The 115,614-nt window shown below is 35.2% G+C and overlaps 1 protein-coding gene across 1 annotated transcript; it reads right to left on the bottom strand.

Annotated features, from left to right (window-relative positions):
- Positions 1-37,527: 37,527 nt before the first annotated feature.
- On the bottom strand, positions 37,528-107,821 carry LOC150094947 (cyanocobalamin reductase / alkylcobalamin dealkylase-like). Its single transcript, XM_090411155.1, has 4 exons — positions 107,738-107,821; positions 102,897-103,091; positions 83,727-83,882; positions 37,528-37,862 (listed from the first exon to the last, which is right to left on the bottom strand). The coding sequence occupies exons 1-4, from the start codon at positions 107,819-107,821 to the stop codon at positions 37,821-37,823; spliced, it is 477 nt and encodes a 158-aa protein (XP_090267281.1). The 3' UTR covers positions 37,528-37,820.
- Positions 107,822-115,614: the final 7,793 nt, after the last annotated feature.

The following is a 115,614-nucleotide window of genomic DNA, read 5'->3' as shown; positions in this document are numbered from 1 at the left end:
CACCGTGAAGAACTAAGGGGAAGATAATTCGAGAACCCTGCTACAGAGTTCAAACATGGAACTTTTTAAGTCATTTGAGGTACTAAAGTGGCCAGCGAACCCATTGAGGTATTTCGTCTACTGGTTCTCTCTACAGATTGCTCTAAATAGGAGTACTAATTTGAAACAGACTGTATAATACCATAAAAAGTAATGTAACGTGCTCTAAAATCACAAATCAAAATAATAAAAAAAACAGGATTGATAGGGAATCAAAAAGAAAATAGCGGAATGCAACATTGACCTCTATCTCGAAACCTTAATTAACTAAAGCTAGTACGTTTTAAAAATAAAAATATTATCGGACCACCGGAATGTGCATCGTTTCTTTGTTGCAAAGAAAAGTTGTATTTCACGAAGTGTTCTGTTCTTCCATTTTTTTTATTTGATTTCACTTTAATGCTCTTTGTATAAATTTAAATTTGTGTTTATTCATTTTGTAATTCTTTGGTTGGATGCGATGATTAAAACAACTGCCTGAATTTTATCCCTCTATATCGTAAAGGCGTAAACAAAATCCGTAGCACTAATTGTGCAATACTCTCACGGAACATATGCGATGATCCAGAGTGCTATGAATAAAGCAGAGCGAGATGCAGAGTCATTTTTTGCTATTCTAACCCATAACTAAAGTCCAATCTAGAAAACCTCCGTAACGAGCGAAGTAAGCCTATGTCGTAATCCCTAAGATTACTTCTATCAACACATTTAAGACATCCATTAAACTGAACTATGTATATGTCTGGCTTTTCTGGCTCAGTTATTACTGACGATGCCCTTTGGCTGAAAAGACCTGAGTTCGAATTTCGTCTACGATGCGAGGAATCCTTATAAGGGTTCTCAAGTTAATTAAGAAAAAAAAAAAATGGGGAAATTTTTAAATAATTTCTTCTCTACCACACGAACATTTTTGGTGACAATACGGAAAGGGGTGATATATGTCAAAGCTAATATATCATAGATGTATCGATGTCAGAATATCGTCCTTAACATCCAGTGCCTGTCGCCTTATTTATTTACTGTTTCTGAAATAGCCTTCCTTAATACAAATGGTAACAACAAGTAAATAAATAATATTAGTGAAGAAGCGAAATGAATATTTGTCAATCCCTTTATAATGTCCCTAAAGTGTATACACTATGGTATGCTAGCAAGACGGCTGTTGGGTTATTTTAGATTACGCCAATAAAATAACCAAAGAGGATGACTGTATTAAGTCTGTAAACTGCGTGTGTTTTTCTGATAGCACAGATGCGACATTTGCGCTCTGGATAGAAAGATCTGGATTTGAATCCCGTCCAGGAAGCGTGGCCCTTTCATAAAGTTTTTTTTTAAATGACAGTGACTTAGCTGTCGAGTATCGGGGGTACTCCCCTCCCCAGAAACTATTATTTGTATTCCACAAAACAGATCAACCGGCTAAGGAATACAAACAATTAAGAGACATGAAAATACTGGCCTAATAACTTACGTTGTTTCGAGGGTTCCGACCCGTGTTATGGGATGAAAAAGTTCTGTTTCTGAAAAAAGAAAACAAATCCCTACCATCTCCAGTATGAGCAGTGATGTATTTTACATAGTATATGCTATGGGTGGTGTACTAAAATTGTGCGGCATTTTGCATATCACTCCTCATATTTCTTTCTTTCTTTTTTTTATTAGAAGACTCGGTCTATTTTGTTTCAAGTGATTTCTTGAAAAGAGATTTCTCAAGCATGGCGTTCTTAGCGTGATACGAAGCCCTGATGAAATCTTAATGTGTATTATTGCAGCTCACGAAGTATCAATAGCATTTCAAGAAGAGAATGCTTCTTTTTACAGCTAGCGCACGTATTACTTTCTTGTGTGAGAATCCGATCCACGTCGTAAAATTCAAACTTTGTCTAAAAGACCTTATCATGTTATACCATAAACTGTTCCCATTTGAACAAAAAAAATCTAAGAGATGGCGCACGTGAATACAGCCTTACGATAACCACCACGTGGATAGTAACATCACACGAAAATATCTCTTTTCTTGATCATCACGTGGATGGTTAGAAAAGATAAGGTGTGTTTCCTAATCTCCATATCTCACGCTACATGGGAACCATACACGACAGCAATTGGAAGGGGAAATATAAAGACAAAGTGATTCAATGTTCTCTTGTCACGGTTCAGGTGGCTTTTATATATCTTTTTTTTTCTTTTTTTTTTATCGGAAGGAAGAACACGAGAGGTTTATTTAAAAAAATAAAAAAAGGTATCAGCAGGAGTAAGTTAACTTGGAAGCTTTCTACTTTTCTATCAAACGAAGTTAGAAACATTCCTGACAGTACACTATATTTCCAAAAGAGCAAGACCTGAGTATAAGAATATGATCTGCAAATGGAGACTTCGGTAATGATTTAAATCGCACCAGTGCAGCTATGACTATAACCAGGTGTATCATATTAGTTAGATACATGACTTGCGTGTTTGGTTATCGAGTTTTCGTGAAAAAAAAAAAAAAAAAACCTACCACCTTCTCTGAGACTGGTTAATTCATCTTTTATCTGCACTTAAAATGGCAATTTCGAACGTGAACACGTGGTTGGTACAACATGCGAAAGACTTCAGACCATCTTCCCCAAAATTATCATACAGACATGTTTCTCATGTATATAATATTGCGGCCACAACTGCAAATGAATGATTCAACGGCGCACAGAATATACTATAAGACTGGTTGGCGAGGTTAGCGCACTCCCACTCTCCAATCAACAAAATGTAGATTAAAATACCACTGCGGATACAGATGTCTGCGAACGTATTCAGGCTGCAGATTAATATTATTTCTAGGTGTGGAGACCACTGTCCGCTTACTGCATGCCTCTGAAGTGATTGAAAAGAGGCTCTAGAGATAGATTTCTGGCTTATTAAATCCTTATTCCACCTATGGTACTAATAGCAGTGTATTACAGTATTAATGAATTACTAATATACCTTCTGTGGACAGAATGAATATATATCTGAAAAATAATAAACTGTACACAGGCTACGTCAGTAACAATTTCCTGAATGGGTAGCCAGCAAACAAATGATCGTATAATCTCTGCAAAAAACAGATCATAGCAGAGGTGAAAGATGCGCTGTTTACATTCGATGTATAAGTTAAAAATTTCGTCCGACGAAAGATAGAACTGCATTTTTATCTTCTGTTAAACATGGCGGTGGAAGTGTATTAGTGCAGTGATGATTCAAGTATGGCCTTGGACATCACACACACAAACAAAATTTCATTAAATTGCATGGATGCATAAGAATCAGTACTAGTTCTAATAGTTCTGCCTTTTTTTTTCTCTAAAATGATTAACCTGTGGCTAAAATTAAACCACATGGACATAGTCTTGTGTGTATCGTTAAAATCCCAAATTGTATTAAATTTTCTGCAGCCAGAACGAAGTTATTGCTATATAAAATTCTGGCAAGTTTGCGCATTTTTGTGCGCATGCAAATTGGCATACAAATTGGAACATCTCTAGCAATTATTCTACCGATTCCAAATCTCAATAAAATTCGCTCTATTCAAAGCCCCGGAATAAATCTCATACGTATGAAAAAAAAAAATCTAATGGTGCTTATACGTATTTTATGAAACTCACTAAAATCATTACGGGAATGTACAGTAAATGGAAAACATACTGCACATTAAATACTTTTCGTGTACTTCCAATTAAAAACAAAGGTCTAAAACTGTCATCATCATCAAGGTAAGCGATTACGGAAGAAAAGGCAGCAAAATTCTGACCAACGCTGAACAAAGAAAGAATAAGTGATGTTGTTGAGTTATAAATACGATGAAATGATGAAAAGATGTTGTGGAAGAGCAAGCCAAATGGAAAGTCTTCGAAGAGGCAAGCGAACACCTAAAGAATGCATTCTATAAAGCGAAAGAGATGACAATACCTTTCGGTGGAATGAACACGCTGGCAAAAAGCAATTCTATAAATAGCATCCGCATTTCTAGAGCACAAAATACGAGAGGAAAGCTTTTGGGGTATTGAACAGGGCAAAGCAAGAACTTCTTGTGTGTGTGTGTTTGTTTGTGTGTGTGTGTGTGTGTGCGTGCAAAGTTGAAACACAAATAAGAGCAAACGCTTTCTCTAGTAAAAGGTTGACAGAATAAGATAAGTGGATCTAGCAGGCAAACTGTTTTAGAATAATAATAGCCAGTATGATGGGTTCTTTGAAGACAGGAACAAGGTAGGAGACAAATAAATTTGCACAAAAATGACTCCTAAATGAATACTGCAATCATTTTGTATGCTTCAGGCATGCGAAGACAATTCTCTATCTGATTTAGTCCCATTTCGTTATCATCCACGCACAGTATACGACGGATTTCTTACAGAGATCTCTGCTGTGATATTTAAGGATGCATTGAGAATGCCTGAGGTTTTCAACTACTGAAAAATACTTAAGAGCTCGCAATTTTTCAAAGAGTTCATACCTTGTTTATTAGATAACAGAATACCTCAGGAACTCTTCTACCGTCATAATATCCACATCCCATCACAAAATATAGCGGCAAATTTAAAATGGGAATCACTAGCGAACATAACTATTTCTTAAATAAGAAATAGTTATGTTCGATATTCTTTTAAATGTACATCACGCTCAAGAAAGTGTGTAAATCTTTGATATTTTAGAATCATGGGCGGGTCAGGAAATTGTTTTTATCATTTTTTTATATATTTTTGTTTTACATAAGTCTAGAAACCCCTGCTCTAGGGATCAAATATGGAACTTTTCCGAGCCATTTCAGGACTCCAGTGAACATGGTGTTGTTCTCACACCAAGCGATGAAATTCATCTCAGGATTCGACCGCAGCCTATCAGTTGAAGAGCAAGTAGGTTTAGTCATTCAACCAACAAGACCGGTCTATTTAGTATATGACAAATATTAAAATCATAAATGAAGTATATAAAAGAAAACAGGAATGAATTTTATTTAAAAAAAAAAATAAGTATCATGTAAAATACGAATGTCATTTTATAAATGAACTAATATATTCTTCGTAGATAGCTAATAGATAAGTAACTAGGAAACCCGAGTATCAAATTCAGAAATTGGATGCGTTATAAACCTATAAAGTAAAATAAAAAAGTTGGTTATTTATTTAAATTTTGGTTTACAAAGAAACTCGGCTTTGTACACGGCCGATATTTTTAATGCTTGAGTAAAGCAAACTAATAAAATAAATTTCTGCCTTCTTTAAAATAAACTTTGGTAAATCGGCACATTAACGTATTAAAAACAGTTTAATTATTTTAATCATTATTTTAACTTTAATTATTATAAGAGTTCAATTATTCTTTCATAAAGAAACACCTTGATATACGGAGTCTCGTAAGTCGGGAAGTTTTTAATAGGAACAGTTTATCCTGTTGATAAACAGATAAGTTGATAAACACATCAGTATCTCAACAGTGACTCAACCCGATCGCGATAGACCGGTCGAGCTCTTGTGTATTCCTCCTTACAAATTTAATTAAAACTGAAAACATAATATTTTATTTATCATTATTTTGTATTATTTTTAATTCGCTTTAAGTGTATTGCTATTGTTTATTTATTTTTCGTTAAAATTGTCAAATCAGGAATTTTCTTATAAGTCCGTGTAAATGAATTAATTTGGATCAGTGGAAGTCAAACAGCGAGCCGAGTGAATACGATTATAAGCAAAGTGTAAAAACTCGATTGTAGCTTAAATATTAAATATTCCAAAGCACATTCATCGATTTTTCTTAGGTTAAGTGCCATGTGAATATTGTAAAAAAATAAACTTTGTTTGTCTCGGTATAGTTTGTATTAGATATTTTTGTAAATAACTCTTTTGAAGCTAACTGTATATACTGCTTTAATAAGAATATGTTATTAGAGTGTTAAAAACAAAGGCAATGTTTTTGTCACCGAAGCTGTACATGGCGGCATTAGAAAGATTGTTATTGAAACTTGTATGTATGAGAAAGGCTTGCAGGCTCATAAGCGTAAACATCTCCGAAGTCAGTCAGAAAGAGTTCAAACAACTTTCCGATGGCCGGCAACTTACAATCAAAAGAAAGCGGAAGAGAACCAAAGGCGTGCCGAACTTGAAACTTAAGATGAAAGACTCATACCGATTCTTCGGGGTTGCCAAACTTCATGTGAGGTCTCAGAGGAGGCCTAATAAAAAGGGACTGAAGCAAGCAGAAGAGGTTCCGATTCCAGAATTGCTGTCAGAGAGGAGGTCGCCCGGTCCAGAGTAGCCATCAGAGAGACCGCCCGGATCCACGCTGCTTGAGAGAGGAGTTTCCCGTTTCCAGAAAGGAGCTTCTCGGTTCGAGACGTCGCTAGAGAGAGACTCCTTCTAGCCCGCAGACAAGGTTTCAAATTGCCGAAAGGAAGAGTTCCAATTGCCGGAGAAAAGTTTCCAGGCCAGAGAGGGATCCAGTTAACAGTTGGCGGCAGCTCTAGCTGTTGAAACGGAAGAAAAAAAAGGCAGTCTTCCAGGCATTTTCGGCAAGCCTAAGCAGAGGAGAAAAAGCAAGGCAAATTTCCTGAAGCACCTTCGCTCGTAAATTTTTCTTTTCGCCGATATATAATTAACGATATAAAATTTTTTCTTGATGAAAAATGAGATATTTATCCACAATTGAATGATAAAAGATGGTTGTTACACTTATCATTTTTATTAGATTTTTGTACGAAATTAAGCAATTTAAATTTTGAGTTACAAGGTAGAGATAAAAATTTAATTGATATGTTAAGTTCAATAAAAACTTTCCAACAATACTTACTTTTATTAAAGAAAAATATAAATGACTGCAAATTTAGACATCTCCCATATTTATTAAAAATTTTTGAACAAAATCAAGAAATGCTTCGCTATGATTTAAAAGAATTTATTCGAGAAATAGAATTAGTTGAGGAATAAATAAATTCAAGATTTAAAGATTTTAATAAAACTGGAATGATTGTATCTTTTATCAATAATCCATTTCAAGAAAACGTGAACATCACAGAAATTTCAAATAAAATTAGTGGGCTGTTTGATATAAACCAAGCTGAAGTAGAACTTGAGATAATAAACATTCAGAATAGTTTACATTTAAAATCAATAAACAATGAAGTCATTTGGAAGTATTCACATGAAAAGTTCCCAATATTAACTGGTATTGCGCGAAAAATTCTGTCGTGTTTCGGATCGACATACTTGTCAGAATCCGCTTTTTCAAATATGAACGTCATAAAAAATCAATTAAGAAACCAAATTACAAATGATCATTTGGATAATTGTCTGCGATTGGCCACTTCTTCATATCAACTTGACTATGAAAATATTGCGAAGTCCAAACAATGCCAAATTTCACATTAACGTTTTTTTTAATCAACCAGCATTTCCTGTAACTTGTGAGTTTGTAATCAATCTGTTGTTTTTTCTAACTTTGGTTTTCCAAATATTTTATTTTATATTTTCCAAATATAAAATAAATATTTTATTCCAATACATTTTTTTTTGTTGTATTAAAATAATTAAAAGTGATAAATAAGTTTTTAAATACACAAATAAAGTTTTAAGTTGTTTATTTGTGCGTAATCCGATATCAGGTTGGGGGAACGTGATCTATATAAGAGAGTAGATCGCCGAATAACTTTTTATACAAAAGTAGCTCGCGTAGTAAAAAAAAAGGTTGAACACCACTGTTATAGGGTATTCCACCTTCAGAACACGCTATTACAGCAGATGAGTAATTACAGACATTGAGTAAGTCTCCTTGCTATCTATCTATATTTTACTATACTACTCTTCAACACATAGGGGGGGGGGATGATATTCCTCAAATGGGCAAAATCTGTTAATGAGTTTGGAAGTTGCTTGGTTACATGAGATGCTTTTAGTATTGTTGTGTTGGAAGATAGATGAAAATGCTGTTCAAAGAGCTGTATTTTGGTTAAAAGAAGGCGGCAAAATATGCTACTGCACGGGGCGGCCCTGGTGCTGATATCCCAGAGCCTCCGTAGATCAGTCGGTATACACAAGCGTCGGCAACCTTTTTGGAGTGAAAAGCCATTTTTAAAATTATATCTGTTAAAAAAAAATTTAGGGAGCCGCTCGCAGTGATGAGCAACCAATGGTCAACGGGCTGCATGCGGCCCTCTCAGGTTTTTTGTGTGGTCCACAGTGTACGGCAGAATTAGTATATTCTAATTAAAAATCTATTTTATGAATGTTGATTTTTACATGTGGATTTATTTGTGCAGGTTAAAAAATTAAAATATACCTAAATAATGGAAAATAAATTAATACTTTCTTATCAAAGAAAAAAAAAGTATTTATGCGTATCGAACGGAGTATTTGAATTACTATTTAATTGCTCATCACTGCTTTAAATTTAGAAACTACATTGAAAAATATTATAATTAAATTATTTATTCAGTTTTTTTTACAGTAACACGTTATCATACTTGTAAAACACAGGGGTGGCATTTCACACGAAGTTATATGATATTTTTAAATATTAAATAATAAAACAAAGATTTCCTCCTTCTTACAAAAACATATGTATGAAATCCAATAACATATACCTATTTCTTTAATTTTTTTAATTTAAAATATATTCTTTAATTTAAAATATCTACGGTAGCAAGCGCTACCGTAGTGCTACATGTGCTAGCCTAGCGTGACTATTTGGTTTAATAAATTTAAACAATATAAAATATAACTTAAGTCATTTTAATTGGCATGAATAATTAAAACAAATATTTGAAAAATCAGTGGGTTTATGAATTCTTGCATTCTCCATGATAATCCAAGACGAATGTAAAGAAGGATTATCGCGTATGATTTCAAAGAGTTCAAACATGAAAGTATTAAATTTTTCAGCATCGCATGTACTATTTTCAATTGAAAAATATCCTTGACGTAATGTAAAATGTCCTTGGTTAAATGTAAAATGTCCTTAATTTATTGCAAATGCTATATTTAGGGGTTTTAGTTTCTAATTTAATAAATAACATTCATTTTGCATTATTCAAACATAGATTGTTTAATAACGAAAAGAGCCGTATGCAGCTCCGAAACCGCAGGTTGCCGATCTCTGGTACAGACAAAGCCGTTTGGTCTGAAAGACCTGGGTTCGATTCCCCTGAATGACGTAAGAGAATTCGAAAATCGAATTTTTCGTTCCCCAGAACAGGCAAACCGGCTCAGTGAACACACACGGATGCCATTAATACTTAAAATGCGTGGAAGAGATTGGTTCCTCACCACAGGTCGTAAGGCCATAGTTAACCATGACTTACATCACAGTAGTCAACCTCCTAGATAAGAGATAGCACTTGAATGGGATGGATTGATATCCCATCAGTTCCTACTGCAGAATTCTTATTCAGTTGTGCAACAGCTCTAGTACTTCCCCTCATATACATGACTTTCCTCATACAGTGGAGAGGTATCGCAAGTTCAATGTTTCACATACCAGGCTGATAGTTTTTTCAAATTGACTACACAGTAGGTGAACAATCTCTTCTGCATTAGTCAATCGCATAGAATTCTCGTGGGTTGTCCTTAGCTTGCAGAGGGAGTTTCTTTTCATACTCGGACTTAGCTTTTCATACAACACTTGTGACTCTTCTCGCCTTCTCCTTATAATTATCGTAACGGATATCATCCTTATACACACGGTGTTCCTTCCCCATCACCTTTTCCTTACGAATCTGTTGCTTAATAAGATTACACATTCATTTGACTCCTACTCTGTTTGTTCTTCGAACTCTTGGGACACATTCTGATATCGCATCATTTAAGTAATGTTTAAATCCTTCCCATGCACTGTCGATATTCTTCCCATCCATCAACAGATTCCATTCCACTGAACTCAGTATACTCCTCAGTTGGTCATAATTTTCTGCTTTGTAGTTCAGCATGTAACCTTTTCTGAACGGAACATTCATAAACTTAGTCACTTCCCAAGTGAGTACCGCATGATCACTGTCACCAACCGGAGGCAGAATAGTTACGTCTTTAGCTGAAACGCCCTCTGACACTATAATCAAATCTAACACTCTTTGACCTCGAGTTCCATCTGTCACATGCTGCTTGAGGAAGTTGTCCCGCAACAGCTCCATAAATTCAGTTTCATTCTTCTCGTGCGATTTCATAGCTACCCGATCAATGTTCGGATAATTACTCTTTTCGCGACTATCGTCTTTATTTGGTGTTCATTTCTTCATTACTAGCAACCGATCCACCAGGTCTGTAATGACATCCCCACTATGTTAGTGGAGTGTTGTCACGGTTATCTTGTTAGACTCCACCTCACAACAGATGCATTCATGTAGCAGTGAGTTTGAATGCATCTGTTGTGAGGTAAGGAAAAATCCTTGCTAGTACTGCAGTCATAGGTCTCAAGTCTAAACCTTTACACTCGATACCAGTTAGTTTGTCTGATTCTATAGCCAGATCTCACTAATGCCTGCAATCTGAAGTACCAAGGCAACAAATGCTTTTTGTTGATTGTTTGTTGATCACATGTGAAAGATTTCAGTGGAAAAACAAAATTTTGATTGTAACATTTCTCAATATTTCCGTTTACTGTTATTAAAATAAAACTTTCTCAATTCTGTCATTCGTTACAGTCGCACAGAGAAAGAAATTAAGGTTAGAAATGAGCACTACAAGGAATTTAATGCCGTATTTGAATACCGTCAGGATCTTTTAAGTTTTGGGCGTCAAACTAGAAGATAACATCGGCTATATTGAAGAGGAAAAATTCTCTATTTAGAAGTTTATAAAGCGCCTCTTTTAAACTGATTTTAAAAATATTAGTACGTATTTAGCAGTTTCAAAATTATATAATTATTTAGGAAATTATCATATCATATTTAGTTATATTATAATCTTATGTTATATGCATATAATCTTTAGGAAATTTTTCATGATGGCTTAATATAGCTGCTGTTACATTTTTAAGCGTAGACCAAACGTAATTGATAACTACAGACTAATATTAATATGTGTTTGTCTCGTGTGGATAGTGATATTAAGTTCGCCCCCAGTTTGAGAATGAAATACGATGTAATTAAGCAAAGTTTTTACAGCATTGACATAAAAAAAAAGAAGGAAATCCTCGAGAAAAAATGACCCTTCGGATTTTTCATTTGGAATAGCAGTAGTGTATACATAAATAAAACAACTATTAAAAATAAAATTATGATATTATTAAAAAGCATCTGTTCAGAAATATAATAATCTCAGATTCTCATCCGTAGCGAACGAAAGATAAACCGTGTTTTCACTCCGCATTTCCCTTCGGCTTCTGATGCAGTGAAATACTGAAGTAACCAACCAGCCGTCTTGGATAGACCTCGTACCCGCTCTCCAATGAGGCTAGGGTTTCGAATCGAGATTTTTGTGATTAGGGGGTGGGAGTTGAATTTTATCTTCTGGTACGGGACCACCCTCTGCATATTAGAGGTCTCAAGGCGTTTGAAAAGCATCCATGTTCAGTCTGTAGAAGAGGGGTCCCGGATAATTTTTTTTTTAAAAAAGCAACACAACTAAAATATAATAAAATTACTAAAAAAATCTCTTAGCCCATGTGCAGTACAAATGTACACGTTGTGTACATTTGTACTGCACACGGGCTAAGAGATTTTTTTAACGACAGCATTTATTAGCACAAATTCTTAACGACAGCATTTATTAGCCCAACAATCGCAATCTATTGCGATTGTTGTGCTAATAAATGCTGTGGTGGTTAAGAATTAGTTTCCCACGATTTTAGAATCGCGTGAAACTATTCACTCAATTAAACATCAACACACTCTGTGTTCAATGAATGCAGGAATTACGGCATTCAACCATGAGAATTCTGCTAATATTTATTTATTTTCATTTTCATTACAGGGTGAAAAAAAAGTCTCAATTCAAGATGATGGTGAGATGTCCTGTTGTTTTACATTTGCTCTGTTATTTTGTCATATAATTTTACCTTTGTTTTGTTTAAAAATTCTAAATTCTTGTAGATTATGTTAGGGAAAGATTTATGCATTTAGTTTGTTTATTTCATGTTTTATTTAATCTAGTATATTCATTTTATGGTTATTATTTTGATATTTTGTATTTTATTCTGTTATTATTTTTTATTTATTGTATTACTTTTATTTCATTGTACTCGTTTTTTTTCTATTATGATATTATCTTTGTCTACTTTAAAATCAAAATTCAAGATTATGAGACTGCTACATTTATGAATTTAATTCGCTTATTTAGTTTATTGTTGTTTATTTTCATTTTATTCTACTGTTGCTGTTAATCTATTGTATTATGTATGCAAACATGCTCATTCCAATCATGTTGTGAACAATATCGTCGGTAGCATCGCTACCAGTAGGACTTGCATGCCAGAGAGGACCCATATTAGGGTTCAGACGAAAAGATCATTTCTAAGGAGGGGAAAATCATTTAGTCACAAATCATGTGCTAAGTAATCTTAACTGGACAGATATAAATGCATAGCCACACAAGCCTTGGAATAATATTTTACTATTAGGTTCATGGAATGCTAGAAGTTTGTCAGAAGCTCCATACCATGGAAATAAGAATGCTGAGATCGTCTTCACTAGACGGACTTAAATGGACAGCCACACAAGCCTTGGAATGATATTTTACTATTAGGTTCATGGAATGCCAGAAACTTGTCAGAAGCTCCATACCATGGAAATAAGAATGCTGTGATGGTCTTCACTGGATGGAATTAAATGCATAGCCACACAAACCTTGGAATATATTTTACTATTAGGTTCATGGAATGCTAGAAGCTTGTCAGAAGCTGCATACTATGGAAATACGAAAGCTGATATTGTCTTCACTGGACGGACTTAAATGTAGATAGCCACACAAGCCTTGGAATAATATTTTACTATTAGGTTCATGGAATGCCAGAATGATTGTCAGAAGCGCCATATACCATAAAAATCGTCTTCACTGGACGGACTTAAATGGATATCATACAAGCCTTAGTAAAGTATTTTTCTATTAGGTTCCTAGAATGCCACAAGCTCCATAACATGGAAATAAGAATGCTGAGATCGTCTTCATTGAACCGACTTAAATGCATAGCCATACAAGCTTTGCAGTAATACTTTCGATAGTGGCAGAATTGATTCTGGTGAGTGCTTATGATTTGGTGGCCTTCGAGGTAGTGTACGTGTTGAATTTTGGTGGCTAATTTCCAAACTCTAATATAGATACCGCTGAAATAAAAAAAGCACAACAAAGGAAGCTTAAAACTGGAATCACCTCTGGAGGTCAAACTTTCAGAATAATTCGAAAATATCCACCAAGACATGAAGAATGACTAAGAATCTAATGAAGAAATGCCATCGAAGCCAGCCACCATGTACAGTATATGGCAATTAATCTTTCGGCTGATGAGTTGATCCATCTGAAGAATCACGCAAGAAGACTTTCACTGAGTTGAAGGAAGTCTTTTAATATAAACAAAGATCTCTAAAGTCATTAAATAGATTCTCTATCTTCAGAATTGAAAGAATAGATGGACTTCATTGCTGAATAGAGGTAATTATCTACACTGGCGTCAGGGAAGTACGTTGCGATCACGAGTCCGAACTGATACTTCATATAAGACTTAATTTGTTCCGTGTGTGTGACCTCGACACTCCAACTGACAATAATTGACATTAATGTCTTTAGGGGTGAAGCAAGATGCTTTTCATATTCCCCGCTATCTGTTACGGCCAGAATGAGGGTAGAATTTTATGAGCAGTTTGCTCGCTCTGGATGGGTATGGAGATTATGCATCGCTACAGGAAATTAAAATGGCTTTTGGTCTTTCTATTTGAATATATACGTTGCCTCATAATCTACAGCTTGCTGAACTAGATCATTGGGGTGTATGGACTTCTTTAGGAAGAACTTTGTTGCCGATGATTGTAGGAAAGAGAAGATAAGGTTTTTGAATCTGTGATTTTTTTGAATTCACAGATTCAAAATCACTCGAGATTTTGAATCTGTGCTTATATACACGAAGCATGGAATGCAGTGCATGCAAACTACAGAAACCATTTACGTCACAAAAAGGATTAGTGACATAACAGTTTTGGCTAAACTTCTGTTTTCATGTGGGTAAAACACTAGTGTAATTAAGGAGTTGTAAATTATTATTTTGTAAGCAGTTCTCTGAATAAAAAGATAAGCAAAAAATTGTATTTCCTGTTCAAAGTTAGCGACTTAACATGCCATATAAACTACGGCTTGAAGCTGGAGGTAGTAGTTTATAAGAAAATGAGTTGTATTCTTTCAGCAAGGCGCACATTTTGCATATTCAATCAATTCTTCATCTCAATACAGTTTTGTTGTCGGTATTCGTACCTCGTGAGAATAACAACAACACAACTGTATTACGTCCTCACTCCAAGGAAGCCTGCAATGGAAATCGTCTTCTGCATGTTGATACAAACCATTCGTATATGTATTTCATGAATCGCATTTATGTCTACTTATAGCATTCGTCACCAAAACAAGTGAACCTAAAACCATTTAGGCCAAACGAATCTTATAGCAAAACCTAAAATCTTAAGAACTGTTATAAATTTCAATAATATTCACCAAGCCAAAAAGCCAGACTAACTCACTTGCATACGAATGGACAAAATAAAATTATATACAGTATATATTTTACATTAGGGACCTATTTAGGAATTTTAAAATTGTTTATTGACAAATCCCATTATGGCAGTTTAGTGGATTTTATTGACAGTTGTAGATTATTTTTTTTATTTCAATCAAACTATTTTGCGGAACATAAAATTCGAAAGAAAAGTGTCTAAAATATACAGAAATCAATGTTTTTACGAAAAATATGAATTGTCAAAGAAGAAAAAAAGACCGAGATAATTGGCTTGATAACGGATATTCATAAAACTTTTAAACGGAATGAGTATGAACTGCCGCTCATAGCTTAGTGAAATCCCCCCCTTCCCCCACCAATGGGAGGAGTGGTTGCACTCCCCAAGTGCATATATGTGGTATGCACTTATATAAAGTGCATATATCATTATTATTATTTAGAAAGACTTCTAGAGAGTTAGGGAGTCATCGAGAGAAACCACATCCTACACGCACCAGCTATCATACTTATTCTTGAATTCATTCACACTGCTTGCACTCACAACATCCAACGGTAATCGTTCCAATCATGCGCCATATTATGAGAGAAAAACCTAGCCCTCACCCCTTCATTCTCAGCTTCCAAGAGTGTCCTCTTGTCATTTCCCCACCTTCCATAAAATGAAAAATTCCATCAACTGAAATCCTGTATGACTCTCAGAGATTTGTAAGTCTCAATCATATCACCCCCCCCCCCTTTCTCCTGATTTAAAGTGTCTGCAGCCTACAAATTCTCAATTTGTCTTCGTAAGTATTTCACAATCCTGATATTATTTTCAGCACTCTCTGTTGCCTGAATCACAACGGATTCAGATAATTCTGCAAGCACTGCATATAAGCCGCTTTCCTGATTACCTTAAGTATCTTTCTATCATCAATAAATAACTGTATGTCACATGTCAAATATTTCCCAATGTCATTAATACAGACGGAATAACAGTGGACCAAGAACCGATCCTTGAGGCACACTACTGTGTACCTTGAATCTCGTAGATTCACACCTCTATATACGACTTTTTGATATCTGTCCGTCAGCCATCCTCTTAACTTCGTTAATATTTTATAATCCAAACCCATATTCTCCAATTTATGCAACACTCTTCCATGCTGTATTCTGTCAAAAGTTAGAAAAATCCAAAAGTATCATGGTGTGTCCATTCCCCCTTGTCTAGTTCAATAGTAACATTGTTATAGAGAGCAAGGTGCTAAAATATGACTTTCCCTTGGTAAACTCATGCTGTTCGTTTCAAAGTAGAGATTCACTGTCAACCCATTTCTGAGTGCGAGTACTAACCAACTTTTCCAAAATCTTCTCACCACTTCTGAGATACTGATTAGTCAATAGTTGGATACATCGGTCTGTGTATGTGCAATCGGATTACCGTACATTATTTCCACTCCAAAGTGAAAGCTTTTTTTTTATTATTATCTGGAAGATCAAAATTTAAAACATTTTTAAGAGATCATTAAAACAATTTAAGAGATCAAGTAAGAAGTATCTCTTATGTTAAAATAACATAAGAGATAAACTAATATATCTAGTTTATAAAACTAGATTATTAAATAACACAAATATACAATCGCTATATGAAAAAAAAATTAACCAATATTTAGAAAGAGAAATAGAATGGCTTATTATAAAGACGATACTAAATACAACAGCAAATGAAAGCTTAGGAAAGACCAAAAAATTCAATTAAAGGAAAAACTGAAAATATATGGATGATACAATCAAAGAAATAATCAGCCTATCATAAATGGTTAAGCAGTAAAAGATTCGAAGATGAAATAGAATATAAAAGAATAAGAGCCATAGCTAAAAGAGAAGTCAGAAAAAGACAGAGAATGGAACAAATTCGTTTCTAATTCAGAACATGATATATATAAAATAAGACAATGTATGTGAGATTTTGAAACACTTACGTACAGATACCAAAGAAAACATAAAATTAAACACCGAATTGAAATTAGAAGAATTTCTAAATTTCTATACAGAATTGTGGACAGATAAATATTTTAAAAAAGACAACTGGCAAACAATTAACGAAAATGAAAAGGAAATAACTAAAGAATTAGAAATCAGCCTGAAAGAAACAAGAAATGGAACATCACCTAGAGAATATGGGTTAGCTTCAGAATTATATAAATATGCAGGAATAAGGTTCAAAGAAAGAATCCTATTATTTTTAAAGAAAATCTATTCACCTAGCAACCCACCAATATAATGGAAAAAAGCAATTGTGATCCCTATTTTAAAAAAGGTAGTAGAGATGACCCTAAAAATCATAGTGGTATAAGTCTTGTAAATTCTTGTTACAAAATATATAGCAGAATTTTAAATAACAAACTATTAAAATATTCCAAAAACTTTATTTTAGAATTACAGAATGGATTTATGAAAGAACGATCATGTATAGACCAAGACTTTTGCCTAAAATTAATAATAGAGAAAAGAAGAGAATACAATTTAGAAACACATATTACATTTATTGACTTTGAAAAAGCATTTAACAAAGTTAAAAGAAACATTTTATTTAACATATTAGAAGAAAGACAAATACCAAATAATATTCTAAAAGCAATCATAAGTATATATATGAAAATTATTAAATACAAATAAGATTAAATCATGAGCTATCATATACGAGAGAGGTAAACCAAAGAGTCGGACAGGGATGTCCCCTTTCAGCAACTCTTTTTAATATTTATCTAAATGAAATAATAAAATGGAATAAAAATTTCCATCAAGGTATTAAACTTTCTTCTACTGTGAACTTAAACACTCTCCTTTTTTGCAGATGACCAAATAATAATTACAAATTCTGAAGATAACTTACATAAAAGAAAGTAAGTATGTAATGATATTACGGCAGGGGTGTTCAACCCGTTGATCGCGATCGACCGGTCGATCGCTTGTGTATTCCTCCTTACAAATTTAATTAAAACTGAAAACATAATATTTTATTTATCATTATTTCGTATTATTTTTAATTCGCTTTAAGTGTGTTGCTATTGTTAATTTATTTTTCGTTAAAATTGTCAAATCAGTAATTTTCTTATAAGTCCGTGTAAATGAATTAATTTGGATCAGTGGAAGTCAAACAGCGAGCCGAGTGAACACGATTATAAGCAAAGTGTAAAAACTCGATTGCAGCTTAAATATTAAATATCTATCTATCTGTTCCCTTCTGCCATACGGCCAGGGGAGGGTAGCTATATATGCTACCATACTAGGGGGATGATTATGAGCAAGGTGGTTTCCCGTTGCCTTCCTTGCCGTAAGTGTTTTTTTATGACTGTAACCTGTGTGTTCACGGGGACGGTTTGCCTGCTTGCGGGATGAAAAACCCCAGATAAACTGGCGGAAAAAAACCTACTGGCCACGCCCAAGACCGGGTAACTTGGCTATGGCTGAAGAAGATCCTTGAGCTCCTCACGTCTCCGACGGGAATCGAACCTAGGACACTCCTTCCCCGGGCATATGGTTGCGAAGCGCGAAGCCACTAGGCTAACCGCGCGGACAAATATTAAATATGCCAAAGCAAATTACATTGATTTTTTACTTAGGTTAAGTCCCATGTGAATATTGTAAAAAAATAAACTTTGTTTGTCTCGGTATAGTTTGTATTAGATGTTTTTGTAAATCATTATTTTGAAGCTAACTATATATACTGCTTTAATAAGAATATGTTATTAGAGTGTTAAAAACAAAGGCAATGTTTTTGTCACCGAAGCTGTACATGGCGGCATTAGAAAGATTGTTATTGAAACTTGTATATGTATGAGAAAGGCTTGCAGGCTCTAAGTGTAAACATCTCCGAAGTCAGTCAGAAAGAGTTCAAACAACTTTCCGATGGCCGGCAACTTACAATCAAAAGAAAGCGGAAGAGAACCAAAGGCGTGCCGAACTTGAAACTTAAGATGAAAGACTCATGCCGATTCTTTGGGGTTGCCAAACTTCATGTGAGGTCTCAGAGGAGGCCTAATAAAAAGGGACTGAAGCAAGCAGAAGGGGTCCTCATTCCAGAATTGCTGTCAGAGAGGAGGTCGCCCGGTCCAGAGTAGCCGTCAGAGAGATCGCCCGGATCCACGTTGCTTGAGAGAGGAGTTTCCCGCTTCCAGAAAGGAGCTTCTCGGTACGAGACGTCGCTAGACAGAGAGAGAGAGAGACTACTTCTAGGCCGCAGACAAGGTTTCAAATTGCCGAAAGGAAGAGTTCCAATTGCCGGAGAAAAGTTTCCAGGCCAGGTTAATGTCAGACATTCACCAGTGTGTTGCGTTTTCATTACCATTTGATGAATCAAACGACTTCACTGATATTGCTCAGTTAATGGTATTTATTCGCATGGTATTTCAAGATCATTCAAGTAAAGAAGAAGAACTTTTGAAAATTATACCATTATTGGGAAGGCCTAGGGGAGAAGACATTTTTTCGGCATTTCATGATTTTGTGAAACAACACAAACTTCCGCTTTTTAAACTTTAAAATGTTCCTCAAGTTACAGACGAGATTCTAACCAAGATCTTTTCTAATCAAACAGCTCATGTGGCATCGTCCTCCAGTACTTCTTGTGGAGTTGCTCTTGTTAATATATTTTATTGTGAAATCTATTAAAAAATAGATTGATATTGATATAGATTGATAAATTGATATCTATTAAAAAATAATCAACGGTAATTGCTTCTGTCAGAAAGATTACAGATAATCACGGTATACATTTGAATTCCTAGATTATTATTTAGGTTTATATCATAGAGCTTGACCGAGTATTTGCTGCATTCTCGTGCAATATTTGAATTTGGAGATGTTTACAAAATTAATTTTGTACATACTTGTCAGAATCCGCTTTTTCAAATATAAAAAATCAATTAAGAAACCAAATTACAAATGATCATTTGGATGATTGTCTGTAATTGGTCACTTCTTCATACCAACTTGACTATGAAAATATTGCGAGGGCCAAACAATGCCAAATTTCCCATTAACTTTTTTTTTAAATCAACCAGCATTTCCATTAACGTGTGAGTTTGTAATCAATTTGTTGTTTTTCCTAACTTTGGTTTTCCAAAATAAAGAAATAAATATTTTATTCGAATATATATACTTTTTTTTTTGGTTGTATTAAAATATTTGTTGTATTAAAATAATTAAAAGTGATAAATAAATTTTTAAATACACAAATAAAGTTTTTAGTTGTATTTTTTTTAGTTGTTTATTTGTGCGTAATCAGATATGAGGTTGGAGGAACGTGATCTATATAAGAGAATAGATCGCCGAATAACATATATAAGAGAGTAGATTGCCGAATAACTTTTTATACAAAAGTAGCTCGCGTAGTAAAAAAAGTTTGAACACCACTTATAGTGGAAGAAAATATTTTATACTGCATTTCGGTATATAGAAAAAAGATGGAGAAGTGAGAAATATAAAAGTTGTTGGAGAAAGATAAGGAAAAGAAAGGAAAGGAGAAAAATAATGAAAGCAAACGAAAACATTCTGAAAAAACAGAACATTTTCATCGAATTGAGGGAGAGGGGAGGGGCAAAAATAAGATAAAGAAAGCTAGAGAATAAGCAAAACACCAGAATACAATATAACACCAAGGGGACAGCTGAAGGAAGAAGAAAGAAGGAATGTAGATAAAAAGATTTTATGCTGAAGAAACAGGAAGTAGGCTCAAAGAATAAAAAAGTCAAGTGAAAAGGGCTTGTCAGAGTGAAGTTATTAACAACTATTTGTGTTTCCTAGCTGTACATACCTATTAGTGACTGCATAAGAAAATGAGTACTCCGGCTAAATGACACGAATTCGTAGAGTAACCTTCAACATTCGCGGATAGATTGTGCCATCTACTGATCACCGACACGCAATTGCCATCTGGCATGGAAAGCTGACAAATAAACTATGATGGTACTTTCATTTTTTCCCCTCCGTTCTTTGCTCGCAAATGGCTGGCGGAGTAGAAATATCCGTCTTTGTTCTCGGTTCACTCGTCGTGTCGAACACTGTGATAGAGCACGCACAGTTGATTAGAGTTGCCGTCGTAACCCCATCTGTTGATAGAGTACAATATTTACTGCAACTTACGAACATTGAAACATTAATAAACAAAAAAACAGGGGGGGGAGACGAACTTTTGTAAACATGCGTCAGAAGCAGACAGTAGGAAACACTTTGTCTCGAAACACTTCATCTTAAACAGGGCAGAACAAGCTGCAGTAATAAACATTCGTCAAGGATGAGTCACAATACCTGTTTAAACAGTACAGTACAGCGCTACATTTCAAATCTGAAAACTCACCCTTTTTCAATGCAAATACTTTGACTCCTTTGTACATCGTTGTAGATAGATTTTCCCTTCCTCCTGTCATGAAAGGTCACATTTTCTTATATTCCTCACAAAAGTAAAAATCATCAAAATTATTAAATCACGGAAATTAATCATTAGCATTAATCTCTAACATGGCACATCCGTCTAATGGAGGGGAGACCGTATCAACGGTGAGGTGAAGTAATGTCTAAATAGGGAATTCAATTCTTCATGAATGTTATTTAAATTGAACAGATATTGTAGTTGAAGCTTTCATTTGTTAGCGAGAATACACAAGAAAGAATCGAAAATCTTAATCCCCAAACTATTGATAAAAATAACGTACTCTAAATTGCGAATTGTAAATATATCACTCCGAAAGCAGTTTTTATATAATAAAATTGGTGCACATCATTGTTTTATACATTTTAACCACTTCAGAAATTTAGACAAATAAAATAAAAATGGTATTTGATATTTTGCACATGATTTTACTAATAGTTACCATGCTAGTTATCCTCATTATTTCTAACACTGTGTGTGAATCTGTAAGTTAAGACACGCAATTGAAAAACTTTGCGCTGAAAAATAAGCCCAAATATAGTAAACAAAAAAAGAGATATATGTCAAATGTGATTAGCCTTTAACATTTCTATATTAGAAATGCGTGAACATTTTATACATTAATATTTTCTTTATATAACTCAATACAACTTGGGTTCAAAAATATGTTATTTTATTTAAAAATTATTTAATGATAAGAAAATGCGGACAATGAAAATTTTCCTAAAATGGGAGAATCCGCTGTATAAAGTTTGGAAACCACAGCCTCAAGCAAATTTTCGTTTCTGTGTTATGTACTAGTCTTTCAGGCTATGGAAAAAATTGCTTATATAATTGTACTAGTTCCCGCTATACAAAATCCCTATAGTTGACAATGTAATAATTACTTCAGATATTATATTACAGAAAATTACCAATGCGATCCATACAGTCACTATAATAATGCATCAAGCCGATCACACATGACATATCGTGTAATAGCTTTATCACAATCTAATTTCATTCAGATAGACATGGAGGCTAATTGGAGAGTTTAATGCGTTTCAGAAACGTCGCGATATTCGCAAACCAGTCATTTAATAGAAAGGGACACGTGTAAATCAAATATATAAATTACGGCAACTATAAATTTACTGAGTGCATCATTAAGAATGTACATCTGCATTTCCCTATGACATGATCTCCAATGCATGATGCAGACGCATCATAAAGCACAAAGTGGTTGCTCGCTCGTGGGCATCATACGAGACGCCTATGTCAAAATGTTACAATGTGTTATTTAAATTCATTATCATAATATTATTTTATCAAGTAAGTTATCATAATTACTTACTTGATAAAATTTCGATGCACCCTTCCCTATTCTTTTTTAATATTTCAGATATCTGAATATATTTTTATATTTGATTACAATTAAAATATTAATTTACTATTAACTAAAATCAAATATCAAACGATGCTTTATTTATAAAGAACGACTGTTGCTTTAAAAATCAGATACGAGTATAAAACCCGCATCTGATTTTTTTAGAGCAACCATGGGAGTAGTACACCCAAAATTACCCTGTCCATATTGGGAGAGTGTATCTATACTTGGGTAAATGAATGTATGAAGGTGGAAGACAATCACAAACATCCATGCCTATGCGGGATTCGAACCCACGGACTCTTGGATGGAGAGCGGATACGCTAACATATATACATTTTTATGTATTTATTTATTTATTACAGTTGGGACTTGGAATCTTTTATCGGTTCCTATTTGAATTGTTTCCCCAACAACTCAAATAAATAAATAAATAAAAATGTCTATTTATACAGCGTTATAAGCCTGTGCACAACATTCAGGTGGAATTATTATTAATAAGATTTACCATAATACCTTTGCCACAAACCACTTTCATTTTCAGAGTTTGACGGTATCATTTTAGCGTTTGATAGAATCGGCTGTTACCTCTTTCTCACTCACACATCCAATAGGCTTTCAGTAGACCTCTAGTTTAGAGGTGAATGTCTCCGATAAGACATTCACCTCTAAACTAAAATATAGCACAAAAAGGCGAGCGAGAAGACATACATTATATATATATATATATAAACTCAGACGTGAATATTTTTCACGCGCTAAACTTTGTTTTGCTTACTTGGGAAAAGGATTAAACCAAGTACAGTCATCCCTCGACTTACGTCCTTTCCAGTTACGTCCTCTCGAAGATACGTCCGTGATCCCATAAGGGAATAAATAACATTTTTGGCTATACTTTCGAACAAGACGCAAGCGAGGATAAAGCATGCACAGTGACAACAGCGCTTTCAGCAGCAACCTCCCTCGGCAGTCGGCACGTGTCTTCAACAGTTCCTCTGTTGATTTTGTGTTTGAGAAATGAGTTATTTGTGTGTTTATTGTTAAACATTTCGCGACGTTTTGTGCAACATGGCCCCTACACGTACAATCAAAAAAACTAGTGAAGAATCACTGAAAAAGAGGCAAGCAATTGATCTTGAAACGAAGTTGCAAGTTATAAAGCAACATGAAGCTGGTAAGCCCGTCAATGTGATCGCACATGATTTCGGATGGTCTCATTCTACAGTGACGACCATTTTGAAAAATAAGGATAAAATCGTAGAGGCTGTGAAAGGATCTGCTTCCATTAAATCGACGATAGTGACGAAGCAACGACAAGGTCCTACCGGTGATATGGAAAAGCTACTTGCATCATGGCCGCGGGGTTAGCCTAGTGGCTGTGAGCTTCGCGACCATATGCCTGGGGAAGGAGTGTCCTAGGTTCGATTCCGTCGGAGACGTGAGGAGCTCAAGAATCTTCCTCAGCCATAGCTAAGTTAGCCGGTCTTGGACGTGGACAGCAGGGTTTGTCCCCAGTTTATCTTGGGGGTATTTCCTCCCGCAAAGCAGGCAAACCGGCCCCGTGAACACACGCTTCGACAGACATGGGATACCACCAGGAATAAGGAGCAACCAACCTATTCCGCGGGATTATTGGTTACGGAAGCTTACGCAGTAAAATATGTAGGCCTGCGCGAAAGCGTAACATACGATGAGACGATGATGAGACTTGCATCATGGGTCCTCTATCTATGATGAACCAAAAGCGCATACCCCTTAGCACTGTGGCCATAACTGCTAAGGCACTAAGTCTCTTCAACATGTTGAAGGAGAAAGCAGAACCCGATTATGATTCCAAATTCAATGCTTCTTCTTCTGGATGGTTCATGAAATTCAAACAGCGTTTTGCGCTGCATAATGTGAAAATGTATGGGAATCTGCAAGTGCTGAGATGGCTGCCAAGGAGTTTGCGGGAAAATCGGATAAAATTATTACGGAGGAAAATTATTTGCCACAGCAAATATTTAATATGGATGAGACGTCCTTGTTTCGGAACCAAATGCTCGAGCGGACATTCATCCACAAAAAGCTAAAATCTATACCTAGTTTCAAAGCTCTTAATGCCCGTATTACAATTCTGTTACTGGTAATGTTGCTGGATATAAACTGAAACCATTTGTGATATGGCACAGTGAGAATTCACGAATCTTCAAAAACATTAGGAAGCATACTCCCAGTTCATTAAATGTAGAATTTAAAATTTTATTAATTCTAGATAATGCTCCAGGTCATCCGTCTTATAGCGATGATCTTCACCAAGTTCAAGGTCATGTTTCTCCCTCCAAACACAACTTCATTGATCCAACCGATGGAGTTTAGTAGTGTTTAAGGTTTGTTATCTACGGAAAATTTTTTCACAAGCCATTTTTGCTAATGAAGGAAACGACCAGACCCTCATGCAATTCTGGAACGCATTCAATATTCATCATGCTATTAAAAATATTGCTGTGGCTTGGAACGAAGTGACCTCTCAATGTATGAGTGCATATGGAAAAAAGACATTAAAAAGGTTTATACATGATTTTAGACGTTTGTAATAGTGGGCCTAGCAAACAATCTGAATCTTGAAGTGAATGATGACGACATAATTCAACTCATAGAAAGTTCCCCTGAAGAGTTGACCAATGAAGAATTGGAGGAACAGCGTGTTGCAGAAGAGGAAAAACGAGAAAAGGAAGAGGTAGTTAAACAATTCACACTGAAGGGTATTGCAGAAATGTTCTCTACATTTAGTGATGTTCTTAAAACGGTTGAAGACATGGACCCCATCCGTTGAACGCTACTTAATAATAGAAACGAAAGTACATAATGCGTTTGCTTGCCATGAACAAATTTATGAAAAGAAGAAGAGGAATAAGCAAAGCACATTGGATATTTTCATCAAAATACAAAGGTTTCACCAGAAGAACCACAGCTTGATCGTTCACACAGGGAAGGTAATGAAGATGTGATTGTGGAGGAAAATTTTGGTGATTATTGTCCTGTTTTATAGTGGCAGCAGTGGCGGCCGGTGAAAATTTTAAGTGTGTGTGTGGGGGGGGGGGGGGGTGCTGCATATACAAAATTTTTTAAAAAAAATTATTATTTTCCTAATCAGTAACCAATTTATTAATAAATAAATTTACATATTCAAAAATTGCTTTATTAAAAATATTTCACCCTCACCACGAACAAACACCAATAATAAAAGTTTCGTACTCACAGAAATAACGCGCGCATGCTTACAATTTATCTGTAACCTACACTGCCCAAACGAGCGGTGTCAGAATCACTTGTAACGTGCAATGACAAGCGTAAACGAATATCGGCGAGTCTAGCTGCAATTGGCGCGATAATTCTCACACTTTTTTTTTTAAAAGTACATTTGTTTCGTGTAATGATAATTGAAAAAATATAATTCTTTTCATATTTTCAACAGTGACACTAGTCATAATTCAGCCTTGTATCTATATAATAAATAAAGATTATATGTTATTTTAACAAAATAAAGTAAGATTTACAAAAAATAGTTCAACCTCACCACGAACACGCACCAATAATAAAAGTTTCGTATCTCACAGAAATAACGCGCGCAAGCATACGATACACTGCCCAAACGAGCAATGTCGGAATCACTTGTAACGTGCAATGAGAAGCGCAAACGAATATCGGCGAGTCTAGCTGCAATTGGCCGAATGTGATAATTCCGACACTGCGTTAGATCGCAGTGCATTTGTTTCGTAATCTATTATTATTATTATAAAACCTCCATGGAGTCAAAGACTCATCGTGGGAGGTCCACTGTTATACACACAGTTTATCATAGCGCGCCTTAAATATATTCACTGTCTCTGCACTCACCACACTCTTGGGCAATGCATTCCAGTCACTCACCACTCTCCATGCAAAAAACCTGCTCCTCACTCCCTTGCTCACACCCTCCTTATACAGCTTCCAGGGATGACCTCTTGTTCTCCTGCTATCCTCACCCATTCTGTGCAAAACCTCCCCGATATTAATCTGGTAATAACATCTCAACAGCTTATATGTCTCAATCATATCCCCCCCCTCCTCCTTCTATCCACCAATTTCTGCAGATTGCATTTTGTCAATCTGTCTTCATACTCTACATTCCAGAGACCAGAAACCACCTTAGTCAATCGCCTCTGAACTTTTTCCAACGCATTTTCATCTTTTTTGAAAACCAGGTGACCAGATCTGTGCAGTGCACAGTAATCCATGTGGCCTGATCAAAGCCTTATACAAAGGAACCATAACATCCTTTGTACAAGGCGGTGTCAATGCGGAAGACATTGACTTACTTCTACAAGTCAATGTCCTCCGCATCATTCCCATTATCCGCTGTGTTGTCTTCACAATTTTAGTAACATGTTCCCGAAATTTTAGGTCCTAGTCTACAATCACTCCCAGATCTCTCATCTCTTCTACCTCCTCCAAGATATTTCCACCGATTGTGTACTTTACATCCCATCTCTGCTTCCCAAATTTCAAACCCTTACACTTTGAAGCATTGAATTGACATCCCCACCCATTCACCTAGTGTATTCGAGTCCTCTTGCAAAGCTACAACATCCACATTACTCCTGATAGCTCTCCCAACTTTGCGTCATCTGCAAACAACTGCATATCACCATTCAGACCTCTCCAAATATCATTTATATACAAATTAAACAGCATTGGACCCAAAACAGACCCTTGAGGTACACCACTAGTTGCTTTCCTCTTCTGGGATATCGCTCCTCCATAGACAACTCGCTGATACCTATCAGACAGCCAATCTCTAATCCAGCGAACCAATCTATTGTTCAGCCCCATCTGTTCCAATTTAATTACCAGCTTGTCATGTAGCAATTTATCAAACGCCTTTGCAAAATCTAAATATACCCCTGTATATGCAACACCCTTATCCAACGCATTTGTCATTTTATTATAAAAAGCAAGCAGATTGCTAAAGCACGATCTTACTTTAGTAAATCCATGCTGGCCGCCAAAGAGTATTTTTCTGTTGTCAACCCAATTCTGAATCTTAGTCCTAACTAACTTCTCTAATACCTTGACCACAACTACAGACACACAGACTGATCTATAATTCAAAGCCTTATATCCCTTATAAATTGAAACAATTTTACCCTCTTTCCACTCCCTTGGAACTTCACCCAGTGAGAGACTCATGTTGAAAAGATATGCAAAAGCTGTTGTTAACTCTCTAGCATATTCCCTCAAGTCCCATCACTTACTAACAGTTTCCCCTCCACCTTTCCCACTGCTTTCGAGTTCTGCATGATGCCACATTCACAAGAATGAAATATCTTTAGAAATTGCTCACTAAATATCTCAACTATATCTTTCGCAGCGGTTATCATTCCTCCGTTTTCACCAATCAATCCCATCCTACCATAATCATTCTTTCTTCTACTGGCCACATATCGAAAAAACTCCTTAGGATATTTTTGGACGCTTTAGCTAACTGCTGCTCATACTGCATTTTTGCTACCCTTATCAAGCTAGTCATCTTCTCGCTTGCTCTTTGTACTTCTCATGCAATTGGTTGTTATAAATACTCATTTTGTGTTTCTTCCATAATACCGTCTTCTTCCAGATTGCATACCTTATCTCTTGATTCATCCATTTTACACCTACTCTATTTACCCTCTTAACCTTTGGAATATACTCTGATATTGCTTCCACCAAATAATTCTTGAGTATGGCCCAAGCAGCATTGATATCCTTTCCATCAAGTTCAACTTTCCAATTTATTATCGCAAGCTGTTTTCTGAGCTTTTCGTAATTACCAGTCTTATAATTCCACATATATCCCTTTCTGACAGACGTCCTCGAATGACTGGTCACCCTGTAAGTGATCACCTCGTGGTCACTCTCTAAAGCGTTAATCGAACAATTCCAATTAACTATTCAATCAATGTCAAAACATAAGCTATAACTTTTAACATGTTGTATTGCATTTATATAATGTTGTAAGCATTGTTATTATTTATAAACACAAACAAAATTTAATTTTTTCCTTGGGGGGGGTGCTGCAGTGTCGCAGTGCTTATGTACGAGCCGCCACTGAGTGGCAGTAACACACAGTACAGTTTTATAATAAGGTTTAAAAATTAAAATGACAGTATACTTATTACGGTTACGTCCCTAACCCCCTGTAACTCTGTTGATTTAATATATCGACTTACGTCCTGCCGGATGGAACGGAACCCCGACGTAAGTCGAGGGATCACTGTATAACATTTCTTGGTATCTTTAACGTATTTTACACCCAAGGTAAAAAACTTTCTACATCTTTCTCTCATCCAGAGATTTTTATTAAGAAGGTCAAGCACCTTTTGTCTACTTGTATATATATGAGATATATATGACTTCTTCATTACTTCAACTTTGGTATCTCTCCAGGGTCTGGCTCCCACTGAAGAGACCTCAATAAATGTCGAAACCGATCTGGGTACTGGCCCTTCCCATTATGCATTGCATTATATATACACGTCTGAACGGGGGGTGGACTTTGCATTATGGGATACATACGAAGGCAAGTGATATGAAGTCATCAGCCTCTATATACAAGTAGCTCAGACGTGAATATTTTTCACGCGCAAAACTTTGTTTTGTTTACTTGGGAAAAAGATTAAAACCATATATAATAAGCTGTATTAATGTGCTTATTTTGAATAAACGGTCTTTAAATGAATATTAAAAAATAAGAAGCATTGCGAATTTAGAGGGAAGAGCATCATTAGTATTTTACCAAGCAAAAAATACCTAGTTTCTGCGCTGTTGGACTAATGCAGGGCAGGTTTCTGCGTAGTGCTACTGTTGTTAAATTCATTAACTTACGATACACTAACCATTCTGATTAGCAGTATATCCGATTCCGCACATTATATCAATTTCTGTAATTTTGTTCAGTAGTAGTAGTCGATGTCTCATTTTAATATAACTATCGGTGTATGAATTATCAAATCAAAAAAGGGTGGAGAAGAGAAGTACATATATAGCTGGCGCATTATTCTTATGAATCCTGAGTAGTTCAGCAACATTGACATAATAAAATATAAATACACGAATACTTATAATATTAAATGGTATAATAAGCATAAATTAAATTAAAATCGCAATGGGAAGAAATTAAAATATAACAGCTGAGCTTTTATAGTACAAAGCTACAGTGCACAAACATGCAAAGTTTCATCTTGCGGAAATAATGACTTAATTTACCTTTATCTATCGGCTCTTCTGTCTAAAATTTAAAATAAAACTAGTATTTGCTGTTGATTTCAGTTAAACACGATACATAATAATTCAGAAAACAATGACATTCTAGTTTACAGTAACACAAAATCTAATATAATACAATTGTTATTATGCCCATACTTTGAATGACGTGGCGATAAATTTTCTGCTGCCATATTTGCTAATTGCCCGGATATGTGATATGACTCTCTCTATATCTCCTTGCAAGAAAATACTGAAATTCATGATAATTGCTCGAATATATGCCTGTCCATATCCCCGTATAAAAAAACAGGGAAATTCATGCCAATTTTATTTTATTTTACTTTTTAATAATTCCGTACGTTAGATTAAATCTTATAGAAACCATGCTCCGAGAGTACCTTTTAATAGATGTCGCTAACTACGATAAAGATAAAGACATTCATGCTTGGTATTATGAATGGTGTAAACAGAAGAGGTAGACCATACAGAGAATGGATAGACGACATAAAAGACTGGTGTGGAATGGGAATGGATGTACAGAAACTGCTACACTGCGCACTGGACAAAGAAAAGTGGAGAAGATAATGAAGGAGGCATCGGACACCAACGGACAGTGAGCCCATGGTTCGTGATGACGACGATGATGCTAACTATGATATATAATGGCAATATAATCATTATACTCCAGCGATTATGAAATTGCAAATCTCGGTTTAAAACACACACACACATACCATATTTCACACCCGCATCGAAGAATGACGTAGTTATCGTACTACACGATTCATAATTACATACACGGCAAATTTTTAATGTCATCGGACCAAACTCAAAAAATACAATACTTCAGTTCATGATGACTGAGTATAAGAAAGAAAACATAATGCTTTGCATTTACTTCTAGCGTAACTGTAATGCCAGCGATTTATGCTCCTAATAAATATATATTATCGTATATAATAATATTATTTTTAAACGATCCTACAAATAACGTTCAGAGTTGACTGCCACATGTTTTTCCAAAAATTTTAAAGCAAAAAGATTTTTAAAATTAATTTTGTAAACATCTCAAAATTCAAATATTACACGAGAATGCCGCAAATACTCGGTCAAGCTCTATGATATAAACCTAAATAATAATCTAGAAAGTCAAATGTTTACCGTGATTATCTGTAATCTTTCTGAGAGAAGCAATTACCGTAATTATTTTTAATAGCTGTCACAATAAAATATATTAACAAGAGCGACTCCACAAGAAGTACTGGAGGACAATGCCACATGAGCTTTTTGATTAGAAAAGATCTTGGTTAGAATCTCGTCTATAACTTAAGGAACATTTACAACGATTTTTTTTTTTCTAACAGAAGGTTAAAAGAGATTTATAAGTAGGCTAATGACCATACGTACCGTTTTTTCATATTTCCTTGCAGTCCCGTCGTTTTAATAAAAATGTCAGTTTTGTCCCGTTTTTAATAAAAACTATAAATATACTTTAATATTGGTCAATCAAAAATTATTACTCATAACTTATAATCGCTTCTGGATCATTTGATCCTCTTGAAATCTATAATTGTGAGGTAGTTGGACACATGGCGTAAAGAAAACATTCCAGTATCTGACAGATGGGAACAGATTTTTTTCTGAAATGAGGAAAAAACACCTAGACTCTCAAGATTTTTGTAATATTGTAGAGTTTATTCTTTGTCTTCCAGGAAGTACAGTACCTGTTGAGAGAATATTTTCTTTTATGAACAGTATGTGGTCAAAGTAGAAATCTAGATTAAATGTTGAGACAATGAGGGCTATGTTAGTTGTCAGACAAAATAGTGTGATGGAGTGTGAAAAGTCTTATAAGGTGTTGAAAGACCGAAGTTTGCTACGTAAGATCACTTCATTGGAGAATTATTCATGGTAGGATCGTGGTGAAATAGTCCCCCTTTATCTGCCTAAATTTTTGTATGGATTCTGTCACTGAAGAATAATGGTAAGTTCAATATGTTTATGTAATAAAACTTTTTTTATCGTCTTACTTTTTCATGAATATAGAATATTACATAACCCCCGTCCCGTTTTTGCTATCCCAATGTCCCGTTTTTGTCTCAAAGAAATATGGTCAGCCTATTTATAAAAAGCCTGTGTAGCTCAGTGGATGTGGCGTTTGTACACCATCGCGCTTGGCCGCACGAAGGAAGTCTTGGTTTCGAGTCTAGTCAGCGACTAGAGGAAATTTTTCTAAGCCTTTTTTCGACCGGTTCCCGAGTTAGTCGATCTCTGGCACGGGCAAGCAGGTTTTTCCTCCCGGAAACTCGGGTTTTTCGTCCTGTAAACTCAAGAAAATCGACCGTAGAACCCACATTATTTCAGACATTAAATATATTGTGTTAGGGTTAGTGACCACGAGATGGCGGCACATTTGAGCCGTCTCTCTTCACTGCGTGCCGCTTAATTAGTGATAGCCTTGGGCCATCTGTCTCTGATTGGGTACCAGTGGAGATTGAACTGCCCACTCAGTCTCCAAAAGTTAGATAGGGCTAAATGGCCTCGCCTACTCCCGTATATACGGGAATAAAAAGGCGTTAGCTGATTTTTTTTTTCTATTTATAAAAATCGATTTTTCTTTCTCAAACTCGAATTTTTCCTCTTGTAAAACCAGCAAACTAGCGAGAGAACATATGCAAGTAACAAAAATATATTTGGTGGGTGGAATGGCCTGCAGTAATGGATCAGTGGGACTTCACGGAGGCCTCACGAAATAAGGATAATAATAATATTTGAACAAACTGGATCATTTTTGCATTACTGCGTATGTTCTCGGTCTATTATACAGGAAAAATAAAGTTACAGCTTGTAAATTAAAAAATTAAATAAATAAAAATCACTATCACTTTCATATAAGATAAGATACATACTCAAGTCTTGTTTAGAGGTATGAAGATTCGTGGTAATTCTTATGATGCTGTCGTAGGACCATTATAAGTTCTATTCAAGTCACCGACTAAAAGAACTTTCTCTAGATCTTTATACCTTTTTAGCTAATTCTGGAATTAGTCGATCGTTGGTACACAGCTCAGGGAACTTGGACATTTTCTACTAGAAGAAACTTGGTTTTAAATCTCCAGCTCAGCTAAATCGATACAAGCTCAACACATCCACTAACATCTTTTAATCCCCAAAAGGAAGTAGGCGAGTACATTTAGCCCTGTATAACTTGTTTGTAGACTATTAGGCAGCTGGTCTCTATCCTCAGCAATCACAAAATAGCTGGCCCACGACTATCAGCGATTTTAATTGGCACCGGGTAGGAGAGTATGGCAGACAACTGCCACTCTCCTGGTCGTATGTCTGAAATAGGTCGAGTCCCTCAGCTAACTTCGAGGTCAAACCAGAGTTTCTGAGAGGAAAACCTACTTGCGTGCAGGAATGATCGATTAACTCGATTATTCGTGTTAATCTGGAAAAAGAATAAATAAAATAAATAAGCTAACGCCTTTTTATTCCCTTATAGGGAGTAGGCGAGGCCTTTTAACCCTATCTAGCTTAGACTGAGTGGGCAGCTCAATCTCCACAGGTAGTCAATCAGAGAGAGAGAGAGTTGGCCCGTGACTAATACTAATTATAAGCTGCTACCGATGAAGAGACTGGCAAGCAAGTGCTGCAATCTCTTGGTACCTAACCCTAACAGAATGTTACTGTCTGAATTAATGCGAGTTCTGTGGTCGATTTTCCTAAGTTTACGGGATAAAAAAACCCGCTTGTCCGTGCCAGAGATCGAAAAAAGACATAGAAAAAACTTCATGTAGCATTACAGAACCAGAAACATTGGTATTAGGCTATATAGAGGCATCTAATTAGTTTATATAATTAAGTCAATTTAATAATACTGTACTCGCAAATTGATATAATAATTAATACTTATGTACTGAGGAAATAACCTGCCAGTATGCTCAATGCAAATATTTAGTATACTGCTGTTATTAATTTTAATGATAAACGTGTGTGTGTGTGTGTGTATATATATATATATATAGAGAGAGAGAGCAGAATACAAGCATTATAACTGGGATGTTTGATTAGAATTACTAGTGAAGCAATTAATGCTATGACGTCAGTGAATCTGTTTAATGTGTTCTTTGGCTAGATTATTCACTTCACTTGAGAAGCCTTTATAAAAGTTTCCTTGTCTTCGGCGGAATTCGAACCTGAAGTCTCTCCAAATAAAGAATAAACTGTCAAGTTTTCCATGAGACACTATTGATGCATGTGATAATTGGGTGAAAGAGAAATGGCTCCAAATTGCTTGTAAAAATCCCGAGAACCGACCATTGGAGCCTAAACAAAAGTCCATTTGCAAACTATGAGCATCTACCTGAATACTGAACAAGTGTGGAAATTTGAAACTTAGCTGAAAAATTTCGGTCTACATAAGATATTGTACCAGCTAGAGCATCTAAGGTCCCCCACAGAAATACAATTCAGATACATAACTGGCATCACTGACATGTAAAAGAATGAAACAGTAGAATGCATATAAGATGACTTATTCAGATGACAGTGATCGGGAAGTTGGAACAGGTATAACAATAGTTAACCCTGAACACGAACTTAAATTTCTTGAGGGTAATTTCAAAATGTCACATTTACGTATGTCTCATTTTGAAATTGCCCTCAAGAAATTTGTGTGTGTGTGTGTGTGTGTATATATATATATATATATATATATATATATTATGCTTATTTGTGCTTAAGGTACTACTACGCTTCTATGCCATGTACCAGTGTACATGTGTGGAAGAATTCTTTGAATTATTAGGGAGAGTAACTGAAATACCGTATATTTCGAAGTAACTGATATCTGAAGTTTTAAAAAATTACTGAAACCAGTCGTCGTCCCATACCGCGGGTGTAAAATTTCATCAGTAAATTATTTAAAGTGTCTGAATAATTAATAGACAAAATATACTACTGGTGGTGATAGGCAGTAGATGGTCTTGATGTAGATGATAATGATGATTAGGTGTAGTTGGTGGAGATGGAGGGCTGTGCAGTAGGTGCTCTCCTTCAATGAGTCTTTGAGCTCCTTGGAGGTGTCACGAAATAATAATTTGATACTGAAAAATATCATTAGTTCCTGAAGTAATATATTCAACTGTGTTCTGATAAGCTTTGGGCATTTGTATTCACTAAATATTCTGTAGGGGGAATGCATCGTTCATAACTTGCAATAAAGAAAATAGCTGAGGTGATTTCTATGCCGACTTTATATTAAAGTAAAAATAATGCATAAGAAACTGTCAGCGATAGTGTAAAATACGGGTCATCTTATACACCTTAAGGAAACAGGAACAGAAATTAATCAAACGTACAGAAATGTGTCTGGGGGAGAAAATGCGGTGAAAAAGAAATGGTGAATAATGAAGAAGTTTGTTTAGACATGAACAATTCATCAATAGCATATGACTTTTCTTATTACTCTGTTGATGATCATATTTGTGGTCCAGGATAAAAGATATCAGGAGATTGGAAACAGAAGTGATCAACGTTCCCGTGACATGAAGTAGCCTTTATAAAAACCATTTCATTAAGGTGAGTTAGCCAGTCTCATACAGTGGTAACATGACTTTTTCCTACCTGAACTCGGAGTATCTCCCCAAACAGATATATCAGCCACAGCACAAGCATTTAATAGACATAATACAAAAGCCTCAGCCTAAGATTCGTCGGTATTAATTCCAAACAATACAACACTGGCAGTTAAAAAAAAAAAAATCAACGTCGAGCAACTTTTTTAATGAACTGTAGACTCAAAAATAAAAATATTACTGAAGAAAAACGGAACTTTTTTCAAAACCAGACAAAACATGAGAGACTCGGTGGCAAAATCTGAAGGAAATATCGATCGATTCAGCCACAGAAACAGGTGGTGAAATCCTCTGCTAGGAGATAAAAACATGAAAAAACTTTGAAGGTAAGAATCATTCCTAAAAAAATCGTAACAATAATTCAATGTGACTTTAGCGTCTACAGGAAAAGAATGCAAAGCGCTAAAGTAGTAAGCAAATAATGAGAAACAATTGGGAAACTTCTTATTGGGAAGAAGATAGAAAATAAAATAAGTGAATTCAGTTTTAGATTTTTTTTTTTTCAAAGCAACTAATGCTAAGTAAACAATGTATTTTGTTAACTGTGTACGTTCCTTCAGACTGTGTTTTGCGGGATAAAAAATCATGTCACCTCCATATGAGAGCAGCTAATGAATTTTCAGTTGAAAGGACCTTATTAAGATTCAGATTCGAATCCGAGCCTTTTCAAGTAACAGTCACCGCGATTGAACTAAGGTGCTCAGGATAAAGATGGCAAAACGTTCTGGAAGGAACGGGAGTGGGATAGCAGTTGAAAAACTTGGAAATTGAAGAAAAAGTATTGTAAAAGTAAAAAAATATATATATATTAAATTAAATGAGCAGTGACAGAAAATATAATAAACATATAATAAACTAAGAAGAATGCAGCCATTAGTAAATTTCAGTTGAAGGAGAAAGAGCTACTAGAAACCTGAAATAGAAAGGCAGCAAGAATCAATGATATTTGAAATTGCCCAAATATCCAGCACAAAGGATTGGGGGGGTCCTCGGGGTATCCAGCTATAAAAAAAGGAAGGGAAACAAACTGAATGTGAAAACTGTAGCAGAAATTTCCTACTCAAGTTCCAGGTCATATTTATGCAAGTGTACTTGAGAAGGCTAAGAAAAGTCGGTGAACCAAAACCAGAGAAAGAACAAATTGGGTTCAGTTTAAAAAAGGAATCCAAGTCACATTTTTACTTCATGCTTTGCCTGACTTGAGTTATAAGTCTGTAATTAAAGTATAGGATATAGGAAGACGATTTGATACATATCAGGTGTAATGCAAGGACTCATGCGATTTCTGGTTATTTATCAACTGTGTGGACTACATTATGGAGGAAAATGACATTAAACCTCATATCAGAACCAAAGATATTAAACTCAGTTCCTTACTCTAAGCAGGTGATATTATAAATAAAAGAAAGAAACCATCTGCTTTTTATTCTCCAAGAGTTTATGTCTTACGACGAAGCCTAAAAATGTTCTAGGCGGATCGAATAAAATCGAACCTCTAAAGGTTATATTTCTTCTGGGTTCTGAATGATGTTATACTCCTAAATACGCTACATGTATGCAGGACTAATTAAACTGAATAATAACTGTTTTCCCAAAAGGCATCATCAATACCCAGAAATAGAAGCTCATGTATTATACTATTGTGGGAAGTTTTGGCATTTTTTAAAATTTAATAGCATTACTATAATGTATAACTGTTATATAGCAATGCAGACATAATGGAAGCCTGCAGCATTGTTTTATCATAACTTTTTCTAGAAATTGGAAGCTATTAATATGAAAACATTAATAGCTTCCAATTTCCATTAACACCGTTTCTCATCAATGGCTACCTAGTGGCATATGCTGAAGACTTTTCTATCTCTTAATGGCAGTGTGTAGATATCAGGTGCAAAGTGTTTATTGTAGTTTGAGATTTTTAGCATCAATGATGTGACATGACAGTGGGAAGGAGAGGGAACTAGATGAAGTGTAGTATAACAGGTGAAAGTTGCATTCAGTGCTTTCAAACAAAGGATTAAAAGGCAACTTCAAAATATTAAAATAGGAGAGAATAGAGAACATGTGATGAAAGTTTACAATGCTTAAGTTTTGAATTAATGATTTTCTGAAATCTGATACAAATTGGTGAAATGCAGAAACAAACATGGTTTAACAATTTTTATTATGAAAATAGTTTTAGCCTTATACAACAAGAAAATAAAAAACAATGTAAATAATAAAATTTTCTTTTTCAAAATAAAACACAACTGTTCTATAAGTTTACAAACAAACTACTTCTCTTCTTCATCCATCAATAAAATATATAAACTTACAAAACACTTCTCTCATTCACATCCATCAATAAAATATAGCAAATAATAAGCATAGGAATACAATAAATGGCTGTAATCTATTAGTTCTCTCATTTAATTTTTGCTCATTTCCTTGTTTCTTTCTTTCAGTTTAATACCTTTAAGATTTCCTTTTTCCACCTGTACAACTAAAGAAAATAGTTGAAAGTTGTAATAACTCCATCGAAACAATGAAATTGTACAGACTTAATTATCAGTAAACCACACTAATTATAAATAATGAAAAATAAAGTTTTTATTCACTAGCAATACTCATACAGGAGCATTTATCTAATATAAAAATGGTAAACTTAGCCCAGCTTTTTTTTTTTTTTTTTTTTTTACTGCAAAACAACTTTCTGCACAGAATTTGGAAGGAAAAAGGAAGTTAGACTTTGGGAGAAATAGATAAACAACAATACTTTCTTAATACACATAAAGTTATAATGTGATCATTTTATATGATTCTTTTTGCTTTTTCTGAAAGCAGAGGTAACAAGATGTCTTTACTAGGGTCCATCGTTTTCAAAAAGATTATTTGATGGTAGGATAAAGGCATATATTTTATGAGGTTTAATAGCTATTGGAATGAAGTGCATTTTTATCCAGTAAATATTAGTTCTTATTAAATAAGTTCTTTACTTATTTAAAAAGAACTAATATTTTTCATAATATTCTAAAGAACTAATATTCTTTACTGGAACAAACAGATCTTACTGTTTAGTAAGAGCTGAAAGAGGTTCTTTTCTTTACTGTTTGGAGGGCAGTTTTGCTGTAATTACAGCTGAAGTGATTATAAGACCAGTTTATCATGCATGCTAAAAATGTGTTCTCTTTTGCTGATCTGCCTCTAATGGGATGAAAAAACAGGAGATTCTGAAAGGGTAAAGCTCCATCTTCATGAGACTAGCTCATCTTGAGTTGAAAAGCTTTTTGAAAGATTTTGTGCACCAAAATCAGGATTTGAAGGCTTTCAAACCAAAGGACAAATATCATATCGATGAGGTAGGGAAGGGTCAAAGCACATACCCATAAGGATATGTGCTTTACATTATGGGATACTAAGGCAACTGATGTGAAGTCATTAGCTTCGATATACGAGTTACCCCAGTCCTGAAAATAGTTTAGGCACAAACTTTGTTTGCTTACACTTGGATAAAGGATTAAATCAAGTATATAATTTTTGGTATCTTTAATTTATAGACTAACCAAGTGGAAAAACTTCCAACAACGATACACTGTGTTTAATGAGTGGTGCTTATATCTATTTCCACTATAACCACAGCAGTCTTCAGAAGTCTTTTGAATAAGTGGTGCCATTTTGTTTATACAAGTTTTAATAATTGAAATTTACTTGGAGATAAAAAGTCAATAACCCACATAGAAAAAAGGGAAGAAAGCATGTGTAAGCAAAATGTTTTAGCACTTCAGTTAACAATAGGAAATGTATATAAAATATTGCAGGTACAATCATAATGTCCTCATCTGTCAATTTATTATTTTTCTTAACTAATGCCAATAATCAAAAACAAACCATGCATTATATTTTCAACATCTTAAATGACAGACATTCATCCCATCTCAATCCTGTCTGTGTACAAGAGTAGTATGGGCAAAGCAAGTTGGGAGTGTATTCTACCAGAAGGGGCAACACCAAGGCATGAAGGTCATGTACTATACCTGGCAAAAATGGGCAGGTGAAATCCCAACCAACCTGGTCACCATGAGATGAGAATACAAGACTTTTCCAGATTTTCAATCAAATGGAGCAAATAAAACATAAGGGCACAAGGCCATATTGGACACTGTAATTACCCAAATAACAGAATTCCACCTTGTCAGAATTCTGATCCAGACTTTCTAGGAGATCTGTATTGGATAAGAAAAGTGATGAGATCACAAAGAGAAAAAAATAACAACACTGCAAATAGAAGAATATTCAGTAGTACTTACAATTGCTGATCTCTTCAGGGTGAAACTAGACTAACTAACTTAGAAGAGCTATTGAAAGAGAATGAAAAAATTAAATTGGATGTGGTCAGGCTCAGAAGTGCAAAGAAGAGGTAAGTATAACAATCAACACCAAAGGAATGTCAACCAGAATAGGAGAAATATGAATATCTATAAACAAATGATATCACATTAAAATAGTACAAGTTTAAGCTCCAATTGCAGATTACTCAGTTGAAGAATTTTTTATAATTATCACAGATGACTTAAATGCAAAAAAAAAGGTGAAAATAATAATTAAAATTCAAATAGGAAAGTTTGGATTGGTGAAGACTTCATTTTGGTAGAGATTTATTTTCATATCTAAAGGTAATTTCTATTTCTACTTGAAAGTGATATCCATGATACTAACTGAAGATGATTTTAAGCTGTGATGTGCTGATCCACTTTTTTTTTTTTTTTAAACTGATTTTTGTAGCAGTCTGTTTACAGAGATAACTGGTAAATTTATTTACTGTCATCTTCTTTGGTAAAACTTGGAATATAAATTTGCTGACATGGTTGGTCAAGTGGTTAGCGTATCCACTCTCCAACCAACAGGCTGCAGGTTTGAATCTTGCATGAGCATGGATGTTTGTGCTTGTCTTCCGGTGAGAGATGAATTTCATTACCCAATGTGAAATCACCATCACCACCCTGTTTATCGGAGGTATCAAATGACCTGAAAAAAAGTTCAATGTTTGGTCTTTGGAGCAAGGTTTTTGGATAATATAAAAAATAAATAAAACTACAAAATAATAATAGAAAAAATCCTTACTCCACCCACAGCACTAATGTATCATAGGTTTACAACCTTTAATGAATGGGAATCTAAAAAAAAAAAAAATCAGTAGAGAACTGGGACCATAATAGTTTCATTGATGTGTGCTATGCCTCATTCTTCCATTGGTGAGTAGTTGAAATGTGTAGTCTTGGGTGGGATTTCAACCTCTTGCAGCAAATAGTTGGAACAAGCTGATACCATGTTCTATTTATTTCCTAACACAGTATAGTATTTCAGAAAAATAATATACTGTGTTAGTAAGTAAACATGTTATATTAACTAACATAAAATTAATGGAAATGTGTACTAGATATGTTTAAAAAACTTTCATGGCTTACACATGTAACAAAAAATATGTAGAATTTTATTCAATAACTCCAATATATTTCATCCAATGTTAGGCAGACATTATCAGGGAGACAGACCATTAACTACATTCAAAACACGAATCACAATAATCAGTTATAAAGTATGCATATACCAGTTCGTGTCTCGGTCGCAGCTAAAGTATATGATTATACTATTAGAGTTCAAAAGGAATAATCATAAAAGCTGCATAGATAAAAAATAATTTTAAATAATTAGTAATTTAAAACAATAAATAAATAAAATAATAAAGATTAACAATAATTAATAGTAATTACTTCCCAAAACTTAGAGATTTGCATGCAGTCCAGGCAGTTCAGGTTTGGATGATTTTATCACATTTCACATGTTTCAAGGAAAAGGGGATCAAATTTGAACTTGCTGGAATGAAGAAATTATCCACAGCATGCCTCTACACATGGATTCTAATCATTCATGGAGAAGAAATAGCATGCAAATCCAGACAATATGGTAAGTCGAAACTACAACTACCTAGGCAACTAAATAGGGTGACCTTTTTAAAAAGATGTCAGGATACAAGCGTAATACCCACCTGCATTAAGCTAAAGATCAACTTTCATTCCAGAAAAGCCCTCCGCATATATAATCACGCCAGCTTTGCACTACTGCAGAAATAAACTGCCACTACTTGTGCCACCTTTCTCTGAGATGAAGCCACCATTGACTCCTTACAATCACAGCTTTCAGCTGTACTTGACCCTGAGCTTTGGTCCATTCTCTCTGGCATCTCAGAAGCTTCCGCACAGAAAGAATTTCAAAAAAATAAACATATCAAAAAGTAGAACAATCTGTGTAAATCCAAACTGAACCACAAATTCAACCGCTCCAGACAGTAGTTAATCTATCTTCCAAAAAGGCTCAACGACGATGCCGTCAGTGCACTAAGCCCTGGCCACAACTTCGCAGTCACACCAAAAGAAGTGATGGTGCTTGATGTAATGCATAATATCGAACACGGGATCTGTCGCTTAGCGTCGGAGATAGCAAATAACATCAGACTTGATGTCGCCAACATCCTCACCCAGTCTTTGCCTCCAAAAAGTAATTTATCGTCCAGCCAATGCACTGCTCTCAGGAAATTACGGAAAGAAAAAAGTATCATCATCATCACCAGAGCAGATAAGGGTAATGCCACGGAATACAACTGAAAAATGGATAGTATCCTCCGAGATCGCTCTACCTACATCCCACTAGAACACGACCCCACAAAAACACAAGTTAAAAAATTAAAAAACTTATTTAAAAAAGTATCTTCCTGGCCTCCGAACATTACGAAAAAGCTCAAACCTTTTTGTTCCCCCTCCCCTCCAAGTATACAGTTTACCAAAAATCCACAAACCCAATTCCCCACTAAGACCTATAGTAGATGCCACTAACACACCTTGCTACAAACTGTCAAAACAGCTGGCCAACTCTCCGACCCCCCCCCCTCACTGGACTTTCCACATCCTATATAAAAAACTCTACCCATTTTAAAACCCTAATAGAAAATCTAACCTTAAATAACACAGAAATATTGGTAAGCTTTGACATCTCCTCACGGTTTATCAATATTCCCTTAACCCTCCAATCGGCCACGATGCCTATAGACGTCCAGCTTTAAAACCCATTGAATAACATAACATAACCAGCACTAAAACCCATTGAATAACATGGATAAGAAGTGCAATTTGGTGTCACTATTTCATCCACATTGGCCAGTAGGGAGATTAATTGATACCTTAACACTCTTTGAAAACGTTTTTCCTTCTGACATTTTAGATCTCTTTTCCTTTGTCATCAATTCTGGTTATTTTTCTTGGAAGAACAAAATCTACAAGCAGACAGATCCCATGGACTGATCAGATTAGCTGATCAGTCCATGGGTTTTCTCCCCTCCCTCTTGACAATTTTTTCAAAAATTTTTCAAAAAAATTTTGAAAAATGGGTCATAGACTCAGCCCCTCTCAAACCTTTTATCTGGCTAAGATATATAGATGATGTGTTCTCTATTTGGCCTCATAGCTCAGACACATTAGACTCCTTCCTCAGTCACCTCAACAGCCTACATCCAAGAATCCAGCTTACGATAGAAAAGGAAAACAATTGTTAACCCTTCCTAGACACCTTAGTTACACGCCTTCCTAACAGTACACTTTCCTTCACTGTATATAGAAAACCTACGCACACAGGCAGATACATTCACAAATTCTCCCACCACCACCCCGCTCAACAATATGGCATTATTAAAACTAACGAAGAGAGCCCACAATCTTTGTTCCACTGGAACCGCCCTTACAACTGAGCTTGACCATATACACAACACTTTCCTCTCCAATGGCTACAGCAATCACAGTAATAAAAATAATCAGTTCCTCCCACATTCCCGGGTCTTCTCTTCAGAAAGAGTTTAGAAATGCTATCACCATACCCTACATCCGTGGCACATCAGAAAAAACAGCAAAGATTTTAAAAAAGTACAACCTACACACAGCATTTAAGCCCCACTGCAAACTTGCTACCCTTATCCTTACATTCCACCTTAAATTCGACAAAAGATCAGCTCCCTCCTCTCTCAGTGCCTGGAGTTTGGACAGACAGGCAGGCAGATCAGCAACCATCTGCCTGGAGGAACACAAGTCATACATGTGCAACCAAGACTATGGCCTGGCTGACCATGTCTTGGATATAACCCACAGGATCTCATAAAAAAAACCACCATGCTCCACCACAGCAAATTCAAAAAAGAGAGACTATTTTTAGAATCAGCAGCAGCGCTCAGAAATCAACCAAATCTTAATAAATACGACAGCATTAAGCTTCCTAAGATTTGGGAAACACTTATCAGAGATCCCACCTTACATTCCAGGCCACCTATAACTGCTCCATCTAGATAGGACTTTGGAGTCATCCACATAGTTGGGCTTAGTATTGTGTGATATTTGTGTATACAGTAGACTCTTGACTATCCGGCCTCCGTACTATCCAGAGCCCGGATTTTATCATGAAGAATTATAATAATACAGTAATTCTCCGTGATAAAATGAGGAATATGTACTGTAATTTACTTTGCCAAGGCGTTGCAAGCAGGCGTCTGCTACAATCCTCCTACGTGCCGTGTGCATAACACAAGTTGAGACATGCAAAGTGTGGATTTCCCAGCTTTGTCAGTTGTGTGTCGGATGTCCACAAGTGTGGAATACGTTTGCCACTGTTCCTGGTTACTTTAGTAAATTGTTATTTGGCATGCTTCGTTGTTTTTTTATTAAAGATTACGAAATGGATGGTAAATGAAAAAAGGTTGTAGTGACTATGAAGGAGAAACTATGCGCTATAAAGCGACTAGACTCTGGGATAACGTCAAAAACTATTACTTCGGAGGCAGGAGTTGGGAAAAGTACAGTTGGAGACTGGAAGCAAAATCGAGCAGAAATTGAAAAGTGGTGTGCTGCCCAAGCTAGTGGAAGTGGAATGAAAGTACAAATAACGATGCTGAAAAGTAAGCATAAAGAAGGTTGAGGAAGCTTTATTTTTGTGGCATGAACACTTAAGAGGAAAAGGCTTGCCTGTTACTGGGCCGATATTGCAGGAAAAAGCATTGCAATTTAAGCGACAAATACACGTAGAAGAAGATTCAGAATTTAATGCCAGTGATGGATGGTTAGATCGGTGGAAAAAATTATTCAGTATTCGCCAGATTACCATAAGTGGAGAGGCTTTATCTGCTGATAAACAGGCTGTACCTTTGTTCAAAGACTATCTTTTTAAGCTTATTGAAAAGGAGGGAATTTCTGGGGAGCAGTTGTACAACTGCGATGAGACCGGTTTAAATTATAAGATACTCCCTACAAAAATGCTTGCATCAAAAAAAGAAGCTGCTGCACCAGGATACAAGAAAAGCAAGGAATGAGTCACCATCTTGGCTTGCAGTAATGCAACTGGCAACCACAAGCTTAGGCTTACATTAATAGGAAAATCAAAGAAACCCAGAGCTTTTACAAAACTGAAAAAGATGATTCAATTCCTCAGAAAAGACAGCTCTGTTATGATGAGACCGACTTTGGGAAGCCCGAACGGAGAGGGTGGTTCTCTGATCCATGTGGCTGACAAATCAAGGGGGTCTATTCCATCCAAAGAAAGGCAATACCATATTGGTAAGACTCAGCCAGAGTCAGAAGGCCTTGTTCCATCCCAGAAGGTGAATGAAATCAGAATGCTGAATACCGAAGGGAGCTCTCAGGCAAATGGAAGCCGTGTCATAGACCAAAGGCAAGATGAAAAATGTGTGGAGACCGAAGGTAGCATGTACACTGAACTGGCTAGGATGCCTCAATACTTTGATAAAGAAAAGGAGGAACGGAAGGGAACAGACAATGAGGATAAACAATTCCATGATTAAAGAAAATTTTCTTTTGAAAGAAAAATTTTAAGATAAAGGGGAAGGGGGGGGGGGGCTTTGTTAGATCATGAATGAGGCCTGCTTTTACTAGACAGACACTCATTCATGATCTAACAATGAAAAGAGCCTTAAGGCAGAGAAAATACCTGTGCTGCTGACCAAATTGAATTGGAGAGAAATAAGGAAAGGGGGGTAAAGTAAAGTGTATCATATAATTGTATATTGAGAGTGTGTATTTATTTAGTGTATATCCATTCACTTATTGAAGGGGAAAGATTGTGAAATATTTAATATGTATATAATTTAAGAGGGAAAATGTGCATAAATTGAAATAGAAACAAAGGAGTAGTATGTGTAAGCTATGGCAAACAAAGAAAACGTGATGACTAAGAGCCTGATCAGTCCATATTGGAACCTTACAAGCAAGGATTAGCTAATTCTCTAAGAGGAGCTCTCTCGTGGGTTCGCAATGAAGCATTTTGATGCAAGTGTGAATGTAAGCTCCTTGGAAGAAAAAGGGAGCGGGGATGATCGAAAGGGGACACTGGGGGAGAAAAAATGGGAGACAGAGTGAGAGATACGAGGTGAGGAAGTAGGTGAAAGGAAAGGAGGTAGGATGAGCTCCAACCAGAAGGGGCAAGCTTGGGTCCAAGTGAAGCCCGAATCGTGATGTGTCTCCCTTGAAGGATCCTGAAAATCTCAGACAAGCACCTCAGATGTTCCCACCGACGGCAAAATTTCAGTGCGCGTGAATCCATTAAGACGGGAAGGCATAATCTGCAGTGTGAACAAGGATCCAACCAGGATGCACACATGGTGATTCAGTGAAACTGTGAGCAGCCAGAAACAGTAAGGCAATTTTGTCCTTTCTAAAGTTAAGTGAGAGCGCTGAAGGAAAACACGTTAAGCAGTGAAAAGAAAACTGAAACTAATTTATTTGTTGGAGTAACTTTAAGGACATTGGACTGGTAGTCTGAAGAGCCATGTCAAGTGATTCTTGGTCGATGTAGTATGTAAATGTTACCTTAACTGTCCCCAGAGATTCTTGTCTAGATATAATTGTATTAATTGCATGCTCTTCTTAGGGGATGATAAATGTGTCAATTTATGAGATTTTCATGTAATATCATTTAAAAGTGATTTGATCTAATTAAGATAAGTGATGAATTGATTATTTCATGTTTAATGTATTCTATTAGTGTAAAATAAAATATTATGTTTTATCATTTGAAATCCTAGTATTGAATTTGTGTTCGAGACCGACATTTGCCACTCACTAAACTACGAGCCGCGACAGAGGGGAAAGAAAGTTATTACAATAAGAAAGAGAAGTGGCCATGACTGCAACATTTCATGAGAGAGCCTGAATATTTCTATGGTATAATAACTAACTGGCACAGTATAAATATAAATTTGTTAGGGTTTGTTACCCAGGGAAAATCCTACAATCCCTGACCACAACCAGTAGTGATAAGACACATTCAGAATTAAGTAATAATTAACGTCCCAAATGAACCATACGATCTAACAGTGTTAACAGTGTGAGAAGCAAGACCAGACTTGTTAGATTACAAAAATGTAATCGAGTCTTGATGTTCTTCGATTCTAATCAAGGCAGAATTGGCCAGTCTGTCTGTCTCCCTGATCAGATCCACATAATATTGGATGAAATATACTCAAGTTTTTAAATAAAATTCTATATATTTTATGTTGCATGTGCAAGTTCTTAAACTTTTTTTTAAATACTGTGTTAGGGAGCACAAGATGGCAGCACGTTTCTGCCTCTCTTTCCCAGATGCCATTTATAATCAGTCAGTCTTGGGCCAGCTATCTCTGATTGGCTACCAGTCAAGATTGAACGGCTCCCCCCCCCCCTTCAGTCTCAAAAACTTAAATAGGGCTAAAACAGCCTTGCCTACTCCCTATAGGGAATAAAATTGTTAGCAGATTTATAAATGTGGATCTAGCAGTATATGCATATAGATGAACATGCAATCAGTTACAGGAGAGATTAAAGAATTCTGCTGGTGCAGATCTGAAATAGTATGTTTACCGTATGTTCAATTCTTTACACTCCTTCAAATCAAAACAAGTAAAGAAACAAAAGAGTTCCAGCAATAGTATCAGAGTATTTCCTCATAAAACAATAAAAAATGGGAAAATGAAGAATTTTCTTCTTGTGCCACCTGCATTCCTTTTGAAGATATGCATGAACTAGAAGAAATAGTACAAAATCGCAATTTTGTACATATGGTTTGAGGAGTGTAGCAATCTTTTTTGAAACTGTCCAAGCATAAGGAATGACAATAGAGGATATGTGTTTCTTCAGATTGTTGTTGTGAGGGTTGCAGAAGAGTATCTTATGAATCAAATTTTTTGGATAACCATTGTCTATCAGGGTTTTTCCATACATGAAAATGTCATCCACGTACCTCCACCACACTGTGGGTTTAGGGTCTAATTGAGACAGAATGTCATTTTCCAGTTTCTCCATAAAGAGATCTGCACAAGGGTGGGAAAGAGGGATGCCCATTGCAAGGCCTGCTAATTGTTCGTAAATCGTCCCATTCCATATGAAAAAAATTAGATTTTAGGCAATGCTTGAAACGAGAAGCAATATCTTGAGGGAATAGGTTGTTCAAAATGCTGATTACCTCTTCTACTGGAACGTTAGTAAACAAGCGTACTACATTCAGGCCGGCAAGAATGTTTGTTTCCGAGATCGAGATGTTCTTCAATTTATCAATGAAATGTTGTGAATTCTTTATGTAGGTATCCGAATTACGGATGTGTGCCTTTAGGAGATGAGCGAGATGTTTCGACAATAAGTATGTGGGAGAATTAATTCCATCTCCACTATGGGGACGTAAAGGTATTCCATTTTTATGCACTTCAGGAGAACCATATAGTCGTGGCATTAGTGGATGTAACAACTTTAATTTCTGTTTAAGGTCTGTTGGCCAGCTGTCCATATTACCTAACAAGTTGTTAGTTTCATTATGGTTTTTTCCTGTGGGGATCTGAATCTAATGCATGATAGGTTAGATGTGTCAGAGAGTAAGTCCGTGATCTTTTCCATACAATCTCTGGTGTTTAGGATAACTGTGGAGTTTCCTTTATCTGCTTTTAAGATAATAATTTCCGTTTTTCTTCAAACTAGACAGCTCTTTTTTCTAAAGGCGTGATATTTTTGTTTAGAGGTCTGGAAGATGAGAGAATAATGGCGCTTTTCAATCTGAGATCAGTGGCTATGGGTTTGGGTAATGATGTCATGTTGGAGGCTTAATGGATTTTTTTACAACACTCAAAAAGAATTAAAATAGAATTTAATACTTCCTATATTTCGTCCTAGTCACTAGGACATCTATGGGGATTACAAAAACAATTAATGTAACATATACACAAATAACAAACAATACTAAGCTCAACTACGTGGGTGACACTAAAGTCCTATCTTGGTAGAGCGCCCTCTAAGGGCAGTAGTAGGTGGCTTGGGCTTGGAATGTAAGGTGGGACCTCTGGTGATAAGTGTTTCCCAAATCTTCGGAAGCTTAATGCAACCATATTTATTGAGATTTGGTTGGTTTTTGAGAGCTGCTGCTGCTTCTAAGAAAAGTCTCTCTTTCTTGAATTTGCTGTGGTGGAACATGGTGGTTTTCTTCCATGATACCCTGTGGGTGGTGTCCAAAACATGGTCAGCCAAGCCTGAATGGCCATAGTTGTGTTTGAAGATGTAAGACTTGTGTTCGTCTAGACGGATGGATGCTGATCTGCCTGTCTGTCCAAAGTACGCCAGCTTACAGGAACAGGGTACTTCGTAAACTCCAGGCAGAGAGAGAGGAGGGAGCTGATCTTTCGTAGAACGGATAAGGGTAGCCAGTTTGCGGTGGGGCTTATATGCTGTGTGTAGATTGTACTGTTTTAGTATCTTGGCTATTTTTTCGGATGTGCCACGGATGTAGGTTATTGTGATGGCATTTTTAAATTCTTGTTGACAAGAAGGACGGGGAATGGGGAAGGAGTTGATTATTTTTTTGATACTGTGATCGCTGTAGCCATTGGAGAGGAAAGTACTGTGTATGTGGTTAAGCTCAGTAGTGAGGGCGGTTCCACTGGAACAAAGATTGTGGGCTCTCTTGGTAAGAGTTTTAATAATGCCATATTGTTGAGAGGGGTGGTGGTGGGAGAGTTTGTGAATGTATCTGCCTGTGTGTGTGGGTTTTCTGTATACGGTGAAGGTAAGTGTATCATTAGGCAGTCGTGTGACTAAGGTGTCTAGGAAGGGTAAACAATTGTTCTTTTTCTTTTCCATAGTAAACTGGATTCTTGGATGTAGACTATTGAGATGATATATATAGGAATGCCAGGCGGTTAAGTTGTCTGGATAATTATAAAGGTCCGCCATTACGGCAAACTGAAGCTGAAATTATCCAGACAACTTAACCGTCTGGCATTCCTAAAATGCTGCCGGGATAATCATGTCATCCCGAACTGTGTTAAATTTAAACACCGCTTCATCTCACAGAAAGCTCTCCGTATTTACAACCGCGCTAGCCAGGCATTACTTCGGGAGCAAATTACCGCTACACGCGGTTCCCTAGTCGACATAACCAGCGCTATATCAACGCTAGAAAATGAGCTTTCACTTACGCCGAATCACGAGCTTTGGTCGGTCCTACATGACGTCTCGTGTACGGCAGCTAAAAAAGAATTTGAACGAGTACGAAGCCGACATATCAGCAAGTTTGATAAATTAACAAAGAACTCGGCATCCAAACTACAAACCAACACTGTTGTTAACCTATCGTCAGCTACCTTAAAGCCAGAAGCACTCCACGCTCTGTCATGTGGTCACAACTTCGCCATTGCTCCTAGGAAATTACCGGCCGAGGAATTAATGATTCAAATTGAACGCGGGATTCGCCAACTTCCAAACCACATCGCCAACGATATCAGATTGGATGTAGCCTGTGTTCTCAATAAAGCAAAACCTCCAAAATCCAACATATCCAGTAGTGAATACAAGGCACTACAAGAATTGAAGAGAAACAAAAAAATAGTGATCACCAAAGCGGATAAGGGAAATGCCACTGTGGTACTCAATCTTAAAGACTACACAGGTAAGCTCAAGGCTTTATTATTAGATCATTCCACTTACCTCCCCATTGATTACAATCCCACCAACTCACAAATTAGAAAACTCCATAGGCTCCTTAAGAAGGTCACTTCTTGGCCTGTGGAGATTACCAACAGACTAAAATCCTATAACTCTAGACCCCCCCCCGCATATATGGGCTCCCAAAAATACACAAAGAAAATGTGCCATTACGTCCCATAGTGGATGGCATTGATTCCCCCACTTACAAACTAGCCAAGCATTTAGCCAAAGCGCTCTCACACTATACTGGCAATACACCATCACACATAAAATACTCAGCCCACTTCAAAGCCAGTATAGAAACCTTACACTCCAACATAATGACATAATGGTCAGTTTTGATGTCTCCTCCCTATTCACGAATGTCCCCCTCAAAGACACCTTAGAGCTAATCCAAGCTAAATTTCCTCCCGATATCTCAGCCCTATTTCAGTTTGCAATGAACTCAGGCTATTTCGTTTGGCAGGAAAAATTCTACAAACAGATAGAGGGGACAGCCATGGGTTCACCACTTTCCCCACCCTTGGCCAACTTCTTCATGGAGATGTTTGAAGAGAAAGCCTTAAACTCAGCCCCACAAAAACCTACCATATGGCTTCGCTACGTTGATGATGTTTTCGCTATTTGGCCACATGGCCCGGATTCACTCCTCTCCTTCCTAACACACTTGAACAACCAACACCCTAGAATCAAATTCACCCCTGAAAAAGAGGAAAACAATAACCTCCCCTTCCTAGACACACTAATCACCCGCCAACCTGATGGAACCTTGGTTTTCTCAGTTTATAGAAAACCCACCCATACAGGCAGATACATTCACCAACAATCCCCCCCCCTCACAACAATATGGAGTTATTAAAACATTATTCAACAGGGCAAAAATAATCTGTTCTAATGATCAAGCCCTAACCACTGAACTAAATCACATCCGTGACACTTTCTCAGCCAACGGCTACCCCCTCCAAAAAATACTTAACCCAGTTATCCACAACCCACCACCCCCTCCCCTTCACAAAAAAGATTACTCTAAATCCATCACTATTCCCTACATCAGAGGCACTTTGGAAAAAATCAATAAAATCCTAAAAAAACATGACTTGACCACTTGTTACAGACCACATAGAAAACTGGCATCCCTTATCCGCTCCACCAAAGACCAACCACTTCCCCTAGACCTACCTGGTGTGTACCAGGTCCCTTGCAGCTGTAAACTGTCCTACTTTGGCCAAACAGGCAGGACAGCAAATATCAGAATCTCAGAACACAAGGATTACATCCGATTTCGCCAGTACAGCCACTCTGGGCTTGCAGACCACGCTCTGGATACTCGCCACAGAATAAGATGGAAGAAAGCCACAGTAATACACCGCAGCAAGTTCAAGTATGAAAGACTATTCATGGAATCAGCCTCGCCCCTTAGGAACATGCCAAACCTCAACAAATTTGGATGCATGAAACTGCCCCAAATTTGGGAAACTTTTATCAGAAGAACTTCAGCCCAAAGGCCAAGAACTACCAATATAGCCTGCCAGGGGGCACCATCAGGACTTTAGGAAAACGCTAGCTTCCTAGCTTCAGTCTCATTTGCTGTTATTAGTACTTGTGTGCACGTGTCTTTGTAGTAAGTTCCCAAGAAGATGGCAACGTGACGTTCGCCGAAATATCGGAAAGTATATATTAAAGTTTATTTAATCTATATTTCTAGTATACGCTGTCAATTCCTTAAATATTAGTTATCTTGACTTATAACTGTTTTCATAAAGAGCACTGAATTTTTCAATTTGACTTTATTTGCTGATTGAAAATTCCCTCTTTTCCCCCTTGTGCAGATCTCTTTATGGAGAAACTGGAAAATGACATTCTGTCTCAATTAGACACACAGTGTGGTGGAGGTACATGGATGACATTGTATGGAAAAACACGAAAAAAGATCTTTTAGATTTTTTAACTAAGATAAACTCTTTCCATCACAAAATAAAGTTCACCTTGGAACTTGAAAAAGATAGTAAGCAATTGTCATTTCTAGATATCTTAAAAAATGAATGGATGGACATATCAGCCTTATGGTTTACCGCAAACCAACCCACACCGGTCGATATTTGCACTTCTCGTCTTCGCACCACATTTCTCAAAAACTGAGCATCATACACATGCTCAAAAATATGCTACTCGCATCACAACAGAAGAAAAAGATCTGAAAGATGAATTATCTCATATATCAAAAACCATGATGGACAATGGTTATCCAAAAAATCTGATAAATAAGATATTTTTCTGCAACCCCCAATGACAACAATCTGAAGAAACACATTACAAATAACTACTCAACAAGTACCTGCAGTCAATCGCTTATCGTGTGAAGGTTAACCCAGCCGAGGAAGTCGATAAAGAAGACTAAATTCTCCAAACTCCGCAGATTTCAAAATCCATTATCTTGTATTCACATACCGTTTCACATCAATTTCCGAATTAATTCTGTTGTCTCTTTATTTCATTTGTTATGATCAAATGCACATAATCATATTGTTAGATCTAGAATAAGGGTCGTATCAAAATTTTGAGCCATTCTTCTAAGATCTAACAAGAAGAGACAAAATTACGCAAAGATATGCCTGTACTTTCAAGAAAAAAAGATGATAAACACTTTCTGTAGGAAAAAGCATGTCACAGTCTAGTTAGAAAAGGGTATTAAAGTTAAAATTATAATATATGATTAAATAAGATAAAAACATGGAACATGTAGAAATAAATGAACTGTGAAAGTATTATAGTCTAATATGTGTTAAATTACATGCCTAACATAGAAATATAATGTTGAAAACATAGATGTAAATTATGCTCTGTGCAAGATAAAAACTCCACATCTACCAGCCAACAAGAGTCCAAAAGGTCACTACCTAATGACGACATGATGATGTAACGCAATGTGAATAAGCACTCGAGGAAAACGAGCATGATGTACTTCCATGAAAGCAGACCTCAAAGAAGGGAGGAGATGTGACATCATCCATGACAACGAATGGGAAAGAGACATGAGAATGAATAAAGTGCTGAAAGAGGATGCTCGGAAGCAGAATAAAAGTAACTACGAGCAATTTGAAACTCTCTCTTGATTTTCTGTTCCTGTGTTCCCGTTCGAGCCTGCATGGCTGAGGAAGCTTGTCGTCGGTGACCAGCAACTACTTTCCATTGCTGTTAGATCCAAGACAAACAAGGCTACCTGCGAAATGATGCCAGATTCTCAGATAGAGCCACTGGTAAGCCCAGTACCAATGTGAAGGCAGCGAAAAACATCCTTCGAGGAAAAAATAAGTGAATCACAGTAACCATGGAAGTGAGCGGCTGATTGATAAGGAAGTCTTGCCATATTCGAAGTGAGCACATAGCGGAAACCAAGGAATCCTCCTTTGTAAAGACAAGACGGTAAAGTACAGCACTTTATTTTTCTTATATAGTAGTAAATTGTAGAGAAGAAAAAGGGGACAAAGAAAGGAAGAAATTTTATACACAGTGTTCTAGTGACCATTTTAGACTGTCCGTGATAGAAGACTTGTGCTATTCTTAATTTGCACAAAAAGGAGACACGCCTTTTGAACAGTTTGTTGAATGAAACTAATAATTGTAATGCGGCATGTGAGCCTGACTTCCACTTTAAAGTGTGGACACAATAATTGCAGGATTGAACTTTGCCCTCTCAATTTAGTTATGAAATAGTGTGAATTAATTATGCCATGTGTGAACCTTACTCATATATAGAGATTGAATATTGCATAATTTTAATGAATATTGTTGGATTTTGAGCTTAACTGTGAGGTAAAGATAACTAGTTAGGATACCTAAACTTAGTAGATGAATTTTTTGGTGACTCGAATTTTGAGGGGGGGGGGGGGGAAATTTAAGTGTCTCAATTTGAATAACGGATAACTTGGTGGTGAGATTATTGATTTGTATGTTTTTAGAATGTGTAATCTAAAATGTAACTTTTCCTTTGCCTTAATAAATGTATTTTGTTAACTTAAATCTGAGAGTTGTCTAGATGCGAGACTGAATTACCACTTACAAAAATTACAGACCTATGCATAGAGGGGATACCATAGATTTAAGGGAAAGTGAGCCATGACTGCAAATTACACGATCTCCAACATTATTTAAGCTCTTAGTCTGTTTAGTTATTGTCAAAGTGCCTCAATATGGACTGTGGTCACCCCCCCCCCTACACACACACACATACAACCCGGGGCAGAGCTGACTACTACCGGGTGCGTCCCCAGGTGGCGGATCGGGGAACAGCTTTCAGATATGGAGGTTAGCTGCGATATAAGCAGAGCAATCTGGCGAATAAGCAGCCGTGGACCAACAGCGACTGAGCTATCAGGGCGTGGGGGAGCAGAAGTGGCAACTCTGTCTCACTTAAAACCTCACAAAGCCCAATGACAACTCGGTGACATGGTGAGTAGTGCCACCATTAAATAAGTACCTACTGGGGTCACCGCCCCTGACATTGGGAAGCAGCATTGTCAGTACTGACACAAGGTTGAAGCCAAATGATGACAGAAAAGCTTGTGATCAGAGATTTGCAGATGGCAATATGATTATATTGTGTACGTCTGTAATACTGCAGAGCAGAAAGCAAATGGAGAAACTACTGCTCTACCTTATCTCCAGAACCACCACCATGGCGAGCAAACCCTTACAATTGGCCCCAAGTTCCCGGCGTTCCTTAAATGGGACAGAGGTGCAAAGAATCTCCGGGCTCAAAATGGTGTCCACTTTTAAAATTGCAACTTGGAATGTCAGAACTCTGTATGAAGCTGGCAAATTAAGAAATGCCACAAGAGAAATGAAGAGGCTGGGCATCTGGATTTTGGGAATTTGCGAGACAAGATGGCCAGGATCTGGAAAGTGTCAACAAGATAATACGACAATGTATTACTCTGGGAATGATGAGAACAAACATCGACATGGTGTAGCTGTAATAGTAGATGAAGAAATCAATAAATCAGTAATAAATTGGATTCCATTTTCTGAAAGGATAATGCTGTTACAACTTAAGGGAAACTCCGTTAACATAAATATCATCCAAGCTTATGCACCCACAGCTGACAAAAGTGAAGAAGATGTTGAAGAGTTTTATGAACACCTAAAAGAGATTAAAAACCTAACAAAGAAACATGATATAAACATAGTGATGGGTGACTTCAATGCAAAAGTGGGAAGAGGGGGTGATGGAGAAATTGTTGGCGAACATGGCTTAGGCACCAGAAATGACAGAGGAGATTGCCTAGTCCAATTCTGTCAGGAAGAAGATCTAACAATAGCATATACCTGGTTTAAACTTCCACCCAGAAGACTGTACACTTGGAAATCGCCTCAAGATAACAAACATAATATTGTCAGAAATCAAATTGATTATATACTGATAAATAAAAGATTCCACAGTAGTATAAAGAGTGCAAAGACTTATCCTGGAGCAGATTATCTCATCAGACCACAATCCCATAGTTGCAGAAGTACGTCTTAGATTAAAATCAGCTAAAAAATCACAAAAGAAGAAAAAGAAAATTGATGTAGAAAAACTGAAAGACCCGAACATAAATAAAAGTGCCAAGACACAGCTTAACCTGCGATTACAACAGATTAACATAGAAGAAAATAAAAGTGTGGAATCTCTTTGGAATAGCTTAAAGAATGCCATCGTAACAACAAGTATTGAAGAAGTAGGTTATGTGAATAATATAAAACAACAGGAATGGATGACAGATGAGATTCTTTCTCTTATTGATACAAGAAGAATGTATAAAAACAAAGACCTAGCCAGGTATACAGAAACACATAACATCATCAAGAAAAAAATAAAAGAAGCCAAGGAAAATTGGATGAAAAATTTATGTACTGAAACTGAACTGCTTCAGAAACAACATGATAATTTCAATCTGTATAAGAAAATCAACGAAATTTCCGGAAAACTGAGGAAAAAGCAAATAGTGTCTCCAAGAGACGAAAATGGAAAAATAGTTCTAGAAGAAGAAAATAAAGCACAGATTTGGATAAAATATGTAACAGAACTTTTCAATGATAACAGACAGAAGCCTATAAATATAAAAGATAACATTCAAGGACCAGCAATCATAAAATGCTATACAAACAAGTAAAACAGGAAAAGCCAGTGGACCAGATGGTGTGCAAACAGAATTTTTAAAATTAATCGAACCAGATAACATCAAACTTCTTGAAAAACTATTTAATAAAATATATGAAAGTGATGAATTTCCATCAGATTGGCTCAAATCTACATTTATCACTATCCCAAAGAAACCCAAAGCAAATTCCTGTGGTGACTTCAGACATATTAGTCTAATGAGCCAAACATTAAATATATTTTTGAAAGTAATTCAGAATTCGCATTTATAGAAAAAATGAAGAAACTCTAAGTGAAACACAATTCGGCTTTTGGAATGGTTTTGGTACTAGAGAGGCCCTTTTCTGTACTCAAATATTGATACAAAAATGCATAGAAAAACAGAAATCTGTCTTTATGTGTTTCATAGATTTTGAAAAAGCATTCGACAAAGTCAGACACACCAACTTAATAGAAATCCTTCAACAAATAAGGCTAGACGAACAAGACATAAGACTAATAACAAATCTGTATTGGAATCAGTCAGCTACCGTTCAATTAGACAACATTACCACCAGTGATATTAACATCAAAAGAGGAGTGAGACAAGGATGTGTGCTCTCACCACTCCTGTTCAACATATATGCAGAGGTAATCTTTAAAAAAGCATTGGAAGAATGTCCAGAGGGAATCACAATAAATGGAAAGATTGTTAACAACCCACGATATGCAGATGACACCGTGCTAATTGCAGATAACATTATGGATCTCCAAAAACTCGTTGACAGAGTATACATAGAAAGCCAAAGAATGGGAATAAATATAAACATCAACAAGACAAAATACATGATCATCAGCAAACATCCAGCCTCATCAATGAAACTGACACTTAATGGGAAAAATATTGATCAAGTGTCGAGATATAAATATCTTGGTTGCTGGCTTAATGAATGGTGGGATCCAGAAATAGATATAAAGACAAGGATTGAAGTTGCACGGCAGCCCTTCATGAAAATGAGAACACTATTCTGCAATAAAGACCTAAACATGGAAGTCAGATGCCGAATGCTGAAATGCTACGTGTGGTCTATTCTGCTCTATGGAGTTGAAACACGGACATTGAAGGCAACAACCATCAAGAAAATGGAAGCCTTTGAGATGTGGCTATACAGAAGAATGCTAAAGATATCATGGACAGAAAAAATTACCAATGAAGATGTCTTAAAATCCATTGGCAAAGCTAAACATCTTGTACATATAATCAAGAAACGAAAAACATCATATCTTGGACACATCATGAGAAACAGCAAATACCAACTTCTACAAACTATTTTGTTAGGAAGAATTGATGGCAAAGGAACTAGAGGAAGAAAAAGAATATCATGGTTTGACAACATCAAGACATGGACAGGAAAGAGCAGTGCACAACTGCTCAGATTAGCACAAGAGCGCAGTTTGTTCGCCAAGATGGTCACTGACCTTCGATAGAAGATAGCACAATAAGAAGTCTGTTTAGATAGCAATTTAATTTCTGGTATACTTTCTTGGGATGAGAAAAAATAACCTCCCCTTCCTAGACACACTAGTCACCCGCCAACCTGATGGAACCTTGGTTTTCTCAGTTTATAGAAAACCCACCCATACAGGCAGATACATTCACCAACAATTCCCCCCCCCTCACAACAATATGGAGTTATTAAAACATTATTCAACAGGGCAAAAATAATCTGTTCTAATGATCAAGCCCTAACCACTGAACTAAATCACATCCGTGACACTTTCTCAGCCAACGGCTACCCCCTCCAAAAAATCCAAAATATACTTAACCCAGTTATCCACAACCCACCACCCCCTCCCCTACACAAAAAAGATTACTCTAAATCTATCACGATTCCCTACATCAGAGGCACCTCGGAAAAAATCAATAAAATGCTAAAAAAACATGACTTGACCACTTGTTACAGACCACATAAAAAACTGGCATCCCTTATCCGCTCCACCAAAGACCAACCACTTCCCCTAGACCTACCTGGTGTATACCAGGTCCCTTGCAGCTGTAAAATGTCCTACTTTGGCCAAACAGGCAGGACAGCAAATATCAGAATCTCAGAACACAAGGATTACATCCAATTTTATTAGTACAGCCACTCTGGGCTTGCAGACCACGCTCTGGATACTCGCCACAGAATAAGATGGAAGAAAGCCACAGTAATACACCGCAGCAAGTTCAAGTATGAAAGACTATTCATGGAATCAGCCTCGCCCCTTAGGAACATGCCAAACCTCAACAAATTTGGATGCATGAAACTGCCCCAAATTTGGGAAACTTTTATCAGAAGAACTTCAGCCCAAAGGCCAAGAACTACCAATATAGCCCGCCAGGGGGCACCATCAGGACTTTAGGAAACGCTAATTTCCTAGCTTCAGTCTCATTTGCTGTTATTAGTACTTGTGTGCACGTGTCTTTTAGTAAGTTCCCAAGAAGATGGCAATGTGACGTTCGTCGAAATATCGGAAAGTATATATTAAAGTTTATTTAATCTATATTTCTAGTATACGCTGTCAATTCCTTAAATATTAGTTATCATGTTTAACCAGCATATAAGCCTCTCAACAAGAGAAAAATCTCCGTCCCTAGTTTCTGACTGGCGCAGTTAAAATCTAAATTTTGTCAGAAATCAAAAGGATAGTGCCTCCCCCGAACTAAAGCTCGGAATAGATCATAGTAGGCATGTATAGGACAACATTCAAGACTTATAAGAAAAAAAGCAAGACATAACAATATCTTGTAGAAATTTGTACAAATTAAAACAATCCTCCACTTTGGAGGTTCGTCGATTCCCTGAAGGAGGAACAGAGGCAGAATGAACAAGATATAGCACACTTTCTTGGACGAAATGTCCGATGGGACGAGTGTTCCATAGCTCTCCAAACTTATAAAAGGACAAAAAATCTTGGACCATCTGCCCTCAAACCTATAGGAGAGCTATGCAGTAGCAATGGCTGTTATTACCAACTAATCTGCTCTGCTGAATTATATCAGTATGAAACAGCATTGCGAGTGCTGTACTGTTTATGTGTGTGTGTGTAGGGGGGGTTGACCACAGTCCATATTGAGGCACTTTGACAATCTCATTTTGAACCCTAAGATAAACTATTTATTCACAATTTTTGTGGATGTTTCTTTCACATCTCGTATTCTTTGACTGCTTTTCTGAATTGCAAAAAATTTGTCATAGTTTTTTTGAGTTATTGTGATTTTTCTATTTGTTCCTTAATTTATGGAAACCAGTGTAGTTCCTGAGAAACAAAATAATTCATCAAGATACTTTTATGCCATGTGTCAAATTGTAAAATTTCTATGTAACAAATGATGAAATTTTCTATCAAAAATTAAACTTATATTTTTGATATTTTATTCATGTAACCATCTGGATTTAATCAAATGACTTCAAATTAGTCAAATGACCCTGAGCCAGCAAAAACATAATGAAAACAACTTCCTATGTTTATATGTGTGTCTGTGTGTGGGTGGAATTTATAATAACATAATCTGGAAATCCTAATCAAAAGATTTGAAGCCTGCCAATGGCAGCAGAGGTATATTCAAACACAGCCTGTTTGCATATGTGTGTGTGTGGTGTGTATTATGGGGGGGGGGGGATTGCTATTAAAAAAATATAAGTACGCTAATTGTCAAAACAAAGATAAAAAAAGCCTATAATATATAAAATTTCTGATGAAATTCAAACCTGCTGTTTCATACTCTTATAATGGTGTTCAGCAGAGCAGGTTAATTGGTAATAATAATCATTGCTCCTTCACAAATTCGAACCAGGTTCATGTTTTTTTTCTGAGATTTATAAATTTTGTGGGAAAAAAATGCAAAGGAAACAGCATTTTATACCTGACAGTGAAAATATAATTTGCACTATGATTCAAATGAGTACTAGTTTCCAAAAGTGAACTTTTAAGGACACACTAATCCAGTCTTAATGTACACAACAATTTTTAACCTAGCTGAAAGGCATAAAGAAAACCAAGGCTTAATAGCAACTACATGTTGGGATTTAGTATATACACTGATATTATTATTACTTTACACCTGCAGGGAGTCCACAGACTCATCAAGCAAGGACACCTACTTTACATCTCTCTGTCTCCACCAATCAATCCACCAACTACACCAACGCCATCTACTGCCCGCTGCCGCCACCACTAGCATTTCCACAGACAATCACAAACATCCAAACCCACAGTGAGATTTAAATCCGCAGCCTTTCGGCTGGAGAGCGGATACGCTTACCGCTCGGCCAACTGGGCTGGCATTTGTATATAATGTATATAAAACTTTCCGATTAAGGAATAAACACTGAAAAATTAATCAATAAACATGACTGAATACTTAATAGTAGTACACTTGATAGTTTGGGGTAGTCACAAGCAAAAATATTTATCCAACCCTACTAAAACAGACATCTTTTTTACTTTAAACTTGCCAAGAAATTATATTCTTGTTTAATCCTTTATCCAAGTGGAAGCAAACAAAGGCTGCATGTGAAGTATCTTCACAACTAGGCTACTTGTATATAGAGGCTAGTGACTTCACATTAATTGCATTAGCATCCCATAATGAATGCAAAGCATGCGCACACACACAAACACACACACACACACACACCTTTTCAAGTGCACATAATGAATGATATTAATTATGGGAAGGGCCACTACCCAGACCCAGAAAAGATAGAAAGGTTGAAGTAATGCAGAAGTTATATATTATTCATATACAAGTAGTGAAAAGGTGCATCATCTTATTATTAAAATACTCTGAATTAGAGATAGCAGAATGTTTATTTTTCACTTGATTATAAATTAAATTAAACTTGGTAAGAAATTATATTCTTGTTTATTCTTATCCTAATGGAAGCAAACAAAGTTTGTGCGTGAAGTATCTTCATGGTTAAGTTATTTGTATAGAGAGGCTAATGGCTTCGAATTAATTGCCTAAGTATCCCATAATGCAGAGTACAAATCCTTCCCATAATTCTGTGCATTATGGGAAGGGAGTAATTCCCTTAGTAGTACTCCCCCCCCCTCCCCGCCTTCCAATAATGCATAACTTTATACATTTCCATATGGAATAAGGAAAAAACTAATGTGAAGTCATTAGCCTCTATGAAGATCAAGTGCAAACTTCGTGTACTTTCACTTGGATCAAGGATTAAACAAGAATATAATTTCTTGGTAAGTTTAATTTAATTTATAACCAAGTAAAAAAATTTCTACAGACATCTTTTACATTTAAGAGATGAACTATCAGTGCTAATCTTAAATGTATCGTAACATAATGTGCTAAATACCTTATGATGCTTTAGAAAATACAATGCTTGTAAATAATAACTATAGATCAGAGAATAAATACTATGAAATTAACTGAGTAACTAAATACCTATGAGAATTTCAGCTGAGAATTTCAATTGTAGACAATTAAGTTTATCAAATATTAACATTTTTTCTTATAATCTTCATTGATTTCTGCCTGTTTCATACACATTATGAAACAGGTAGTTGTATGCATTAACTAAATCAGGCAAAAAGCGATGAGGATTATAATCCCACTCCCCCAAATTAAATGCTTTGTGAAAGGTACTTAATTTCATAATTAAAAAAAAAAGCCTGTTAGAATAGAATACTAACATATGAAATTCAGACACTTACTGAAATTTATATTAATGAACTTAAAATAAAGCTCATCATACTTAAACAACTATTTTCCAACAGGGTATTTTTCACTGAATTACACACGGTGCCTTCAAGCTCACTTAAATACAAAAGTATATCGATTCAAAAATATTAGACAGAAAGTACTATACATGCAGCTGTTTATGATACACTAGATTCTAGTGACTAGAATAATATTTCTTCCACTACGACCACAAATTCTTCAACAGCTTCCTCCTGTCTTCAGGTTTAGTTGAGAAATAGAGAATTTGTTTAGAAGAGTACCGCTCTACAGGGGATATAATGTCTCGAAATGTGCAGTCCTTCCAATGAAAGCTGTACTTTTCTAATAAATCCACCTTATCTCTTTCCTTCCATACTACATTCTGTGGATTTCTTCGTGGAAGATCTGGTACCTTTAATTTTTTAAAAATCAGAACTCCTCGAAGAGCAAACCAACCACCATACTTCGGATGAATACAAACACCATAAATTTTCTGAAAACATTGAATATCAGTTAGGAATATAATTCTCTATAAATTATCAAAAATTCCACTAAGATAATTAATACAATAATAATATTAAGTGCAGTTATTCAAAAAAACAAGATACCAATTTGTATCTCAGATACAAATTTCAAATTTGTAAATCATAGTATCATATCATTCATAATTAAGAGAAATAAGTACAGTAAAACCCCGAAGTTACACGGTAGGTGGGACCAACAAAAAGTACGTAAGTCAAATTTGTGTAACTCGAGGTATAATTTTGCATTTATATATACAAACATACAATTGGGCCAAAGGTTTACAAAAACACCTATATTTTTTAAGAAATATAATCATAATTGTAGTTTTTCGTACATGAAAAAAAGAAAGTTATCTCGATGTTGATAGTTTCATAAAATCTAATAGATTCGTCTGACGGCATAATGTCTTTTTCTTGTCACACAAAATTTCTTCATAACAAGCTAATGATTTAAAGAAATATAATCATAATTGTAGTTTTTCGTACATGAAAAAAAGAAAGTTATTTCGATGTCAATGGTTTCATAAAATCTAATAGAGTGCTCTGACGGCATAATGTCTTTTTCTAGTCACGCAAAATTTCTTCATAGCAAGCTAATGATTTTTTTTTATTCCTTGCCTTTTGCCTTGTGGCTACAGTTTGTTTCCAAAGTCAATGTTTTTCTTTTCTTGCCAGATGTAGAAGAATCGGACTTGCTTCTTTAGGATGTATTATTATTTTTTACGTGATAAAATTTTTATCAAGAACATAACATTAAACAATCGCAAGGTTTGTAGACTATAAAAATCTTGTATGAATGGAGACTGCGCGAAACACGTCAGTGCTTGTTCACAGCATGTGTGACACTGGCGAATGCGGCCAGCGCCTGAAAGATACGACTAGTGGTGAGGTGTGAAGCGGGACGGGAATACGTACATATAAGAAACCGCGTAACTCCGGATTCACGTAAGTCAGGGTATGACTGTATTAGGGATTTCCATAATTAGCAATTATCATCATCAAATTCCTGCCATGTACCCTCAAGGGATGTACAGGATATGATAGAGCTACATGACAAATTTACATCATTACTAACTTCCTATCTACAATTTTCCTCCAGATCACTCTGTTACTTGTCAAGACTCCAATATTATCAGATAGCACCACTTTGTACAGTATCAATCCACCTATATCTTGGTCTTCCTCTGGGTCATTTTCCTGCCAACCTGGCAGAGAACACTTGTCTTTCCTCACCCATTCTGTTTAAATGACCATACCACCTGAGATTAGCTCTGCTAACACATTCCTAGATGCTGACAATGTCAAGTTCTTTCTAAATATCCTCGTTTTTAATATGATATTGCCATTGATGCCATCTGTTCCTGCCCCTAATCCTTCTCAGGACTCTCATATCTGCGGTCTCTAATCTTTGGTCAAGTGTTTTACTTCTGACCCAACTCACGGATTCATAAGTTAAAACTGGTTTGAACACTGTCTTGTATACAGCTAATTTAGTGTTCCGACTAATTTCTCTCTTTACCATATAATTTTATTCAATGAACTTCCTATCATACCAGCTTCATTGATTCTGTTGTCTATTTCCATATTTAATTTACCATCTTCAGTAAAAATCATGCCTAAGTAGATGAAATGTTTTACTTGTTCCAGAGGTTCTCTGTTCGCAATGCAGTTCACACTTTCAACGATTTTACCTATTTTCATTGTCTTTGTCTTTATATTGCTAACCTTCATACCATATCTATTACAACAGTTATACAATTTAGTCAGGGGATCTTGCAGACTAGTAGCGGATTTACTGATAAGTATAACATCATCCGCATAAAGCAAAGAACCGAGATTAACATCTCCAATTTTGATATCATGTTTAATATCACTTTCCTTCATAATGTGATCCATATAGATAATGAATAACAGAAGGGATAATGTACATCCTTGTCTCACACCAGATTTAACATTAAATCATCTTCCAGTACTTCCTTCAATTCTAACTGGTGATTTACAACTCAAAGATTAAATATTGCTTGATATAATGCCCCATTGAAACCATATAACTGTAGCATTTTGAATAGCTTTACTCTTGGCACCTTGTCATATGCCTTTTTCAGATCGACAAAACTTGATGTAAAGTAAAAATCTGATTCTGACAGCCTCAATTTGGCCAGAGTCCAGATTGTTCTTCACCAAATTTTTCTTCCACAATTCTTCTCAACCATTTCTCAAGTATACTTGCATATATCTTACCAGGAACACTCAGTAATGATATACCTCTATAATTCTCACATTCAGTTTTATTTCCCTTTTTTATATATGGGTAGTATGAGGGCTCTACTCCAATCATCGGGAATTCGTCCCTCTGTCCAGGCCTTCTGAACTATGCAATGCAGCCACTGAAAGACTTTTATACCACCATACTTGAGCATTTCTGGTCGAATATCATCTACTCCTGCTGCCTTTCCACATTTCAAGCCTTTGATGGCTTTTTCTACTTCAAGTATGGATATGTATTCCTGACTGCATGCCTGTTGAGTGTTTTTTTTTACCACTGTGCTATCACTGCTTGTTTCATTTAGCAATTTCCCGAAGTAATTACTCCATACTTCAAGGATATCTTTTTCTCCCCTTTTCATGTCACCTTTATCATCTCTAACTCCTTTTACAGCACTCTTTCCTCCATTCCTAAGCTTCTTCAACAACCTCCAGAATATTTTGACACCGTGATATTTATTTTCTATGTTCTTGCCAAAGTCCTCCCATATCTTTTGTTTAGCTTTCTTACATTTGTCTCTGTATTCTCTAAGAGCACAAGCCAACTTATTTGCCAGCAACTTTTGATATGCTTTCTTCTTTTCCTTCACTGCCTCTTTAACCTCCTGTGTCCACCATGGAGTTCAAATTTTTCTATCCTTGCAGACAACTTCACCACATGCCTCTCTAGCTGAATAAATCAGAGTTTTCTTCAAGGCTTGCCACTGAATCTCCAAGGTTTGGTTCCTGTTCTCAAACTCTTTCATTTTTTCTTCAATAATCTCTGTGTATTTTAGTCTACAGTTCACATCTGAGAACTGCTCATCTTTTATTCGCTTTAAAACTTTCTTACATGTCATTCTTTTCAATATGAAATTCAATTTTATCCTCCTGAAGACTAAATAGTGATCACTTCCAATTTCAAATCCTCTGTACAATCTGGTTTCTTGCACCAGGGAGAAAACATCACTATCAACAATAACATAGTCAAAATGAGACTTTTCTTATTCCTTGCCTCTTCTCTCCATGTGAATTTGTGCACATTTTTATGTTGCAACATTGTGTAATTAATAACCACTCCATGTCCTGAGCAGAAATCCAACAGGTATTTGCCATTATTATTAGCTTTGCTCTTTTCTCCAAATTTTCCCAAAATATTTTTGTATGTCTCACAATCATTTCCTACTCTGCTATTTAGATCCCCAACAAGGACCAACTTTTCCATTTTCATTGTGTCAGTTGCTTTCTCTAATGCCTCAAAAAATTCCTCCACTTCTACCTTAGTAGAACCTTCTTTGGGACCATAGGAACAAATAAGTCACATTGTTCAGTTCCCCATTCTCATATTTACCCACATCACTCTACTTGAGACTGCCTGCCATTCAAGAAGATTAGCCTCGTATTTAGTGTTGAATACAAATTGCTAATCCTTCTTTTCCTTGATTGTCATTGCCTGAATATAATATTTTGTATTAATTGCTCGGAAAGATCTCACCAGTTTTTATCCTTTTTGTTTCAGTCACCCCTATTATGTCGATCTGGTACTTATCTAATTCCTCAGCTAGCTCCATTTCTTTGCCATTCCGGCTTCTTACGTTGATAGTACCGATCTTTAACTTTGGTGATGTTGAGTTGAGGTGTTTTTTCAAATTTGTTCCAGTAGCTGACTTTTCGCTCTTCACCCTGGTTCCCTGGTGAAAACAACGGGGGGGGGCACCCCAGCTGGCATGAAATTTTTCGTGTTGTATACCATCATTTTTTATTTTGGTTTAAGCCAATCAGAATACAATTTGGTTGGCTAAATCCCGAATTGCCAGCCCATCCTCGTTCGTTCAGTATCAAATTAGATACCCAACAGGGTGCACTACGAGAAGATGAGGATTGGACATTAGGTCAGAAGCCCTGGTTGGTTCTCTGCATTCCTTTGAAGGCTATGTGGAGGTCTCCTCTCAGTTATACAGCTTTGACCCTTAAGCACCCCCAATTGTATATTGGCAAAAAATTAGCATCTTAGGCTCAAAAAAAAAAAAAAATTTTTTTTTTTTTTTTTTAAGCTGAAGAGGTTATGGCTGGGATGGGAAGTTCCAAAGGTTATCCCTGTCCCATTGAAGTAGTGAAAAAAGATCAGAGTTTAAGGCAATTTGTGAAATGATGAAAATGAGGAATAAAGTATATCAGCATTACTATGGATAAAATTTCAGGTTGCAGAGAAAATGTCATATCACACTATTGCAGAGGTTACACAATATTCAAGTAATAAAAAATTAAATAAACAAATAAATAACATGTTATTCATTGAGTACATTTATTGAGACAAATTAAAGTGTTGCAGCACTTTAATAAAGGTAATTACTTTAATTAGAATAAAATAATATTCAATATTCTGATTTTTATATTAAGGTATCATCAAGAAAAGAAATGAAACTAACAGAAGAATTGGATAAGTACCAGATCAACATAACAGATATTACTGAAACAAAGAAGACAAAAATGAGATCTTTCTAATTAACAAATACAAGATGTTATATTCAGGCAATAACAATCAGGGAAAAGAAGAAGAAGCTATAATATTAAACATTAAATACAAGAATAATCTTCTTGAATGGCAGGCAATATCAAGTATAGAGATGTGGGCTAGTATGCAAATGGGATACTTGGCAATGAGACTAATTGTGCTTATGGTCCCACAGAAGGTTCTACTAAGGAAGAAGTAGAGGAATTTTTTGAGAGATTAGAGAAGACAGCTGACAATGAAAAAGGAAAAATTGATCTTTGTTGGAGATCTAAACAGCAGAGTACAGCTAATTTAGTGTTTTGACTAATTTCTCAAAATGATTCAATGACATAAGAATGTTTTGGAAAAATAAGGAGAAAAAAGCAAAGCTAATAATAATGGACTAGTTATTATGTTCCAACATAAAAATGCGCACAAATTCACATGGAGACAAGATGCAAGAATACTACAGTTGTATGGTGTCAATGGAGTATTATATCAAGCAATACTTAAGTCTTTATTTGAGTTGAAAGTCAGCAGTTAGAATTGAAATAAGTACAGGAAAATGGTTTGATGTTAAATCTGGTGTCAGACAAGGATGTACATTATCCCCTCTGTTATTTATTATCTATATAGATCACATTATGAAGGAAAGCAGTATTAAACCTGATATCAAAATTGGCTATTCTTATCTCAGCGCTTTACTTTATGCAGATGATGTTATACTCCTAAATAAATCCAGAACAAGTCAGCAGAATTCCCTGATCAAACTGAATAACTGCTGTAATAAATTTGGTATAAAAGTCAGCATTAAAACGACAAAGACAATGAAAATAGGCAGAAACACTGAAAACAACTACATCCTGAATGGAGAACCTATAGAAAAAGTAAAACATTTCAGCTATTCAGGCACAATATTTAGTGAAGATGGCGCATTAATTTTGGAAACAGACAGCAAAATTAGCAAAGATGGTATTTTAGGAAGTACTGAATAAATTGATGCGGAATAAGAGAGAAATTAGTCAAAACACTAAATTAGCTGTATACAAGACAGTGTTCAAACCAATTTTAATTTATGGATCTGAGAGCTGGGTTAGAAATAAAACACTTGATCAAAGACTAGAGACCACAGATATGAATCCTGAGAAAGATTAGAGGCATGAACAGATGGCATCAGTGGCAATATCATATTAAAAAGGAGGATATTAGAAAAGAATTTAACATTGTTAGCATCCAGGGATGTGTTAGGAGAGCTAATCTCAGGTGGTGGTGGTCATTTAAACAAAACAAGAGAGGAAAGATAAGCAAAACAAGTGTTCTCTAGCAGGTTGGCAGGAAAAAGACCCAGAGGAAGAACAAGATATAGGTGGATTGATACAGTAAAAAGTGCCTTAGAAAATAGAAATATAAGATCTGTTGGAGTCTTGAGATAACAGACTGATTTGGAGGAAAATTGTAGATAGGAAGTTAGTAATGATGTAAATTTTTCATGTAGTACTATCATATCCTGTACGCTCTTCAAGGGTACATATCAGGAATTTGATGATGATGATTCATTGAGAGGAAAATTCATCGCAAAGATTGTTAATTGATGGAAAATTAACAATCTTTTGGTTCCTGTTCGCAAACATTTTCATTTTTTCTCGAATAATATTTGTGTATTTTAGTCTACAGTTCACATCTGAGAGCTGCTCAACTTTTATTTGCTTTAGAACTTTCTTACATGTTCTTCTTTTCAATATGAAATTCAATTTTATCCTGCTCAAGACTAAATGGTGATCACTTCCAATTTCAAATCCTCTGTACACTCTGGTGTCCTGCACCAGCGGGAAAACATCACTATCAACAATAACATAGTCAATGAGACTTTTCTTATTCCTTGCCTCTTCTCTCCATGTGAATTTGTGCACATTTTTATGTTAGAACATGGTGTTAGTAATAACCAATCCACCTCCTGAGCAAAATCCATCAGGTATTTCCCATTATTATTAACTTTGATCTTTTCTCCAAATTTTCCCAAAATATTTTTGTATGTCTGACAATCATTTCCTGCTCTGCTATTTAGATCCCCAACAAGGACCAACTTTTCCATTTTCATTGTGTCAGTTGCTTCCTCTAAAGCCTCAAAAAATTCCTCCACTTCTACCTTAGTAGAACCTTCTGTGGGACCATAGACACAAATAAGTCTCATTGTCCAGTTCCCCATTCTCATATTTGTCCACATCATTCTACTTGAGATTGCCTACCATTCAAGAAGATTAGCCTCATATTTAGTGTTGAATCTATGGCTACTCTTTCTTTTTCTTGATTGTCATTGTCTGAATATAACATTTTGTATTTATTGCTCAGAAAGATCTCACCAGTTTTTGTTTTTTTGTTTCAGTCATACCTATTATGTCGATCTGGTACTTATCTAATTCCTCAACTGGCTCCATTTCTTTGCCATTGAGGCTTCTTATGTTGATAGTACCAATCTTGAACTCTGGTGATGTTGAGTTTGGGTGGGTTTTAGGATTTGTTCCAGTAGCTGACTTCTTGCTGTTTGCCCTGGTTCTCTGGTAAAAACAATAGGGGGCTTTGTTTAACGAGGCAACACCCCAGCTAGCATGACATTTGGTACAACATGACATTCTGTCATGTTGTACCAAAATTTCAAATCATGGTACAACATGACAGAATGTCATGTTGTACCATGATTTGAAATTTTTGTTTAAGCCAATAAGAATACAATTTGATTGGCTAAATCCCAAATTGCCAGCCCATCCTTGTCCATTCAGTATCCACGTAGATACCTAACATGGTGCATCATGAGAAGATGAGGACTGGACATTAGGTCAGAAGCCCTAGTCAGTTCTCTGCATTCCTTTGAAAGCTATGTGGAGGTCTCCTCTTAGTTATATAGCTTTGACCCTTAAGCATTCCAGAAACTTTTTATTTGCCCCAAAATGACTGGAATAATTGCAACATAGTTGATTGAAGATGATATCCTAACAGGAATAGAAATGAAAGGGTACAGCATTTTTCACAAGGATAGAAAGAACAAGGGGGGGAGAGAGAGAGAGAGAGAGAGAGTGCTGATGATAACAGGGGAATTATGCTCACATAAGGTAGACATGAAAGAAGAAAATAGTGGCAATGGTTATGAGACAGTGTGGTGTGAGGTGAAGGTTGACAGGAAAATACATTTAGTTGGATGTTGCTATATACCAGGGAATGTGGAAGGTGGTGATGAAGAAATGTAGAACAACTTGGGTTAGTGAACAAAGGAAGGGTGATTATTATGGGTGATTTTAATTATGGCAGTATAGATTGAAATGAAGAGATAGCATTTGGGAATAAGTTAAATGAATTTCTTGAGTGACATCTATCTCAGGCAGCATTTAAAGGGGGGGGAAGCATGCAAGGATCAGGTATTTTAGATCTGGTCATTTCATCAGCGGATGTAATCATGAGTGGAGTTTCACACTTTTCTCCAGTTGGTGAGAGTATTCATGAAGTAATCACCTGGGTTGTGACCAGTTGCATGCAGACTTCTGTAAGGAAAGGATATATGTGGAAGTACAAGGCTGATAACTATGACAAGCTTAAAAGATTGCTTGGAACTACAGCATGGAATGAGGAGTTGAATGGTAAGGAAATAAATGTTGCTTGGGAACAAAGAAATACATAACAGCATGAATACATAAATGAATTCTGAAGGTCTTTGACCTTCAGAATGAGGTTGAATAAGGTAGGTGTAAAATGGATGAATGAGTGGCATCAGTTACATGAAGACTATAAAGAACAAGCTAGAAGAGAGACAACAAAAATGCAGTATGAGCAAAAATGAGAAAATCAGGCAAAGAAAATCCCTAGAGTTTTACAGATATATGACAAATAGAAGTAAAAATGATTATGGTAAGATTATGTTAATGGATGAAAATGGCAGAATGGTAACTGTTGCAGAAGATATTGTTGAGATATTCAGTGATAAATTTATAAAGGGTGTTTCATCCACATCAGGGTGAAATCGTGAGAAAATTAAGTATAGAGGACACAGGAGAAGAAGGCTTAATTGTGAATGAGCAAGAGGTATTTGAGGAAATAAATAACCTTGAAGTCAATAAGAACTCCGCCATTGCCAGTCCCAAGCCAGGATGAGAAAGGAGGAGGGTTGTACTTGTGGCTAGCAACCATAATATTGCTACAGAAACCTCAACCATTGTTGGAAAACTGACACAAAACCAAGAGGGAGAAGTACTGGGGAAAATTAAGCAAGCCAGTGAAAGCCCCATTGGGGAAGCTGACAGGCAGAACACTCCAAGAAAAAACCTCTTTAGCCCAAAACGTTTAACTAAAATTGAATGCTGGAATATAAGGACTTTGTACGAAAGTGGGAAAGCTAACTTACTAACCAGAGAACTGGACAGATATAAAATAGAAATACTAGGTCTAAACGAGACAAGATGGAATGGTAGCAGAGAAATCCAACTAACAACAAACAAATACATTTTATATTCTCGAAACCAGAATGAAGATGACACACATAACAAAGATGTAGCTTTCATGCTAACAACAGATGCTAGAAGAGCCCTAATTGAATGGAAACCAGTTTCTGAAAGAATCATCAAAACTAGATTCAAAACTAAATACAGAAATGTGATTGTAATAAACATATATGGCAATGCAAAAATAGAAGAGAAAGAAGACTTCTATGATATGCTACAAAAAGAAGTAGATGAAGTGAAAAGTAAAGATATGCTTTTAGTTATAGGTGACGTGAATGCAAAAGTAGGAGATAGTAACGTGGGATATGAACGAATAATGGGAAAAGAAGGTTTAGGAAACTATAATGAAAATGGGGAAATCCTAAAAGACTTTTGCACTTTCAATGATATGATCATAGGAGGAACCTTATTTAAACATAAAGACATCCATAAACAGACTTGGATATCACCTGATAAGAAATCGAAAAACCAAATAGACCATATTTTAATAAACAGACCTTGGAGAACCTCTTTGATGGATGTAAGAGTTTGGAGAGGTACAGATGCCTTTACGGACCACTTATTATTGATTGCAAAAATAAAAATGAAACTAAGAAAAATATTTAAATGCAAGAACCAAAGAATTAAATACAATATATCCAAACTGAAAAACAAGGATACAAAAGACAAACATAAAGTAACATTAAGAAATAAATATGGAAGTCTTATAGAACAACATAAGGAAATAGACATTGAAGAGAACTAGGAAAAAATAAAGAATATATTTAATAGTACTGCCAAAGAAGTTCTGGGAAGGAAGAGTAGGAATCACAAACAATGGATCTCTGAAGAAACCATCAAATTATGTGAAGAAAGGAAAGTTTTATGGAAGACACTTCTGCAAAGTACAGAAGAAAACAAAAGAAATACGATAAATGAAAAATACAGGCTTAAAAATGGATAGGTAAAATAAGTGCAAGGAAAGATAGAAGAAATTTCTGGAGGAAATGTGTAAAGAGGCTGAAGAAGCAGCAAGTAAATTTGACCCAAAGAGGTTGTTTGAGATAACAAGAAAGTTAGCTGGGAAGAGTTTTAAAAGAGAAGGGCCTGTAAAAAATAAACAAATAAAAAAAAAGATGGGTGGAACATTTCCAAGAAATTTCAAATGGAGAAATAGAAAACCTAGAACAAGAAATACTTAAAATAAACACAGGAACTATAACTAAACTAGAAATAACTCAGGCAGTAAAGTGACAATATGCAGGCTGAACTACTTAAAGCAGATATAAACACTACTGTTGAAATACTACACCTGCTATTTAATCAAATATGGGAAAAGGGGGAATGGCCAGATGCCTGGAATACAGGACTCCTGGTGAAACTGCCAAAAAAGGGAGATATAACACTTTGTAAAAATTGGAGAGGGATTTCACTTCTAAATGTTGTAAGTATTTACTAGAATATTGCTAAAAAGAATGAAACAAGAAATTGAAACTAAACTGAGGAAAGAACAGGCTGGGTTCAGGCCAAACAGATCTTGTATTGACCAGATAATAACATTAAGATAATTGTTGAACAATCAATAGAGTGGCAAAGTAGCCTATATTTAATCGACTTTGAACGTGCATTTGATAACATAGACAGAAAGACTATATGGAAGTTAATGAAGCACTACAGGATTACTCAGAAAATCATAAATATAACAAAGAAAACTCATGGAAAAATACAAAATCTGAATAATAAATAATGGCAAACTATCAGAACCATTTGCAACAAACACAGGAGTAAGACAAGGATGTATACTCTTCCCAACCATCTTTCTGAATGTTATTGATTGGGTGATGACGAAAACATCTGAAGAAAGAATTGGCATTCAATGGGGGATGGTCAAATAAAATCAGTGACCTGGATTTTGCAGACGATATATGCCTTTTGGCACAAAAGCATCAACTTACAAAAGAAAATAGATAATTTAAACAAGGAAACAAATAAATGTGGATTGAAAAAAAAATCATAACAAGACTAAAGTAATGAAGATAAATCCCAAACAAGAATTAGTCTTTGAAATACTACAGAAAACACTGGAACAGGTAGATAACTTTATCTACCTGGGATCAGTGATTAGCACACAAGGAGGAACCAAACAGGAGATACAAAATAGAATCCAGGAAGTACAGTTGCATTCAGTATGATGAAGAAAATTTGGGGGTCCAAAGAAATAAAATAAAAAACCAAAATTAGGCTATTCAACACTAATGTTAAACCAGTTTTACTATACAGAGCTGAGACATGGTCACTAACAAAGGAAAACATAAATAAAATACAAGCATAAACAAATGCTTGAGGAAGCTATTAGGAATATAATGGCCAAATAAAATAACAAACATAGAACTTTGGGAGAGAACTGGTCAAACCAGCATCAGAAATGAAATCACTAAAAGAAAATGGAACTGGATAAGTCACACGATCAGGAACCCAGATAAAAAAATAGCAGAAAATGGACTAGAAAGGAATCCCCAAGGTAAGAGGAAAAGAGAGGTAGACCCAGGAGAACATGGAGAAGAGAACTAGAAACAGAGGCAAGACTGCTGGGATGTTCTTGGAAAGAGATCAAAAAAGAAGCATTGAATAGAGTCAGATGGAAGTCAATTGTTGAGGCCCTATGCTCTGCAGGGAGCAAAGAGGATAGGTAAGGTAAGGGAAGTCAATAAGGTGACAGGATTTTATGACATATCCACACATCTTAAGGGAATGTTTCAGCATTGGCATGCCTGTTTAATAAGTCTGCACACGTTTCAAGGGAGTGGAAAGAAAGTAAATTATTCCATTGCATAAAGGTGGTGATAAGGCTGTGGCTACAAATTATAGACCAATCTGTATATCTGGAATTGTGGTGAGAGATTAGTGAGAAGTAGGACACAGAAATGTGTTGATAACAGCAGTATTCTCTGTGATTGTCAGCATGGGTTTGTTAAAGACAGATCATGTTTCACTAACTTACTTATGTACTACAACAATATTACAATCGTTTTGGACAAGAGAGATGAATATACAGTGGTATACTTAGATTTTGCAAAAGTTATTTTGTAGACTGCCACAGGACAAGCTGTTAAATAAATTGAAAGATGGGATTGGATAACAGACTTCTGAGTTGGATCAATGCCTGGCTGTCAGGTATGACATATCACCACACATCTTAAGGGTGCTCCAGCATTGGCATGCCTAGAGGAAAATCACTAGTGGTGTGCCACAGGGGGTCACAGTTTTGGGACCACTGTTATTCAATTTATATATTAATGATATTGGGATGGGTTTAACTGGTGATATGAAGCTGTTTGCAGATGATGCAAAATTGGGGAGACCAATGCAGTATCAAGCAGATGTTATAGCCTTACACGAGGACTTGAGAATATATTGCATGAATGGGCAGGTAAGTGGAACTGTCAGTTCAATGCTGCAAAGTGCAAGATTTTGAAATTTGGTAAGCAATATGGGATGCAAAGTATACACTTGGTAGAAAAACTTTAAAGGAGGTAGAGGAGATGAGAGATTTGGGAGTAATGGACAAAGTCCTCTACAAGGTGCAATGTGGCCCCTGAACATTGCGCAAGATGTGACGATGTCACATCAAATAATGGCAATGATGTGGAAGAACCTGACATGCAGAAATAAAGAGGTTATGATGCTTTGTATAAGGCCTTGACCAGGCCTTATACAAAGCATCATCAGGCTGGTCAAGGCCTTGACCAGTCTGTATTGATTATTGTGCACAGATTTGGTCACTGGGTTTTCATGGTGACAAGGATATGTTAGAAAGGGTCCAGAGAAGATTCACAAAGATGGTGAGTGGTCTTTGGAATGTGGAGTACGAGGACAGATTGAGAGAATGTAAATTGCAAAGCCTTGTGGATAGGAGGAAGAGGAGGCAGGGATATGATTGAGACATATAAGCTACTCAGGGGTTGTTATCAAGTTGACATGGAAGAGATTTTTCATGAATTTCAGATTTTTAAACAGAATGGGAGGGAGGGGTAGAAGAAGAGGCCATCCCTGGAAACTGGAGGGTGTGAGCAGAGGAGTGAGGAGGGAATTCTCTATATGGAGAGTGGTTGATAAGTGGAATGTATTGCCTGAGTGTGTTGTGAATGCAGACACACTGAATCAGTTTACAGCCCAGTTGGATGAGTATTGTGTGTGATGGTGTGTAACTCCCACAATGAGTCTGACTCCATGTAGGTCAGATGTTAACAATAATGATAATTGATTCTGTCATTTTTAATGGAAAAGGAAGAAACTGAAGCAAAAAATGCAGATAATCAGTTCTGAAGAATTTAGAATTTCTCAAAGAAGGACTTAAGTGCATATAATAACTGTCACATGTTGGATAATGCTGATCACATGAATTGCAATAGAAGTGGTGATAGCAATTTCTGTTTATTTCAAGAAGTAAATTTCATAAAAAATATCTGGAGTTCACTAGATGAAAAATCAAATTTTCAAAGACATATAATGTGTGTTATGATAGAGTACAGAAATGATAAAACAGCTATTATGAATAATCTCTTATCAAATTCCTGATATATGCCCCATGAGAGAGTTCCAGAATATAATAGTATGGTATGAAAAAAAATTACATCATTACTACCTTTGTACTGACAATTTTCCTCCAAATCAATCTATTATCTGTCAAGAGTCCAATATTATTAAATCTTATATTTCTATCTTCTAAGGAACTTACTGTATCAATCGACCTAGATTCTGGTCTCTCAGGATCCTTTTTCCTGTCATCCTGGCAAAAAACACTCGTCTTGCTAATCTCTCCTCTCCCATTCTGTTTAAGTGATCATACCACCTAAGATTACCTCCGTTCACACTCTCTTGAATACTAACACTGTCAAGCTCTTTTCTCATTTTTAAAATGACTCTGCCATAGATACCATCTATTCAATCCCCTAATCTTATTCAGAACTCTCATATCTGTGGTCTCAGTCTTTGATCAAGTGTTTTATTTCTAACCCAGCTCTCAAATCCAGATTTAATTTGACCCGAATTTAATTTGCCAGCTTCATTAAATATTGTGCCTAAATAGCTGAAATGTTTTACTTGCTCTGTTCCTGTATAACAAAATTTACATCACAGATACACACCTTGGCAGGGGGACCTTGACCTTCAGGAGTATTAAAACAAATATTGTAAACAGTAATAAAATAAGTTTCGAACATTGCAGTATTATACTAAGCATTTATTATGTGAGGAGGGGAGAAGGCCATTCAAGGTTATCCAGGTATCAGATTACTTGATGGCAGTATCCATAAATATAGAAATTGTCTAATTGAAGAAAATTACTTGGGTGTAGAAGATACAATAGCTGAAGTACATCATCTAGTACATTAGTATTAGATTCTATAGTAGATGTGAATTAGATCTGGTATAACCAGAACATAACCATAAAAATTAAATTTAGGAATAGTTATTTCACAAACCAGAAAAGTTGCAGAATGAATGATTTATAAAACATTAAGAATCATTGTTAAAATCACTTTTAACAAAAGTGCTCTTTACTAAAAAACGCTATTTTAAAATACTAGCTAGAAAAAAATGCAGTATTTTGCTCAGCAAACGCTATAATTTGAATTAATGAATCTCCAAGCAGGAAATACCTAAAATAATTCTGACATGTTCCTCTCAAGCCAACTGAACTGTCAGAGTATGTTGCTATGAATATAACTGAACAACGACCTTCGACTACAAGCATTAGAACGATAAGAAAATTTTATCAGGATAAAATTCAATATCATATTGACAAGAACAGTGTGTACAAAAGTATTAAAACAAATCAAAGTTGAACAGCTTTCAGAAGTGAACTGTAATCTAAAATACACAAAGATTACTCAAGAAAAAAATGAAAGAGTTTGAAAAAAAGATCCAGACCTTGGAAAGTGAATGGCAAACCCTGACGAAAACAGTGACTGATTAACAAGAAAGACAGGTGAGGAAAAAGTTTCTGGCAAGAAAGTCGGCTTGTACTGACAAAATACAGAGAAAAATGTAAGAAAACACTATGCAAAACTAGTGAACTATAAAACACAGAAAATAAATACAGTAGACACCACTTACTGTGATCACTTTGGGACAGTCGCTTTTCGATAAAATAACTGGCTGATAACATTAAACAAAGGATATAAAAAAACTGCACCATTTATTTCAATTTATTGGTATGAACATTATTTAATTTAATTTATTGTTATAAACAACTTTTTAATAAGCAACAACATAAAATTTATTTTATGTTGTTCTAGTCTAGTTGTCTGTTTGAATATAGTAGTTCATGAATAAATTGCTCATACTGCCTTTCAAAGTTTGTTGCTCTATGTTACACACCGCAACGGAGTACAGGTATCCCTTGCTTAACGCGGGATTTGATTAATGTGGCAAAATTAATTGCGACAATCCCTTGATATACGCAGCAAGAATTTTAATTAACGCGTCTTTAAATTTACTAAGATTCCACCATATACGACATCATTGCTACCACACATGGATGTCACTGCAACTTTCAAAGCCTATTTTCTTAAAAAGACATTCTCAAAGGCAGTAGAAACAACAACAGGAGAAAATGCGATTACATTCCAAGAATTTTGGAAAAATTTTAACATTAAGCACGCAGTTGAAAACATTCATGACTCGTGGAAGCAAGTGTCTTCTAGCTGCATGAGAGTTGTTTGAAAAAACCTTTTGCCGGAATGTGCTAATGACTTAGGTGGTTTTCAAAATTCTGTGAACGTGGTTGAAGAAATCTTTGCAATTGGTGAAGTCCTTGTTTTTGATGGTGTTGATGCAGAAGATGTTAAAGAATTATTGGATTCAAATTCAAAAGATTTCAGTGACAACGATCTCCTTGAAATTGAACAACAACAACGTGCATATAAAGACAACGAACAAATGGAATGTGAAGATGAGGTTCCAAAGACGATAACAATTAAAGAACTGGATGGAATATTTCGTAGTTTAGAATCACTTGAGCAGCAAGTAATGGATATGGATCCAGATGTTAATCGAAGCCTGCTTGTTTGCCAATGTCTAGAGAGTCATTTTGCTTGTTATCATAGAACTTATGCTGATAGGAAAAAACTAACTGTTCAAACTTGGTAACTTTTTTTTTGATAAAAAATTGCAGTAACTAACGTAGACACAAACATTTATTAAACATTTACTTTGCATTCATTGTTTATCTTTGTTAAAAGAGTACCATATAAAAGAATTATTAATATAGTAATCAATCATGGACGAATTGTACTTTTTACCACTGATTATTATATTTGATTAACGTGATTTTGATATACGCGGTAACATCGAGGTGTTAATTAATCACGTTAATCAAGGGATACCTGTACTCTTAGAGCTTCTGGCATCTGGGCATTGGTTGGAGGAGCTTCTAAAATTTGTTCTTCTATACTTGTATTAGGTTCATTTTCTTTCATTAGTTTACAGTTCTCATTGGAAGCAGCTTGATATATTTCCGACATTGTCATTGTAGCCACCACTTCAACGTTGTTATCAATATCCAACCAATTTTCAAATTCTTCTTTTGACATACCATCTGAGATTTTATCAAAAATTTCATTGAAATTCTTTGGAAGGGAGTTTCAGAGTTTGTTTTAAAAAATCCACCTTTCTGGAAGACAGTTTTCAATAGTTCTCTGAGACTTGCTTCCACGACATTGCTACTAAATGCAATGCATCAAGAAGGGAAATCTTGTTTGCAATTTCAGTTGCATCAGATTGGTCTTTTATATAATCAAGTTCATCTATAATCTCACACGAACTTCCCTACGATAATGAGCTTTAAAGGCTCGTATGATGCCTTCATCACATGGTTGAATTAACGATGTATAATGTTCAAAGGCAAGAAGATTACTTTGATGTTCTTTAACGATAAATAGTTTGTGCAGTGCAGTTGTCTATTAACAAGACAATTTTTTGCTTTAATTTAAGATCCCACTTAATAAACCAATTGTTAAAAATGGCATTAATCATCCAAGCATTTGCACTAGGATCAATAGTCAACAGGCAAACTTTTGACACCTTTAAAACAACGGGGATTTTTTACTTTTTGCAATCACCAGGATCTCGTGTCTCACCTTTCCTATTAGCACAACAAAGAAATGTCACTCGCTCTTTTGAAGATTTAAATCTTTAATAATTTCATTTTTAAACAAATAAATATGCTCAGGAATTGTATGAAAATAGAGTCCTGTTTCGTCTGCATTGTAAATATCCTCAGGAGAATATTCAATCATTTTTGGCCACTTGGTCTTAATCCACACATCAGCTGATAAAAAATCAGCACTTTTTTCTTAACCATGAATACACTTGTACACAATATTCTCTCTCACTTTTTCCACCTGTTAAAAAATCCCTCAGTTGTCGTGAAATTTTCTGTGCCCATTGTTTTTGCAAGTTCTGCTTTTTAACGCATCAAAGGCCCATTAATCGAAGCATCCTTTTCACAAACATTGCTAAACCAAATTTTTAATGTTGATTCAACTTGAGCATCCTTACCAAATCGGGCTCTCTTCCAATCCATGTTCTCATTAGTAAGAGTTAAAGTTTCAATGTTTGATCTGTTTATTAAGATCTTACACAAGAATGGTTGTGAAATTTTTAAATGTACAGCCGCATTACTGACTCATTTTGGGCAACTAATCTTAGTACTCCAAAATTCTTTGCTTTTCTTGAAAAGATAAATCTTTACATTTTTTACTTTCTTCTGCCATAATGCTAAGGGCTGTTTTAACAAGTGCGTAAAGCCAAATTCACTTACTGAAAGAGAGCATGAAAATAAACTCGAAAAATCACAATTCAACTGTATTTATACCCACTTGCATTTGCCTAGAAGATTTAAGAATTACAGAAGATTAAGATTAAAAGAAGATTAACACAAAAGATAGATTTCAACAAATGTTCTTTGTCAAATTTTCTCCTGATCAACTCTGAGATGCAAAAGGCTAGATATTCAAGGATTTTGATAACAATAACCAGAACTTTGATTATAATAGACAGATTCTTTTTAATTAATTTTAAATTGTGCGTTTTGGGACCGAATGATTTTGATGATAATAGCAGATTGATAATATTATATTATCTGTGATCACAACAAGCAGATTCAACTGTATCAGCAAGGTGGTAAAATATTCTGGAGAATATCGAAAAAAGATTAGAAATTGAAGAGAGTGCTGTATAAGGAATCAAAGATAATAAAGTTGACATGAAATCTGAAGATAGGTATGCTAAACATTTGATTATTCTGAAAGATTCCTAAATGAAACAAGCAGTGAGAGCACAGTGGCAGAAACACTCAACAGGAATGCAATTAAGATATATATCCATACTCAAAATATAAAAAAGCCATCAGAAAACTGAAATGTGAAAAGGCAGCTGGAGGAGCTGATATTCGACCAGAAATGCAAAAAATATGGAGGATTTTTACAGTTAATTTTTACACTGCATAGTTATCAGAAGGCCCAGTCAGAGGGTCAAATTCCAGATGATTGGCATATGGCTCTTATAGCATGCATTTATAAAAAGGGAAATAAAACTGAATATGGCTAACAAAAATTATAAAAGGGAAACATGGAGAATAAGCTGGGTTGAGGGGATAAAATAGAGGTTACCAGGATCAGATTTTCACTTTAAAACAAATAGCTAAGAAATCATAGGAATATAACAAGGAGCTATCTTTAAGTTTTCTAGATCTGGGAGTAGGCATATGACATGGTGGCCAGGAGAAAACCATTCAAATTGCTACAGTTATATAGTGGAAATGGAAAGTATATAAAGCAATATATAGACTATATTTGAGTTGTAAGTCAGAAATTAGAATTGTAGGAATTACAGGAAGATGGGTTGACATTAAATCAAGTGCAAGACAAGGATGTACATTATCTCCACTGTTACTTATAATCTATGTGGATTATGAAGGATGGTATTAAACCTGACATCAAAATTGGAGATGTTAAGCTCTGCTCTTCACTTTATGTTGATGGTGTTATACTCCTAAATAAATTCAGTACAAATCTGCAGGATTTCCTGACTAAACTGGCTAACTGCTATAACAAATTTGGTATGAAAATCAGCAAAATAAAGACAGAGACAATGAAAATGGGGATGGAATATTGAAAACATCAGCTGCATTGCTGGCCGAGTGGTTAGCATATCCATTCTTCAACCAACAGGCTGTGGGTCCAAATCCCACAGTGGGCATGGATGTTTATGATTGTCTTTAGGAGAGAGATGAATTTCGTCAACCAGTATGAGACCACCATCCTACTTAATGGAGGCAAGAAGTGGCTTGAAAAAGTTCCATTATGGATCTCTAGAGCAGGGTTTCTGGACCATGTAAAAAATAAATTTGAAAAAAAAAATATTTAAAAAATTCATAGCCCACCCGTGGTACAAACGTACTATAAGTTTGCATATAACGTTTCATGGATCGGAGCCACATAAAAAAAAATAAATCAGCTAATGTCTTTTTATTCCCATACAGGGAGTAGGCAAGGCCGTGAGTGGACAGTTTAATCTCCACTGGCAGCCAATCAGAGACAGCTGGCCCAAGGCTATTACTAATTAAGCAGCACGCAGTGAAGAGAGATGGCTCAACAAGTGCCGTCATCTCATGGTCCCTAACACAATATATTTAATGTCTGAAATAATGTGGGTTCTACAGTCGATTTTCTTGAGTTTACGGGACAAAAAACCCGAGTTTCGGGGAGAAAAAACACTTGCCCATGCCAGAGATCGACTAACTTGAGAACCGGTCAAAAAAAGGCTTAGAAAAATTTCCTCTAGTCGATGACTAGATTCAGAATGAAGTCTTCCTTCCTGCGGTTAAGCGGCGTGGAGGTGCTTAAATAAATAAAAAATAAAAAGAAATAAAAAGAAGAATAATAATATAAAACATTTCAGCTGTTTAGGCAGAGATTTTAGAAATTAAATATGGAAATAGACAACAGAATTAGCAAACCATAAGTAGGGAGTTAAATGAATAAATTTATATGGAATAAAAGATTAATTAGTCAAAACACTAAACTAGCTGTATACAAGACTGTATCCAAACAAAATTCTGACTTATGGATTTGAGAGCTGGGTTAGAAAAACAATTGATCAAAATCTAGAGACCACAGATACGAGAGTTCTGAAAAAGATTAGGGGGAGTGATTAGATGGCATCAATTGCAGTATCATAATAACTTTTTCCTGCCATTCAGAAATGTGTTAGAAGGGCTAATGTCGAGTGGCATAGTCACTTAAACAGAATGGGAGAGGAAAGGTTAGCAAAAGAAGTGTTTTCTTCCAGAATGGCAGAAAAAGACTCAGAGGAAGACCAAGATATAGGTGGACTGATATGGTAAATAGTGTCTTAGAAGATAGAAATATAAGATCTGATAATATTGGAGTCTTGAGCGATAACAGATTAATTTGGAGGAAAACTGAGGTAGGAAGTCTGTAATGATCTAATATTTTTTATGAAGTACTATCATAATATCCTGTACACCCCCGGAGGGTACATATCAGGAATCTGATGATAATGGTATATCCTGAGAAAGCATGCTCCATGATTTAGCATACTGTTTTAATATAAATAAGCTTTGAAAATCAACCTTATAATTACACAACATAACATATGCACCAAAAACATAATCCCTTGTGAAACTTTTTATATTTAAGTATTGTGCATGAATTACCTTATTCTTTTCCCAAGGATCATGCTTCAGATCGCATCTCTGGTAAAAGTATGCAGCACCAGAAATATGACTAACAGTCTGCATCAAAATTTTTGGTCTTCTGTTTGGATACATTTGAAAATCATGAATAACCTCAACATCATAAAAATGAAATGCCTGAAAAAAAAAAAATGTTCATGCTATTATTTGTAAGTGTTTCACTACTATACTAACAGTAATATTCATAAATATTTAAAATCAGCAGTTTTCAGCATGGTACTGAAACTTGATTACAATCAAGATATGTTTATCAGGCTGTCATTGGACTTTAAAGTAGAACCACCTCTCAATGTAAAAAAAATTAGCTATTCTTATTTCCTTCCACTAACATACCAATCCTTAAGTTTCTAATCAGATAGCCATACTCTCCTAGTAAGTTAAAATATATTCCTCCAAAAATGAAAATTTTCCTATAAAATTTCTAGCTCCGTAAAAAACACACCTATCATCTCTAGCTTAATAAACAATACACATTTACTAAGTAACCAGTATTTAGGCTGGCTGCTCTAGCTATCTGTTGCCTACTGCATGTGCTATTAGTTTCCAACTTTTTTGTAGGTGATGTTATCATAAAAAAATATTTATTTGGATTCCATGATGTCCTATGGCTGAAAAGAGCCTCTGTAGCTCAGTTGGTATAGATGAAGCCCTTTGGTCGGAAAGACCTGCATTCGATTCCCATTTGTGACATGAGGAACACGTCACAGATGGGAATCTGGTCTCTTTCGACTAAAGGTGAGTTTAGCCAGACTCATACAGAGGTAGAGGGTTGTTCGCCCCCCAGAACAGGCAAACCTGCCCTGTGAAAACACACACACATCTACAGACATAGGACACACAAGGAGGCATAGAGCTAACCACTTTATTCTCGAGGTGGTCGCAATTTCAAATCATAATAGGTCATGCCTAATATCAACGTAATGGGCCACTAGGCCTAATATACATAAGAGGAGGAGGAGGAGGATGGCTGAAATGACTTGGGTTTTAATCCTATCTAGGATATAAAGAACATTTATAAGGACTTTTTACATAAAAGCGAGTTAGCTGATCTCATACTGAGGAGGTGGCAAAGTGTTCTTCCCAGAAATTCAGGTCATTCTACCTTCAAGGAAAAAACTGGCCAGAGAACACTCATAACTGATAGATATCAGTGTATGCAAATAAAGTTTACTGCCCTATCAGAGCATTAATTAGGTTTATAGTTTATATGAAGCTAAATTACTTCGCCATGATAGACCTAAGCATAACAATTTAAGCGAGATGAAGAAATATATATCTCCAGATCTGAAATAATGCATATTATGCTTTTATTTTTGAGCAAAAGGATTGTTTCAAAAATGGATATATGTGTGTAAAAAAATAATAATAATAACAATAATTATATATCTCAAGAATAATTTCTTCTCAAAATAAATTTTCTAAATACAATATATGCTTTTCTGTGTGTGAGATGTGCACACACGTGCAAGCATGCATGTTGGGGAGTTCATTGCAACACCGGCTATAACACTATGGTGTTACAGAGAGTGAATTTGCTGACAGTAGATATTGATGAAAGAGATTTAGGTTTAAACTAGATAAAACTTTGCAATCTGTCATTTGTGGTGGCATTTTGAAGGATGCAGAGGACAAATATTTCAATTTTTATGTTTCATAAAAATTAAAAGGATGGAGGTTAGAAAAATTTAGGACAAAGTGAGAGAGTGGTAGACTGAGGTGGGTTGGCCATATATGGAGATGACCAGTAGACCACCCAATTCAAAGAGTCACAATAATGGAAGTGAAGGATAAGAGAAGAAAAGGAAGACCAAGGAAAATATAGTGGGAAAACATCAAAAGGGATATGGAAGAAGTTGGAGTGAAAAGGAGAGATGTCCAAGACAGAAATAAGTGGAAGAGAATTGTCCGAGCAGCAGACCCCAGGATTGTCTGGAACTAAAATGCTGAAAAGAAGAAGATAAAAATTGAGAACATAAAGAAAGAAGTTTAGATTATCTGCAATATAATGACTACTCAACAGTATAAAAGAAGTTTGTGCTTTCATATGTAATATTTTGTAATACAGTAAACCCTCAATTTTACAGACTGCGATTTAATGGACCAAATTTCCAGTCCGTATGTCACATGCGAAAATTAACACCCTGTTAATTTTAAAATGCTTTTAACCAAGATTTGCTTATAATTAAATTAACAGGTTATTTTTTGTTATTAATTTCCTGTTATTTTAAACAAATTTTGGCAAATAGGCCATCATATGTTGGAAAAACACTGTAGTAATTTAGCCGACATAAATGAGTCACCGCTCATAAAACATGTTCGGCGAATGATTAGCACGTGATCGCATTTTATAGACCTATTCAATATAAATTTAAAATTAGATATGTATGAATGGTAAAACACATCTTTGTAACCCTAACCTTAAAATATGGACAAACGGAAAATAGTTAATTTAACGTTAAATCAAAATTAGAAGTCACACAAAAGTTGGATTGGAGTGTCTGTCTTGTATATGTGAGCAATATGGCATAAAAAAGCACACTGTATTGACATTAAAAATAACAAAAAACAAAATAAAAAAAAAATTGTGATAATATGTGATGTTTAGATCGCAGACTTGTTTTTTAGAGTCTCAAAAGTACGGTGAGGTTATAAGCAATAATACATATAGAAAACTTTTCTGTGAAATTAAACTTTTCATAGATACAGTACTTAATTTTAATTACATAAAAGTTTCTACATAAGTAAAAACATGTAAATTAGCTAATTTGTCAATTTTTTAACATATGCATTCGGAAAACCTACTTTATTATATAACGAACTTTCGGATTTAATTGACACCCCCTGGCCCGAATCAGTCCTTTATATCGAGGTTTTACTGTATTTATAATTAATATCGAAAAAAGTATTGTAATATATTACTGTTAAAAGTAGAAAATCTTGATGAAGCAAAACCTGAAATGCATTCTATACATTACTAAAATAATAGAAAGAGTTAAAGCAAAATTAACATGTAAATATTAGAAATTTTATATGCCCATACTATGTATGAAATATGAATAACAGAATATAAAATATCAATATCATCACAAAATTAATATCATAAAATATTTTAAAATTTTACATTGATATCTTTCATTGTTTTTAAAATGACTTTAAAACTGATTTTAAAAAAATAAACTAAAATAAATAACCATAATCTTTTGTAGACTCTCAGCAGATAACTTCTTTGCAAAATCATAATCACTGCACTAATAAAATAATCCACAGTTACAGGAATACCTTGTATAGCGCAGTTAATTATTTCTAAGAAGCGTCCCCGCTATGCAAAACTGCGTTCTTCAAGGTCTATTTATAAAGGTTTTCAATTTAATTTGTTTATTACAAAAATTTAGGATAATAAAAATGTTTAAAAATTAAAAAAAAAATGTTTTTTTTTTTTTTTTTTAAACTAAATAACAAATAAAATCCTTTTAAACTGATATAAAAGTTGTAGAAAACAAAACAAATATTGCTTCAATTTTAGCATACACTAATTTACTTTTTACTAAAGTAATCTTTTAGTGTTCGTTGTTCCTTGTCTTCTTTGTCTCTTCAAGTACTAGATTTCTGTAGCATTTGATGGTATTATTGAGACTTTGTCTCACTTTGATGCTTCTTTCCAAATTTGGGTCGGCATTTATGAGAAAGTCGGAAACTTCATTGATTTTTCTCACAAAAGTTGAAAGGCCAGCAAAGGAAAATTCTTCAACGATGATATCAGTGGGGTCATCTTCGTCTTCTTCTGCTTCATAGGCTTGTTGTTGTTGTTCCAACTCCAAAAGGGTTTCGTCATCCAGATCATTTGAATGAGAATCAATACATTCGTTCACATTGTTACAATCTAAACTTGTAAAACCAAGATCGTTGCCTACCTGCACAATTTCTGTTGAGATTTCCTCTTTCTGTGTTGCAAAGGCAACAGAGTCCTTTGAACAATGCAGCAAGATATTATGCTATATGGCTCTCATGTTGCTTTGCGTCACCTCTTGCCAAGATTCATAAATATTTTGAATGGCATCTTTTATGTTAAATTTCTTCCAAAATTCACTCGAAATCCAAGCATCTTCTTCTTCTGCAGCTTTAATAGCTTGAGCAAAAGTTCATCTTAAATAGTAAGCCTTGAAAGTGGAGATAACGCCTTGATCCATCGGCTGCAGAATTGATGTTGTGTTTGAAGGGAAAAAAATGAATCTTGACATTTTCATCTAAGTCAGTCAATAGAGTTGGATGGCCTGGCGCATTGTCTAATAAAAGCAAAATTTTGAACGGAATATCATTCTTTTTACAATAGCTTTTAACTTCAGGGCAAAAACAAGTTTTAAACCAGTCTTCAAAAAATTAACGAGTCACCCACGCTTTTTTATTCGAATACCAATGAACAGGTAAATTGTTTTATGTAAAGCCCTTAATAGCTCTTAGGTTTTCTGCTCTGTACACTAACAGTGGCTTCAATTTTAAATCACCTGATGCATTACCTCATAGTAAAAGTGTCATTTGGTCTTTTGACACTTTATACCCAGCTTGTATTTTTTCCTTCTCTGCTAGAAATGTGCACGATGGCATTCTTTTCCAGAATAAGCCAGTCTCATCAGCATTAAAAAATTGATCATCTGTGTAGCCTTGTTCTTCACCAAGCTTCCCTTCCACAATCCTTCTCAATTATAGTTGCATAAATTTTGCAACCTTAGCCAGCAAAGGTTGGTCAATTGGTAGAACCTCCGCTACTAATGGCTCGCAAAAAGTTAAGCAAGTTTGAGCGCAGTTAGTAGTTGGAAGGGACACACTCTCCCTCAATGAGTCTTTGGACTCCCTGTAGGCGTCACATAATAATAATAATAAATCTTACCAGCAACACTGGAAAGATTTATTATTATTTATTATAGGGAAATACCTCTGTAATTCTCACATTCAGCTTTATTTCCCTTTTTGTATATTGGTACTATGAGAGCTCTACTCCATCTTTTTTTCTCTTGTCTTGGAATTTGTCTCTCTGTCCAGGCCTTCTGAACTATGCAGTGCAGCCACTGCAAAACTATTATACCTCCATACTTGAGCATTTCTGTTCTGGTCAAATATCATCTACTCCTGCTGCCCTTCCACATTTCAAGCATGGATATGTATTCCTGATATGACTGTGCTGTCACTGATTGTTTCATTTAGCAATTTTTCAAAGTAATTACTCCATACATCAAGGATATCTTTTTCTCCTGTTTTCATGTCACCTTTATCATCTCTAATTCATTTTACAGCACTCTTTTCTCCATTTCTGAGCTTTTTCAACAACCTCCAAAATATCTTGCCACCTTCTTGATATTTATTTTCTATGTTTTTACCAAAGTCTTCATATGACTTTTGTTTAGTTAGTTTTACTGAGCTTTCTTACATTTGTCTCTGTATTCTCTAAGAGCACAAGTTGGCTTATTTGCCAGGAACTTTTGATATGCTTTCTTCTTTTCCTTCACTCCCTCTTTAACTTCCTGTGTCCACCATTGAGTTCTGATTTTTCTGTCCTTGCAGACAGCCTCACATGTCTCTCTGGCTGAATCAATGTTTTCTTCAGAATTTGCCACTGAATCTAAAAGGTTTGGTTCCTATTCTCAAACTCTTTAATTTTTTCTTGAATAATGTTTCTGTATTTTAGTCTAGAGTTCACATCTGACAGCTGCTTAACTTTTATTCACCAAGGACTATTATAACAAAAAGCACATATGGAAAAAAATCCTTTAAAGCAAAAGTCTTTGTTGATTATTATCAAATGATTTAAGACAAGTATGCTAACCCCTTGTCCTAGGCCCAAGTTGGTTCCTAATATCCCATAGTTATTTAGTACAGAAAACATTTGAAAAGTTTTAATGCTATACACGAATGATAAAAGTTGAATAAACAAGGAGAATGTTTTGATATTTGCCTTAAACAAATGCAGAATGTAATTCTGGGAGAATCTAGAAGAGGAAGTTCGTTCTAAAGAACAAATATAGCAGAGATAAATTAAAAGGATTGCAGCAAGTAGTATACAGGCCTACTTGTGTTTTGTATTTTTAAAGGATAGGAACAGGCTCATGGATATAAATTCAACTGATCAGTCTGTGTAGTCCTAGGTAAATAGTGTCTGTATCCATAATACAAGGCCATATGAACAAAAACACCATTATAAGTTTGATTCTAGTTGCCAACTAGAGGCACTTTTTCTAAGCCCAGTTCCTGAGTTAGTCAATATCTGGCATGGGCAAGCAAGGGTTTATTTCCCAGAAAGTCAGTTTTTTATTCTCACTGCGCAAGAAAAACCTGATTCACGTTATTTCAAACAATCTAGTTTTAACTACCATGAGATGGTAACAATTGTCTGCCATATTTCTTCCTCAGATTGCTATTAAAAATTATTGAAGAGCTCAAAGCAAATGTTTGCACAATAAATACTGAATAATGATCAAGTTCATAAAAGAGAGAGAGCACTTTTTATTTTCGATGACTGCTCTGTTGAACAAGAAATTGCAATCAACTCCTCACACTATAATGGCTTTGTAGAGATCAAAGGAACAGTGCATTATAAGTTTGATAAACACTGTTTACAAAGTTCCATTAACTTCCCAACCGGCCGGTGTGGATGAAATATTCAACACTCCCTAGCTTTTTTTATGATTCGAAACTTCGTCGGCATTCTACCTTTTATCATGCCATTACCTTCCTCCGCCGTTAATCTCGTTCCGGCTATTCTATAGCCATTAGTGGATTAACTGTTGGTGAGTGACTTTTGTGTCCCTTCGCCCTGTCTTTACGTCTATTGTGTTGCTTAGAATTTCATTTACTGTCCTAAGTTATTTGACCTTTCTTGCCTCTAAAATGATTTATTGTGTCTCTTCCCAAAAATTGAAACGAATTTCACATATGCGAAAAAAATCAATCCTGAAATGACCACTGATCAGCTTTTGCAATGAATCTATTTAGTGATAGTAAATTTGGTGTATTTTATTCTACAAATCAGTGCACCGGAAGAGTTGCACTGATTGTTCTTTCACTTTACGTATAATAATTGAATAATTTTTTTTCGAATTTTAGAATTTTCAAATGTTTGCTTTGAAAATATTATGTCAAATATTTATATTTTTAAACAACGTTTATTGAAATAAATATGTCCTTTTTCTTTCGTTTCTAGCGAAATAGCATTATATGTATCATCACATTTCAGATTTAGAAACGATTTTTTGTTATTCATAAAGACAAAATAAAAAAAAAATGTTAAAATGCTAAATTGCATTGCTTGGTTTCCGATCGTGTCTTTTTGGTTTCAAAAATTTATATTCAATGATATTTTAGCAGTGATTCTTTGCCTTCGTCATTTATTTATTTATTTGTATTATGCATATTACGATAATATCTAGTGCATAACCTCGTAGATATGTTGAAAATATAATGTGAAAAATATCATATACGGAATGATTCAACATTTTTGCTCGTTTTGAAGATTTTCTAATGCCCCCCCCCCCCCTCCTTATTCTCTCCTGGAACTGAATTGCATAACTACTCTAAATTTCTATACAGGTTTGAAAGCTTTTCTAGACAGCATTCAAAATCAATTACTTCATTTTACCATTTTGACAAAAGATATACGGCAATCAGATTGTATCCTGAAGCTTCTAATTCTGTTCTATTTATTTGCAATCTAAAACCAGCTGTTCTACTGTCCGCTGACATTATGTGAAATTTTAGAAATAATAAGCTATATTTTACCAATGCAAAATTGTTTATATGCATACCACACAAAAGAAAGTTCAGTAGTATTATTTGTGTTTGTTTTTCTTTAAAAAAATCTAAATATTACTTCTGCTGCTGCTGAAAGCTATTTCTGAAATAATCTACGTCTTCTAAATACTTGGTAATATCCTCTTAGCTGGAGGAAAAGTTGAAGGCTTATTACTCTCAGTGCTATTGAGAAGAAAGGGGAGAACACTAAAGTGCCTCAGGCTGTAGTGCAGAATATGTCAAGAATGTCGTTTCCTTTTCGATTGTTGATTACCTATATCCTAACAGAAATACTGATATTTCGTTTACATGCTTATACATTATTTATGCCAAAATAATTGCTTAATTTATAATGATCAGTTTCACTTTTATTATCAAAACTTAGAAATTAAATCATACAATTATCTTGAAAAAGAGGATTTGAATTATTTTCAAAGGAAAGGTGCATATGCGTTTCATAATCTTCTTTTTTTTTGGGGGGGGGGGGGGGTATAGACCTAATCAATCTGCGGATATTTCAGATAATTTATTTCATAAATCGTTCGCAAGACAGCTGTTCCAAACGTAAATCACTTGGGGAACATACCCATTCATTTTAGTGTAAAATAGTAGCAAAGGTTCAGTTACTTTAGATATCTAATCTAGAAGAAAATGTTATGTCTGCTGAGATTAGAATCTTACGTGAATAATTTTTCTGACATGATTTCTCTATTCGTTATAATGTAACCAATTTCCAGATTTTTTTCCCTCCAGCAGACTTCATGTTATATGCAGTGATTTCTTCTTTGTAGTACAAGAAAAAAAATAAGATAACAGGAGAAAAATATGTAGTACTTTCTTTTCCACTGGATGAATTTACAATGTTCTTTCTTTGTGTTTTGAAGAGAAAGTGCAAATGACTTTTCTTACTATTTTTGCCATTATAACATCTCATATAATTATAAGAGTGACATTTTACCGTTTTTCTCCCACACGAGAAACAGAAATAAGGTAGTAATAATATTGTTGATTCTGCCAAACTTCATTGCAGCAGAAATTTTTATTACAAAACTTTGTAATATATATATATATACATCTCCGAAACAAGAAATTTGGAACCCATATCATATCAATGTTGAGCGTTGGCAAGGTGAAAATGTTCCCGTTATTATTCATATATTTCATTTATTAACTAGGGGGTATGCCCAATCCCCCCGTGTTCCAGTATGGTAGACCAGTTCTCCTTCAATTGTGATAACTCGAAAGGGGGTTCCGCCCCTGAATTCTGATGACTCGACACTCAGGGTAGCCCCTGAGTTTCAAAACGTTTCGATAAACATGACATAAAAAGGCTTATCATTTTATATATATATATAGGGTAGATTTTATTTCATTATTTTTTATTGTTTTGATGAAATACTTTACCTGGAATACTCTTTCCAGTTTCTCTGTGTCATAAAAATAACTTAAAAATTAGCCTTCAAGATGAAAAAGAAACAGTGCATTCGGGTATCCCTCTATCAATATTTGTAGCCCTGAAATGGACTGTTTTGATGGCCTAGAAAACAAACATTTTTTATTTCATACTGTTCAGAATTTAAAATTCTTGAACAGCGTGGAACACCTTGAAGCAAGGGTAAACACACAAAGCAGTTTTACACTCAGGGCACCAGATTTTTGTTTCCTTTCTGATATTTTTTTTTTTATTACATACATAATATTTGCGTGCAAGTTTTTTTTTTTATTAGCCGTTGGTGGTAGATTTTCGAGATAATGGTTGGAGTTAGCAGCGTTCAACCTCAGATGTCTGGCAGGATTTCCTGTTTTTCTGCTTGCTGAAGAAGGTGCATGTGCATGCAGCAATGCTTTCGCAATTTCTATTCTGTATTCTAGATATGTTATGGTAGACAAACATTTTTTCTTGTACAGGAGGAAACTGTTCCAAATAACAAAATCCAAACACTTCAAAATTCAAATAACATGTCCAAACACTTTTTTGTAATATTTTTTATGCTGTTTCCTCATTACAGAGTAGAATGATAGCTGCTGATCGCACCTGTCGACTCAACCCATAGTGTCATTGTATGCACACACAGCAATGGGTTTTCTTTCTTCAAACCATGCTTCTCCACGGATTCCGTTGATGGATTGTGCAGGGAAGATAGCAGAAAAACATCTTTTTTGGCTTTCCAACGTAGGGCAAAGATTTTCCCTCGTTGATAAGTTCGGATTTCCCCCTTCGATAGCTTTCCTGAAGCCAGATCTGGAGGCATATCTCGCCTTTTTGCATTTACAGTACCATAACTATCTGTACGATGCTGTAAAAGCAAATCAGCGAGTTCAGGACATATACATAGTAATTATCCATTATAATGCAGTAACCTTTCCCCAGTAAAGGGTCTAGTAACTGCATTACTGCATGCATTGACAAGGGGAGATCCGAATATTTATCGTGCTCGATTACAGTTTGCTTTCCTGTATAAGGTTTGAAATCCCAAAGATATCCACTTTCCGATTCGCAAAGCATAAAAAATTTTACTCCATACTTCGCTTTCTTTTTGGGAATATACTGCTTACATTTCAGTCCACCTTTGAATGGCATAAGGCTTTCATCGATACTCAAGTCTCTCTCAGGAATGTAGAGTGATCTACATTTCTGACAGATTTTCATCAGAAAATGGAACAATTACTAGAGAAAAATAACAAATTAAATAAAAACCGTACCTATTTTTTTACCTATATAGTTTTCGGGTGTGTGATAGTAATGCAACGGGGGGGGGGGTTCAACTATCAGAGGCGAAATAAAGTTCAATTCTATTGTAAAAATATGGAAATGAAATTTCACATTTGATATACATATTTTGAATGATAAAAATAAGCAAATGTATCGCTTACTTTAAAAATTGGAGAATAAAATATCTGAATTATGCAGAAAATATAAATTTAAATCATAACTGTTAATTTCATTTTGTAATGACCAATTATACAAGGAAACCAAGAAAGTGAAAGTACAGATTACTATACAACATGAAGAAAAAATTTAAGTAATATGATTAAAGAATTTCATGTTATTCTCTATAAAGCAAAGTTGCTCAAGCGTGTCCTAAAGGAAATCTGTTAAGTATTATTCGATTTCGATGGTTTTGTACAAAAATAAAATTAATATACTCTGGAACGTCGGCAGCTGGTTTTCTTTTCTTTTTTTAAAAGAATATTTCAAATAATTATCGTGAATTAATTTCTTCGAGAACAAAGAAAAATCTTTCGTCTAGTAAGCGATTAGAAAAAAATTAGCGCAAAAAAATAAAAAATTAAATTGGTTCTCCAAGGTAAGGCAATATTTAAGTGAAGAAATTATGCAAGACCTTTATTTTGTCTCCAGAAATTAAAATTGTATTGTACAATAAAAAGAGAAAACAAAAATATAAATAATTTCTCTATTTTTAGTCTATCATATATAACTAAAATCCAGTTAACCAGCATGGAACAAGAAAGTCCGTTTCTTGTTATAGGCAACTGAGAGGCAGCTACGAACGGGAGATAATCCGATTAACCGTTCTCTTCAGCGTGAGGGTTTATCACACCTTCTAATGGACATGACAGTTAAATTGCACTTCTTATCCAGGTTCTTTAAACAGGTGGGCTGAATCATATCCAGATTTAGTTGGACGTCTATAGACGTCCTAGCCGGTAGGGAGGTTAACAACTGCAAAAGCTATATCACCTAACTGGACCATGACATGCCCACTGTATAATAAACTCCTGAAGTTTGAAAGATTCTTCCAGTAGTATTGTGCATGTGTGTCCTATCTAATATTTCTCTTCATTACTGTTACCTCCAGGTACAACACAAAATCATTCACTTTCTTACAGACATCAGTGTATATCAAAGTTGTCAATCAGGAACAAAGTACTTATGAATTTACCATTGGTATTTTTCAACAGCAGTTCTTGCAACGATGTATAAAAAGTGGATGTTAGAATATGCCTCATTGGAAAACCTAGAATCATTTTAGTAAAGTACAGGATTAAACACAGTCAAACCAGTATGTTGCAGATTCCTACTGAGACAACCTGTTGTTTGTGTATTATATCCTTTCTCATATATTTCTTCAGCATTTAGATTCCAAAAGTTTTATTCTTAACTCATTTCAATACAACTTGTCTTTCCAATTCAATATTCTTTATCTTTTGTTTATGTGGCTTCTACAGAATCATGAACAGAGACCTAGAAAATAATATGAAACAAAATTGGTGACAGGAAATGAATAATAAAATTGTGTGCATCATCAGACTATTGCAGATTATGATAATGAAGCTAAAATACAATCAGATGAGATGGATAAAACCTTAAATTCTGGATGCTTTTATGGATATAGAAACAGTCATTTTCTAACTTTTGTCATGAGCATCTAATATCTAATTAAAAGTAATTGAGCAAATTTTACTGCTCTTGATTTGTACCTCCTTTATCATCCAACTTCTGATATATATACCCTCAGAAGGTGTACAGGATAATTATGATAGTACTACATGATAAAGTTATGCCATTACTAACTTCTGATCAACGATGTTCCTAAAAATTAATCCTATCTGTCAAAACTCCATCTAACATTATCAGTTGTTCTTATATTTCTGTCTTTCAAGGCACTTTTTTACTGTATCAATCCATTTACATCTTGATCTTCCTCTGGATCTCTTTCCTATTAACCTGGCAAAGAACACTTGTTTTGTTTATCTTTCCTCTCTCCCATTCCACTTAATTATACCACACGAGAATAGCTCTGCTAGCACGTTTCTGAATGCTAACAATAGCAAGTTCTTTCCTAATATCCTTATTTTTAGCATGACAGTAGCATTAATGCCATCTGTTCACTCTACTAATCTTTCTCAGAACTCTATTTGAAGTCTCCAGTCTTTGATCATGTGTTTTATTTCTAACCCAGCTGTTAGATCCATGAGTTAAAATTGGTTTGAATACTTTCTTGTATACAGCTAACTTAGTGTTTTGACTAATTTCTTCCTTATTCTATATAAAGCATTTATTAAGCACTTCCTACCTGTGCTTAAATAGCCAAAATGTTTTTTTTTTGTTCTATAAGCTCACTATTCAGGATATGTTCAAGTTTTCAATGTTTCTGCCTGTTTTCATTGTGTCTTTTTATTGCTGATTTTCATATCAAATTTATTGCAACAGTTATTTAATTTATTCAGGGAATCTTGCAGACTTGTACTGAATTTATTCAGAAGTAAACAGCTAGCTAAGATTAACATCAGGCAATTTTGATATCAGATTTAATACCACTTTCCTTCATAATATGATCCATATAGATAATAGCAACAGAGATAATGTGCACCCTTGACACACGTCTGTTTTAACATGAAACTATCTTCCTGTACCCCCTTCAATTCTAACTGCTGACTTAAAGTTTAAATAGAATATGTATTGCTCAATATCCAATTTACATCACATAGTTGTGGTGTTTTGAAGAGCTTTCCTCTTGGCACCTTGTCATATGACTTTTCCAGATTTACAAAACTTGAATACAATTCCTCGTTATATTTCCAAGATTTCTCAACAGTTTGTCTTAAAGTAAAAATCTGATCTTCACAATTTCTTTTTGGTCTGAATTCATCTTGTTCTTCACCAAGCTTCCATTTCACAATTTTTCTTATCAAGTGTACTTACATAAATCTTACCAGGAACACTCAGTAGGGAAATATCTCTAATTCTCACATTGTTTTATTTCTCTTTTTATAGAAAAGAAAAATATTATAAAAGCTCTGTTCAAATTATCCAGAATTCGACTCTCTGACCACTCCCTCTGAATTATGCAATGCAGCCAGTGTAAAACTTATTCCTCCATATTTGAGCATTTCTAGTCGAATTTCATCTACTCTAAATGCCTCTCCACATTTCAGGTTTTTGATGAACTTTTTCTACTTCAAGTATGGATATGTATTCCTGACTGCATTCCTGTTGGGAGTTTTTATGACTGTGCTGACACTGTTTCATTTAGTAGTCTTTCAAAGTAATTACTCCAGACATCTAGATTATCTTTTTTATCTTCAGTTTTAGACTTTATCATATCTGATTTCTTTTACAGTACTCTTTTCTCCATTTCTAAGCTTTTTCAATAGCCTCCAGAATATTTTACCACCTTCCTGATATTTAATTTCTATGTTCTTACCAAAGTCTTCCCATAACCTTTGTTTAGCTAGTTTTACACAATGCTTTGCTTTCTTGTATTTTTCTCTGTTTTTCTCTAAGAGCACAAGCTAACTTCCTTGCCAGGAACTTTCCATATGCTTTCTTCTTTTGCTTGACTACCTCTAACTTCCAGAGTCCAACATGGAGATCTGATTTTTCTATCCTTGCATGTTACTTCACCACATGCCTCTCTGACTGAATCTATCAATGTTTTTTTCAGGGTTTGCTAATGAATCTCCAAGGTTTGGGCATTTTTTTCAAACTCTTTCATTTTTTAATTCAATGATGCTTGTATATTCACCTCTGAAAACTGCTCAACTTTGATTTGCTTTAAAACTTTCTTACATACTCTTTTTTAATATGAAATTTGATTTTATCCTGCTAGAAACTAAGTAGTAGTCACTTCCTATTTCAATACTCTGTATATTCTTGTGTCCTGAACCATGGGAAAACATTGTTATCAACTATAACATAGTCAACAAGACTTTTCTTATTTCTTGCATCTTCTCTCCATGTGAATTTGTGCACATTTTTATGCTGAACCATGGTGTCAGTAATAATTAATCTATGTCCTGAACAGAAATCCAGCAGTCATTTACCATTATTATTAGCATCACATTTTTCTCCAAATTTTTGCAAAAAATTATATGTCTGGTAACGATTTCCCACTGAGCTGTTTAGATCTCTAACAAGGCCAAACTTTTCCCTTTTTTTGTTGTCAGCTGCCTTCTCTAATAACTGAAAAAATTCCTCCACTTCTTCCTTAGTAGACCTTCTATGTGACTATAAGCACAAATAAGTCTCATTGCCCAGTTCTCCATTTGGATATTTGTCCACATCAATCTAACTGATATAACCTTCCATTCGAGATTATTATTCTCGTTTGTAGTGTTAAATACTATAGCTTTTCCCGTTTGTTATTGACTGAATATAACATTTTATATTTGTTGCTTAGAATGATTGCATCTGTTTGTCTTCTTTGTTTCAGTCATGCCTATTATGTTGATCTGATACTTATCCAACTGTTCTGCTAGTTCCATTTCTTTTCCACTGATGCTTTTTAAGGTGACAGTACCAATCTTGAATTCTGCTGATGTTGAATTGAGGTATGTTCCAGTAGCTGACTTTGCACTGTTTTCCCTGACAAAAAAAATTGGGAGGACTGGTTTAACCCTGCAGAGGTCACGGCTGATCTGACAGATACAAATTGTTTGATATAAATATTATTACACATATCCACTGTATAGCTTGGAGATCATGACTAGCTGCACATGCACATATTACGAGTGATATTCCACACTGTTTATGTGGTCAGTTTTGGTTTAACACGTGTTATGTAAAGGTGTGTGATATCCGATAGTAAACTGTATATGAGAGAATACCACAAACTCCGATGTCAGTATAGTATAGTATAGTATTGGTTTAGTTGTGTTTTTTTTTTTATTTACCATTGAAAATGGCTGAAAAAATATATTGATTGGATAATCCATCAGATGTTGAAGAGATTCAATGAATTTTACTCGAGTTCGATGATGAGAATGATAGATGTGAAAGTAATAGTAAATTGTATCTGAGAGATACCGCGAACTTCGATGTCAGTATAGTATTCGTTTAGTAGTTGTTGTTTCTTTGTTCAATAATTTCTAGACTGTAACTGAAAATAAATAAACCATCATGTATTATATTTGCAGCATTTTTTTTAAAGTTTTATTGAATTTTAGCACACAATTCCTTGTTATATTTTCAAGATTTCTCAACAATTTGTCTTAAAGTGAAAATCTGATCCTCACAATTTCTATTTGATCTGAATCTATCTTGTTCTTCACCAAGCTTCCATTCCACAATTTCTCTTATCAAGTATACTTGCATAAATCTTACCAGGAACACTCAGTACGGAAATTGTTCAGTATCTGGGTAGATACCTAACAGGGTGGGTGCACCATGAGATGAGGATTGGACATTAAATCAGAAGCCTTGGTCAGTTCTCTATTTCCTTAAAAGGGTACATGGAGGTTTCCTCCCAGTTATATAGCTTTGACCCTTAAGCACTCCAAGTATTTCATCCATGTGAATGAAACACATCAACCATCTTGCACTTTGTATCGATGTTATATTCAAAGAATATCACTGGCATTGTGATTGTAATGGACACTTTGTTTTGGTTGACATGAATTCTAACTGATTTTAAATATTCTTTTCTGCCATCACAATCATCAATTAAGTCTATCAACTGAGGTTATCCTTCTTAAGAACATGATTCAAAAAAGTTCAGTACTTCTAACAAATTTGAACAGTTTTAAAAGAATTACTTTTCCATAATGCTGAATCCTTCTACTCCACAACTAAGTGGATTTTCAAAATTTTAAATTATTTAATTTGGAATTTAAACCAACATTTTTATCATCTGGGGAAACTCAGAAATATTCTGAAATCAATTATTATTATGGGCAACTCCAAGGGGTCCTTAGACTTATCGAGGGAGGCCCTAAACATCATGTCAAGAACTATTCAGCATTTTCACAGTATCTATTATACATTGCTTTGAACTCATTCACAGTCATGGCACCCACAACAGACCAGCAACCAATTCCACTCATTCACCACTCTCCAAGCAAAAAAGTAGTTCTAACACCCTTGCTAACTACGCTCTTACTCAGTTTCCATGGATGGTCCCTAGTTCTCCCACCACTATACCTGTTCTGAAAAATTTCCTCTGAATTAATCTTATAAAAACTCCTCAGTACATAACAAAAGTATATTTGATTATCCTCTGTCTAACATTTTCTCACTGCCTAGATGTCCACACCCTATATCTACATCCAATATGGTCAAATCTCTCAATATAGCCAATACTTATTATAAATCCACTACTCACAAAAGGCAAGGTAAATGCTATTCTAAAAGAAATTCACTACAGAAACTATTGACTATAACAGTTTCTTGGGGTTGCTACAAATTTGCTATAGAGAGAGAGCTGACTATAATTTCTAAACACAGGAGTATCCAATAACATTTGAGTAATCACCTTAAGAAGGGCACTATCAAAATATCTTCTATCAGTGTGTTAGACTGAATGGCATGGTATGTCTAAAGATAATTTTTACCAGGATAAGGTAGTTATAATCTAACCCAGACGGTCTTCTTTGACAGTCTAATTTGTCGGGAGAGGAAGGGAGGGGACTGCCATTTCTGTGTCACAAATTTTCTCATCTTCATAGGAGCACTTAAAAAATGATGTACCTTCCTCAGATCATAGATACATTCAAAAGGGAAATTCAGATGTTTTGGTTTTGCAAGGAGGGGTGAGGGGGATGTGTATGGCAAAGGTTTACAGAGAGAGAAAGAAAGAATGGCATATGGCATTACAAGTTATGTACTATATTATATTAATGGAATTGCACTGTAGGAAATTGACAAGGATAAGAATCTTGAAATTTCACCTGATACTTACACATTTTCTTATTGACATAATTTCTGATCTCTTCCCAACTACAAAAGAACATAACTTTCACCTGTCTCTGGCTGGGGTTTACCGGATTTTTTGCGTTTATAATTTAATATACTTTAATACAGATAAACAGGCCATCCGTGGAAAAAAGATTAGAAGATCAACACTTAAATACCTTCAAATACTGATCCAAACCTGTAAAGTCTGGTCTTGCACAACACGGTACTTATACCAAAACACAGTATCCTTTGGAACGAGACTTGCCTTCTCCATAGAAGCAGTTTTAAATATGAAAATCTTTTCAAAGAACATTCTGGAGCCCTATTATATGGCTTAATTTAAATCTGAGTGATTGACTCTCTCTCTCTCTCTTCCTCTCTCTCTTTTTAAAAAAGTATGGTAGATTCTCATCTTATATAAATATCATAAATGATTTATTATATATTTGATATAATCCTTCTAGTGTGTGTGTGTGTGTGTGTGTGTGGCAACTGTTGTTTTTGTTTAACTGATTGTTGTGTTTGCTTATATTCCTCTCTCTCTCTCTCTCTGAACTGCTTGTTTGTTCAGAGAGAAGAATACAATGGTTCACACACTGATTATGATGTACTGTTAGTTTTCAATATGAAATATTTGTACTAATTTCATTACCATTATTTACTACATCTAATGTGTTTTCTTTCTTGATCGCTACATCACAGGTTCCATTAAAATTACGTCTCTCAACTGAGAAGGATAGAGATTTGGGGAGGAATGGTAGATAAATTTGAAATTCAGACGGCACAAAGCAAAAAGTGAGCAAAATAGCAAAAGGATTGCTTGAATGTTGATTACTCTGTATATGAGGCTTTGATAAAACCATATCTAGATTACTTGTATAAATTTCGCTTCCTGGTGATGTGTAAGTGCTGCAGGAGGATCCAGAGGTGAGAGGCCAAAATGGTGATTAGTCTTAGTTTGTTCTCTGTGACCAAAGGCTTGTGGGTTACAAAGTTTTAATTGATAGGCAGTAAAGAGGAAATATGATAGAGATTTAAGTTAATAAAGCAAATGTTAAAGAAATGTTCCAATATATCATATGAGAGGAGGGAAGAAAGGTATCACCTCTTGAAGTTGTAACCATTCAAGAGAATGGTTAACAAAAGCATTAGGACTAGAATGTTTTTGCATAGTGGTGAATGAATGAGTGAACTATAGGCAGTCCAGTGCTTTGTCAGTGAATGAGTTTAAGGGGTTACGATACATATTATGTAAATAATGGTCACAGAGGTTTCCATATGAGAGGATTAAATGAGGATCTCACACTGAATGTTTTTGAACTTTAATTTATAAATTTAGATATTATGAAGATATTACAATGTCAATATTATAATATTGACATTATAAATAGTTTCAAACATACTAACAAAAACAACGCTCAAAGGGCTCTGAAATATAATGGGGGGGGGGGGGGGTGATCATAAAACCAATTGTTGTTGAGTATTTAAAACAAGGTTGCCAATCTCTTTGAATGATGAACATCACGATATTCAAGGTCAAGGCTGTTGATTAATGTTAATGGGCAAAGTAGCACTGAATAACATGGACAAAAGTTTCATGCCTTGTTCCCTGTAACTTATCTTTAACAAAATTATAATTGATACACATTATTCTTTAACCAAAAATTGTATTTGTTATTCAATCTGAATTTGGTATAGAATGTGAATACCCTTACCTCTTGAATTTTCTTTAAATAAAAAATCATGCACTCATCAATGGGATCCTTAAGAGTACTCAACTTATTATTTTCTATGAAAGATTTAAAAGCATTTTCAAACATCTTGGGGGTACTAATTACCAAGAAAGCAAGTGTATCAGGATAATAGTGCAAATGAAAAACAGGCTGGACATATTCATTATACCATCCAATCTATAATTAAGAAAAAGAAACCTGTTTCAGTATCTGACTATTAATATTAAATTCACAATTTTATAATTTCTACTTTTCATAGTAATTATAATAATTTATTTACATGTTCTGTACATCCTAGAAAAGATACAGATTCAGTTTACTAAAAGCATAATTCTTTTCGCCTAACTTCAATGTTTTCATATTAGCATCACTTACTGAAAGAGGCATTTATATGGAAAAATAACAATCTTTAAGTTATGTATTCGACATAAAAGAAAAGAACATGTTCTACAACAGGGTTTCTCAAACTTTTTCTACGACAGAACACTTCACAAATCCTGAAATTTTCAAGGAACACCTTGATTATTTTGTAATGTATTAATTAATAATTAATTGGTAATTTAGCTAATGTTTATTAACAATTAATGATGGAAAATTAATTATTAATTAAATAAACATCAATTAAAGTTTAATTTATTTGATGTTTTAATTAATTTGTGCTGATTTTAATTGACATATCCTATTCTGATCACCAAATATATTTATAATACTATTATAAATACGAGTGAATGCAGACTTTTTCTCCTGTGTGCTGGTAGTTTTCCCCTCCTTTTGTACATCCTGGAGATCTTTGTAGACTTGAGGTGGATGACTCACTATCTGTTCCGTCACAAACACCTTCAATAATAGATTTCTTAATACCAAAATTAAACAAAGTGCCTTGTCTCTTATTCATATTAGAATTTAAATCTGTATTCCTATTACTTTTAAAAAATCACAGCACTCCGGTTTCAGAACAAGCACTTACACACTGCAATACGAACTTGCAAAGAAAGTATTCAGTATTACTAGATCTGAGAACCAGATACAGACTACATTGACCTTCAATCTTAGTGGAAAAATTTTCTTTATACTTCCTTGCTGATTGGTCACTGACATTTGCAACACAGATGCTATTTCGTTCAGTTTTGAGAACACGCCGCCCATTGTTGTAATCGGCATGCAGGCAATTTTTTATGATCGGTCATAAACGCCGGTATTCTCTTTCCTGATTGTTGAAAGATTTCGATGTGTGAAAATTAACGATAATTCATGAATATTTCCATGTTTAATATGCCGCTTGGTCACTGACATTTGCTACACAGATGTCATTTCCTTCAGTTTTGAGAACAGAGGATATGCCACACATTGTTATAATCCGCTTGCAGGCAATTTTTATGACCCGTCATAAACAGCGGTATTCCCTTTCCCAAATGTTGAAATGTTTCGATGTGTGAAAATTAACGATACACAGATGTTTTTAGGGGTTCTGGGTCTGAGTTTTTCGACATATTCACGAGTATTATTCTCCTCAGAATATTTCAACTATAAAATATTTATTCATGAAAAATGCTTAGAAAACTAAAATGACAAATTCCAGAACTTCTCGCAGAACACCTATTTACCTTCCGCAGAACACTAGTGTTCCGCGGAACACAGTTTGAAAAACCCTGTTCTACAAGATTGTTCAAAATGCATTTTCAATAATAAACTGATTTCTAGGTAACTGTATTAAGTTTCCAGTTAAATCTTGGAGACATGATAAGATTCTTTTAAGCTTTTAAAAGGTCTTGACAACTTGTAAAAACAACCTATCAGAACACACACACAACACACAAAATGCTAGTGTTGTATGCAAAAGATTTATGATAAAATGACTGCAACATGAAAACATTATGAAAGGAAATTCACCTCATCGTAGATTTTAGTAAATTTCACTATGAAGGTTGAATCATCAGTGTGCACCTTCATAGTGAAACTGTTCCAATTAAAACTGTATTAGTGTTCACATATCTATATAATAAAATAAGCCAATTTATTACAGTGACAAATAATGAGCACTTGTTATAAAGATTTTGATATCCTCAGTTAAATTTCATGTTCAATTAATGCTAAACACCACAATTATCAGCCACATCCACATTACGCACTTTCATGTAGAACTATTCATCTAACATTTTCCTGCATTATTCAAGGAGGGAAGGGATAATGTCCTTTTCTTCTGCTGCTATTCATAGAACAAAAACAGGAGAAAAGAAGCCAGAAATAGGCTTCATTCTTCTGCACTTGTTATCAATACCTGCCTCACCTGCTTATTCCTCAGTTAATTTCCACTCATTTAAGTTTTTGTAAATTTTCATTGCATGAATGATTTTCATGAAAGTAACATTGTTGCTTTTCAAATTCAAACCCAGGCCTTCCAAAGAAAAATATCCTGCCTTCCTCACAACAATGATGACCTTTTTAATGATCACCTTAAACTGTAGTGCACATGCTCTTGTACAAGTCTGAGTATTAACAGCCAAATGACAACCCACAAGCTGGGTGTTTACAAACAATGCTTGTTTATTTAATGGATACCATCTAAAAGTCAGTTACTTGGTAGTAATAATATTTATTTAGCTAATAATTTGACTTTTTTTTTTTTTTACTATAAACTGAAACAATATCAGTGCTAGTCAATTTGGTTTTTAGAAATGAGGTAGCAGAAGTCACTATATACTACTCTAATTTGAAGAGTAAATATTGTGGAGTATTCACAAATTGTTTACAGTAATTCTTAGCTAAGATGTTATACCAGAAATATTGCACTGCATGTATTTTGCACTTACTTATGTAGCATATTTTAGTTCATGCTGTTTATTTTTTTTTTACACTCCTAATGATATCATTAGCATAAATGGCAATGGGATACTAGGTTTACAAAAAAGTAACACTGTTGTATCATAAAGTAATGTGAAGCTCATAAGATTCAATAACAAAAATAACCGGAAAAAAAAAAAAAGAAGGAATTGGAAAAGTTTTCATTTTGTTGACTTTATTATTATTACGGACCTCCAATAAGCCACAAGGCTTGTTGCAGGAGGTCTGCCTTAGCAAAAGTCTCTCATGACAGTTTTTAAACTGGTCCACTGTTGGCAGTCAGACCATTCTCTCTTTTAATTGTTTCTCCCACCATTCTCCATGCAAAAAAACTCTATATCTTTTTGCAACTTCCAGGGATGGCCACTTGTTCTTGGTCCTTTCCCTTGTTCTACTATATGCAAAATCTCCCCATGGTTGATCCAATAAATATCTCTCAACAGCTTAAATAACTTAATCATATCACCTCTTCATCTCCTTTCTACCACAATCAGCCTTCAATCTAGCCTCATTGTTCTACAGTCCTGATATTATTTTTGCTATCTGCCTCAGCAGGTGCTTCAACTGCTACAAATTCCAGTGACTAGATCTGAACACAATAATAAAGGTTTGGCTTGATTAATGCTTTATACAATAGTACTACCATCTGTTTGTTTCAATACAGCTAGCATGCCTGTTTTGCTTCTGCAAAACAAACTGACAGGCAAAACACACAATTAACAGACATAATACTGATTTCAGAGCTTTAGTTTTCTCTTTAGTTATTCCAAACAAAGCCATCTTACTTTGCAATTCTGATTTATAGCAGAAACTGATATGAACTGTAGCCCTCTATGCCACAAGATATACAGCCTCAAATACAATGACTATTACTGCTTCCCTAACAAATTACTTCGCGGTCGCAATTCTGATTTGTTAGCGATACCCCTCCACCATGTTCTCAATGAACAGGCCTACGTTCATATGCTCCTCTATATATATGTTAAAGATACCAAGCTATTTTAAATATAAACCTGGTTTTTTTTACTCCATTTCCCAAGTAAGCAAACAGACAAGTCAGTCAAGTTTGCAAATGCAAGTGTTGCAAGTCTAGCTGACCCTGCAGGTAGTTCAAGTCAAGGCAACTTGTGGTAGAATAAGCTCTGATCACTATTCTTAATGTTTACCCTTAATGCAAAGCACATCTCCTGAAGGAGATATATGATGCTATGTATTAAAGGCAAGAGGGCCACTACCCAGACCGGTTTCGACCTTTATTGAGGTCTTGTCAGTGGGAGCCAGGCCAAGAAATACTAAGTTTTAAGTAATACAGAGCTTATAAATATTTTACCAAAACAAGTTACCATAAGGTGCTTTGACCTTATTAAATAAAAAATCTCAGGATTAGAGAAGGTAAAAAATTCTCTACATACATACATATATATATATATATATTTCCTGTTTGACGTCCGCAGACGCCGTATGGTCATTCCAGTACCTCACAGGGTTTTGGGAGTAAAGTCTTCTGCTAGAATTAGGTGAGGTCGCAAATTCCCTTTCTACACAGAGCTTGTAGGGCAATCACAAACATCCATGGCGTGATTCGAACCAGCAGCTTCCTAGCCGTGGAACGGACACGATAACCATTCGGCCAACCAGAACCGGAAATGAGGTTCGCTTTATGTTAGTTGATTCGGTTTGGTTAATGCTGTTCTCTTTATAACTACAGTTTCTAGGGTCGATCCCTAGAAACTGTGTAATTAGCAAGGGCATGAGGATAGTAATTTTTTGCTTGAATGATTTTTTTTTCTTCCAAAAGGAATGTGGCATAACTGTACAAATTTAGACGCACCGTGAACTTTGCTGAGAAGACCAAATCAAAAGTCGCGCTGAACTGCGGTCTTGATAAACATTGAACCGCAGACATTCGCACATCTGAGAGAGAGAAAAAAAAAAAAAAAAAAGAATAAAAATATGCATAATAAACTGAAACATGGCATTACCTTAAACGGATACAACTCAAAGCCATTATCTTCAAGCAATCCTTTAATATCTGAAAGTAATATATTCACACGCTTTTCGCACATGACTTCCATACCATGAAAAATTATTTACTGTTAGCCGCGCCACCTTCACAAAAGCCACGTACACATATACTATAATATCTCATAAATCCAGAGGAAGCCAGCCTTTTCAATTGATAATTTATCAAAATTATATCTTTATGGCGCATTACGAAACATTAACCATATTATAAATATTTATGAAAAAACAAGAGATATCAGAGGCATTAGAACAATTTAATTTACAATATTAAATTCGATTTTTTTATTTAAACTTAAAATTAAAACTATCATTAAAACTATAATCAAAACTATATTAAAATTAAAATAAATAATTATGTATACGGCAGAATGATTTTAAAGAATGCCGATGGTAGGGAGGTAAGCGAATCAGTCGATATAGTGGAATTACTGAACGAGCACTTTGCAAGAGTATATCATCCAGGTGGTGACATTGCAGGAATGAAGGAACCAAAAGCTTATACGGGAATTCTGATGAATGAAGTGGAGGTGAATAGTCTATTACAAAACCTCAATGTCAACACATCTGTGGGATTGGATGATATACCAGCTTGTGTCGTACGTGAGGCGGCAAAAGAATTGTCAGTGCCTTGATGATTTTGTTTAATTTGAATCTCGGGTCGGGTTAGTCCCGAAGGGGTGGAAAGAGGGGAATATAGTTCCACTGCATAAAGGCGGTTCCAAGACTGCAATTACCGACCGAATTATCGGTCGGTAATTGGAAATTACCGACCTATCAGCATATCAGGAATCGTTGTCAAGTTTTGGAGAAAATGGTCAATTGGAAAATACAGGAATGGATAGATGAAAATGGGAAACTGTATGCAGGACAACATGGCTTTGTGAAGCGTAGATCATGTCTCAGTAACTTGCTCACGTTTTATAACAGAGTGGCAGCTGAACTGGATAAGGGTAATGGGTTTACAGTGATTCTACTGGACCTTGCTAGGGCCCTTGACAGAATACCACATGGAATTCAAATCAGTAAACTGCAGCATATGGAGATAGATATAGGGTTGGTGAGATGGATAAAAGGGTGGCTGATGGAGAGATATCAGAGATTGGTTTATTCAGGAGAAGAGTCCAAAAGACCGCCTGTGACTAATGGTGTGCCACAGGAGTCTGTTCCTGGACCACTACTGTTTAATTTGTTCATTAACGATATAGGAAAGGATCTGAGAGGTACTGTTCATTTGTTTGCTGATGATGCAAAGTTGGGTAGAGCAATAGTAAATGCATGGAATGTCAAAATTTTGCAGGATGATTTGGATAGTTTGGATGACTGGGTTAAGGAGAATGGATGTCAATTTAATGTGACAAAATGTAAGGTTATGCATTTTGGGGTGAAACAATTAACAGCAGTATAGCACATTGGTGGAACTGTAATCCCCGGACTCGCAGAAGATTGATAAGGCCAGGGATTTTGGAGTGTTGGTGGATAGGGAGTTGAGGTTTAGGGGGCATATCGCAAACGTAACTAAATCAGCTCATCAAATCACTTGGTTGCTGAAAAATACTTTGACGAGCAGAGACAAACAGGTTATTATTCCTCTGTATCGAGCCTTGATAAGACCCCATTTAGACTACTGTACCCAAATTTGGGCGCTAGGGTTTCTTTTTGATGGGGAGGAGGTGGAGAGGGTCCAGAGACGAGTGACCAAGATGATAGCATTCTATGGAATAAACCTTATGAGAACAGGTTAAAGATTTGTGGGTTACAGAAATTGGTTGATAGGCGGAAAAGGGGTGATATGATTGAGACATTCAAATTATTGAAGGGTTTCTATAAGATTAATTCAGAAGATATTTTTGAGAATAGGAGTGGTGGTGAGAGGAGCAGGGGCCATCCATGGAAGCTGGGCAAGAGTGTGGTTAGCAAAGGTGTTCAAGCTAGGTTTTTTACTTGGAGAGTGGCGAATGAGTGGAATAAACTGAAAGAGTCTGTTGCAGTGCCATAACTGTAAATGGGTTAAAGGCAAGTATGATAGATATTGTGTGAATGTTGAATAGTTGTTTTTGACATGAAGTTAGGGCCTCCCTCGATGAGTCTAAGGACTCCTTGCAGTTGCCCATAATAATAATAATAATAATAATAATAATAATAATAATAATAATAATAATAATAATAATAATAATAATAATAATAATAATAATAATAATAATAATAATAATAATAATAATAATAACTATCTTCCTAAAATAAATAAGTCGCAAAACAGTGTATGAGATTAACTTTTTTAGATTAGTACATAATAGTCTTTAAAAAAAAAGGGAGAGAGAGAGAGAGAGAGAGAGACTATGATCTACTAATTTTACTTACCTAATTTCTGTTTCTAAACTATCTAAACCAGTGATTTTTATATCTTTTCTATATCAAATCCTTTATCATAGAAAATATTCATTAACAGGGATAGCCCAATGAGCTGGGTAAGAAGGTGACTGCATGACAGTGAATTTTGTAAAAGACATTCTTCCAGAGAGAGAGAGAGAATTTTACTAGATATTTCACCAGATATATATTCACCTCAGGTAACAAGCAGCTCTGTCTCCAGTTCATAAATCAACATAATATTTCATTTCCTTCATAAATAATTCCATGTACCAATTCTCAACTGCATTTTTGAAATGCAGTTGAGAGTGCATTATTGCAATTCCAGTATTTTGGTTATCTTATCATCACACAACAAGTTTCAGTAACTTTTACAGAGTTTTAGGACTCCCCCTTTCGCAATTTCATAGGGATCCCTTAACAATTGTTAATCACTCTCCCTCATACACACACACATTATGACATTTTATAGTTTGATACGTACTATTATATTTTATTTTATGTATTATATTTTCCTTGATTTTTTTGTGGGCCTTCATAGAATTAGAGGATACATCAAAGAAAATATACGAGCAATTCATTTTTTAGCTAGTATCTATCTGAAAGAAATCAAAAATAAATTCTTGCCATAAAGTCCAACTACCATATTGCAAAAGCCCAAATAGAAACTTGAGAGTTTAGTGAGACCAGCATACATTCTGAAGCATATGAAAGAAATTCTCAACTCTCAAGACCTGTTAAATCAGTGGGAAAGATTGGCAAAAAATTAACTACTCAACTGACTTGCTGTAAGAAGCAATTTATTGGTTTATAATGGAAGTAATCAGTTTTATTTTAAAAATTGCTTATTGTGAATGAGTTTTCCACTTTTTCTTGTAATTTTTTTTAAATTATTCATTTTTGTAATTTAAATAAGTTTCCCTTTTACATTTAGTTGTAGTAATCCGCTAACGCCTTTTATTTCCCTCTAGAAAGTAGGCAAGGCCGTTTAACCCTCACTTTTATAGACTGAGCGGAAAGTACAATCTCCACCAGTAGTTAATCAGCCCGACTACCATATTGCAAAAGCCCAAATAGAAACTTGAGAGTTTAGTGATACCGCATGCATTCTGAAGCATAAGAAAGAAATCTTTCTTTTAATTAATATTTTTAATTAATATTTTAAAAAAATTAATATTAAAAAAAACCATATACGGGAATAAAAAGGCGTTAGCCTTTTTATTCCCGTATACGGTAGTAGGCGAGGCCATTTAGCCCTATCTAACTTTTGGAGACTGAGTGGGCAGTTCGATCTCCACTGGTACCAATCAGAGATAGATGGCCCAAGGCTATCACTAATTAAGCGGTACACAGTGAAGAGTGACGGCTCAAATGTGCTGCTATCTCGTAGTCCCTAACCCTAACACAATATATTTAATGTCTGAAATAATGTGGGTTCTACGGTCGATTTTCTTGAGTTTACGGGACGAAAAACCCGAGTTTCCGGTAGGAAAAACCCACTTGCCCGTGCCAGAGATCGATTAACTCGGGAACCGGTCGAAAAAAGGCTTAGAAAAATTTCCTCTAGTCGGCCTAGACTCGAAACCAAGTCTTCCTTCGTGCGGCCAAGCGCCGTGGTATGCAAACGCCAGATCCACTGAGCTACACAGGCTCTACACAGGCAATTAATATTTAAATATATTAATAGAAAACAGTCTAGAGACCATACAAGCCAGCTTAGTAGAGCTTGTGCAAGAACTCTTTAATAAACAGAACGAACAAATAACAAAGAAATCTTGCGAATATGAAGATTTGGTAAAACATAATGATTTAGCAGTGATAGACGTGTTGCAAACTGTAAAAGACATTAAAATGAGCATTAACTCACTAAATGACAGGCAACACAATTTGATGAAAGAGACATCCGAACTCCGTCAAGAACTTCATTCTCTAAAACTACAATACGAACGTTTAAATCAGCAACTACATAAAGATCTTGTCATAAACGTTTGTTGTTTTAAGGATACTTGCGACATAAGACTGAATGATATAATCACGTAATCACAAGAAAGATATTTATTTAACCAAATATTTCGGTCTGGAAATAGCAGACCATCGTCGGTGGTATTACAAGAACAGTTTAAAAAATATACAAGCTAGAATACTAACAATAGATCGTTGAAATTAGAACATGCCGCGTGATGTTATATCACTAAGTATGAAACGAAATATTTTGAAGTAGAAACATGATTGAATTTGCTATTAAAAAAAAAAAAAAAAAAAAAAAAAAAAAAAAAAAAAATTAATGGGTAATCTTGATTAGGCTTTCCCAGATTTTTGATATAGATATGCAGTCATTACGATTCAGGTTGGGATGATGGAGCAAGGCCTCCACGCTTTCCTTGAACAAACGTTCGAACCTATAACGGGATCTATGTAAGAGGCGCGTTTTGGACCAAAGGATGCTGTGGTCAGTTTCAATCCCGTGTTGAGCCAAACCAGACTTTTCAGGTTTATTGTGAAGAATGGATGATTGATGTTCTTGGATTCTTTTTTCAAGAGAACGTCCAGTCTGTCCAAAGTAAGAGAGATCACAGTTGCAAGGAATTTGATAAACTCCAGGAAGAGATAAAGTTGAGCGTTTGTCTTTAGGAGAAGGAAATTGAGAAGACAATTTGTTAATAGGAGAATACGTAGCTGTTAAATCATATTTCTTCAAAATTCTTGCGATAGGTTCTGAAATACCGGAGATATAAGGAATAGGTACTCGACGTATTGAATCTTTGTTGTTTTGTGGAGGATTATAAGATGTAAGAAGACGTTGAATACTTTTTTCAGAAAAGCCATTGAGTTACATGTGTTGCTGGATAGTAGAAAGTTCTTTCTGTAGATAATCAAAAGTAGAACAATTAGTTTTGGCTCTTTTGATGAGACATTTTATAATTCCTGTTTTATGACATGGATGATGGGCTGATTCTTTCAGAATATAACGACCTGTGAATGTTGGTTTCCTGTATACTGTAGTTGTAAGAATATTTGAAGATGATCGGATGAGGAGAACGTCTAAAAAAGATAACTGGTTGTTTTCTTCTAATTCCATAGTAAACTTTATGCGATGATGTAAGGAATTAATACTGTTTAAAAAGGAAGATAAAGTGTTTTTACTGTGAGGCCAAATAGCAAATATGTCATCTATATATCTTACCCAAAAAGATGGTAGAGGGAAACTAGCTAAATTACTGAAATCTTACATTGGCAACTCGAGTTCTTTTTTAAAAAACTCCTCAGATTTCTTAGAAAAATTAAAAGATGTCTCATTACAACCTACAGATCTTATGGTTAGTTTTGATATAGAATCTTTATACACCAATGTACCTCTTAAGGAAACTTTAAAACTACTTGCTGACATCTTTCCTCAAGATATTATAAAACTATTCGATTTCGTTATACATTCTGGTTATTTCATATGTCAAAACAAATTTTATAGCCAAGTAGAAGGAACAGCCATGGGAAGTCCTCTTTCTCCAGCTTTAGCCAACTTTTATTTGGAACATTTAGAAAAAGTCCTCTTCACATCTAGTTTCCCTCTACCATCTTTTTGGGTAAGATATATAGATGACATATTTGCTATTTGGCCTCACAGTAAAAACACTTTATCTTCCTTTTTAAACAGTATTAATTCCTTACATCATCGCATAAAGTTTACTATGGAATTAGAAGAAAACAACCAGTTATCTTTTTTAGACGTTCTCCTCATCCGATCATCTTCAAATATTCTTACAACTACAGTATACAGGAAACCAACATTCACAGGTCGTTATATTCTGAAAGAATCAGCCCATCATCCATGTCATAAAACAGGAATTATAAAATGTCTCATCAAAAGAGCCAAAACTAATTGTTCTACTTTTGATTATCTACAGAAAGAACTTTCTACTATCCAGCAACACATGTAACTCAATGGCTTTTCTGAAAAAAGTATTCAACGTCTTCTTACATCTTATAATCCTCCACAAAACAACAAAGATTCAATACGTCGAGTACCTATTCCTTATATCTCCGGTATTTCAGAACCTATCGCAAGAATTTTGAAGAAATATGATTTAACAGCTACGTATTCTCCTATTAACAAATTGTCTTCTCAATTTCCTTCTCCTAAAGACAAACGCTCAACTTTATCTCTTCCTGGAGTTTATCAAATTCCTTGCAACTGTGATCTCTCTTACTTTGGACAGACTGGACGTTCTCTTGAAAAAAGAATCCAAGAACATCAATCATCCATTCTTCACAATAAACCTGAAAAGTCTGGTTTGGCTCAACACGGGATTGAAACTGACCACAGCATCCTTTGGTCCAAAACGCGCCTCTTACATAGATCCCGTTATAGGTTCGAACGTTTGTTCAAGGAAAGCGTGGAGGCCTTGCTCCATCATCCCAACCTGAATCGTAATGACTGCATATCTATATCAAAAATCTGGGAAAGCCTAATCAAGATTACCCATTAATTTTTTTTTTTTTTTTTTTTTTTTTTTTTTTTTTTTTTTTTTTTTAATAGCAAATTCAATCATGTTTCTACTTCAAAATATTTCGTTTCATACTTAGTGATATAACATCACGCGGCATGTTCTAATTTCAACGATCTATTGTTAGTATTCTAGCTTGTATATTTTTTAAACTGTTCTTGTAATACCACCGACGATGGTCTGCTATTTCCAGACCGAAATATTTGGTTAAATAAATATCTTTCTTGTGATTACGTGATTATATCATTTTGTCATAAACGGTCTTCCTGAAACGGCACCTACAGAAAATCTTAGAGACATGGTTTTAAAATTAGGCCATGCAATTGATATCCCCCCTGCAGCTTAACGACATTCAGACCGTAAATCGGATTCCTAGGAAGAGCAAAAACCAAGGCTTGCCACGACCTGCACCAGTCATAATTCGTCTTATGAGCAAGTCCACAAGAGACAATCTCATAAAAGCCAGCAGGCAGAAAAAACCAGTTGCCAAGGATTTGAACGCACAGCAAGACAATATACCAATCATCCTATCAGAATATTTAATACCATTCAACCAGAATCTGTTGTACCAAGCAAAAAAAGCAAAAATAGAAACAAATTACCAATTTTTGTGGACCAAAGATGCAAAGATATTCATAAGGAAGTCACAAACTTCAAAGTCAATACAAATTAAAAGCTCAGAAGACATAGGAAGGCCGCCACTGTGAAAAAAAGAAATAAAACCTCCTAATTAGCTCAAAAAGAAGCCCACAATAAAAAAAGAATGTGAACCATCAAGACGGATGCAATAACATGGGATATATAGGCAATTTCACTTTGATCATACCTCTCAGTTTATTCATTTGACCTCCCAAACACCTGCCTACTTCCAACACAGCAACCAGATTAATAATATATATATATATATATATATATATATATATATATATATATATATATATATATATATATATATATATATATAT

The sequence above is a fragment of the Typopeltis vanoorti genome, chromosome 21, assembly GCF_054136105.1.
Source record: "Typopeltis vanoorti isolate ZY-2024b chromosome 21, IOZ_Tvanoo_1.0, whole genome shotgun sequence".
NCBI classification, from domain to species: Eukaryota; Metazoa; Arthropoda; class Arachnida; order Uropygi; family Thelyphonidae; genus Typopeltis; species Typopeltis vanoorti.
This window is presented reverse-complemented; position numbering and strand designations above follow the sequence as displayed.

Bases quoted from the DNA above. Each gene is read 5' to 3' on its own strand.
- LOC150094947 (XM_090411155.1), bottom strand. From the start codon at position 107,821: ATGTGCGAAAAGCGTGTGAATATATTACTTTCAGATATTAAAGGATTG. The intron at 103,092-107,737 runs GTAATGCCATGT...TCTTAATTATAG, and splicing joins TTGAGTTGTATCCGTTTAAG to ATTGGATGGTATAATGAATA. The intron at 37,863-83,726 runs GTAATTCATGCA...TATTTTCTTTAG, and splicing joins ATCCTTGGGAAAAGAATAAG to TTGTACAGGTGGAAAAAGGA.